Genomic DNA, 137,871 nt, shown 5'->3' on the forward strand with positions numbered 1-137,871 from the left:
TTCTTGACAACCCTTTCAAGGCTGTAGTTATCCCTGTTACTTGTGCACCTTTTTCTACCACACTTTTCCCTTCCAGTCAATTTTCGATTAATATGCTTAGATACCACATTCTGTGAACAGCCAGCTTCTTCAGCAATTACTTTTTGTGGCTTTCCCTCCTTGTGGAGGGTGACAATGACTGTCTTCTGGACAACTGTCTAGTCAGCAGTCTTCTCCATGATTGTGTACTGAACCAGACTGAGGGACCATTTAAAGTCTTCGGAAACCTTGGCAGGTGTTTTGTGCTGATTAGCTGATTAGAGTGCGACACCAGGAGTCTATAAGAACTTTTTCACAATATTTTCTAGAATACTGACTTTTGGGGTTTCATTAACTGTAAGCCAAAATGATCAGCATTAACAGAAATAAAAACACTGGAAATAAATAACACTGTATATAACGAATCTATAGAATATGTGAGGTTCACTTCTTGAATTGAATTACTGAAATAAATGCATTTTTTGATGATATTCTACATTTATTGAGATGCAGTAGTAACCAGAGGAATCTCTTTCAGCCTGTGCTGCAGCTAAGTGGGAAAAAACACATCCATGATGAAATCCATAAGAGGGTCTGTGATTCATCTGACAAGATTTCTGTGAGGAATCCATGTTTGGTCCGTGTGTCTGGTTTTTGCTCTCCGTGTGTCATCCGTGCTCCACTGACACTGCACAGCTGAACATTTTATAGCATCTCCTATTAATGGTCCATGAAACACGGAGGGCATCTGTGTTGGGTCAATGGATTTCACAGACCCATAGACTATATTGGTCGTGATGGATTCGTAAACACGGACAACAACAGGGCATGCGTCGGTGCTAAAAACACGGACCATTCTAAAACACGGATGTGTGAATGCACACATAAAAATGAATAGATACGTGTGCTGTCCATGGAGAACACGGACAGCCCATGACTGTCAATTACTAATGTGTGTATAAGGCCTTAAAGGGGTTTTCTCATCTCAGACAATGGGGGCACATCGCTAGGATATGCCCCCATTGTCTTATAGGTGCGGGTACCACCGCTGGGACCTGCACCTATATCGAGAACGGAGCCCCAAAAGTGAAGGAGAGCGCACTGCGCATGCGCAGCCACTCTCCATTCATTTCTATGGGGCAGCCGAAAATAGCCGAGAGCTGGCTCGGCTATTGCTGTCTGCCCCATAGAAATGAATGGGAGCATGGGCCGCACAATTGGAGCCTGGTCCGGGAAACCTGGGGTCCTCCAGCCACAGCGCTCCCCGCTCTGTTCTCGATATAGGTGCGGGTCTCAGTGGTGGAACCCGCACCTATCAGACAATGGGGCATATCCTAGCAATATGCCCCTATTGTCTAAGATGGGAATACCCCTTTAAAGGGGTTATCCAATCCCCTCACAGGGAATATAGTTATACCCCGCTCCCCGCACCACCGCTACTGCTTCTCACTGTACATGGGTGAAAACATCCGGTGTCAGGGGGAGCAGCCAATGGCAGGCGGAGATGTGGACAAGCCTCCCTAGTGTCACCCGTGATGCTAGGGAGGTTCACCCCCCCCCCCCGCCCGCCATTGGCTGCTCCCCCCCCGACACCGGATGTTTTCATCCGCGCACAGGGAGAAGCAGCAGCGGCGTGTATCCTGCAGCATTTTCTTAAGGGCCGGAGCACGTCACTTCCTGTGCTTTATGGGTTGGTTCATGTGACCTCGCTGACCAATCCTAGCCCTCCTGCACATATATAAGTAGCTCAGCCCCCTTCCCAGATGCCTCCGTGTCAAGGTCCTTTTGTCCTGTTAAGGTTCCTTTCTGCTTGTATTCCCTGCCTGCTTGCCTTGAATCTCCTGTTGCCGATCCGGATTGCCTGACCTGTACCTGTGCCGCCTGCCCTGACCTGTTGCATGTTTGACTTTGCCTTTGTCTCATCCTTTGAGTTAGATTCAGCTGCTCAACACACATCTCCCATGTCAGTTGGATTTATTTCAAGGTATGTACTGGCAGATTCCCTTTAAGAAGATACCTTTTCATGTGCAATTACAGCGGACAACACTTTCCACATTCAGGACATCAAAATGGCTTCTCCCCTTTGTGACTCCTCTGATGTTTAACAAGGTCAGATTTCTGAGAATAACATTTCCAACATTTTGGACATGAAAATGGCTTCTCCCTTGTGTGAGTTTTTAGATGTTTAAAGAGATGCGTTTTATCTGGAAACCGTTTCTCACATTCGGGACAAGAAAATGGCTTCTCCCCTGTGTGAATTTTCTGATGTGTAATAAGAACAGATTTTTTGTTAAAAAATTTCCCACATTCTGGACATGAATATGGCTTCTCCCCTGTGTGAGCTTTTTGATGGATGACAAGATTTGATTTCTGCGTAAAATATTTACCACATTCCGGGCATAAAAATGGCTTCTCGCCTGTGTGAGTCACACGATGCCTAATCAGACCTGTTTTCTGGGTGAAATGTTTCCCACATTCGGAACATGAATATGGCTTCTCCCCTGTGTGTGTTCTCTGATGTACAACAAGAGCTGATTTCTGGTTAAAAGATTTTCCACATTCTAAACAAACTGTTCTCTTCCTGGCACCACTCCTTTGATGTATAACAAGATCTGATTTGTGGCTAAAGCAGTTTCTACATTCTGAACATGACAATGGCGTCTCCCTTGCGTGAGCATTTTGATGTTCAACAAATCCTCGGTAACGTTTATTTTGCTTTACAGTCTGTGATGAACCAGGAGAAACAACCTGTTTAAAAGATTCCGATTTTTTTTTGGTGTGAAGGGCTTCATATGTATCTTCTTTGATGCCACAATCATCAGCTTTAAAATCTGAAGATATCAGATGTTCCTCTGAGCTCCTGGTACAGTCATCTGCCAAGAATACAACTTATTTTATTATATTTGATTACTACAACCATATCATTAGATTGGTATTTTATAACATTTCTATCTAAAAATTTCCAAACACATTACCAGTTATGGAGAATAGTTCAGTTTTCGGCTGACTAAGACAGTGGTGGGAAAATTACAATCTAACAGTAGACCTCAGAGCCTAGTAGAGTCAAGTAGATCATGACATTAGGCCACCAGGCTGTTCTCTTTTATTTTCCACTTTTGTGTAGAAGCCAGTATCTTTATAGCTTCAAGTTTCAATTTGCCTACCACCAATTTTTTTGAAATGCACCATAAAGAGAATGCTGATGGTAAGACACATTGGCCAAGATTTACTAGTCCTAAATATGGCGTAAGCTTAGACCGGCTGTCTAGACCCGCATCAGATTTATCACTGGGCTCAAGCTGGGTGATAAATCTTGTCCAGGCATAGACACTTTTCTTTGACTCTATATTAACTATTGGTTGGCGTACTTTGAGACCTGTTTTGTACGGCATAATTGTGAAGCAAAGTTGGTGAAAAATGCAAGCATTTCATAAAGGGGTATAGAAACCCCAGATTTACCAAATGTTGCCACTAGGCTCCACTTTTTAGGCAGATTTTTGGTATAGACGCATTAGTAAATCTGGGCCACTATGTGCAAAAAAGGTCAGGAAAAACTCTTACAAATTGCCTGTGATTATTCAGGAGTTTTTTGTTTGTTTTTTAGAGCCAAACTTGTGTATGGACCCTAAAAAAGCAATACAAAATGCAGGTTTAAATCTGGCCTAAGAAACTAATTGTGGTTGCCATCAGTAGTATGGAGGCAATGTGGGAATTTGCAGCAGGACATAATTTGGAGCAATGTCCATAGCGAGCCATAGGGTCTGGTCCCTGGTAAATCTTAGATCGTGATATGTATAAGTTATAGTCCATAACAAATAAGTTTGGATATTTTGGTACTAAGATTACTTCTTCATACCTTCCAACTTTCCAAAAAGCGAAAGCGCGCCGCAATTTTTTTTTAATTAGGCCAAGCCCCCTGTACACACCCATTTACCTGCCCACTTACACCAATTCACACCCTGCCTTCCATGGGTTTCTGTTCCCTGCCTCCACACCATATCTCCAAGTGAATGAGTCTGCATCTGTGATATGGTGCACACACGGCAGGTGCCTGTATATTGCAGAACTGCAATTTGTGGTCCACAATACAGGCATGGACGACTTACGATCATGTGAATGGGGCCTTACTGACGGTGTTCGGTGTCATCGCCATTCCCCATCATTGCAGACGGGCGTCTGCTGTTTGATACAGCCAACACCTGCTGTGTATGGGGCAGGCTCGCCGCCACAGTCTGCTCCATCCATTGTCTCAGCATAGTGAGTGGGGCACAACACTGCCTGCATGGCTCGGCTTATCATAATCTGGGCCATGCAGGAAGCCGCCTGGGACAGCGGTGAAAACCCAGTCACAGCTCATATTGATCCCTTCTATATGGGTCCTCTTCTTCTCTCTGTACAGGTACAGTGAACACTGACAAGAGTTGCGGTCCGCATCTTTTGCAGCCCGACTGAAATGAATGGGTCTGCACACATTCCGCAAAATTGCGGAACAGATGCGGACCCAGAATTACGGTCGTGTGACTAGATCCTAAAGGTGGGTCATCAGCGACACTTGGTGGTTACATCAGCGCTGAGTGACAGTAGCTACTGACAACACCTACTAAGGACATGCTGTAGGGATTTAGCATGGACAAGTACTACTAGTCCATGCTAAATCTTACAGCGTGTCCTAGTTCTAAGTAAATAGGACATCATGGGAGTAGAGTGGTGCTGGCTGAGACTCCCTATTTGGCGAATGGAAAAAGCTCAGTCACTGTGACATGGCTGAGCCTGAGGGGGTTAAACTTAAACAACTGGACAGGAAAAAGTAAAAAAAAAAAGGGACCTTACTAGTTTGAATATGGCCGGGCCAGCAGCAAGCAAGTCAGGGACCAACTCTGCAGTGATGGAGGAAGGCAGGAGGATCCACACTCTCCTTTTCTGACTGTGTGGTCACCGTCTAATGATCACAGAAGAACTTGGGAGATGACAGGAGCATGGAGGACTGCAGAAGGAGGCAATGATCCTGTTATTTTCCTGGGACCTGATCCCCTCCTCGCTCTCTCTTCCCTGGCTGTGTGAGGAGACGGGGCCAAGGACGCAGCATCGCGGACTGGCACAGTGAGGGGGAGGCAGGACACTGCCTTCATGGCCAGGCAGCCGCCTGGGACGTCGGGACAGCGGTGAAACACTGGGACTATCCCGCTAGATTCAGGACGGTTGGGACCTATGCTTCTTTTCTCAATAGAACACATAAAATATAACATAAAGCAGCGTTTAACACACGGCGTACAGAAAATATTCAACTGCCCATCGATAAAAACAACTATGTACATACAATAATTCAGTTTGGTCTCACGTCAGTCCAGGACTATGCCCAGTACCTTACTCAGTGAGGTGTCAACAAGTGAACCATTAGAAAAAGCTGCCATGAGATATTTTTGGTCCGGAGCCCCACATGAGCGGTGAGGGATAGTGTTTGAATGCTAGCGGAAGGTAAATAGAATGGCGAGCATGAAGCACGGCAAGCGGTATTCTAGTTATTGCTGATGATTACTTACTTGGGCCAAGATATCAGGATATGTTTATTGATAGGCAAGCAAGAGGAAGATAGCGCTCAATGGTGGGCCTTTTAAAAATTTTATTTTAAGGGGGTTGCATAGCTTTTACTAAGGTTAGGCCATCACTATCTGCTTAGTGGGGGTCCGACACACAGCAACCCCCTGATCAGCTGTCTGGGTGTGGTGCTGGGAGGGAGTTTGTTACTACAGCATGGCTTCCACTACACAGTGAGACACAGAGCTCTATGCTTCTTATGCTGAAACTATTGCCAAACTTGAGAGGGGGGGGGGGGGGTTGGATTCCCACCAACCAACTAGAGATGGCCTATCCTGTGTTTGGTATTGCAGCTCAGGTCCATTCACATGAATAGTGCTGAGCTGCGTCTAGGTCATGTGACCGATGAACATGACGTCACATGGTGTAGGAAGAGGCCAAAGCGTGCTCACAGAGTGCCGCGGCTTCTTCATACAGCTGATCGGTAGGGGTGCCGGGAGTCAGACTCCCACCAATCTGATCTTGATGACCTATCCTAAGGATGCAAATAAAAGCAGGTGTTAAAGGGAAAGAAACATACGTCACAACATAGGGTAAGTACATCCAGATAATTTTCCAATACTAACTCAAAACGACCTGATTAGACGCTCACCTTATTCTGTTTTTGACATGAGGATAAACAGTACAATAGTACAAAGCCTACAAAACGGAACCATTCAATATAATCTACACCTATGAATATAAATGTGTGTGGAGGTTCATAGAGTTCCTGGTCCTGACTGCACAGAGAGGAAAGAATGTTCCCCTTTTTGGTCAGAATGAACACGTTTATTAGCAAAAAGTAGGAATTCTATTTATCAACTCTACATAACCCGAGGTTCAGTACAGCCAGCCTGCCGCCACCTCCTAGCTGTAGTGTACATCACATAGATATGGCTGTATGGAATCTCAGGAAGTCTCTCGTATGATGCACTGGCCAGTTCCTGTTCTCTGCTGATGGGACTGAGATATAAAGGGGAAGTTTGAACCCTGAAACCCTTGTGTACGCCCTGACACAAACATGAAGAAGTAATAGTTTATCCGTTTCCTTATTTTCAGGGTTTGTATCCTGTACAGGGAGCAGGTGGAGAACCGTCCTACCGCCCCCGAAATAAGACTGCTAGGATTCAGACATGCTTTGAAGACACAATGGGGGTCGTTTATCAAAGACTGGCATTTTACACCAGTCATTGATATCCCCTGTGCTGTTAGAGGATTCTCAGGCCTCATAAATTATATGTAAATTAGGAGCATCCTCTGCCAGTTTATACACCTAGACTGAAGTCTACTACAACCCCCTGACTAGAGAAGATACCAATTATCATTTATGCCAGGATACTGGAATTTTCTGGAGATGATGGCCCGGCATCTGCCTCTCCCCCAAAATGCTCCTGCCACTCCCCAGTGTCGAGGGTGGTGAAAAACATCACATGCCCCTAAATTTAGCTACACAACTGGGACGTGCAACTCTTTCACACCAAAAATTGGCGTAAAGGGCCATGATAAATGACTTCTTATTTGGAAGATGATACTAGTTTTTCGAGTGAACTAAAACGATTCAACATAAAATTGAAGAATCCAGTGAAGGAGTAGAATCTGTGAGTCTTCTATGCTTTAGGCCTCATGCACACAAATGTATTTTCTTTCTGTGTCCGATCCATTCATTTCAATGGGTCCGCAAAAAAAAACGGAAGTTACTCTATGTGCATTCTGTTTCCGTATGTCCGTATTTCCGTTCCGCAAAAAAATAGAACATGTCCTATTATTGTCGCATTACCGACAAGATAATTACTGTTCTATTAGGGGCCGACTGTTCCATTCTGCAAAATATGGAATGCACACGGACGTCATCCGTATTTTTTGCGGACCGCAAAATACATACGGTCGTGTGCATGAGGCCTTATTTAGTAGTTACTACTCACCTGGGTGGTTATCTGTAGGAATGTCCTCTATACTCTGCTCATCATCCATCTCATGTGTCTCTGTAACATATATAATGTTCAGATCTTCACCCGAATTCACAAGCTGTGAAAGAAATATTGTAGAAATCATCAGACGGATGGAGAAGTCGTATGGAAGGTTTTATATGAACAGATAAAATCGGTAATTAGAATGATAACCAAAAATGACCGGACAGAAGGAGTTATCTGACCCAAATATTTGCAGGTCTCCTTTATAAATCCAATCTGTTGTTTCGTTATTCCAACCAGAAGTCTCCATAACCAGAAAATAGTGAGAAGATCCAGACAACATGTAATGTCTATTGTCGGCTGTAATCCTGCCATCTCCACTCTTCTCATTATACAAGGATAGAGACGATTACTCTTACCGGTAATTGGATTTTCCAATAGCCTCCACAACGGCACTCCAGGAGGGTGTCCCCGCCTCCCCAGGACAGGAAACAACGTAGAAGCTCAGACTTAAAAGGCCCCCTCCCCTTACCTGCTTCAGTTTATGATATAGGACTCGATTAGTTAGTTCAAGAACTGTATTGATATAATGATAACATAACATCTCCCACAATAATTACACAACTTGGGTAGGGAATCCAGTGCTGTTGTAGAGGCTATTGGAAAATCCAATTACCGGTAAGAGTAATCGTCCCTTTTCCCTCCACAACGGCACTCCAGGAGGATTAATAGAGAAACAAACTCTAGGGTGGGACTACTGCAGATAAGACTTTTCTGACATACAATAAATCATGATTTTGGAGTACATGTAATTTATAATGTTTAAAGAAAGTATTTGGGTTCTTCCACGTAGCTGCTCTGCATATTTGCTCTACTGAGGCAGAGGCATTTTCTGCCCATGAAGCCGACACAGCTCTGGTAGAGTGTGCTTTGATCCCTTTAGGGGGGTCAAGCTTCTCTGCAGGTAACAGAACTCAATGGTGTTTCTGATCCATCTGGATATGGTACTCTTGCTTGCCGCTGATCCCTTATGCTGGCCCTGATACTGAAGGAGGAGATGGTCCGATTTTCTGAATACTCCTGAGACTTCCAGGTAAGTTAGCGACATCTTCTGACATCCAAATTATGGTATTTTCTGTCTAAGTCAGAGGCTGGATTTTCACAAAAGGATGGAAGCGACACGTCCTGTTGGCGATAGAATTTTGAGGCCACCTTGGGTAGGAACATCAGGGTGTGTCTAAGGATAATATGGTCCTCTAACACTGTGAGATAGGGTGCTTTGCAGGAAAAAGCCTGAATCTCGCCTACTCTTCTGGCAGATGTTATTGCCAGTAGAAAGGCGTTTTTTAGGGTCAGGAGCTTAAGTGGGATCTCCTGCAAGGGCTCAAAGGGTGCTTCCTTTAAAACCTCTAATACTAAATTCAGGTCCCAAGGAGGAATGGTAGAATGAATAAATAGGCATTTTCTGAATGCTCATTTTATGAATCGCTTTATTAATGGTAAGTCTGATAGCTTTACTTCAAGAAAGCTACTTAATGCTGAGACTTGCACCTTTATGGCATTAGGTTTGAGACCTTTCTCAAGGCCTGCCTGCAAAAAATCCAGTATGAGTGGAATATTAGCTTCTTGACTGTGGTACAGTCTGTCTGTCTCCTGCAAACTCCAGGAATGTTTTCCATGTTCTTCTGTAGATCCGTGAGGTAGAGTCCTTTTTACTACAAAGTAGAGTGGATATTACAGACTCCGATAGGCCTCTTTGTTGTAAGTGGACCTGTTCACTTTCCACGCTGTTAAATGAAGTCTTGCTACAACTGGATGGAGCACTGGATCCTGGCGTAGTAGTCCCGGATACGATAGTAGAGACCAGAATTGACCTGCCGACAGATTGTAGAGGAGGGGAAACCAGGACTTTTTTGGCCAAAATGGAGCAATCAGTATTAATTGTGCCTCTTCTTCTATTACCTTTACTAACACCTTCGGACTTATACTGTAAGGGGGAAAGGCATACAGGAGGTCTTTTGGCCATGGACAAGACAGAGCGTCCACCATTAGTGGGTGATCCCTGCTGGAGAGGGAACCGAATAACTCGAGTTGTTTGTTCTTTTGATTTGCAAAGAGATCCACTTTTGGTAACCCCCATCTGAGAGATATTTGCCTGAACATGTTGGAATCTAATGACCATTCTCCCACTCTTAGAACCTCTCTGCTGAGATAATCCGCTATTCTGTTTTCCTCGCCTTTCAGATGGACCGCTACCAGGGACTTTATATTCCTCTCTGCCCAACTGAAAATTTTCCATGACAACTGTTGTAATTCTTTGCTTCTTGTACCCCCCTGTCGGTTTAAGTAGGTTACCTGTGGCAGCGTTGTCGGACAGTATCTTTACGTGATGGGATTTTACATACGGAAGAAGAACTTCCAGTACTGCCGACAGCTCCCTTATGTTTGAAGAGGCTGCTGACATCTCTGGGCTCCAGGTGCCCTGAACTACCTGATTTCCTGTATGGCCTCCCCAGCCTTGGCTGCTGGCATCTGTTGTTATGATGATCTGATCCGCCGGTCGCCAGAAAACTCCTCTTTGGAGATTTTTCTTTATCTTCCACCAGATGAGAGACATCTTCACTGTTACTGGAACTTCTATTCTTTTGTTCAAGGAGCTTTGATCTCCGTTTGTAATGTCCTTGTATGATGCTGGGCCCATCGCACTGCGGGGATGGTGGATGTTAGATGTCCTAACAGTCTCATGATGTCCCTTATGGCCACTCTTCTGGCTTCGCAGAATTGGGAGATCTTTTGACTTATGATCATTTGTTTTTCTGGAGGTAAAAAGGACATGAGGTTGTGTGAATCTAGCAAGATTCCTAGAAATTTTTTCTGCTGACTGAGAACCAGGTCGGATTTCTGGGTATTTATTAGCCAGCCTAACTCGGTCAGCTTTTCCTGCACCGTCTGCAGATGCCCCTGGAGGACCTGAAGAGATGAACCTGCTACCAAGAGGTCTTCTAAATATGGGACCACTATTATACCTTAAAGTTGTAGATATCCCGTCACCTCGGCCATAATCTTGGAAAATATTCTTGGGCCTGATGATATCCCGAAGGGAAGTGCCTTAAATTGAAAGTGGTACTCCTGACCTCCTAGGAGTATTGCTATTCTGAGATATCTTTGGTATGCTCTGTGTATGGGAACATGGTAATATGCGTCCGAAAGGTCTATAGTTACCATGTAACAGTTGCGAGATAGGAGATTGACTTTGGATCTGATCGATTCCATTTTGAATCTTTTGTAGGTCATGTATTTGTTTAGCTTTTTTAAATTGATTATTAGTCTGAAGGACTTGTTTGGTTTTTGAATAAGGAATATGGGAGAGTAAAATCCCCGCCTTTCCTGATCTTGCAGAACTGGAACAATTACACCCTTCTTTAGGAGAGATGATATTTCCATATCTAAGGCCTGCTGCCTTTCTGATCTTTTTAACGGCTTGTTGATGGTGTACCCCATGCATATGATGTTTATAACCCAAGGGGCGGAAGAAATCTTTTCCCAGGCCTTGGAGAACATCTTTAACCTGCCACCTACTTGAGGCCTGGCGTCATTGTCCGGGTTTAGCAGTGGATTCGGGGTTGAATAGAAACCCCCTCCCTCTTCCTCTGGAGGATTGTCATCTTCCGGTACTGTCCTTTCTCTTCTGGTCTGGTCTATTTCTCCTTTGATTCCGAAAGGACCGACACTGCTGATAAAACTTTGATTCGGAAGGAAATCCCTTCTTTTTGTCTGATGCTTTTTCTAAAATGTTCTCAAGGACTGACTAGAACAGCTTATCTCCCTCACACGGAATAGAGCATAGCCGACTCTTTGAACTGGCATCACAGGACCAAGATCTAAGCCATATAGCTCTTGTAGAATTGGAGAGGGCTGAGGATCTAGCAGAGAGTTTCACCAGGTCTGCGGATCAGGGAATTACAGGCAGTGTTGGACTGGGGTACCTAGGGACCACCAGTAAAATTTATTTTGGGAGCCCACCGTGCAAATACATTCAAATATAATAAATAATCTAACAAGTTTTTTATATGAACATAAGCTGGTTGAGGTGCTGTACATTGATTATATGTATGTAGTGTACTAAATATAATGTGTTATGTGCCACTTGTGCAGGGGGTGGGAGACTAGGGGCCCACCGGGGGATTCCCCTGTATCCCTGTGGGCCAGTCCGAGCCTGATTACAGGCATGTTTTAAGGTAGGTATTGAGGCCAGAACCTCTTCCCTTGGAGTCCCTGCCGCCAGGTGTTCTTTAAGCTGTGTTAGCCATACTGACAGGGATCTTGACGTGCAGATAGCGGCTATACTGGGCCTAAGCATGGCTGTGTTTGTCTCCCATGCACGTTTTAACAGCCCCTTGCATTTCTTATTAATAGGATCTTTTAAAAGGCCCATGTCTTCAAAGGGAAGATAAGTTTTCTTAGATATCCTGGCGACAGGCGCATCAATCTTAGGCGTCTTGTCCGACAGAACTGAATCCTCATCAGTACATGGATATTTGCTTTTAAAGGAGGCAGGGATTAAATCTCTGGATCTTTCCATTCCTTTTTAATCAACGTTTTAATGTTACTATGAACAGGAAAGACCTTCCTCTTCTTTTCTCCCAGCCCCTGGAACATTCTGTCCTGAGGCTCCTTAGTCTCTTATATTTTCATTGTAGCCCTAACAGCCTTTCTGTATCTTCTGGGCTACAAAGGGGTCTCCCTGATTCCTCATCAGAGGATTCAGTTTCCTCAAGGGATAATACTTCTCCCTCCTCAGAGTCAGGCTCACGGCTGACGGTCCGACAACTGAGATCTTTGAGAGGTAGAGGGCTGAGGAGAACACGGAGGGAGCCTTGTGTCAATTGCTGATTTAACCTCTTTCTTAATCATGTCTCGGATTGATTCAAGGAAAGAGGGCGATTCCTCCGAAACTATTTGGTCCGTACATTTTGGACATAGTGATTTCTTTGATTTAGAGGGCAGGGATTTTCGACATATTGCACATCTTTTCTTGGATAATGACTCCTCATATCTTCTGGTGCTGGTGTCCTTGCCCTGTAAGATAATATTTGAATCTTTTCAGGGCTCTGTAATATGGCTACACTATTAACACCAGCACCACACCAGTGAGGAAAATAGTAATGTGCTTCCCCCCCCCAGCAGGGTCAATATCAGACAAGAAGGAGGCTTACCGGGCTCTGGGCAGCAGGATCCACAGGCTTACGGGACTCGGGAGCTTCCATAGGAGCCGACATGTCACCGGTCAGCCATGCAGGATGCCAAACTCTGCGCTTCCAGCCCTATATCCGCCAGTCCCCTGACGTCACCCGCCACCGGAAGTGACGCCGAGAACTGGCAACTTAACTTCCGGCCTGTGCGCACTCGCACAATCCCTTGTTCCCGCAATGAGCCAGGGAACGGAAGCCCGGGGCTGCCTTCACCGCACGGACTTATGCCGAAGGAACGAGGACAGGGCCTGTCAACTCCTGACCTCTGCACGGCCCTTCCGGATGGGGCAAGTTATCCAGGCCGTGCGTCAATGACATAGCAGGAGCGGCTTCCACGCGATCCTGAGGACAGGAAACAACAAACTGAAGCAGATAAGGGGAGGGGGCCTTTTAAGTCTGAGCTTCTATGTTGTTTCCTGTCCTGGGGAGGCGGGGACACCGTCCTGGAGTGCCGTTGTGGAGGTGCCGGGGAAAAAAACTTATAATACTTGTGGATAAAACAAGATCTTCACAGCCTTCTACAGATCATAGGGGACATTTCATGAGACCTTATCTCAATCTACCTGATCATCCTGTGGGACATTGTGATGTTGTTCTGAACCATCCTGTGGAAGAAGAAGACTGGGACATATCTCCGGTGTTCTTCTCTCTTCCTTAACTGTAGGAAACACATTCAGTGACTGAATTCATTCCTTACGTACAGATAATTAGAGGACTTACGTATTTAGTCATGTCTATTACCTGGTGATGTGAGAGATTGGTGATCCTCCATCATGACTTCCTTGTACAGATCTTTGTGTCCTTCTAAATACTCCCACTCCTCCATGGAGAAATAGATGGTGACATCCTGACACCTTATAGGAACCTGACAACACAATGATACAGTCATCACCCAGATCCTTACATACTGTTCCTGTATAGTGTCCCAGCATTCCCAGCAGTGTCACCTCTCTAGTGAGCAGCTCAATCATCTTGTTGGTGAGTTCTAGGATCTTCTCTCTATTGATTTCCTCATGTATCAGGGGGTGAGGTGGAGGCCTTGTGATTGGGCTCAGGGTTCTTCCCCATCCTTCAGACACAGGGGCCTGACAGCGCTTGCTAGACATCTTCTTCACTACTGTGTAGTCCTGGTTATGGAGAGACACAGTAATAAATATCACTCCAAACATCTCCAGAGTCCCTCACCTCTCCAGTCATGTCCATCTGTTAGTAACATAGAGAAGATGATGTAATGCGACATCATCAGAATCTCTCACCTCTCCAGTAAGCCGGAAGAGGATCTCTAGGGTGAGATTTATTATACTCTCCGCCATCTTGTCCCTGTCCCTATCCATCCTTGATGGGTCAATCAGGAGAAGGATCTTATATAGAAGATATCCACTGAGTGGATCCTATATTGTAGGAACCTGAATGGAGAGAAGATGAGACAATGTAAAATCCTACAAAATCCCATGTAAGATACAATTACTGGAGATAATAAGAGGAGTCATCGGAGGAGATAATGTGTAGATGTTGTGTTCTCTCTCTATGAATTGAGACAGAAGTGAAGGCAGTTCCTCCATGTTTGGGGTTGTTGAAGTTTTAAAGCATGTCACCCCTTCACATGCAAATACAGATCATCTTAGATCTATTCACCAACATTTGGAACTCAAGGAGCAAACATATGAGGCTTTATTTGTAATCCCATTATGAATTTAAAGCAAAAAATTTGAACTTTTTGTACTATTATCACACAAGTGGAAGGGTGAAGGATGACAAAGAATTCATTGTAGAAAAAAATTCATATAGATAATATGAAGATATGTGTGGTGTAACTAGAGTAATCCTTCATATCTCGAAGGGTCAGAAGAGAAGTGTTTCACATGGTGAAACACACCACTCATCCTATATTTTTGAGAATAGAGTAGCTAAATTAACCTTTTCCATGGATTTTTTTCCATCCCTCTTAAAGCAACTGCCTTTCAAGCAAAAATAAGGTTTCCCAAAGTAAAAAACATGAATAATGAGACTGTACAGCTCCATCTGGAGACCCAAAGAACAAGCCTCTGGGGCTTGAGGTATAGAGATCATCAATATATCTGCTAACCCCAACATCAATGTTTCATCAAGAGTGTCCCCAAACTGCCCCCAATACTGTTTCAGCATGATTGGTCACTGTTTCAGTCAGTTCCGTTACCTGTGCAAGCTTCAATTTTTCTTATTTTTTATTTCTAGCTCGTCTAGTTTCTCGATTTCATCCCCCCACCAAACCCATAATTCTTTGCATTGTCTTCTGAGACAGTGCTGTCACCGCTTTCCCACCATAACCTCCTCTCCCGTACTGTACTGCGCACTCCTGTTACTGCCCATCCGCTAAGAAAACACTAAGAATTCTGGACCTATGAACTGTGCCGCCAATGTCGGGGAGTTTAGGATAAAATGTAGCTGTTCACTGGTGAGACTGGATTTTTGCTCTGCAAGTAGATGGACATGATGTCGCCAGAAGCAGGCTGTTTTTTTAGGAGCAGCGCATCACGTGACGCACTGTGAGAACTGCTGATAGATGCCACATCAGTAAGGGTAGTACATTTGAAAGGTATTCAGTGGGCCAACATAAGATACATGAATATAGGTAACTTGGTCGCAGAAAACACCTTTAAAAAGGTAGGTTGGGTGCACTGTTGCTCTATTCATCTCTACAGGAGTTCCAGAGACAGCGGTACAGCTCTCGAATATTTCTCCCATAGAGATGAAGTGCACATCCCTGATCTGCCTGCCCTGAGGGGTACGGGCTCCCTGTTCTTGGGGAATTTCACATTCTCCTTTTATTTTCTAGCGGAAGTTGTGTATATGCACATTTGGCAGCCAACCAATAAGTCTGGAGGGCAGAGATCAAACCTGGTGGGTCCAGGGAGGTATGTGTCCCTATTAAAGGGTATTTTTTTCTTCAGATTTCTAAGAAATTGATTACATCACCGATAACTATATTCAAGGGAAAGAACGCATAAAACAGCGGGAACTTCACAGGGTCCAAGAAACACATAGAAAATCCATATCACATCTGTGCCTGACGGGACTGTGAAAACAGCTCTGCTCATTAGGGTTAAATGCCTGTGGGGAATAATGAGTTAATGACCCCTCTGCCCCAGTAATCCTGACAGACAATGGCGGTGACTTTACACATACCTCCACCTGCACCGCTGGACACTACATGGATGGGGGAGGAGGAGACTAGTGGGCTAAAGGACCTTTCATGATGTCATGACCATGTGACCATGTGTGTGGGAGGAGTCAGGCTCCAGGCTGTGCTGTGGGAGGAGGTAAAGGACCTGTGATGATGTCATTACCATGTGATCATGTGTGGGAGGAGTCCGGCTCAAGGCTGTGTTGCTAAGGCCCATGTGAACCTGACCTGATCCAGTCCTGTTATATACATGTGTGTGTCTGTGACTGTATCACTTTCAATTGTTTTCTTAATGATAAAGGAGAAAGAGATAGAGATTTGCAGAAATCCATTCACATGGTGCAGAAATGACATGTCCTGGAATGTGGCACCTGCGCAGTGAGCCTCTGGAGCCAAAGAAACTGCAGCTAGGCAAACTGTGCAGACTGCCGAGAAGAATCGCACGGGGGGATCGTGTCTCACGTCTGCCGATTTACGGATGTCAATCAACAGTGAAGAGCCTGTCTGGAGGCGTTCCATGAGCTCCGCCACCCTCTTGACTTCAAAGGCACAATTTGCATATGGTGCGGGGGGTATATGAAAATGTTTTTCGACAAAAGGAAAATATGGAGAAATGTACGATTAACATAATTGGAAACTTTATAAAACTGTAAGGTACTTGTGACAGGCTGATATGGTCAAATTCCCTTTAAAGGGAATCTGTCATCAACTTTATGCTGAATTCCCCGAGGGCAGCATACCGTAGTGACAGACATGCTGATTTCGGCGGTGTGTCACTCATGAGCTAAAAGTAAGCGGTTGCCGAGAACCAGCCTCATAATCATTGCAGCTGACGGCTTGAAGAGACCAGTCTACCTGAGAAGAGTCAGTTATTCACGATCTCCTGCTACCGAGCTCACCTGCTGATGATTGACAGTCTTCTCCTCACTTTTCTTCCTAGAAGAGAACTGCCAATCATCAGCAGGTGAGCTGGGGAGCAGGAGATCGTGAATAACTGACTCTTCTCAGGTAGACTGGACTCTTCAAGGCGTCAGCTGCAATGATTATGATGCTGGTTCTCGGCAACCGCTTACTTTTAGCTCATGAGTGACACACCGCTGAAATCAGCGCGTCTGGCACTACTTCATGCTGCCGTTAGGCCTAATGGTCCGTAATTTACGGATCCATTGTTCCGTTCTTTGTTTGTGTATATACTCCGTTTTCATTCTGTTTTTCTGTAAAAACATTTCCGTATTGTTTCCGTATGTCATCCGTTTTTTGCAGATCGTAAATGGAAGCAGGAACTAGTCAGAACTTTGAACTCTTCCCCTTTTTCACACCCCCTATATAAGTTGGTCATGTAATTATCCAGACTCCATTTGATTCAGCTTTTTGCAGCATCGAGAGCTTTGTTAGAAGTCAGTGTTTTGGTGGCATTGGTTTCTGACTTTGGCTATCTGTTGTATCATGGCTGACGACTTTGAGGAAGAGTTCTTCCTGTGCCGGCTGCTTTCTCGGCACGATGTACAGCAGCCAACTATGCTAACCTACGAATGGAGGAGCAGGGGGAAGTGGGTTCACCCAATTGTATCTCAGCGGAGCAGGAAGGGCCACTTCCACACGCTGTACATGGATTTGCGACAGCATCTTAATAAATTTCATGGGTTCTGTCGTATGTCTGTGAGCAGCTTTGATTTTTTATTAGCGAGTCTGCGCCCCGGCCTTACATACCAGGACACAAATATGAGGCGCTGCATTTCTCCAGAGGAACGGCTCATCGTTACGCTGAGGTATGTATATTTATTACAATGGTTCTCTAAATAATGTGTTCATATTATTTTGGATATAAAGTGTGTTAGACTCGCTTTGTTATGTGTAAATATCTGGGGTTATTAATTGAACTGGTGTAAAGTAGAACTGGCTTAGTTGCCCGTAGAAAACATTTATATCAAACGTTTCAGTTTGGACAGCTCCTTTTGAAAAAAAAAAAAGGTGTGATCTGATTCTTTGCTATGTGCCACTAAGCCAGTTCTACCATACACCAGTATGAATAGTCACCCCAGTAGTGTCTGGTTAATACAGTCAGGTCCATAAATATTGGGACATCGACACAATTCTAACATTTTTGGCTCTATACACCACCACAATGGATTTGAAATGAAACAAACAAGATGTGCTTTACCTGCAGACTGTCAGCTTTAATTTGAGGGTATTTACATCCAAATCAGGTGAACGGTGTAGGAATTACAACAGTTTGCATATGTGCCTCCCACTTGTTAAGGGACCAAAAGTAATGGGACAATTGGCTTCTCAGCTGTTCCATGGCCACGTGTGTGTTATCCCCTCCTTATCCCAATTACAATGAGCAGATAAAAGATCTAGAGTTCATTTCAAGTGTGCTATATGCATTTGGAATCTGTTGCTGCCAACTCTCAAGATGAGATCCAAAGAGCTGTCACTATCAGTGAAGCAAGCCATCATTAGGCTGAAAAAAACACAACAAACCCATCAGAGAGATAGCATAAACATTAGGCGTGGCCAAATTGGAGCATTCTTAAAAAGATGGAACGCACCGGTGAGCTCAGCAACACCAAAAGACCCGGAAGACCACGGAAAACAACTGTGGTGTATGACCGAAGAATTCTTTCCCTGGTGAAGAAAACACCCTTCATAACAGTTGGCCAGATCAAGAACACTCTCCAGGAGGTAGGTATGTGTGTGTCAAAGTCATCAAGAGAAGACTTCACCAGAGTGAATACAGAGGGTTCACCACAAGATGTAAACCATTGGTGAGCCTCAAAAACAGGAAGGCCAGATTAGAGTTTGCCAAGCAACATCTAAAAAAGTCCTCACAGTTCTGGAACAACATCCTATGGACAGATGAGACCAAGATCAATTTGTACCAGAGTGATGGGAAGAGAAGAGTATGGAGAAGGAAAGGAACTGCTCATGATCCTAAGCATACCACCTCATCAGAGAAGCATGGTGGTGGTAGTGTCATGGCGTGGGCACGTATGGCTGCCAATGGAACTGGTTGTCTTGTATTTATTGATGATGTGACTGCTAACAATAGCAGCAGGATGAATTTTGAAGTGTTTGGGGCAATATTATCTGCTTATATTCAGCCAAAAGCATACTCCAAAAGCAATCAAAGAGTTTATTAAGGGAAAGAAGTGGAATGTTATGCAATGGCCAAGTCAATCACCTGACCTGAATCCGATTGAGCATGCATTTCACTTGCTGAAGACAAAACTGAAGGGAAAATGCCCCAAGAACAAGCAGGAACTGAAGACAGTTGCAGTAGAGGCCTGGCAGATCATCACCAGGGATGAAACCCAGCGTCTGGTGATGTTTATGCGTTCCAGACTTCAGGCTGTAATTGACTGCAAAGGATTTGCAACCAAGTATTAAAAAGTGAAAGTTTGATTTATGATTTTTATGTTCCATTACTTTTGGTCCCATAACAAGTGGGAGGCCCATATGCAAAACGTTGTAATTCCTACACCGTTCACCTGATTTGGATGTAAATACCCTCAAATTAAAGCTGGCAGTCTGCAGGTAAAGCACATCTTGTTTGTTTCATTTCCAAATCCATTGTGGTGGTGTATAGAGCCAAAAATGTTAGAATTGTGTCGATATCCCAATATTTATGGACCTGACTGTATGTTGAACAAAATTTTAGTTTTGTTTATTTTCCACAGGTTTCGGGCCACTGATAATTAATTTGCATCTCTGCATTTTGAGTTCCTGCTGGGAGTCTCAACTATTTCTCGGATTGTTCATCAAACATGTGAAGTGATTTGGCAGCAACTTCGGGAAGCAGTGATGCCAGAGCCCAAGGCAGAGGATTGGATCAGAATTGCTGATGGCTGTCATCTTGATGCGCAGTTTCCAAACTGCATTGGGGCACTGGATGGCAAACACATTCGTGTTAAGAAGCCGCCTCACTCAGGGCCCTAATACTACAATTATAAGCAATACTTTTCCATTGTGCTGTTGGCTTTAGATCAGTGCTCCCCAACCTTTTTTACACCAAGGACTAGTTTCATGCAAGACAATTTTCCCAGGGACCGGGTGGGGTGGGGGATTCTGGGGCGGGGCTTAGGAGGTGGGCAGGTCTTAGGGGGTGCTGGTTGGCGCTGACTGATTCACGCGCATAACAAAACACAAGGTGCATATAAAAATTTATAACACTATATAACGACTATATAAACTGACTAGGGTCTCTTCTGCACTGTACCATATTTTTCGCCCTATAAGACGCACCTAGGTTTTAGAGGAGAACAATAAGAAAAAAATATTTTCCATTACACCTCAGGTCAGACCAGCAATCAGACCCCAATGTTAATCAGACCTCAGATCAGACCCCTAATGCCTCAGATCAAACCCCCAACCTTTAGCCATCTATCATCCCCCATGTCAGCCAGCCATCATCCCCCATGTCAGCCAGCCATCAGCCCCCCATGTCAGCCAGCAATCAGCCTCCATGTCAGCCATCATCCCCCCTTGTCAGCCAGCATTCAGCCCCCCATGTCAGCCAGCCATCAGACCCCATGTCAGCCAGCTGTCAGCCCCCATGTCTGACAGCCATCAGCGCCAATAAAATAAAAATAAAAACACTTACCTCTCCTGCTTCTGGACGCCACTGCTCCTCACCATTGCGATCCTCCTCATCGAGCTTTCGGCTGTATATCACGGGCGTGGCATACAGTGTGAGGTCACAGAGCTCCCTCACGCTGTGCGCAGCCCTGCACAGCCGATAGCCAAGCCGAGGACCAGGAAGCGGTGAGTACAGATCCTTCACCGCTTCCTGGTTCTCTGGTACTAATGAAGCGCTTCCATAATGGAAGCACTTCATTAGTGCCGTGTTAAAGACAGCCCTGATTGCCACAGTCCGGCAAACAATCTTCCAGGGCCCGATCCTGGGCCGCGGCACGGCGGTTGGGGACCGCTGCTTTAGAGGACACTACACATAAGTTTATAATTGTGGATATCGGGGCCTATGGGAGCACTGCAGATGCACGCATTTTCAGTGCGTACTGTGCACTGGTACCGCAAAACATTTCCTGCTGTCCTTGAATCGGCCAGCACTACCCACGTGAACAGTGCTTGCCAATCCAAGAGCAGGGACCTATACGCAGTATGCATCAGATAGTCGGAGAAGCCGTACAGTCTGGCATTCCCATAGCGGTCAATATAGAAGTGGTCGCACTTGGCTGCCGTGTGGCCATTTGCGGAACTCCTAAAGCAATGAATGGAGAGCTCGCCATGCATTGTCATAAAAAAAATGCAGTGACTACATCCCCATGCTAATTCCCTAAAGAAGCACTCCAAGATTTTTTTCTTTGACTATATAGTGCAAGATAGGCCATTATTAAAGATTAAGACACAGGCTCTTGTGTATGCCTCGTCTATATCTGTTTTGAGGGTAGCCTGCCGTATTTCCCCAGATCCGCATTGCCGGATTCTACAGTTCACCATTAGATCCACATTGACTATATTTGGTTCCAACAGTGATCTAGCTTCTTTCCAGCATAAATGCCAGGTTTTGGACAACATGCGGCATGTGAATATAGCCATATTTGATGTGTAGTTTGTGGGTTGTCAACCATCTAGATTCCATCTTCCCCTCAGATATGGTTTTCCTAATAAATTCTGCATTTCTCCTCATGCCTGGTTTTGCAGACACCGAGGGAGTGGAGTCTCACCACACTTCAGTGCTCTGTGTAATGTTAGCCATGACACATCAAAGAAAGCTACTGTCCCCTCATACCGCAGGGTATCCATGTTTTCATATGTGTTATAACTCTAGCCTGTCTCTCCTGTCATCTCTATCTTCCCTGTCAGCTCATACATGCAGGAGACAAGGAGACCAGTGTGAAGCAACATCCCATAGAACTACACTGGAGAGTTGGCACACACCGATAATACAGGCAGTGTGATTTGACACACACAGATTGTACAGGCAGTACGAGTCCGGGACTTTATATAATCACTGTATACACTCACCTACTATATATCTGCACTCATAGTTCCTTTAGATAGGGAAGACATTACAGGGAGTGCAGAATTATTAGGCAAATGAGTATTTTGACCACATCATCCTCTTTATGCATGTTGTCTTACTCCAAGCTGTATAGGCTCGAAAGCCTACTACCAATTAAGCATATTAGGTGATGTGCATCTCTGTAATGAGAAGGGGTGTGGTCTAATGACATCAACACCCTATATCAGGTGTGCATAATTATTAGGCAACTTCCTTTCCTTTGGCAAAATGGGTCAAAAGAAGGACTTGACAGGCTCAGAAAAGTCAAAAATAGTGAGATATCTTGCAGAGGGAGAAGCGTGTGGAAAAAACCAAGGCGCAAAATAACTGCCCATGAACTTAGAAAAGTCAAGCGTGCAGCTGCCAAGATGCCACTTGCCGCCAGTTTGGCCATATTTCAGAGCTGCAACATCACTGGAGTGCCAAAAAGCACAAGGTGTGCAATACTCAGAGACATAGCCAAGGTAAGAAAGGCTGAAAGACGACCACCACTGAACAAGACACACAAGCTGAAACGTCAAGACTGGGCCAAGAAATATCTCAAGACTGATTTTTCTAAGGTTTTATGGACTGATGAAATGAGAGTGAGTCTTGATGGGCCAGATGGATGGGCCCATGGCTGGATTGGTAAAGGGCAGAGAGCTCCAGTCCGACTCAGACGCCAGCAAGGTGGAGGTGGAGTACTGGTTTGGGCTGGTATCATCAAAGATGAGCTTGTGGGGCCTTTTCGGGTTGAGGATGGAGTCAAGCTCAACTCCCAGTCCTACTGCCAGTTTCTGGAAGACACCTTCTTCAAGCAGTGGTACAGGAAGAAGTCTGCATCCTTCAAGAAAAACATGATTTTCATGCAGGACAATGCTCCATCAAACGCGTCCAAGTACTCCACAGCGTGGCTGGCAAGAAAGGGTATAAAAGAAGAAAATCTAATGACATGGCCTCCTTGTTCACCTGATCTGAACCCCATTGAGAACCTGTGGTCCATCATCAAATGTGAGATTTACAAGGAGGGAAAACAGTACACCTCTCTGAACAGTGTCTGGGAGGCTGTGGTTGCTGCTGCACGCAATGTTGATGGTGAACAGATCAAAACACTGACAGAATCCATGGATGGCAGGCCTTTGAGTGTCCTTGCAAAGAAAGGTGGCTATATTGGTCACTGATTTGTTTTTGAATGTCAGAAATGTATATTTGTGAATGTTGAGATGTTATATTGGTTTCACTGGTAAAAATAAATAATTGAAATGGGTATATATTAGTTATTTGTTAAGTTGCCTAATAATTATGCACAGTAATAGTCACCTGCACACACAGATATCCCCCTAAAATAGCTAAAACTAAAAACTACTTCTAAAAATATTCAGCTTTGATATTAATGAGTTTTTTTGGGTTCATTGAGAACATGGTTGTTGTTCAATAATAAAATTAATCCTCAAAAATACAACTTGCCTAATAATTCTGCACTCCCTGTATATCTTTAACAGATACAGGGATATACAGAGGAACATACAGGGAAGGGCAGGGCCTGAGCACTGCCAGGAGAAATTTGATTGGTGATGATGTCATTCTGTAGTTTACAGTCTGAGGGAAAGCATAACGGTATCCATTTTGTATATGTATTCATTTAATATCTGTGTATAATTTTCTTATCTCAAACTAAACATAGTAACTCAAAGCTTTTCTACACTAGGACACCTTTACTGCCTTTGTCTGTGTATAAATATGTGCACTGCTCATTATAATAAAGAAGGGTATTACGAGGAACACATCTTGTATGTGTCTCTGTGTCATGACCTCGAGCCGGCTCACTCAACTTCAGAACTATTAGGAAACCGCATCACATCAGAAGGTCGGTTTGCGACCACAACAGGCAAGGCTGTCTTTAATATTGATTGGACCCTGGGCAAGAGGGAGAACACAAGTGCCATTGCCGCATTCATGGGTCCATACTTTATTAACTAAGTAGCAGGACATGTAGGGCATACATGGGGGATGTCCCTGCACTTACTATTATTTCTGGGTGCCGCTCCGTTGCGCTGCTGTGGCCCCCGTTACATTCTCCTGCGCTGTATGCTAAGTAACAGCATCGGAACACTAAGCAGGACACATCAGCTTTTCTCCCTGGGCATTCCTTCTCACTGGCTGTAGCGCTGTCCAATCACAGCGCAGAATGTCACAGGGAGAAGGAACGCCCACAGAGAAAAGCTGATGTCCCCTCCCTGGTATTCTGATGCTCTTACTTAGCATACAGCATGGGAGAATGTAACGGGGGCCACAGAAGCGCAATAGAGCGGCACCCAGAAATAATAGTAAGTGCAGGGACATCCCCAGGGCCGGCGCCACCAGTAAGGCGAACTAGACAGTCGCCAAGGGCACCATTTAGCAGGGGGCGCCTGCAGCGGTTTAAAAAACAAACAAAAAAAAAACGTTGGTTATAACTAGTTAACAGTGGCGGCCGGCCATCTCGGAGTTGCCAAGTCGGAGATGAGAGATGAATGATGATGATGCATGTTTTTTGTATTGTCCTGAGCCGCTGCCTCAGTGAAGCCGTGGGGGTGGGGCGGGCGCGCACCGGCGCAGCAGACCAGGGAGACAGTCTGTCACTGACAGTGGCAGTCTGACACCGCTGTCTGTCTCTCTGGTGGTCTGACGTCCTGAGTGACTATTCTAACTGCTAGCTTACGCTTACCTGGCTTCAGGCTGCTGAGGGTGGAGCGGAGGCGGAGCTCTGTCGACTTTGGAGCGAATGATCTTGATTTGAACACCCTGACCCCTCCCACCCTTGAGCACATGACGCAGAAAGAGGGGTGGAGCGAAGGAGGAAGAGAAGGCTGCAAGGCCGCACACTGAGGAGCAGCCAGCCACGGTGGCCACCACCAGCAATTTGCCTCCCCGATCCCCAGTGCGGCAATGCAGTGCCTTCTCCTTCTGGGACAGAACTAGAAGTGGGCTCCTACCTGCCTGGAGTGGAGTTCAGCCTGGCAGCCTGCAGGTGCAGCTGCTTTCTTCTTCCCCAGGACCCCAGGGCGACATTGGTGAATGGTGTACGTACCGTGTTTGTCTCCAGTCCCCAGAGCCAGACTGCAGCCAGAGACCAGCTCATCTTATTGTCCTGGTGGTAAGTAGTCAGTAGACAATGCAATATGTTTATTATTTACTGTATTTTTTGCCTTATAAGATGCACTTTTCCCCCCTTATAAAGCGGATTGCGGATACTTCGCTGGCCGCTATGCTGCACAGCGCGGCCAGCGAAGTATCAGTGTTGAGGGAGGAGGCGGGGACACTCATGGTGGGGCCCGGTGCAGTGACTCTACTCTAATACACCAGGCCCCGCAGCTGTTAAGTACATTCAATCCAAGTGGGTCCGCAATTACTGTACTTTACTTACTGTACTAGTACCTTATGTATAGCATTAAGATGGTGCAGACCGGCAGCTTTCTCCTCATGTGCCGCCTGCCCGTCTGCCTGTTCATTCATAAAGTGAGATAAGCAGGCAGGTGGCGCATGAGGAGGGAGCTGCTGGTCTGCGCCGTCTTAATGCTATACATAAGGTACTACAGTAAGTTAATAGTGGCATTATTGCAACATATAACTCTCTTTTAATTTAAATGCTGAGAAAGGGGTGGAACATACAGTATGTGATGTCATGATATGGGCAGATCATCTGATAAGGAAGGGGGGGGGTGGCAATTTTTATCTTGCCTAGGGCGGCAAAAATCCTTGCACCGGCCCTGGACATCCCCCATGTATGCCCTACATGTCCTGATACTTAGTTAATAAAGTATGGACCCATGAAAGGTCCTCCAGTGACCAGCGGGGCTAAAGAGACAGTTGCCTTGGGCCCCCCAGGAGCAACCGGGCCTGGGGCAGCTGCCGCATTTGCCCCGCAGTAAAGACGGCCCTCACAACAAGTAATCAGCCACAGGGAGAGACAGAGTTCCTGTTTACACATTAGAGCAATCTCTGGGCTGCTGGTGAGAATTGAGGACAGATTCCCGTAATCAAAAGTTTAAAAATGCATGGATACACTTAAGTTCTGGGGTAACAAATTACACTGCTAGAATTCTGGTGCTGAGTTAGCAATATATGTAAAATAAAATAAAAAAATCTGGAATGCTTCTTTAATGTTCAAGGGACTCTGAGATGGAACCTGTACTGCGCAAGCATCTATCCGCCTGGCAAGTTTCAGTACTGTACAGCACGTGTGCCCATCAAACAGGGGCATGGACCGCCATGAGATCATAGGGCCAGGTGTGATTATCTTTACACTGGGCACACACACTAACTGGAGCTCTGAGTGCAACTACGACACCCTCATTGCACCTAGGGGATAATTAGCATAATCACTAATATCTCTGAATTTGAAACATGTGTAAACATGGGACACATTGGGTTAGATTCAGCTGCTCAGCACACATCTCTTGTATCAGTTGGATCCATTTCAAGGTATGTACTGGCAGATTCCCTTTAGAGTCCAGCTCCAGCAATGGGAAAAGTAGCTAACTGGAGGGGGAGGGATGCTTTAGCTGACATTCCAAGCTTTCAAACAATACCAGAATGACAGCAATATGTTTAGTATAGAGGAAGATATCACTGATAGAAATCGGGATGCAGTGAATGCAGCTGAAAGTGAAAGTAAAAGCAGGTTTTACCTGAGATTTCTAACAGTGATTTCTCCTCAGTAGCCAGGGGCGTAACTACCATAGCGGCAGACCAGGCGACTGCTATGGGGTCCAGGGCAAGAGGGGGTCCAGTTGGTATCATCCCCTCTTCTACTGGGGTGAAAACTTGGTCAAGACTTTACCCTCTAAAAGGAACAACTTTTAGCCAATGAAGCAGTGGAAAAAATGGCCCAAGGGTCATTGAAAGGGTTTAGGTGGAAACCCTTCTGTCCTGTGTGGGGGGCCTGATTTGATCCTTGCTATGGGGCCCTTACTTCTCTATGTACGCCACTGTCTGTAGCTTGGAATTTAGCTGTCATTTTGGTCTTGTATGAATGTCAGCTTTCAAACAAGACCATTTGCATGTTTGAAGCTGCTACCATTCAGGAGAAAGCAACATCTAAAGCAGCCCTTACCCTTCCAGTTAGCTACTTTTCCCAAAACAGTTAGGTGGTTAAGATGTTGTTTCATGTGCAATTCCAGCTGACAACACTTTCCGCATTCGATACATCAAAATGGCTTCTCCCCTTCGTGACTCCTCTGATGTTTAACAAGGTCAGATTTCTCAGAAAAACATTTTCCACATTCTGGACACGAAAATGGCTTCTCCCCTGTGTGAATTTTTAAATGTCTAACGAGATGTGATTTATCCGGAAACCGTTTCCCACATTCGGAACAAGAATATGGCTTCTCCCCTGTGTGTAATCTCTGATGTGAAACAAGAACTGATTTCTTGTTAAAATATTTCCCACATTCTGAACATGGATATGGCCTTTCTCCTGTGTGAGTTCTTTGATGGCTGACAAGAGTTGCTTTCTGAGTAAAACGTTTCCCACATTCTGGGCACATAATGTCTATTCAGACCTGTTTTCTGGCTAAAGTATTTCCCACATTCTGAACAAGAATATGGCTTCTCTCCTGTGTGAGTTCTCTGATGTTTAGCCAGATCTGATTTCTGGTTAAAAGATTTTCCACATTGTAAACAAGAAAACAGTCTCTTCCTGGCATGACTTCTCCCGTGTTTTACAAGATCTGATTGCTGGCTAAAACAGTTTCCACATTCTGTACATGAAAATATTTTTTTCCCTGTGTGTGCTCCTGGATTATCAACATATCCTTGGTAACTTTTATTTTGCTTTACAGTCTGTGATGAATCAGGAGACAGAACCTGTTTTAAAAGATCTGATGATAAATTTCTGTTGTGAAGGGCTTTATATGCATCTTGTATGATACCACGATCATCTGCTTTGAAATCTGAAGATATCAGATGTTCCAATGAGCTCCCAGTACAGTCACCTGCAAAGAATACAACACAATTTATTATTTTTATTATATTTAATATAACCTTTTGCAACATTTCTATATAAAAATTTCCAGTGGTGGGAAAACAGATTACAATCTAACAGTAGAGCTCTGAGCAAGGATCAGTAAATCATGATATTAGGTCACCAGACCGTGACTGATCATTCTCTTGTATTTTTCACGTTTCAATGTGCAATCTCACAGAAATCCTTCCTCATATACGTCTGAGATTGCAAGTTTTTTCTTTATCCCTCGGGGCACTTCAGATACAAATGTTATAGCCTTTCATCAATGCAGAGTGATCCTCTAGGTGTCCAATACCTTTTTTCACTTCAGCAAGAGGTCCTATAAAAGGATATACGCATAGTCTTACAAGATTTAAGACTTGCTTCATTCACATAAAATGTCATAAAAACTCATAGCCCTATGACTAATAGGCTATGAGTTTTTATTTTATTTTATGTGAATGAAGCAAGTCTTAAATCTTGTAAGTACAATAAAAACCTGTTTTAATATCATAAACACAATAAGCACTATGCGTATATCCTTTTATAAGACCTCGGCATTGAGGAAAGGCTATAACATTTGGATCAGAAGTACCCGAGGGCTAAAGAAAAACGGCGCAATCTCACAGACGTATATGAGGAAGGATTTCTGTGAGATTGTACATCACATGCAATGACTGACTTACCATAAGTAGAGACTGCGCGGAACTACTAATTTTTTTCTGTGGTTTTACAAGTGGAGTTTTGGGATTACTCTTTATAGTTTCCGCTGCATTTCACATATACTGAATTGGAAATGCGACTTCTTTATTTGTATTCACGTTTCAATGTGCCTAACGCCACTCTTTTTTAGTGAAATGCTCTTTGGAGAATAACAAATGATAAGCACATACCGTTTTCTATTATTTTCTATATTTTACATGTTTTCTATTGAGAACATAGTCCTACCACTTTACAAATCACTAGTCAGACCACACATGGAGTACTGTGTACAGTTCTGGGCTCCAGTGAACAAGGCAGACATAGCAGAGCTGGAGAGGGAACAGAGAAGGGCAACTAAAGTAATAACTGGAATGGATGGACTTTAGTACCCTGAAAGATGATCAAAATTAGGGTTATTCACTTTAGAAAAAAGACGACTGAGAGGAGATCTAATTAATATGTATAAATAAATCAGGGGTCAGTACAGAGATCTATCCCATCATCTATTCATTCCCAGGACGGTGACTGTGACGAGGGGACATCCTCTGCGTCTGGAGGAAAGAAGGTTTGTACACAAACATAGAAGAGGATTCTTTACAGTAAGAGCAGTGAGACTATGGAGCTCTCTGCCTGAGGAGGTGGTGATGGGGAGTACAATAAAGGAATTCAAGAGGGGCCTGGATGTATTTCTGGAGCGTAATAATATTACAGGCTATAGCTACTAGAGAGGGGTCGTTGATCCAGGGAGTTATTCTGATTGCCTGATTGGAGTCGGGAAGGAATTTTTTATTCCCCTAAAGTGAGGAAAATTGGCTTCTACCTCACAGTTTTTTTTTTTGCCTTCCTCTGGATCAATTTGCAGGATGACAGGCCGAACTGGATGGACAAATGTCTTTTTTCGGCCTTATGTACTATGTTACTAAGAGAGAAAGTAATCTTAGAGCCAAAGTGAACTGGCAGAGGATGCTCCTAATTTATGATGAGGCATGCCCCTACATTTAGGAACACAAGCATTAATTTAATAAAAATAAAAAATAAAAATCACACAACAGGGACTTGCAACAGTTTAATGCCAAAACTGGCATAAACGGCCATGATAAGTGACCTTTAATTCAGAAGGTGATACTAGTCTTTCAACAGAACTTAAAGAATTCAACATAAAATTGTATTCAGCGAATGAGTAAAATCTGAGTCTTCTTTGCTTTACTTAGTGGTTACTACTCACCTGGGCGGTTATCTGCAGGAATGTCCTCTATACTCTGCTCATCAACCCTCACATAGGTCTCTGTAACATATATCATGTTCAGATCTTCACCCAAAGTAACAAGCTGTGAAACAAATATTGTAAAAGTCATCAGAAGGTTGGAGAAGTCATGTGGACCAGAAAAGATCAGTAATTAGAATGACAACCAAACCTGACTGGACAGCAGAAGTTATCTTACCCAAATATCTGCAGATCTCTATAATTCCAATCTGTTGGTTCTTTATTCCAACCAGCAGTCTCAATAGCCAGAAAATTGTAAGAAGATCGAGACAACATACAATGTCTATGGTCAGCTGTAATCCTACCATCTCCACCTTTCTCATTATACAAGAATAAAACATATAGTATATTTTTTGCCCCATAAGATGCATTTTTCACCCAAAAGTGGGGGGAAATGCCCCTGCGTCTTATGGGGCGAATACTAATGAGCCGCTTCCATTATGGAAGCGATCATTAGTACCAAAGGACCGGGAAGTGGTGAAGGCTTTGTACTCGCTGCTTCCTGGTCCTCGGCTGTGCAGGGCTGCGCATAGTGTAAGGCGCTCTGTAACGTCACGCTGTGCGCAGCCTTCACAGCACAGCTGACAGCAGGAGGATGCAGATCCCGCTGGAGGAGAGGTAAGTGTTTTTTTTTTTTTTTATATTTATGAGGCTGATGGACACTTCTGGGGGCTGCTATGAGGCTACTGGGGGCTGATGAGAGGCATGGGGCTCTTATCTGAGGTCTGATTGGGGGTCATTCATATTGGGGTCTAAGCTGAGGTCTGAATGGGGTCTTATTAACATTGGGGATCTTATTGGGGCCGTTAGCTGAGGTCTGATTAACATTGGGGGTCCGATTGGTGGTCTGACCTGAGGTATAATTAAAAATATTTTTTTTATTGTCCCCCTCTAAAACCTAGGTGTGTCTTATGGGCCGGTTTGTCTTATAGAGTGAAAAAAACGGAATTATACTTACCGGTAATTCAGTTTCCATGAGATCATCACGACGGCATACAAGGAGATTGACCCCTGACCTCTGTAGGGGCAGGAGCAGAGAAAGGTTAAATACCCCCCTCTCACCACCAATACCAGTGCTTCCAAAATCACACAGAGTAACCCGGTGGTGAAAAAATAAACAATGGAGAAGGTATTACTTCATACCTTCTGAAGACGCTCCAAATGTAAAAAATTTAGAAATATATATATATATGTAGGGAGGGAATAACGTGCTGTTGTGATGTTCTCATGGAAACTGAATTACCGGTAAGTCTAATTCCGTTTTTTCCATAGCATCATCACGACGGCATACAAGGAGATATACAAAATATATCAGTTAAGGGGGGGCTACGGCCTGGAGGACTTTCCGTCCAAAGGACAGATCAGAGGATCTGGAAAGATCCAGGCGGTAATGTTTAATAAATGTATGGTTGCTGGACCAAGAGGCAGCTCGACATATTTCTTCCAGGGAGGCGCCAGCTCGCTCTGCCTGAGAGGAGGACATGGTCCTAGTGGAATGGGCCCTAATGTTGACTGGACATGGAAGATTTTGAATTTGGTAACACAAGTAAATGGTTTCCTTGATCCATCTAGTTATAGAAGACCAGGAGGCCTTCTGGCCCTTGTACTTTCCTCCAAAGAGTACTAGTAAGTTGTCAGATTTTCTGAACTTTCTGGTAGAAGAAATATAGTCTAGAACTGCCCGTCTAACGTCCAGAGAGTGGAAGGAAGATTCCCTGTCATTAGAGGGGTGTTGACAAAAGGAAGGCAGGGTAATTTCCTGGCTCCGATGAAAGCTTGATACAACTTTAGGGAGAACGCCTGGGTCGAGTCGGAGAATGATCCTATCATCCAGGACACGAAGGTAGGGTTCCCTAACGGATAGAGCCTGTAACTCGCTTAATCTGCGGGCCGAGGTTATTGCAATTAGGAAGGCGGTTTTTAGGGACAATAATATTATTGGACAATCTGTAATGGGTTCAAATGGTGGTAGAGTGAGACCCGTAAGGACAATATTTAAATCCCAGGAGGGGACATGGGAGGTGATTGTTGGACGAAGGCTGGTAGCTGCTCTAATGAACCTTTTGACCCAATGATGACTAGCTATATCTTGGTCAAAAAAACAACTTAGGGCTGAAATTTGGACCTTTAGGGTAGAGGGTCTAAGCCCCAGGTCGAGACCCTGTTGCAGGAAATCCAGGATTCTTAAAATGTTGGGTCTATGCAGGTGTGAAGATTTTTCGCCACTCCAGGAGCAGAAGCGCTTCCAGATTTTAAGGTAGATTGTGGATGTTCCTTTCTTCCTGGAGGCTTTCAAGTTAGTTATAACCTTATCTGATAAGCCCTGTCGTTTTAGAGTCTGGGTCTCAGGATCCATGCTGCTAGTTTCAAAAACTGTGGGTTTGGGTGTAGAACCGGACCCTGATGGAGTAGATCCCCCCGTATAGGAAGGGGCCACGGATCCTGGAGGGAGTATCTCTGGAGAGATGCGAACCAGCTCCTCTTCGGCCATAGGGGAGCGATCACGATTACTGTGGCCTTGTCCTGGCAAATTTTCTGGATTACCTTCGGAATTAAAGGAAGCGGAGGGAAGGCATAGCATAGCTTCCAATGCCAACGGATGGCGAAGGCGTCCAAGGCATGAGGTTTGTCCCTGGGGTTTAAGGAACAGAATGTCTCTACCTTTGATTTTACCCTGGTGGCGAATAGATCCACATTGGGCATCCCCCACTTTTCTACCACCAAACTGAATGTCTCTGAGCTTAGGGACCATTCCGTATTATTGATCCTGTGGCGGCTGAGGAAATTTGCTTCCAGATTCAGCGTTTCCTTCAGATGAATTGCAGAGATGGAGGACACTTTCTGCTCTGCCCATGAATCTTTTTTCGTTGTCAGCGTTTGAAGAGTTGCTGACCGCGTTCCCCCTTGATGGGAGAGGTAAGCGATGGCAGTAGTGTTGTTTGATAGCACTCTTATATGGTGAAGACGTAGTATTCCCTCTGCTGCTTTCAATGCCTCCCAAACTGCTCTCAGTTCCCTGAAGTTTGACGACTGGGATTTGATCGATTTTGGCCAGGTGCTCTGAAAAAGATGATCCCCTACCTTTGCGCCCCAGCCGGACAGACTTGCGACCGTTACTACTTGTATTAGGGGAGTTTTCTGCCAGGGAGTCCCCTTGGATAAGTTCTTTTGGTTCTTCCACCAGTTTAGGGACTGAAGTACCCGAATTGGTAGGATTACTCGATGATCCAGGGAGGATTGACGCCTGTTCCAGATGCCCAGGATCCAAGACTGAAGAGGTCTGAAGTGAATCTGGCACCAGGCAACTGCCGGAATACAGGATGTTAACAGACCTAGCAGACTCATTGCTTCTCTGATTGAGCATGACCTTTTCTTCTGAAAGAATTTGATTTTCTGCTGAAGAGTCGAGATCTTGTCTTGAGGTAGGAATACCGCTTGCCTTCGGGAGTCCAGGGTCATGCCTAGAAAATTGACTTTTCTTGAGGGGTTGAGAACAGACTTTTTTTTCGTTTATAATCCACCCAAGGTTGTTTAGGATGGAGAGAAAATATTTCAGATCCGAGTTGATCTGATAGAGACCTTCGCTGATCAGGAGAAAGTCGTCCAAGTAGGGTACCACCATAAGTCCCTTTCTCCTGACGAAGGCAACCATCTCTCCTTGTATGGAGTGGGTGCATTGTACTTCCTCCACACCCATTGTGTATCTGACCGCTCTGAGTAGGTCAGACATATCTTCCATAGAAAAATAGAATCTGCAGCCACTGTCCACAGAGTCCGAATCGGAGACTCTATCCCCCTCTTCCCATGACTTGGCCGAATAGACTCTCTCGTCCACTTTGGCCTCAAAGTCAGAAGAGGAAGGTGACCTAGCATGCTTCCTCTTGGGTTGCGGTAAATCGGAGGGATTAGCGGATAGGTGGGCCAGAGATGATCGAATTTCATCCTGTATCATAGATTTAAGTTCCTCTTTCAGAGAGGGTGCTTCGTCACGTACAGTTTTTGATATACAATTTTTGCAAAGCTTCTTGGGATAATTGTCTGGAAGTTTGCCATTACAGGAGATACATCTGAGGGATCTCTTGACCTTTTTTTGACCTTAAATAGCTGAAAGGAGGAGAAGGTTGCCATAAGAGGACAGTCAGAGAAAAGGGAGAGGGCATGCTCTCAATCAACTTCTGGGCCAATTCCTGACGGATAGCAACCCATTCTTTCATAATCACTTCTTGGAGTTTGTCAGAATTAGTGGGTTTTTGTTTGTCCACCCGCCTCTTGAGGATTGACCACAAGTTCTCAATTGGATTAAGATCTGGGGAGTTTCCAGGCCATGGACCCAAAATGTCAATGTTTTGGTCCCCGAGCCACTTAGTTATCACTTTTGCCTTATGGCACGGTGCTTCATCGTGCTGGAAAATGCATTGTTCTTCACCAAACTGTTGTTGGATTGTTGGAAGAAGTTGCTGTTGGAGGGTGTTTTGGTACCATTCTTTATTCATGGCTGTGTTTTTGGCCAAAATTGTGAGTGAGCCCACTCCCTTGGATGTGAAGCAACCCCACACATGAATGGTCTCAGGATGCTTTACTGTTGGCATGACACAGGACTGATGGTAGCGCTCACCTTTTCTTCTCCGGACAAGCCTTTTCCTGATGCCCCAAACAATCGGAAAGAGGCTTCATCGGAGAATATGACTTTGCCCCAGTCCTCAGCAGTCCATTCACCATATTTTCTGCAGAAGATCAATCTGGCCCTGGTGGTTTTTTAGAGAGAAGTGGCTTCTTTGATGCCCTTCTTGACACCAGGCCATCTTCCAAAAGTCTTCGCCTCACTGTGCGTGCAGATGCGCTCACACCTGCCTGCTGCGATTCCTGAGCAAGCTCTGCACTGGTGGCACTCCGATCCCGCAGCTGAATCCTCTTTAGGAGACGATCCTGGCGCTTGCTGGACTTTCTTGGACGCCCTAAAGCCTTCTTAACAAGAATTGAACCTCTTTCCTTGAAGTTCTTGATGATCCTATAAATTGTTGATTGAGGTGCAATCTTAGTAGCCACAATATCCTTGCAAGTGAAGCCATTTTTATGCAACACAATGATGTCTGCACGCGTTTCTTTGCAGGTCACCATGGTTAACAATGGAAGAACAATGATTTCAAGCATCAGCCTCCTTTTAACAGGTCAAGTCTGCCATTTTAACCCAATCAGCCTGACATAATGATCTCCAGCCTTGTGCTCGTCAACATTCTCACCTGAGTTAACAAGATGATTACTGAAATGTTCTCAGCAGGTTTTTTAATGACAGCAATGAAATGCAGTGGAAAGGTTTTTTTGGGATTAAGTTAATTTTCATGGCAAAGAAGGACTATGCAATTCATCTGATCACTCTTCATAACATTCTGGAGTATATGCAAATTGCTATGATAAAAACTTAAGCAGCAGAGGCCTGAGAAATCCCCCAAATTTAACATCTGCACATAAAGTGGACCTCTCAAGAGATAGAGAGGACCCACAACATTAATGTCAGTCATAAGCAGTTAAAGAATAACAATAAGCCTTACACAGGAGGATCAAATATTCTCTCCTCCCCCCTTTTGCCGCAGGAGAGGGGGACCAGCATACTACCTGACCATGCAAAAACACCCGCTGAGGGGACTCACGGATGGCGGCAGCGGTGGTTCGGTCTCCTTAGGAGAGCATGCATCTGTTCCAGAAATCGCGGCAGGATACTTTCGCCCTCTCAGTTCCCCGATGAGTCAGCAGGAGAGACAGGTGAGGGGCCCCAGACTTCTCAGGCCAGGAGGATCCATTGAATGTCAGGGTCTCGGCTTTGAGCCGGGCCGGACACCGTACGCCGCCTACGTCACTTCCAGAGCGCCGGATGTGACGTCACACATATGCGCCTCAGGCGCCGGGCGCGCAACCCTGCTGAACCCTCGGTAGGTCAGGAGGGAGCCGTCGCCCTGGGAGCAGGCCCCAGATATGACCGGAGCGAGTATTCCCATAACACCCCTGCCCAGCGTTAGTAATGGGACCGTGGGAGGGCAGGGGGATGCCATGCAGGATGCCAGCGATTTTGTCAGGTAAAAAAAAAATCATTGTAGTTCCTAGCTTCATCTCCCTGCATACAGGGAGACCTTTCTCTGCCCTGTCCTCTGTAGGGACAGGAAACACTGGTGTTGGTGGTGGGAGGGCGGTATTTAACCTTTCTCTGTTCCTGCCCCTACAGAGGTCAGGGGTCAATCTTCTTGTATGCCGTTGTGATGATGCTATGGAAAATACAGTAATACTGGTGGATAATACAAGACTGAACACAAGATCTTCACAGCCTTCTACAGATCATAGGAGACATTTCATGAGACCTTATCTGCATCTACCTGATCATCCTGTGGGACATTGTGATGTTCTTCTGAACCCTCCTGTGGAAGAAGAGGACTGGGACATCTCTCTGGTGTTCTTCTCTCTTCCTTAACTGTAGGAAACACATCCGGTGACTGAATTCATTCCTTACATACAGATAATGAGAGGACAGGTGTATTTAGTCATGTCTATTACCTGGTGATGTGAGAGGCCGGTGATCCTCCATCATGATGTCCTTGTACAGATCCTTGTGCCCTTCTAAATACTCCCACTCCTCCATGGAGAAATAGATTGTGACATCCTGACACCTTATAGGAACCTGACAACACAATGATACAGTCATTACCCAGATCCCTTCATAGCATTCCTGTATAATGTCCCAGCAGTGTCACCTCTCCAGTCAGCAGCTCAATCATCTTGTTGGCGAGTTCTAGGATCTTCTCCCTATTGATTTCCTCATGTATCAGGAGGTGAAATGGAGGCCCCATGATTGGGCTCAGGGTTCTTCCCCATCCTTCAGAGACAGGGTCCTGACAGTGCTCACTAGAGTTCTTCTTCACTACTGTGTAGTCCTGGTTATAGATAGACACAGTAATAAATATCACTCCATACATCTCCAGAGTCCCTCACCTCTCCAGTCATGTCCATCTGTTAGGAACATACATAAGATGATTTTATGAACTAGATAAGCACTCACCATCCAGAGTCTCCCAGAAATAGGTGCTTATTTACATATAATATACAATTTGGATTAAGAATGGTTCACAATACTATAAAACAATAAAATAATTAAATATAAACAATTAAAAAACCCACCCTAAAAAAGATTTATACTTATTTTGTTCAACATCCACGGGGTCACGATCTGTATTGATTTCAGAATAATAAGTGAGATTGCAGTATTCACAGAAATGGAACAGTCTAAAGCCTCATGCACACGACCGTTGTGTGTTTTGCGGTCCGCAAATTGCGGATCCGCAAAACACGCATGGCGTCCGTGTGCGTTTTGCAATTTGTGGAACGGCAGGAACAACATGTTACATTTTTTTTGCTTACCACGGAACGGAGCAACGGATGCGGACAGCACATGAGGTCCTAAGGTATAGCATTAACTTCATATATCAAAGAAACCATTCAATTTTAGTCCAAGTTGTGACTGATCCACATTAAGGAAGATTAGTTATCCGTTCATTATAGTCACTTCATTATTTGTGTCCGGTTAAAATATTCCACTTCAAACAAGTAGATATCAGAAGCCTACGACATTCAATCCAGATATGTCCATTAAAAAGTGTATATCCCGTTGCTTTTTATGCATATATTATGCTGCATGTCCACTATATTGCGTATATCCTCTGGAGCACACTGCGCTGACAGAATATTCTTGTTGTTTTTAACTTGTATATGGGATATATTAGTTGGATATCCCCCTACTGTGGTTATAATATCGAATCACAGCTAATCTCACAATTTAATGGATCATTGCGGGGTTCGGGGTTCCTTGTGGGGTCCCACGTGTTATGGTACACGCTGCTTCTCTTACCTCCGCTCGATTTCTACAGTGGTGAGTATCTTAGGAATGCTGCTAATTCCCGATGTATCCACCTCAGTCTCGGCGTTCCACGTGCGTGGTCCCTCCTTTAGGGTTATAGACTGGACAGTAGAAATAGGTCTTTTCCCAATTTCTGCTGGTAAGATGTCAATTTTCAATGGTGCTTCTTGAAACCACAATATACATGGGTACTTGGAAGCTGCGGTTGTTTACCAGAAGCGTTTAGAAGTCTTTTACGACTGATTGAGGGAGAAGTCAGTCGTAAAAGACTCTGGATGGCGAGTGCCTGTCAAGTTCATAAAATAATATTGGTAGAGTGACTAGGAGCATTGTCACGATAAGAGCACCATATCCTTCTCAATAAGGAGGAGAGCCACCTTTTTTCTTTATACCATAGATGAGATGATGTAATGTGACATCATCAGAATCTCTCACCTCTCCAGTAAGACGGAAGAGGATCTCTAGGGTGAGATTTATTATACTCTCCGTCATCTTGTCCCTGTCCGTTCTTGTCGGGTCAATCAGGAGAAGGATCTGATATAGAAGATATCCACTGTGCAGATCCTATATTGTAGGAACCTGAAGGGAAGGAAGATGAGATGGAAAATCCTACAAAATCCCATGTAAAATACAATAACTGGAGATAAGAGGGGATATCAGAGGAGATAATAAAGTGTAGATGTGTTCTCTCTTTCTCTATGAATTGAGACACAGTTCCTCCATGTTTGCGGTTGTTGAAGTTTTAAAACATGTTTCCCCTTCACACGCAAATACAAATCATCTTGGATCTGTTCACCAAAATAGAGAACTCAAGCAAACAAATCAGTCTTTTTTTAATTTGTTATATTGAACTCAAGGCAGGAAAAAGAACTATATTACAAGGGTGAAGGATGACAAAGAATTCACTGTAGGAAAATACCTTCCCCCCTGTTGTTTTGGTTAGACAAACTGAAATGGCATATAACATTTATATATTTCCTACACTTATAAGATATGATATCTCACACGTACCATATAGGGATATCTGTGCCTTTTGTCCTATGGTTTATTCGTCATATTATAAATGTGTTAATAAGGCCCTTGATTTCCTATAACCTGGAAATAAGACGAGTTCAGAAGTTATAAATTTATTTTTATTTAGAATACATATTCCTGAATACTGAGGTCATTAATAAAGACTTACGTCCTTTACTGATTCAGAAATAAAAAAGATACTTAAGTCAAATTGTTATTCGCTCATACTAGTTGAAGGATATGTATATACTATGATATACGTGGTTTATATTGATATGTTCTTAATATTATACTGACCACTGTTTATATACTTTGAAAGTTATGAACGTATTGACATAAGAAATTATTATGCCTAATACAAAAATTTTCAATAAAAAGAAAATGTTACACATACAGACAAGTTGAGAATATTTGTGGTTTAACTAGAGTAATGCTTCATACCTTGGAGGCCCAGATGGGAAAAGTTGCAAACGGTGAAGCAGACCACATACAGTATCTTATATTTTTTTGTCAAGCCACAATTTTTTATACATTATTTCCTCAAATGGAAGAGCTATATTAAAGGGGTTATCCAGTATCTACAACAGCCCCCCCATGTGCCGGACTCCTCCGTGGGAATATACTTACCCCTCTCCCCACTGCGATCCTGGTCCCTGCACCGCTGCTGCTGCTTCTCCCTGTACACGGATGAAAACATCCAGTGTCGGGGACGAGCAGTCAATGGCGGGGGGGGGGGGGGGGGGGCGGGGGAGCCTCCCTAGCATCGCGGGTGATGCTTGGGAGGCTCGTCCCCGTCCATGCCTGCAATTGGCTGCTCCCCCCAACACTGGATGTTTTCCTCCATGTAAAGGGAGAAGCGGCGGTGCAGGGACGAGGAGCGCCGTGGGAAACGGGGTAAGTATATTTCCACGGAGGGGCCCGGCACATGGGGGGGGGGGGGGCTTTTGTAGATACTAGATAACCCCTTTAACTTTTTACATTCATTTACTGCAGGGAACCTATTTTCCATCCATCTTAAAGCAATTGCTTTTCAAGCAAAAATAATGTTTTCTGAAGGAAATGCATTATTGCGCTGTACATCTCCGTCTAGAGACCCAAAGATCAAGCCTCTGGGGTTTGAGGCATAGATGTCGTGAAAATATCTGCTAAAATGATTTTCTAACCCCAACATCAATGTCAGAAAACTAGCTAAATGTTACTGAAGAGTGTCCCCAAACGGTCCCCAATAGCATTTCAGCATGTTTGGTCACTGTTTCTGTCAGTCTCATTACCTGTGCAAGCTCCAGTTTTTTTTTTGTTTTTTTATTTCCAGCTCATCTTGTTTCCCCCACATCATTCTCAGTGTCTTCTCAGGCAGTGGTGTCACCGTCCCCCACCCCCATAACATCCTCTCTCATGTATTGTACTGCCCACTCCCATTATTGCCCATTCACTAAGAAGACACTAAGAATTCCAGACCACACAGCCCTTGTCATGAGATAGGAAACAATGTGGCTGTCCACTACTGAGACTAGATTTTTGCTCTGCCGCTTCTCCCTTTACACGGAGGAAAACATCCAGTGTTGGGGGGAGCAGCCAATTGCAGGCAGGGACGGGGACGAGCCTCCCAAGCATCATCCGCGAGTCCTGGAAGTGATGATATGACCCCCATAGAACCCTGATCTCAACATCATCCAGTCTGTCTGGGATTACATGAAGACGTGAAAGGATCTGAGCAAGCCTACATCCACAGAAGATCTGTAGTTAGAGATGTTTAGAACAACCTCCCTGATAAGTTCCTTCAAAAACTGTGCACGTTTACCTAGACGAACTGATGATGAAGTTGAAGGATGATCACACCAAATATTAAGTAAATTTACATTTTCTCTTTCTTTTGCTTTTTAATTGATAAAAATAAACTATGAACCCTTTTATTTCTGAAAGCATTTTCTTACTATCTTGGGACAGAGTGATCTCAGCATGAGCACTGTATTAAAGCACAGAGTGAGCGCATGAGATATACACCAGAACACGGGACAGCGTGATCTCAGCACAAGCACCGGATTACAGCGCAGAGCAAGAGCATGAGATGTACGCCAGAAGCCAGGACAGCGTGATCTGAGCACAAACACCAGATTACAGCACAGAGTGAGAGCATGAGATGTATGCCAGAATCCGGGACAGCGCGATCTCAGCACAAGCACCGGATTACCGCGCAGAGCAAGAGCATGAGATGTACACCAGAAGCCAGGACAGCGTGAGCTCAGCACAAGCACTGAATTACAGCTCTGAGTGAGAGCATGAGATGTACGCCAAAACCCGGGACATCGTGATCTAAGCAAAAGCCCTGGATTACAGCTCTGAGTGAGAGCATGAGATGTACGCCAGAACGCGGGACAGAGTGATCTCAGCACGAGCACTGGATTACAGTCTAAGTCCCCAAGTATGGTGTCAGAACTGTTTCATAAAGAGAAGTGCGTTGTATTACCTCAGACAACGGTATAGTGTTTGCCTCAGATCAATAGGGAATCCATAGAAGACCACGTAAGGGCCATCAGACATAGTGACAAGTCAGGCCATCAGACAAGTGACAACAGGCAATGAGCGGAGTTTCTCCTCCAGGTGGGAAACTAACGCAGCATAGTGCTTAGGTGGTGTGTGAAAGCTACCAGAGCCATTTTCATCTGTCTAAAGTTAAATAATAATAATAACTATTATTAAAGCGCCATTCCATAGCTCTGTACATATGAGTAGAGGTATACATACATAATATAGACAATTGCACTAAGCATGAACAGGACGAGTTACAAACCGGTACAGAAGGAGAGAGGGCCCTGCCCGTGAGGGCTTGCCATCTACATGGTATAGGAGAAGGACACAGTGGGTTAGGGTGAAGCTGGTCATTGTGGTATAGAGGCAGCAGGGTCACTGGTTGTAGGCTTGCCTAAAGAGATGGGTTTTTAGGTTTCTTTTGAAGGATTCCACTGTAGGTGAGAGTCCGATATGTTGGGGTAGCGAGTTCCAGAGTATGGGGATGCATGGGAGAAATCTTGAAGGCGATTGTGGGAAGAGGTGATAGGAGAGAAGGAGGTCTTGTGAGGATCGGAGATTGCATGTGGAGATGTATCGGGAAAGTAGCTCAGAGATGTAGGGAGGGGACAGGTTGTGGACGGCCTTGTATGTATTTGTTAGTATTTTGAACTGAATTTGCTGTGCAATAGGGAGCCAGTGAAGGGATTGGCAGAGGGTAGAGGCAGAGAGTAACAGGATGAGATGTGGATTAGTCGGGCAGCAGAGTTGAGGATAGATTGGAGCGGTGCGAGAGTGCTAGATGGAAGGCCTCAGAGGAGAATGTTGCAGTAGTCTAGGCGGGAGATGATGAGGGCATGTACAAGCATTTTCACAGACTCAAAGTTGAGGAAAGCGCGGATGCGGGAGGTGTTTTTGATTTGGAGCCGGCAGATGGTGGAAAGGGCTTGGATGTGCGGTCGGAAGGAGAGGGCAGAATCCAAGGTCACTCCAAGGCAGCGGACTTGGTTGACCGGGGAGAGTGTGCAGCCATTGATCGTAATAGATAGGTCTGTTGGGGGGGTTGAGCAAGATGGGGGAAAGATGATGAATTCTGTTTTATCCATGTTAAGTTTTAGAAAGCGAGAGGAGGAGGAGGATATGGAAGATAGGCATTGTGGGATTCTTGATAGTAAGGTAGCGATATCTGGAGTGGACCAGAGAGGTAGATTTGTGTGTCATCAGCATAAAAGTGATACTGAAAGCCATGGGACTCTATGAGCTGTCCCAGGCCGAAACTGTACATAGAGAAGAGCAGGGGTCTGAGACGAGGAGGTGGTGTAAGAGTGGGACACGCTAAATGTCCGCTCTGTGAGGTATGATGTGAACCAGGAGAGGGCCAGGTCAGTGATGCCAAGAGATGAGGGAGTTTGTAACAGAAGGGAGTGGTCAACAGTGTCAAAGGCAGGGGACAAGTCAAGGAGGAGGAGGACAGAGTAATGTTTTTTTGGTTTTGGCTTGGAGCATTGGTGACTTTGGTGAGGGCAGTCTCAGTTGAGTGGTGGGGTGGGAAGCCTGATTGTAACCGGTCAAAGAGGGAGCAGGAGGAGAGATAAGAGGACAGTTCAGAATGGACATGTTGCTCAAGTAGCTTTGGGACATATGAAGACTTTTTGAGGATGGGTGTAATGGTAGCATGTTTAAAACCAGAGGGGAAGACACCAGAGGTTAGAGATAGGTTGAAGAGATGAGTTAGGCTGGGTTCACACCTGAGCGTTTTACAGCGCATTCCTACGCGCTGTAAAACGCTCAACAGGCAAGAACCAATGATTCCCTATGGGAATGGTTCTCACCTGAACGTTTTACAGCGCGTACGATCGCGCTGTAAAACGCCCGACGCCCCAAGAAGTACATGAGCTTGTCACGCGTTCCCATACATAGACTTCAGCTGGAACGCGCGACAATGGGCGTTCGCTTGTCTCTGTATGCACGATTGCAAACGCCCGTACAATCGCTCATACAGAGCGCTCCATCGCGAACGCTCAGGTGTGAACCCAGTGTTAGGGTTGGGATAAACACTGTGGTGAGGTTAGGGATGAGGTGGGATAGGATTGGGTCAAGTGCACAGGTGGTGAGATGTGATCTGGAGAGTAGAGAGTTTTTCTTCTGTAATGATGGAGAAACGGGTTTTGGGAAAAGAGGACTGAGCAGTTGTGTAGAGGGTCTGTGGGGCTATGTACTAAAGCTTTCTCTGATGTTGACTATCTTTTGCTTGAAGTATGTGGCAAAGTCCTCAGCTGAGATGATAGGAGAGGGTGGGGGTGCTGGGGGACAGAGAAGGGAGTTAAAAGTGTTAAAAAGTTGTTTAGGGCTGTGGGCCAGGGAAGATATGAGAGATGAGAAGTCGCCTGTTTTGCATCAGCAATGAGAATTTAGTGAGAATTTAAAAATGAGGAGGTATTGCTTGTATGCGTTGAAGTGATCCTTAGAATGGGATTTCCTCCATCGCCGCTCAGCAGCCCTGGAAGCTTGTCAAAGTTTTTTGATCAGGTTGGTGTGCCAGGGTTGTCTGTTGATTTTTCAGGTTTTGTTGTATGCGACGGGGCAACACTGTCCAGAGCTGTACTTATTGTGGTGTTATAAAGGGTGGTGGCAGTATCTGGGTCCTGGAGCGAACAAATGGTAGAGAGTGGCAGAAGAGAGTCAGAAAGCAAGTGAAAGTTGAGATGTTTAAGGTTCCTGTGGGGGTTTTGGCAATGTGAACATTAAGGTGTACAGTAAAGTCATGGGGAAGCAGGATAAAAGGGGTGTTGTGTGCATCGGGACTGTGTCACCAAGGGGCCCGACCTTGGTGGAGTAAAAGCCATAGTTCAGATGTCCACTAAAGTAGTTGGGGGACACCATATAGATAGTGTAGCTGGTTCAGCTATTTCAGGGCGGGCTTTTACTGGGAACAGGCAATGTGTTGGGTGGGTGCATGTTCCCCATGCTTCAGTCCAGGACTTAGGGCATGCTCATGTCCAGGTATCCCTAATCCCTCTAACTATCTGTATTATATATATATATATATATATATATATATATATATATATATATAAGCTATCTATCTAATGCAGTGTGGAAAGCACAGAGCACAGCAATGGCACTGCTGTCTCTCTCAGAACTTTAAAAAAACTGTAGAAAATGACTGCTGGGGATGTTCTTATATAGTAAGGTGTAGGCAACTTTCCTTTTGGTTGCTAGGGATGTTGCTAAGCTCAGACAAATACATTGCAGCCTTCTCATTGTTCCACAACCAAGAAGCAGGGAGGAATCATGGGTTCAGATGGAAAAAAAAAATCTAGAATATTCTAAAAAAACTAATATATATGACTATATTCTAAATATTCGCGATTAATATTCGCTATTGGAATATTCGCGCCCAACACTAATGGTTATTAGGTTTAAGGGGTTGCAGAAATTTGTAGAAGGAGATTTGTAATAGGAGGTAGAGGTGATAGTAGGGATTTGCTAAGGGGGGCCTGGATTTGGAGAGATATCACCAGCAAAGAAAGTGTTAGTAGGTGAGAGTAAGAGAGGGCAGGAGGCATCTGTGTGCGTTTGGGAAGGAAGTGTTTTATGTTGCCAAACAGGTTTGTGCAAGCGGTCAGATGAGAAGGTAAGATGGAAGGAGAGATGAATAGTTCCTTGCTAGGTGATAGGATGTGGGGGTATTTCAGGAGCTTTTGGAAAAGTGGGAAGAGTAAGATGAAAGATAGAAACATTGTTTGCATTTACTAGTTCTGTAATTACCTTTGGTCCCCTTCTGGTATAATTTGGTATGTGCACTTAGAGAGTTGCACTTGAAACATGTTGCATTGCAAAGACCCAAGGACTTAGATTTATACCACTCAGTGTTCAATCAGGTGTGACCAAGAGGGGAGGGGGCTACATATGGCCTAATCAAGGAGGACCAGATACAGGGGTGAAATAGTCAATGTAAACAAATACTTCATAAATCCAGCAGGGAAAGAGACATTAAGAGTTCAATGTAGACATACCAGGGAATGAGAAGGAGAGATGAGGGGTGTGGACAATATCAGACTCTGGAAAAGTTGGATGCAACAGGTTTAATGCAGACATACCTTGAGAGGAGAGCATTGGGTGATGGTCAGTAGGCAGTGATGACAAAGTGGATCCCATATCCATAATATTACATTCTGGTATAATTGGGTATATGCACTTAAAGAGTTGCACTTGAAATATGTTGCATTGAAAAGACCTTCAGATATCTCACGCGCAGCTCCTAGTTCCCAGTCGTTATTCAAAGTGATATTGTTCAGAGATAAATCCTGAGATCCTGCTATTTTCTTTTTTCCTCTAACCCACGGTCAGAGAAAACACAGGCTAAATGACTAAACACAGTAGAATCAACGGATCCACATGGATGTGTGAACAAGTCCTTAGAGATTAGAACCAGTATTGAGCGAACTTCTGGTTTTAAGTTTGGCGTACAAAGTTCAGGTTATCTGAAAATTCCGTTATGGATTCCGCTACCATGGATAATAAGTTATGGTCCGTGGTAGTGGAATCCATAATTCTTAGATAACGCCAAACATGAAAACAGAAGGATCGCTCAACACTAATTATAATGTAAAACACATTAAAGATTATGTAAAAGAGCTCGTGTTTTATACCATATCCTGGTTCCAAAACATAAACCTCCCTCCCAGGTCTGTGTCCTCATCACTATGACCAATGTATGTTTATTTTAAAACTATTTTGGCGCAAACTAGGAAAATTTTGTTTTCCCCAGAAAGAAAAGAAAGTGATAACATTATCAATAAATATATTCTAGGACTAGCGAGCAGAAATCAGCGCGAACCTTACAGGATCCAGGAAACACACAGAAAGCTCAATCACATCTGGCTGACAGGAGTGTCAACTGCTCCGCTGGTTAGGGGTTAAATACCTGCGGTATTAAGGGGTTAATGACCAATGTGCCCCAGTAATCCTGACAAACAATGGCGGTGACTGGACACATACCTCCATCTGCACCTCTGGACAGTACATGTATGGGGGAGACTAGTGGGCTAAAGGACCTTTCATGATGTCATGACCATGTGACCATGTGTGGGAGGAGTCAGGCTCCAGTCTGTGCTGCTGAAGGTAAAGGATCTGTGATGATGTCATGACCATGTGATCATGTGTGGGAGTAGTCAGGCTCCACCCTGTGCTGCTGAAGGTAAAGGATCTGTGATGATGTGATGACCATGTGATCATGTGTGGGAGGAGTCATACTCCAGGCTGTGCTGCTGAAGGTAAAGGACCTGTGAAGATGTCATGACCATGTGATCATGTGTGGGAGGAGTAAGGTTCCAGGCTGTGCTGCTGAAGGTAAAGGACCTGTGAAGTGTCATGACCATCTGATCATGTGTGGGAGGAGTAAGGTTCCAGGCTGTGCTGCTGATGACCATGTGAATCTGACCAGATCCAGCTCTGCTATATACATGTAGCAGAGCTGTGTGTGTAACTATATCTGTTTCAATACATTTCTTTATAAAAGATCTATTATAAGATAAATACATATACAGTTTTGGGCAGGCATGGAAATTAGACGAAGTTAAAGAGGTTTTCCAAGATTTTTTTTAATCCTCCAGGTCATCAGTATCTGATTGGTGGGGGTCCGACACCTGGGACCTCTGCTGACCAGCTGTTTGAGAAGACACCAGTGCTGGTAGTAACGCCGCAGCCTTCTCCCTGCTCACCAAGCACAGCTCCGGACATTGTATAGCGGTTGTGCTTGGTATCGCACTCAGCTCCACTCACTTCTATGGGGCTGAGCTGCTCCTAGGCCACATGACATGGAGAAGGCTGTGACACTACTGCAAGTGCAGATGCCTCTTAAACAGCTGATCGGTGGTGGTCCCGGGTCCAGAGGACAGGTCATCAGTTAAAAAGTCTTAGAAAATTCCTTTAGTAGTTAGAATTTTGTTAGTTGATAAAAAGAAAGTGAATGAAGAGAAAGAAATGTAAATCACATCAGCTTCCAGTGTGACCGCCCTTTGCGTTCAGCATCAGTTCTTCTATATAAACTTGCACAGGATTTGAAGGAACTTGTCAGGCAAGTCATTCCACACATCTTAGGGAACTAACCACAGATCTTCTGTAGATGTAGGCTTGCTCAAATCCTTCTGTCTCTTCATGTAATCCCAGTCAGACTGGATGGGACCATATCTGCACTCCCAGGACTCCTTGTTTTTTCTTTACACTGAAGATAGTTCTTGGCTGGATATTTGGGGTTGTTCTGCTGTCCTGCTGCAGGATAAATCCTAAAGATGGTGTAGAGTTAGATCAGCGGTCTGGACCTGCACTGGTTTTACCACAGGGGCTCAGGCTGGATGATAGACACTTTTCTCTGACTCTATACAAAGGGGAAGCTTGTGAGCGGACATGAGTGATGCTTGAACTGGCCGGATAAGCCTCATTAAGGGAAAGACGCTGTTGCTAGTTGCTTTTTAATCTTCTGTTCTGGAAGAGAAGAAGATGTGGAGAGATCGGGCAGCAACTGGGACTCGTGGTCTGAATCTCGATGAAAGATGCCTGTTGGAAATCGTCCACAGGAATGTAAAACTCCTGAGACAAATTCTTCTTGGGAAAGTTCTTATGTGTTGATTAGAGACAGAGCAGAAAGGCAGGTAACGGGAAATAGTATAGGAGGCAGAACACGGAGATGGAGTATGATAAAGGTGATGGTAGAGAAGATTAGCATTGAGCGAATCGAAGTTGACAAAGTGGACTTCAATCCGAATTTCAGGAAATTCTGATTTGCTGCAAAGCCGAATTTCTTTGTGCTTTGTGGTAACTAATCAATTTTCCCTGAAATGGTGGTAAAAAAAATCATACTTACATCATCAATTTGATTGCGAAGAGGTGGCCGTGGACATCTTGCTTGAAGATCCCACACAAAATCTCGTGCTGATCCAGCATGAAGATTTTGCGCTGGATCTTCAAGCAGGATGGCTGCGTCTGCCTCTTCACGTTGAAAAGTATGATTTAATTTTTATTTTTTTTGCAAACACTAAAAGGTTTTAATCTGGATCTCATATACCGCGATCAGCGATGAACTCGGGATCTGAGGGGTTCAATGACGGGGCAGCGCGATTGCTGTTCTATGTCATTGCAGCCGCTATTTACAAAGAAATGCGCTTCGTGACCAAGTAATTCATCACAAAGCAAATGTTTGGGTAAAATTTGCCGAAGCAGCCGAATCGAATTTTTAGAGAACTTTGCTCAATTCTAATTTTAACCTTTGATCCATGGTCCTCTGATCTCAATGTCATTAAGTGTTTGTCTCCATAAACTAAAGAAGCTGAAAGAGCATCAAGTATCTAGAAGAACCATAGAATGACATTCATCTGTCACTGAGACTCCATGGCCTCATCACTAGTCCTAATGGGAAAACATATGATAGATACTTTAAGATTTTGGAGAGGTTACATTTGGGCCAAAGAGGTGAATTTGAGTGTTATCCAAGCAAAATTCCTACCGAAAGCCATGGGATTCTCCGAGCCGTCATAGATGGAAGGTTTTGATAGAGAAGAGTAGGGTAGAGCTTTGAAGGACACCAACAAGGTGGTTTGCGAGTTTGGGACATTAAGTGTTCAGTTGGTGAGGCACGAGGAGATCCAGGAGAGAGCCACATCTGTAATGCCAAAGGGATGAAAGACTTGTGGCTGGAGGAAGCGGTGGACTTTGCGCCTGGATGGAGGAGCACAGGATAAAACACATCAAGTATCGTCAACAGTCAAAGATTTCATCTGCAGCATAATTGTTATGGCTTCTAATCAGTCATAAAACAGAAAATTACAGTAAAGGGTTAATGTGAGACTAAATCAGACCCCCAGACATGGCCAACGAGCGGTGGTGATGATACCCTCCTGGTCCCCACTCCTCCAAGTTCTCCAACGAGGGGACATCTGACTGCTGCAGCCAATCAGAGGCCACAGCGGTGACCTGCTCCCCTCCTGTGTGACGTACTTCTCCTCTCGCTCTAATATTGGAATCACTTCCATGTATCATCATTACCTTCACGCAGAGAAAGCTTCCTTCCAACAACTGCTTCTTAGGTCGGTTTTATTTGTCAGTCCGTGTACTTGAGTAACTTGACCTAACGACACCTTCAGCTGATCTGGCTCCAGTCCAAATAGACACCTTTCATCAGGTCCCACACTTGATGCCTATGTCATCGTGAATCACCTGTGTCCCTTAGGACAAAGTATTAGGCTGGATCGGCGTTGGTCACTTACTGTACCCCGGAGCTTCACGTGTTGTGCCGGTGATCAGCGCATGCGTGGATTTGGGAACTCGCTGGAGTTGATGGTCACATCGCCAGAACACAGAGTCTCTCCCAGGATGAAAACAAGTCTACTGAGCATCCGCCGATGTGTAATCCGGGATATAAGCAGGAGGTGGAAGAGGAAAAAACAAAAGGGTCATAAACCCCAGAGTTATGATGTATGATATATCTCCTGGAGAATGAATAGCAGATGAGCACACACAGCTCTGCTACACACACATCCCAGGACTGGATTACATGGCTGTATACACACTGCACACATATAGCCCTGATACAAGAACATTACCGCGTTCTGCTAAATGCACATTAACACCTTCAGGACCTTGGACAAGATAGCTGGTCCTAACTTGCAGGTACTTCAATCTCCCCCTGCAGTAAAACTGTCCCTGTGAGTAAACACACAGTTGATAGGAACTGAGCTACTTGTAATTCTCCTTCTCTAGTGCTGAGGAGCAGTGATGGCCAGTTTCGCAGTGTTCGCCCGCGAACACATGCGATCTGCCATCTTAACTGACAAGTCCGGAAAGGCACAGGTAAGTCCTTACCTGTGCCTGTGCGTGAGCCGGCCCGTTCTCAGAACTGCCTGCTCCCGGAGACCGCATTTCAGACCGGCTCGCGCACAGGTAAGGACTTACCTGTGCCTTTCCGGACTTGTCAGTTAAGATGGCAGATCGCATGTGTTCGCGGGCCATCACTGCTGAGGCGATCAAAGCTGTGGATTAGCCTGCCCTTCCTCCTCAGCTGCAGAGTTAACCCCTTCAGTACTCCTCACACATCCATAGCCCTTCCTTAGTGCTATGTTTGGGGAGCTGTGTGACCAGTGAATGTCATTTACTAAATGATCCAAACAGGAAGTAGACATATGGGAAATGTAAAGTAATAACTATTTTAGGAGGTATAACTATCTGTTTTAAAAGCAGAGAAATAGAAATTTAGAAAATTACAAATTTTTCAAAATTTTTGGTAAATTTGGTATTTATTTTATAAATAAAAATGAAATATTTTGACTCAAATTTACCAGTGTCATGAAGTACAATGTGTGACGAGAACGGCCTGGATAAGTAAAAGCGTTCCCGTTATTACCACATAAAGTGACACTGGTCAGATTAGCAAAAAATGGCCTGGTCCTTAAAGGGAACCGGTCACCGGGATTGTGTGTATAGAGCTGAGGACATGGGTTGCTAGATGACCGCTAGCACATCCGCAATACCCAGTCCCCATAGCTCTGTGTGCTTTTATTATGTAAAAAAAACTATTTAATACATATGGAAATTAACATAAAAGAGTCATTTCTTACTTGTGTGACCAGAGAACAGTCATATTTTCAAGCTCTGACTCATCTCAGGGTAATTTGCATATGTATTAAATTGGTTTTTATACACAATAAAAGCACACAGAGCTATGGGGACTGGGTATTGCGGATGTGCTAGCGGCCATCTAGCAACCCATGTCCTTAGCTCTATACACAAAATCCTGGTGACAGGTTCCCATTAAGGTGAAAAATGGCAGAGTCCTTAAAGGGTTAAAAAAAAACTGCTGTAATACATGTACATCACACACAGCACAACTACATTCACTTCACACAACAGGGACAGCACTGCTACATACACCCTGTTCACTGAGCATATTAAGGCACCACCTGGTCATGTGACCATCTAACTCCTCCCACACGGGATCACATCGTCATGACATCATCACAGGTCCTTTACCTCCCTCAGCAACACAGTTCTCAGCCTGACTCCTCCCACCCAGGATCACATGGTCATGACATCATCACAGGTCTTTAACCTACTTCAGCAACACAGTCTTCAGCCTGACTCCTCCCACACAGGATCACATGGTCATGACATCACCGCAGGTCCTTTAGCCCACTACTCTTTTCCAGCTCTGGTGCAGGTATGTGTACATTTACCTTCCCTGTCTGTCAGGATTAGGCCTCGTTCACACAGTCAGTGTTTGGTTAATGATTTTTATTGGGGTAATGCCTAGAATGTATGGGCTCTCCTGAGGTTCAGTCATGCTCCACCCAGCTTTCCACAAGCCTAATAGTGCAGCTTCTATCTCTTATGGTACAGAACTTTGTATGATCATCAATGCACCCTATTTTCTTTATGTGTGATATCCTCGTGATTAGTCCTAGAGATGCTCCTCCAGGTGACCTGTGATTTATGTCACTGCTGTAATGCTTGTCACCTGTAGTGATTTTATGGCCCATCCAGATCCTTGCTTTGTGTGCTTACCTACATGTAGCATCTCTTCTCATGTGCCTTACCTCAGCGATTAATGAGCTAAATTCCCCCTAGTTCTCTGATCACACTTCCTATCAATATAGACAGTCTTAGGGGAAGCACTCGCAGCGGTCAGCATGAGCCAAAAGTGCCGTCTTTGCCTGAGCGCTTGACAGTTAATCATGGCAGTTGGGCAGGAGACGGAGATGCTGTTTGTACTACTCTAACAAAGTTAAGGTCCATTCACACGTCCGCAAAATGGATCCGCATCCGTTTCGCAATTTTGCGGAACGGGTGCAGACCCATTCATTTTCAATGGGCCCGGAATGTGCTGTCCGCATCCACATTTGCGGATCCGCACTTCCGCACCCGTGCTTCCGTTTCCGCAAAAAAATAGAACATGTCCTATTCTTGTCCGCAATTGCGGACAAGAACAGGCATATTCTATTAGTGCCGGCTATGTGCGGTCCGAAAAATTCTATTAGTGCCGGCAATGTGCGGTCCGAAAAATGCGGAACGCACATTGCCGTTTTGCGGATCCGTGGCTCCGTGTATCCGCAAAACAGGTTGCGGATGTGTGAATAGAGCCTTACACAAAGCACAGGCTACGATATTGTTTCGCTCATGCTCTGGCTGCTCTTCTCATCACTATGGCTGTCTACTTTCACATTCAACCACACCTTCCCCCCTCTGTCCCTTCTCTCCACATGAGTCCCTCCCTCCTTCACTCACCCTTGTTAAGTTCCCATACACTTTAAACCCTCATACATTGCACTGACCCATCTTCCTCCATGGTGCAGCATACAAAGCACCAATATAAATCTCTCAACCACTTGCTGTCTCTTTCTGTTCTCCTGCTACTAGCTGCAGGGGATATCTCACCGAATCCTGGCCCTCCCTCTGTTGCTAACTTCTCCTCTGCCACACACAGAAACCCCAAAAATCTGATTAATGTTCACTGCACATCCTCTCCAGTCTCTTTTAACTGCGCACTCTGGAACGCACGGTCGGTTCGTAAAAAATTACCCACAATCCACGATTTCTTCCTTTCACAGTCTCTGAACTTGCTAGCCCTTACAGAAACCTGGCTTCAACCCTCTGATACTGCTTCCCCTGCGGCCCTATCCTATGGTGGACTTCACTTCTCCCATACCCGCAGACCTGATGACAGGCACGGTGGAGGAGTAGGCATACTACTTTCTCCACAGTACACGTTTCAGGTCATTCCCCCTGTACCCTCTCTCACAATCTCCTCTTTTGAGGTTCACACCATTAGACTCTTCCATCCATTCCCCTTGAGAGTTGCGGTTGTTTATCGTCCCCCAGGCTCCCCCCACCAATTTCTGGATCACTTTGCAGCTTGGCTTCCTCACTTCCTATCTTCTGAATCACCAACTGTGATTTTAATATCCCCATTGATGATCCCATCTCCCCATCAGCTGCTCACTTTCTCTCTTTAACCTCCTCTCTTGGCCTATCACAACCTACTTCCTCTGCCATGCATGAACAGGGCAATATACTTGATCTAGTCTTCTTCCGTCATTGCTCAGTCTCAAACTTTAGTAACTATCCTTCCCACTTTCTGACCACAATCTTCTTTCATTTACCATAAAGACCTCTCACTTTTCTCATGACAATCCTACTTTTCACACTTACAGAAACCTACACACCATTAACTGCCAGCAACGTATTAACACCCTACAACTAGCTCTTACCGCATTCACTTCCCTTCCCTGTCCATACCTGGCTGCCAATCATTCCAACCAGACCCTCAAAACCACCCTAGATGAAGTTGCTCCAATATCAATCCGACCCTCTCGGCACAGAACACGGCAACCCTGGCACACACCTGAAACACGTTTTCTACAGCGCTGCTCCTGATGTGCAGAACGCTTATGGAGAAAATTGCAAATATCAGCAGACTTCCTCCATAATAAATTTATGCTCAAAACATATAATTCGGCTCTCAACATTGCCAAACAAAAGTTCTTCACCTCTTTTATCTCCTCACTCTCAAATAACCCAAAACTACTTTTTGACACTTTTCACTCCCTTCTAAGCACTAAAGTTCCAGAACCTGTCACTGACCTCTGCGCTGCTGGCATGGCCACTTACTTCAGAGACAAGATTGGCAGTATCCGGAAGGAAATAATCTCCCGGTCCCCAAATAATTTCAATCCTTCTCCCTCCAATTCCTCCACATGCTCTCTCTCCTTTTTTGACCCTATAACAGAGGAAGAAGTTTCCAGGCTTCTCTCTTCTTCTCCACCCACGACCTGTAGCAATGATCCTATTCCATCACACCTCCTCCAGTCTCTCTCCCCGGCTTTCATCACTCACCTAACTACAGTTTTTAACCTCTCTCTCTCTCTCGTCTGGTATCTTTCCCTCCTCTTTCAAACACTCTATTATAACCCCACTACTTAAGAAACCATCTCTTGACCCGACCTGTGCTGCTAACTACCGACCTGTTTCTAACCTCCCCTTCATCTCTAAACTCCTTGAATGTCTCGTCTACTCTCGCTTAATAAGTTATCTCTCTGTAAACTCTCTTCTTGACCCCTTACAGTCTGCCTTCCGCCCTCTTCACTCTACAGAAACTGCCCTTACTAAAGTGTCTAACGATCTCCTAACAGCAAAAAGTAATGGTGACTATTCTCTACTGATTCTGCTGGATCTCTCTGCCGCGTTCGATACCGTAGACCATAAACCGCTCCTAACCATGCTCCACTTAATTGGCCTTAAGGACACTGCTCTCTCGGTTCTCTTCCTATCTCTCTGGCCGCTCCTTTAGTGTATCATTCGCTGGCTCTTCTTCTCCTCTTCCTCTTGATGTTGGAGTTCCAAAGGGCTCAGTACTAGGTCCTCTACTCTTCTACCTCTATACAGCCCCCATCAGGGCAGACTATTAGTAGATTTGGCTTTCGATACTATCTCTATGCGGACGACACCCAACTATACACTTCATCCCCTGACATCACCCCTACTTTACTCCAAAACACTAGTAATTGTCTGGCAGCTGTCTCTAACATTATGTCCTCTCTGTATCTAAAACTGAACCTCTCAAAAACTGAACTTCTTGTCTTTCCCCCATCTACTAACTCACCTAATCTTGACATTTCAATTTCGGTCTGCAGCACTATCATAACTCCTGAGCAATATGGCTGCTGTCTTGGGGTCACATTTGACTCCAATCTCTCCTTTGTTCCCCATATTCAATCACTTACACGCTCTTGTCGTCTGCACCTCAAGAATATCGCCAGAATCCGCCCTTTTCTTACGGTGGAAACGGCAAAAACTCTTGTTGTTGCCTTTCCATTCTCTGCAGCAGTGACGTGCTGTATAATCATCTGGAGGTCGTTTTGAATAACCCCCCTGTTCAGGTATGGACCCCTTAATTGTTTTACATTCACCACTGTTTGTGGGACTTTATTTGCACTGGATTTGGTGAAAGAAACTGGAGAGCACACAGGCTTGTTCAGTGATAGAAGTTGGTCAGAAAATAGGCACAGAAGTTTTAAAACTTCTGAATTAATCTTAAAACTCAAAACAGGCAAAATGCTTCCAGAACAGGTGCAAAATCAGTTGGTAAATGAGACTTCTAAAATAAGACAATCGGAAGCAGGCTTTTTACTCATGAAAACAGGCGCAGACACTATAGTAAATGTGCCCCAATGTGGCTCAGGTTGGGTGATAAATCTGGAGAACCCTTTAGACCAGTGTTCCTGAACTCCAGTCCTCAGGACCCACCTGCCGGTCATGTTTTCAGATTTTCCTTAGTATTGAGCAGGTGATATAATTAGTGTCCATGCATCAGGATGTACCACAGGTGTTCATTCTGTGGGATATTCTCAAGTCATGACCGGCAGGTGGGCCCTGAGGACTGGAGGTGAGGAACATTGCTTTACACTGTCTAGTCTAACCTTACACCACCTATTTATTGGCTTACTTTGCAATAGAATTTAATGCCAAAACTATGGGGAAAAACCGTGCCTCTTAAAGGATAACTGTCACATTTAGACTATAATTTCAATTTTCATATATGTAGTTACTAATAACATGATATAACTTACCCCATATTTAAGAAGATTCAGCCCATAGCAACCAGTCTGCATAAAACTGCAATTTCACTATTCAGTTAAGATGGCCGCCACTGCCCTCACCCTGAGGCTATTCCCGCCTGCCCTCACTAGCCAGTAACAATACCCCCCCAAAAATGTCAGTAACCAGAGCCCTCCCTTCCTAAAGGGTTAATCTCCTGCAGCACAAAGGGGTCCTCTTACCACATGTTGCTTTCATTTATACACTGAGCAGACAGCAGATCTCCCTTCCCTGCTCTGCGCTGCTTCAACTCTGCATTCTCCAGCTCTGCTGAGTGAGGGAGCGTCTGCCAAGCACAGGGACAGGGAGAAGGTGCACACAGCCCAGGCACTGTTATGATCTGCTGGGAAGGACCTGGCTCTAATCATTTACACACAGTCCCTGGCTGTCTGCAATGTGACCTTGCACGCAGCGTGCTTCTGCGTCCTTCAACAGATAGACGGACCCTGCCTAGCAACACTATTTTAAGCACAGGTAAAAGCAGGCAGTACAGGGAACAAAAATGTGGAATTAAGGGGTAATTGAATACACAGTGAAAAGTTGTAATAGGGCCACCAAGGAGATATTAATCACCACAATCCAATACTCCCAAAAAAAAATAAAAAATATGACAGTTATACTTTAACCTGCGTGCCCTTTTCTGTGAAGTCATGTCCATTTTCCATCAAAGACAAACCCCCTCAGTGGATTAGTTTTCTGGCTTACATTTTTGCCATAGTTTATGTGATTGGATTTCCCAACATAAAAAAAAATGTCATTCAAGTGTGTGAAATGCCCCGGTCCTTCCATGGATCCCTTCAGTCTTTTCACATCGCTGCAGTGACCCCATTGGTCACAGAACTGATACCAGTATGTATGAACAGGTCAAGAAAGGGGCCATCAGCTCGAGTTATGCCTCATTCACACGTCAGTGTTCAGTCAGTGATTTTGTGCCAAAACCAGGTGCGGCTCTAAACACAGAACAGGTGCAGATCCTTCCCTTATACCTTATGTCTGTGGAGGCTTCAATCCTGATTTTGGCTCACAATCACTGACCAAATCATTGACATGGGAATGAGGCTTTATTGTGGAGTCCTGAGATGTAGACACATTGACCACTACCAGGTTCCGTTGATGCTGATGTTTCCACCTTGAGTTCCTTGTATTACTGAATATCTACAATACTATCTATATTTGCTTTTAACTCGTGTTTCTGCGATCAGCAAACTACGGATCGGCAAAATGCGGATGCAGTCTGTGTGCCATTTTATTGCAGACTCAACTTCAATTAATCTGCACTTTGCAGAAAAGTATAGCACATGCTCTATCTATTGCGTAATGGACATACGGATGCGGAAAGCACATGAAAGCATGTATTCAAAGTACTATCTCCTCTTATTACCTCCAGTAATTGTATTTTACATGGGATTTTGTAGGATTTTTACATCATCTCACAGAATTTTCATTCAGGTTCCTACAATATAGGATCTGCACAGTGGATATCTTCTATATAAGATCCTTCTCCTGATTGATGCATCAATGATGGACAGGGACAGAGACAAGATGGCAGAGAGTATAATAAACCTCACCCTAGAGATCCTCTTCTGGCTTACTGGAGAGGTGAGAGATTCTGATAATGTCACATTACATCATCTTATCAATGTTACTAACAGATGGATATGACTGGAGAGGTGAGGGTCTCTGGAAATGTATGGAGTGATATGTATTACTGTGTCTCTCCATAACCAGGACTACACAGTAGTGAAGAAGACCTCTAGTGGGCGCTGTCAGGCCCCTGTGTCTGAAGGATGGGGAAGAACCCTAAGCCCAATCACGGGGCCTCCACCTCACCCCCTAATACATGAGGAGATTAATAGAGAGAAGATCCTGGAACTCACCAACAAGATGATTGAGCTGCTGACTGGAGAGGTGACACTACTGGAAATGCTGGGAAATTAAACAGTAATGTTATGAAGAGATCTGGGTGATGACTGTATCATTGTGTTGTCAGGTTCCTATAAGGTTTCAGGATTTCACCGTCTATTTCTCTATGGAGGAGTGGGAGTTTTTGGAAGGACACACAGATCTGTACAAGGACGTCATGATGGAGGATCACCAGCTGCTTACATCACCAGGTAATAGACTGTATTACTGTGAATTCTAAGACCTAGGAAAAAGTAGGCTTAACAAGGCTTTTGTGCATAAAATGTTTACTTAACTATGATAAAACATGTATACAAAAGATAACATACAGAGTAAAGTACCTGTCACCAAAGCTGCAGACAAATGACCCAGCTCTCCATCAACCAGATGCCAACATGGCACCATGTCCATACCCATATGATACAAATAAAAGTGCTAGTAGCAAGACACATCTTACCCTGATAATGTCTTTTATGGCTCTAACCTATTTGTTACATGCTAGTATTTTTTATACCTTTCTGGCCTCTCCTAAAGGTCTTCACCACTGAAATACCTTGCTACGTACACAAATACACACAGTATCTCATTATTTGTATGTATAGATTGTCAATACTGAATTTGTATAGAATCTTCAATTAGATATGTACCGTAATAATCTGTTCAGCAGCTATACATTCACCCGTTGAGCCAAAATGCTATTTCATGTGTGGAAATCCTCACATAATAATTGTGGTCGTGGCCACCAGGTACGTACCTGACCCTACCTGGGGAACCTAACCCTAGGCGGTCAGAGTTGTGCCGCAACCGCGTCGTGGAGGGACGCCTGAAAGAGGGCATCCCCTTTGAGAGTAACAGAAAAAAGGGGGTTGGGTGGGAGGGAGAACTTCGTACGTCGTACGCATGTGGGAGGGCGCCGGCCGCTGATGTAGGCAGCCAAGCCCCTCCCACAAATACAGGCCAATGAATCGGCCTTACACTTGTGGTCGTGGCCACCAGGTACGTACCTGACCCTACCTGGGGAACCTAACCCTAGGCGGTCAGAGTTGTGCCGCAACCGCGTCGTGGAGGGACGCCTGAAAGAGGGCAAGAGACATACTGATAGGCAAAGTACTTTATTGCGACGTAATTACAAAGCCAGGTTCTGAAAAGCTGTTGACATTTCAGTATCGGGGTGAGGTATGTAACGGGTGAAACATGCCGAGTGCCAACGCCCTAATTTCTGAATAACGTCTGCTGGTACTTGATTCTTGGATGCTGCAGACGCAGCGCCTATGCGGAACGAATGTCCTGAAATAGTGGAGGGGTCACCACCCAGGCTGGCCACCAGTGACCTGACGTGGGATACGAACTGATGGGTGGTGAGTGGAACCACCCCGAAGGGTAACAGTGGACTGTTAGGCCCAGACCCCGACAAGGCGGACCGTAGCTGACGGAGCACCGTGACGGAGCACCATTGGTGTGACGTGGGATAGAAGGACACCGGGACAGGGGGGCCCACCTGGGAGGTCTTAGACGTCCTGAGCAGTAACGTGAACCCCTCGGTGTTCTGGACCAGCTGGCTGACCGTGAGGAACTTGCTACTGCCGGAAGAACAAGTGAACTCCCCAGGCCTCAGAAAGCCGTAAAAGGCTAAATAGATGGCAGATTTGAGTACCAAGCTGGGCAAAACCCCGAAAGGATTACTGTCCAGGACGTCGGATAGATTGCGAAAAAGGGGCCCGGTGACCGCTTGCCTACGCCCTTGGCCTTGAGGTCCGCATTTGCTTAAGCCCTTGAGTGCTGCTTTAACAGCATGCATGGCGAACACTGATGGTCGTTCGGGATGACTAACGGAGAGGAAATGTTGTACACCCGCTAGGTACGACCTCACCGTACTGTGGGAGAGCTTGTGCACTGAGTGGCAGTAGCCAATGAACGCCAGGATGTGATCTGGAAAACTGGATTCCCCCTGAGGACATTCCCCTTGGAACCTGCAGAACATCTTCCACCCGGTGTGGTATGCTCGGGTCGTGTTGGGCGAGAGAGAATTGCGAATCAGAGCGTGGGCCGTCTCAAGGTGGTCGGTTACGCTAACATTAAGGACTCGTGAGGAGGAACGGTGGCGCCTGTCGCATCTGCCTCTGGCATGATCTGAAAGAAACGGGAAAAGTTAGCCCTGGATAAGGCGTCGGCAGCCAAGTTTCGCTCACCTGGCACGTGCGCGCTATAAACGTGGAAATGGTGGTGTAGGGAGAGCTGTACTAACCGCCTAAGGAAACACATGACGTGGCTTGACTTTGATGACCCACTGTTTATGATGTCTACCACGGCTGCGTTGTCCGTCACAAACAGAACGGACTGGTTCGCCCAAAGACTGCCCCATATGTGAGCAGCTACCACAATGGGGTACAGCTCGAACAGTGCCGAGGTTTGGAGGAACCCTGGGATTAGTACCGCCTCGGCAGGCCATCTGTCTGCAACCCAGTGAGTGCCAAATATAGCGGCAAACCCTGTGCCGGCCGCCGCGTCTGAAAAGACTAAGGGGGACTGGCACGACAGCTCGGGAACGAATAGGGACACCCCGTTCCACTGGTCCAGGAAATGGTCCCACATACGGAGATCCGCTAAGGCCTGACTGTCCAGACGCACTGGGCTGTCCTGTTCTGGGGCGGTGCTTAAGAGCGCCAGCAGGCGGGATATGAACGTTCTGCCCTGCGGAATGATACGCATGGCAAAATTTAACATACCCAGTAGCGACTGAAGATCAGTCTTAGTGACCACCGATGTGACTGAAAACCTGTGGATCACTTCTCTGACTCTCGTTAGCTTGTCCGCAGGTAACCTGGATAACATGCGTTGGGAGTCCAACTCGATGCCCAGAAAGGTGATCACGGTGGACGGGCCCTCTACTTTCTTGGAAGAAACTGGTACCCCCAACTGGGAAAAACACCTTAGCAGCTTCCCCAGCCCCAGAGGAGCAGCCCCTGGCCTCTCAATCAGTAGGAAGTCGTCTAGGTAATGGATGACGAATTCACAGCGAAACTTGTACCAGAACCCAGTGGAGGGCTTGGGCCAGCTGATCGAAGAGCCAGGGGCTGCTCTTGGAACCGAAGGTGAGTTTTGTGGCAAAGTAATACAGGCCTCTCCACCTGATACCGTGCCATTTCCAGAGTGCTGGCATAATGGGGAGCAATTTAAAGGCGTCCGATATATCTGCTTTGGACAATACGGACCCGGGACCTGTCTGCATGATGATGGCGATGGCCTGGTCTATAGAAGAATACCTCATACCAACTTCTTCCGAAGGAATGAGGGAGTTGAGGCTGGGAACCTGGGAGCCATGTGGGGCAGACAAGTCAATGATGAGTCTCTCCTTCTTACTGAACTTGCCTGTGACGACCCCTACGGGACTGACTCTCCACCGTTGAAATGGGGGTACTTCGAAAGGACCAATTAAGAACCCTTTGACTAACTCGGACTCTATGAGTGTGTCTACTGAGCCAGGATTCCTTTCGGCTGACTGAAGGTTCCTACACTCATGTGTGACCTCTGGGGTCGTGATTAACCCCGTGTGGAAACCTTCATGGAACCCTGACACCAGGAACTGCACAAACCCTGGATTGTGATGACCTTGCAACAGTACTTGTAGACGACTAGTATTGACCACGCTCATGTAATTCTTCACCGATTTTAATGAGCAAGCTACTCGGGGGTGGGCCCTGAAGCAGTTGGTACAGATATGCAACAAACGGCATTGCCCGAAATTACAAGACGCGTAATTAAAATTGTTGCATATCTGGGCCCTACCTAACTGGACAATGGGTCGTCCTAGTTTGTCTACCGAATTGGGGGGTCTGAAGATGTCGAGTGGTCCCGCTGAAGAGCCGGAGGGGTATGATGTCGTGCTGACAGCCGACTTATGGCACCACTCTACTGAGTGGAAGATAGACTGACAGGCCGAACAGGAGGGAGCTTTCAGGCCTGCAAAGTGTCTGCAGAACAACTCTGTGTCCAAGACGGACCAGTCTGTGACATGTTGAAACTGGGACAGGGCTGCAGCTGCTTTGGCTGAGAACGAACAGTGGTAATCATAGAACGCGTTCCCACCATACCTATGACCCAACTCTGTGACCCGAAAGAGGTACAGGTCTAGCTCCTCCCTCCTGTCCGGCCTGGCAGTACAGATGACGTCCCTGAAAAGGCTGAAAGCCATGACGAACTCTGGAATGTTCAATTTGCGATTGAGCCGGTGGTCGCGGCTTCTCAGCACCACCGAGACTTCCCCGCAAGCTATGACCTTGTTGTCGGAAAGGTCCCTGGAGGCTATTAGTAGCGAAGCGAGATTGACATCCCTACCCTCTAGGATGTCCTTTCTGATGTTGATGGGGACAAAGTGAGACGGAGTCACGTTGGGGACTGGCTGGGCAGTGCGAATATCTGCTGCAGCAGAGGTGGAGGCGACCGGAGGCTCGGGGGAAGAAACCGACACTGCCGAGTTGTGAGCCTCGACTGACTCGAGTCTAGCCTGTATGGACGTGACGGCCGAAGTCAAATTGTTCAGCATGAGGTGTAATTGGGCCAGCGATGTTTGTATCGTGGCTGCGGGGGGATCACCGCTGCTGGGCACCAGGGAGTCTTTCCATAGCCGGTATAGCTCCGCTTTTCTGGCAGATGCCGGGAAAGGAACGCCCCGCCTCGTCAGCTCCGCCATCAGCTTGGGGATAGTCCAAGCACGCAGGTATAACGTACTGCCCCCTTCGGACGTCCCTGCAGCGTTTTCATCCACTGATGCTTCCATGATATCAGACGCGTGCGACATCACAGCTGTGGAGACAATAATGCAAGGTGACCGGCTACCCTGGGCGACCACCAGTGTCCGTGAAGCTGTTTGACAACGTAGTAGAAAGGTGCACTGTCCCTGTGAAGCACACACACTAACCCCAGACAGCCGTGAAAGAGTGGCCAGGAACCGCCACCCGAAAGTACACGCCAGGACCTGACTTACTTACTAACTGAGGAACTCTGCGTTCTGAACCCCACGGATGTTTTTAAATGGAAAAGGAAACCTGGACGTAAAACAGTGCATGAGACCACTCCCTTGCTAGCGATCAATACCTCCCGTCCACTGATGTGAACCCCCACTACCTTGTTCGTGAGAAACTCGGGTGAAATCCTAGACTGACTTCTCTTGTGTGTATTTTTTATTTTTTTTTCTGACCTGGGAAACAAGCAGCACAAAGAAACCAGTCAATGCACGAGGTACAACTGATGGAGCACGAGCTGTGAGCTGTGGATTTGATCAACGGATGGGGGTGGCATTGATTGATGTTTTCCACCCCCCGACTCTGTCTGTCGTTTGTGGTGAACCCCTACCTACCTAAGCAGCACGGCGGCCCGTGCCAGACTTTAAGTGTGTGCGAGGCGCTGGCCATTGCATCCCCCACCGTGCTCCACTGCGCCGCGTGGGAAGCGCGGAGCTCCCTGACACCGAGGACCAAGCGGGGGGATACTTATGAGCAACGGCTCGCGCCTCACGCAACACGATTTTTGTGCCACGTGGAGAGTTAACGTGTGTCCCTGGCAGGGTGCGCAGTGCGGGGGCCCCCTCCGTTCGAGGGCTGGCCCACCCGCCGGCTGAGCACACCTGCCGCGTGGGGAGCTGCGCAGCCCTCAGGCATGAACCGGCGCAGGGAGGACCCCCGGTGGTGAGGGCCTATCCCTGCCGATGATGGAATGCCGCGTGGGGGGCCTCACCGGTCCCTGGTGGAGTGCCCAGTGCGAGGGTGCCCTCCTGCCGTCTGTGGGCCGACCCTCCGCCGGCTGAGCGCCTCCACTGCGTGGGGAACCGGTGTAGCCCCCTGGCATAATTTGGAACAGGGGGAAGCTTAACATAACACCGTCTTCCCCCCTATTCCAATTAACCTCGTGCCACGTGGGAGGCCCACCGCTCCCTGGTGGAGTGCCCAGTGCGGTGGTGCCCCCCAATTTCGGAGGGGCCGACCCACCGTCGGCTGGGCAAATCCACCGCGTGGGGACACGGTGGTGCCCCCTGGCTTGGACAGAGACGGGGGGGGCGTGTGTGGCCTTGCCCCACCCCGATTGTGACAAGGAGGGTCGCATGGAGCCGCCCCGATCCCCGGCATAGTGCAATGGCAGGGGCGCCTCCCCCTAACTGGGGGGCCAGCCCGCCGCTGAGGGGCACGCCCACCACGTGGGGGAGCGGGGCAGCACCGGCAGACATAGAGCGTGGGAAGCACCTGAAGAGGTGGGCGAGGGGCGGCCTCCTGGCCGTGGGCCCCACCGGTGAGCAACCGCCATGCCCGAGCTGAAACGGCGGAGGAGGGGAGCGCAGTCTCCTGTTTGGCTCCACCACCTCCATCGGACGAACGTGAGCGGGAACGGGGGCATGTGAAGTGGTCCGGAGCGCGGGACCCGCTTACCAACAGGGCCGACCGCACCACCGGACATCGACTTACCTGGCCTGTTCAGCAGGACTGTCAGGTACAACGCACGCTCCGGAACACTGGAACTTCGTACGTCATACGGATGTGGGAGGGCGCCGGCCGCTGATGTAGACAGCCAAGCCCCTCCCACAAATACAGGCCAATGAATCGGCCTTACACTAATCTACAGCATAAACTGACATGAGGTGTGGATATAAAATCTACAACTTGTCAATTTGTGGTCAGTCCACTATGAATTAGATTCTTTATAATGCATTGGGTGAAATCCATGTTCTGTGTGCAGTGGAGAATCTGCAGCGTACCATGTAGAATTTGGTGTGGAAATGTTGAGGATTTACTGTGGATTTCACCCCCAACATTTCAAGGTGAAATCCACAGCAGATATGCTCTACATAATTTGACATTCTGCGGATTTAAAATCTGGATGTCAGGTCAGATTCCATAGCTTTCCACCGAGTGCCTATTTCTTCATCGTCTGTTGTTAGCGAAAGACTTATATAAAGTTCCTGTGTGCTAACAGAATACAGAACGTGGAGACATATACACAAATAAGAGGAGGAGGATGGAAGCTCAGAGCCATGACTGTCCGGATTGGTAGTCACCAGGTTCTAGAAGAAAGAGACCTAGATAATAGATCATCATTAACACATAACAATTTTAACGGCAAGCATCAAAAACACGTTTTCCCCAGAGCCTCCCTAACGGCACTGACAGGAGGGTATCCCTGCCCCCTGGACAGGAAACAACACTGGAGCTACATATTAAAAAGGCCTCCTTTCCTTACCTAAGCCAGTATTATTTCCTGTCCACAGACAGCGCAGATGCTCCTGCCAGTACGGTGAAGATTTCGCATGACCTTGCTGTTTCCCCTGCATGGGAGGGTCGCTGCAGAGATCGGGGGCTCTGGGGATGCGGTGGCTCCCTTCTCCAATCTTAGGCATAAGCACTTCATTGGAAGGCAGCACCAGGCTTCTTACCCATTCTTCAGCGTTTTGGATCCAACGCGACGAGCGTCCATGCAGGCGGGGCCTTCTCCAGGGCAGGAGAAGGTCCGAGAGTAGAGGTGACGTCAGAAAGTAGCAGCGTAGCATGCGTCGTGACCATCGCCGTGTCCAGGGCACTCTGGGGGCCAGAATTTTTAATATTCTAAGCACTACCAGGAGGATAGTGAGTTTTCCTGCTCCAACATGTCTGCTTCTTAAGAGGATGTGGCCCGCAACCCTGTGGATCCTGGTTCGAGCGCCCTCAGCCCGGTAAACCTCCTCTCCTGTATAACTGTGTAGATAACATTTGGGATGTAGGAGCTCTCCTCTCTTTTACAAGTACACTGATGGGCGTCTGGTGGTGGAGGTTACTAGAGATAAAAATTACTAGCCCCTTTTTTTTAAATCAGATATTTTTAGGGCAGATAAACCTCCACTACCAGGAGACAGGATGGGGACTCAGGACGCAAGAAGTGTGCTATATACAGAAAGTCCTTTGTCTCCAAATCAAAAAAATCACTATGTGCAAAATGCACAGAGAAGATGGTATGTGAGTATCTGAAGAATCTCCCTCCTTTCTGAGCTCCATGAGGGATATAATTACAGAGGGACGTAAATGCGGCGGTGGAATCAAGGCTACCTCCCTTATCTCCACAAGCTTCCACTTCTCAGAAATCCCAGAGTTCCACAATCTGGATGTAAGACTGTTGCCTACTATGTTATCTAGAGAGAACAAAGCAGTTCAGACAGTCGGACCACCTCTTTATCCTGTTCCAGGATCCAAATAAGGGTCTAGCATCCAGGAAGCATGCAATCGCTCGGTGGATAAGAGACGCTATATCTCTTTGTTATACCAACAGGAATCTTGTTTCCCCAGCAGAACTCAAGGCCCACGCGACCCAGGCAATGTCAGCCTCCTGGGCAGAAAACGCTGCTATATCAATTGAACAGATCTGCAAAGCGGCTGCCTGGGCTAATCCTATGACCGTTTTTAAGCACTACAGGCGGGATGTGACCCATAATCAGTGTGATGGATTCCACCCCTCGTGCTTACTTGACGTCAACTACGTTGAGCTCACGAGACGCGGTATGGTCCCTGGTTACCAAGACGTGACGTTACGCCCTCCTGCAGGAGCATGCTGAGAGAGCCTTTTCACTGCCACAGTAAAACAGCGCTTTCTCAGCCCGGGTAATCTGCCACCAGCTTCTTGTTTGATATAAGCCCGTCCGCTAACGGGATTATATAGGGTAAGAAACCAACCTACGGTAGCTTTTAACTAGGTCGAAACACGGACGTGGAGATTCGTGATCGAGATACAAGACAGCGCAAGATTAAATTATATATTTAATCGCCTTAAGGGCACACTAGATGACACACTATACACAAAGAATATATACAGTGGTCTGAGGTTACAAATACAGGTAATATGGTACAAACAGGATTACACAGAGTTCAAGTCAGTTACCGGGTAGATGAATGTTCCTTTGGGTTATGGTTAGTCCTTTTGCTGTATTCACATGGAGGGCAGTGATGTCAGCTGGTTGCCGGTCCCTCTAAACACATGGCACGATGTGACCCTTCTTCAGAAAAAAAAAAGAGACGCCCGCTTGCTGGCACAAGCCTTTTAAACTGTAGCCGGCCCCTTCTCTGGGAAGGGTCCACTCCTCCTCTTCTCGACTGGCATTAAATGTCCCACAGAACACTTTAGGGTTCATAGCTTCAGACCAGAACGTCACAGGGGGATGCTTCCAGGACCAACAGATCCGCCTGGGTTTCGGCTACAAGTAGAGTCCAAACATGGTACCGTTATTTGGTTTCTGTGGGGAGATATGTATATCTCCCTTTCCTGGCATCCCACCACCAAACTAAGACCATGGGCATGTTCATCGTGGCCACCGGGACACAAATATGTATCCGGTTTGCGCCTTATAAATCGCCGGTTCCAGGCTGTCTGCTAGGTTTGATTGAACTGGGAAATGGCTTTGACCCCCTGCAGGATCCATGCTGTCTGAATGGGGTTAGAAATTGCAAACAAAGGTAGCCTGCAAGAAGTTCCCTGCCATATGGCTGGGGCTTTGAAGCAGGGCCCTCCTGTGGTGTTCACTACCTCTGCTATCTTTCAGCAAATGGTGGGTGTGGGGACATAAAATAATAATCCATATTACTCACAATTAGGACTTGTCCTTTGGGCATAGAACTCTTTCTGCAGTAGTCCCTCCCTAAAATATGTTCTTCTCTGTTAATCCTCCTTTCAGTGCCATTGGGGAGGCTAATGGAAAATCCAATTACCAATAAGAGTAATTTTTTTTTTAAACATTCTCTTTTTATTGTAATAATCATCAATAAAAGCATAATATCACATATACTTTTTGAGTATTTGGGAAAAAGACATGACCAGTGCAACTGGCCTAAATAGCAGAACATTGCAAGTCACAAGTATAACCTCTATCAAAAGACAACAAGTGGTTTACAAACCTAACTTATCATGCATTGTGATATTGCAAGTTTTATACACCAGATCTCCCCCTTTGTAGCACAAAAAATAAGCCACAGACCAAAAATCGGACAAAAACAGAAAACATAATCTTAGAACAAAACTTAAGAGTCTAGTTGGTTCACTCCCTTACCCTGGTCTGAAATCTGTATACTAAGTAGTGTATGTTTTAAACCTATTTATCTTCCACTTGAATTTGGTAGCTTAATAATGAGACACAAGTTAAGCTAGAGACCTATCCTTGCTCTCTGGCCTGTTCCCTTCAGGGTTGATAGGTACCCCTATTCCTCAATCACCTTTCCAGATGGAGGGATCTCAGGATCTCATGTTCCTGTTGAGTTTCTATGTGCGACAGCCAAGGTTGCCAAATTTCCAGAAAACTTTGTCTGTTATGAGACTCCCAACTTGCTAATTCCTCCATTCTGCAGAGGTGATACATTTTCTCATACCACATGGAAATACTAGGCGGTTCTGTAGTTCTCCACAACGCTGGAACCAGTAACTTGGCAGCCGTTATCATATGTGTCTGAAGATTATTTTTATGAGGAGTAAATTTGCCCTCGGGTTTCCATAACAGTACTAGGGGGGCAGTAAGTGACAAGTTTCCTATACAGATCTTATTCATAATACACTCCACAGAATCCCAGAACTGTCTAATTTTATGACAATGCCACCATATGTGGGAGATGCTACCCACCTCCTCCATACATCTCCACCACTCACTTGAGTTAATTAAGTTGATTTTTTGGAGGGATTCAGGTGTACGATACCATCTGGTTAAGGTTTTGAGTGAATTCTCCTGCACTCTGACACACCTGGAGAACCCATGTGAGTGAGACAAAATAAAGGCTCTACTAGGTTCATCAAGAATTATCTCTAGTTCCCTCTCCCAATCTTTAATGTAAGTGGGCGGGTTATCCCCTCTTTTTTCCAGAATCTGTCTGTATATTAAAGATAAAGTTTTAATTGGCAATTTTGGCAATAAGACCATGTTCTCTAACCAAGATGGATCTACCCTCGAGTGGTGTTTAGATACCTTAAACTTCTTACACGTGACTTCAAAGTCCCATTTTTGTATATCTGAACCTACTCTCGGTGATTCACCTCTGAGAGATTCATAGATATCAGTGGAGAGAGGCAGCTTTAAAAGGTCCCCCACTCTGAGCTCCGATACAGAATCCCATACTGGATTGGTCTCTATAACTCTATCTGAAAGGACATAAGGGAGTATATTAAGGGTGGTAATAGGGAATAGACATCCTTTGCTAAGATTTAATGCTGACGACCTCTGACATTCTTTAATAGTGCTTTTAGTTATAACACTTATAAGTTCCAGAGAGCTTAAAGTTAGAGGTTTGTGCCATAGCAAGTACGAACTTCTTTTACCTAATACTTCTCTTTCAAAGTGTACATGAAGGGGAGTATCTCCAGATCTAGTTAAAGTTAACCATCTCTCTAGATCAGTGGTGAACAACCTGCGGCCCGGGTGCCACATGCGGCCCTTCATACCATTATGTGCGGCCCCCAACCATCTGGTAACAGACATGTATGCCTATGTCTTGTGGCTGCTCACATGTATTTTTCATGTATTTCTCCCATTAGATGGGAGTCCTAGAAGTGTAACTAGACATTAATGGTATATAATGTGTGTTCAATATGCCATAAGTACAATATTTCAGTTGTTAATACACCTTTGAATTGTAATTGCGGCCCTCGTCATTGGTTCAGTCTGGCAATGTGGCCCCCAACCAGGAAACGTTGTGCACCCCTGCTCTAGATGAATAGCCTGGACATAGGCAGAAATATCTGGTAAAAAGATTCCCCCATGTCTCTTCTTCCGTATAAGTAGGGAGTAAGGTAATCTGGCTTTTTTGTTATCCCATAAAAATTTCCCCATAATAGATCTCAATCTATTCAGGAATGATCTGGGTATTGCTATTGGAAGGGAACGAAGCATATATAGTATTTGGGGGAGGATGCATGAGGTTAATACGTTTTCCGCCCTAACCATGAAACCCTCGGTGACAAGGATTTATTCAGGAACGTTTGAACTTTTGTTAATAAATAAAGGAGAGTAGTTGAGCTGGAACAGCTGGGTAGGGTTGGCTGGTATGATAACTCCCAAGTATTTAATTGCTGTGGAGGGCCACTTAAAAGGGGACATACCTCTTATCTTTTTCAATTGGGAAGGGGTTAGAGAAACTCCAATGGCTTCAGACTTTTCCATGTTAATTTTAAAATTGGAAATCTCTCCAAAAGCTTTAAAGGTGTCTAATATTTGCTTCATTGCTTCAATAGGGTTGGTGACCATTAGTAGCAAATCGTCAGCAAATGCTGCCATTTTCTGTGTGTCACCTCTAAGTTTAATTCCTCTAATACTAGGGTCCTGCCTGAACTTTAGCAGAAGCGTTTCTAGGACTAATATAAATAAAGATGGGAAGAGGGGACACCCCTGCCTAGTGCCATTCTTAATAATGAAGGGATCAGACAATGTACCGTTCACTAAAATACGAGCTGTGGGAGCTGAGTACAGGGAGAAGATCGCTCTGACAAATGTATCAGGGAAGCCAAACGCCAATAAAGTACTGCGCATGAAAGGCCAGCTAACCCTATCAAATGCCTTTTTGGCATCTGTCCCTAGTAATATTAAAGGGATGTTTTTCTTCTTAGCGTAGCAAATCGCGTTTACCACTCGACTAACGTTATGCCTGCCTTCTCCGCCGGGCACAAACCCCACTTGCTCCTCCCCCACCAACCCAGGCAGCAGACCTGCTATACGATGACTTAGCAATTTAGCCCACCATTTTAAATCTGTGTTAAGGAGCGAGATTGGGCGATAGCTACCACACGCTTCAGGATCTTTCCCTTCCTTGGGAATGATAGTGATAGTCGCCTCCTGGGCCTGCGGAGGGAGAACCGAGCCACCGAGGAGGGAGTTGCACAGCTTAGTGAAATGTGGAATCTGTATTTCCGCAAATTTCTTATAATACACTATAGGGAAACCGTCTGGCCCTGGGCTTTTCCCAGATGGTATACTATGGAGAACCTTAGCAACTTCCTCCTCAGTGAACGGTTTTAGTAGATCTGTCCTGTCTCCGGCAGACAAGGCAGGCATATCAATAGATTTCAGGAAGTCATCTATGTTGTTTTGCAATGATGTATTATCTCTGATTTCGGGCCCCCCTTCTCCTTCCAGGTTATATAGTGAGGTATAGAACCTACAGAATTCTTTCGCTATAGCTGGGGTAGCAGTTAACCTGTGCCCTTCTTTAGATTTAACTACTTGAATAAAGGACTTATTCCTCTGGGTCCTTAAAAGGTTCGACATCAATTTAGAGCCCTTATCGCCATGCGAATAGTATTTAAAACGCAGAGCTTGAAGTATTTTAGCTGATTTAATGTTCAGCTTGTCCTTTAGCTGAGACCTTAGGGATTTTAGTTGAATTAAAACCTCATCTGTCCGAGACTTTTTATGTAGTTTTTCCAGAGTGAATATTTGCAAGAGCAGGGAATTTATTATCTGTGTTCTTTGTCTTTTAACTTTGGAACCGATGCTAATAAATTCCCCCCTTACCACAGCCTTGTGGGCCTCCCACAGTATTGGGCATGACATCTGAGGGGTTTCATTTAAGCTAAAATAGTCTAACAATACCTTCTTAACCCTATCTTTATGATCATTCTCCTCCATAAGGGTTGAATTGAGCCTCCATGACCAGGACCCTCAGGCATGCCTTTCAACAATAACTTCAAACTCACCGGGGCATGATCTGATATCGTGATCGACCCTATGGAAGCTTCCTTAACCATGGGAATAACATTGTTAGATAAAAATATATAATCTATGCACTGGTAAGAGCCATGAACTTTAGAGAAAAAGGTAAAATCCTTCACCTCAGGGTGAATCAATCTCCACACATCAGATAGACCCATATCTGCCAGAGCTATCTGAAATCTACGCTTCTGTCTACCCGATAACTGTGGCGTGGCAGATGTGGAGTCCATCCCATGATCCAGTGCAAGATTGAAATCCCCTCCTAGTACCAAAATCCCTTCAGTGAATATTTTCAAAGAATCCAAAACCTGTATAAACCATTTAATTTACCCTTGTTTGGGGCGTATATGGCCGCGAAGGTGACCATTGAGTTTAAGACTTTCCCCTTAATAAATAAGAACCTGCCGTTGGGGTCGATTAATTTCGCTGTTAACTGAAATGGGATATTCTTACTAAAACCAATAGAGACACCCCTAGATGCCGAGGAGTGGGTGGCGTGGTGCCAATCTGGGAAATGTTTACTGGACATATTGGGGACATGAGCATGTCTGTAATGTGTTTCTTGTAAAAACACAATATCAGGGTTTTCCTTCCTAAGTGTGTGGTAAACTTGGCTACGTTTCTGTGGAATGTTCATTCCATTCACATTAAGTGAATAAAGTGTAATATGCGTCATATCAAGAAGTACTTAGTATCCAGACCAACCTTCCAATTGATAGCAGTGAATCTAGTGGCTCGACTCAAAAATGTAAAATAATAAGACATTAAAACATATAAAACACATATAAACAGGGTGAGAGGACTTCCTAGTCCTATAGGCGCTGTACAGCGCAAAAGTGTAATTACATTTTGAGAATAAGAGATTGGGGGAGGGGACATAGGTAAAGACTTCTAGAAAAATCTAGATGAACCACTCACCCGACCTCTTATATAATAGCAGTAAAACTGACCGATTAACTTCAGCTTTTTAAGAGTCCAGAACTCGTGCAAAATGTATGGATCAAGAAATTGCTGTCCCACGGCCCAATGCCTATGGTGGTATTAAAATGGCTAAACCTCTCTCTCAGTACCAGGCATATCAAATTGAACATTTGAATAGATTGCTAGTAATAGCTGAACCCGAACAATTCTCAACAGTGACAACTTTAAATATCTATTACTAAAGAGCACCCTCATAGTAAGTAGACAAACAAAGGCTCTCTCTGGGGCAAATGACCGCCATGAGGGAAGCAAAACCTCAACCTCCAACATCAGAAGACAGCAACTCAGTCCCCTGTCCCTCAGCGATTTCTTCTACGGATGCTTGTGCTTAGGCGTATCGCGCCAGGGTAACGGACCAGAAAGCTTAGGCAACTTCCCATATTAGCCGAAGGGAGCCATGAAGGGATATCCAGGGGAGAAATCTCTAGGGCCTCCCATATCTTGGGAAGTTCGTCAGGATGACGTATTACAATTTGTCGGCCGTTAATAGTGGTACTCAAACCAAATGGAAAAAGCACCTCATGGGCAGCTTCCTCTCCCTTAATTCGGCCGTGAGGGGTTTCAGTGCCTTTCTTTTCGCTAGAGTGCTTGCTGCCAGATCCTGAAAGAACAGGATTTTGTTCCCCTCAAAGGCGACCTCTCCACTTTCTCTTGCCGCTTTGAGCACTGCAGCTGTATCTAGGTAGTTCAGGAGGGCACAAATGATATCTCTGGGCGGTTCACTTGCAGCAGGCTGGGGCCTAAGCGCTCTATGCGCCCTTTCGATGATGATGTTTTCAGCCCGCTCTGCTCCCACAAGTATGGCAAATATCTGCTTAACACTGTCCAGTAATGCTTCTGCCGCCACCGATTCAGGGACACCTCTTATCCTCACATTTTTCCTTCTCCCCCTATTCTCTTGATCTTCTAAGTGGAGGTATATACTGTCCACTTGGGAGCCTAGTGATCTCACATGGCTTTGCAAGCCCTTGCTATGTTGTACCACAGCAGCTTGAAATTCCTCCAGTGCTTCCACTCTCTGCCCCACATGAGTTACCTCCGTTCTGATGACCGCCAGCTCCGACAACACTCGAGATAAGGCTTGAGCTAGAGACTGCTGTAGAGAATGCTGCAGAAAGGCTCTGGTGATCGGAGCAGGATCTGGTTCGTCAGGCAGTTCTGAAGGAGCGCAGGAGCTTGCATCATCAGAGTCTATATCCAGGGCTGCAGCGTTGTCCTCAGCCGCCGCCATCTTCCCCCTGACTGCCGGAGACGCCGTCTTCTTGTAACGGTATTTTTCCAGATCTCCGTGTGATTTCTTTGCTTTTGTCACCTGGGAGACCTCTCCACCTCTCTCCTTGTTGAGTTTGCCCATATTTCGATCGGTCAGGGCTGTAAAGAAGCTTTAGATCGGGTGGTATGGTGAGGCGCTCAGAGCTCACACGTCTTCCACAATGCTCAGTTGGCTCCGCCCCCCACCAATAAGAGTAATTAACCCTTTCTCATCCGTTTCATTTTGGGACACAGGCTTGACCTTCGGTACAGCTGTTGCCGCTAGGAGGCTGACACTAAGCACGAATGTGTGAGCTCCTCCGCTTCAGCTATACCCTTTCTACAGGGACTAAGCTAAATCAGTTTTACCTTAGTGTCTGTAGGAGGCGGACCTCCCTGCGTTGCAGATCTGCTGACTTTTTGTTTTCTCTTTTTTTCCTTTTTTTCTAGCGGGAGTTTCAGGTAGTCCTAAAAGCTGCCTGCACTCCCACCCAGGAAAAGGGAGACCAGGCGATCCCCCAAGCCCTCTGCTCCTTCTGATTCTCCAGAAGCAAAGGAGGACCAGAGGTTCCTAAAAGGCACTGTATCCCGCCAGCGTTCAGATCATCACAGTCATACACTGCAAGTCTCCCCTGTTCTGGTGTAGCGTCCCTCCCCAAGGGGCAGCACGCTGAAGGTGGTGATCTGGCTGGAGCCAGGGCGGCAGAAGACGCCGAACAGGTGAGTATAAGAAAAAAAAAAAGATAGAAATTGCCCCCAAGTGCTCGCCTCCTTCAAGCACCCTCACCCATTTCAGGTTACCTGGTCCCCATAAAGCTGGGCCCCTCCAGGAGAGAGACGAGGGGCAGCAGGGCTTGGTGCGCAGTGTTCGTTTTCTTTTATTGGCCGGCGGGACCGGGGCCCCGGCTTCTTTGTGGCCTTCTCCCATTTGGTGACCCCGCATTCTGCGAGCAAGGGGGGCAGATGCGGAGGCTAGTGGGCTGGAGTCTTTTTGGGAGCAGGGCAAGTGTCTTCCCCGCTTTGACGCCAGCAGCTGGTAAGAATCTGATGTTTGTTGCTGTCCCCGCCCACTTCCAGTTTTTAAAGGCACCTGCGGAGGGACGCTGACAGGCTCCTCTGGACATGCTGTGTGGAGGGACCCCTACAGGGTTTTATGGGCAGATAATTTGTGCCAGGGTCTTAAATCGGGAGTTCCTTCTGGGGAACTGGCCGATGTGGCCCTGCAGCGCTCTCATGCCAGTGCGTATATTTGGGAGGCCTCTTTAGACGAGGACAGGCTTGTGGCTCGTTCGTTAGTCCTGTTGGTGGCTATTCGCCTTACCCTATGGCTTTTCTGCTGGGCGGCAGATAATACTTCAAAGCGGACCCTGACGGCCCTCCCCTTTACCAGCAGCAGACTGTTTGGTAAGCACCTGAATGAGATCATTTCGGACGCTACGGGTGGTAAGAGCACTCCTTTACCAGAGAACAGGGTGCGGTTTAATATGTCAAAAAAGCAGAAGCCTTTTTTTCGCCCCTTTCAGAGTTTTTCCAGCCCTAAGAGGTCGGCCGACAAGTCGTTCCCGGATCAGAAGCGCAAGCCTTCCTTCATAGCTTCGCCCTTCCTGGAGTCCACATCAACAGGGCTCAAAGTCCTATAACCCCAAGTCCTCCGCTGTATGACGAACTGCTTCCGGCGCTTTCCGAACGGGTGGCCGGCCGGCTTAATTTATTTTGGCATGTTTTGCTGGCTCACGTCTCGAATGCGTAGGTAGGAGATGTGATTGCAGAGGGCTACAAACTGGCATTCAAGTCTCCCCTCTGTCCCGATTTGTATTTTTTGTTTGTCGCCTCCGACCTCTCACTCAGCCGCAGATTCCTTTTTTCAGGCAATTCGCAGACTCTTGCGGCAGGGAGTGATTGTTCCAGTTCCTGCGCAAGACCGTTTTCGAGGGTTTCACTCTACTCTCTTTGTGATTCCCAAAAAGGAGGGGACAGTCCATCCCGTTCTGGACCTCAACAGCACTCAACTGCTTCCTTCGCATCTGCAGTTTCCTGGATGGCGTCCCTGAGATTGGTCATTGGGTCCATGGAACCGGGGGAGTACCTATCCTCAGTAGACGTCAAGGACGCTTATCTTCGCATGCCCATCTGCGTCAGTCATCAGATTTCTCCGGTTCGCAGTGGGTCCATTTCACTACCAGTTTGTAGCCCTCCCGTTCGGCCCTGGCTACGGGTCCCAGCGCCTTAACGAAGATTCTGGCTTCAGTCATTGCCCTGCTCTATGCCAGGGGGATCGTGGTGATCCCTTACTTAGACGACATCCTGGTAAAGGATCCGTCAATCCGGGTGACAGTGGACAGCCTGCGCATAGTCATGGACACGCTGGAAAACTTTGGATGGATCCTGAACACACAGAAGTCCTGTCATTATCTATCGCAGCGGCTGACTTATCTGGGCATGGTGCTCGACACATTTCAGGCCAAGATATTCTTGCGAGCCATTCTGTCCAGCTAGGACCATTCCCCAGCCTCTCTATATCGGCCCATGCGTCTCTCTGCTCTGATTCACTGGGCCCTCAGATGGAGGCTGGCCTCCGATGTTGACGTCGCACCACTCTTTCCTTCCTCTCCAGTGGGTGATTTGTCTCTCTCTGAGGCATTGGACCGACCATCTCAGGAGACATCCGGTTCCGGATCAGTCCGACAACGCCACGGCGGTGGCGTACCTCAATCACCAGGGCGGCACCCGAAGCCCGGCAGCCATGGGGGAGACGGCTCTGATTCTCAGCCGGGTGGAGAGCCATGTTCCAGCACTGTCAGCAGTTCACATCCCCAATGTCGACAAATGGATCGCCGACTTCCTCAGCCGGGAGCGTCTCGATCCTGGCGAGTGGGTTCTTCACCCGCAGGTCTTTCAAACCATCTGCGAGCAGTGGGGTCGGCCGGACGTGGATCTCGAGGCCCTGGAGTGCAACGCGTTGGTGATTCTGTGGAGTCTGTTCACGTTTCCTTACGTGTTCCCGCCTCTGCCTCTCATTCCGCATCTCCTTCGGAAGATCAGGTCCGAAGGACTGCCCGTCATTCTCGTGGCCCCCAAATGGGCATGCCGATTGTGGCATGCGTCTCTGGTCACCTTTCTTGCCAACGAACCCTGGCGTTTTCCTCTTCGGAAGGGCCTCCTGTCACAGGGGCCGATCTTCCACTCGAATTTAGGGTCGCTACATTTAATGACATGGCTTTTGAAGCCGCCGTACTAAAGGCTCGGGGGGTTCTCGGATGCTGTGGTCCAGACCATGATTCGTGCCAGAAAGCCATTATTTTCCTGAATCTACTACCAGGACCAGGAAGTCCTACTATAGTTGGTGCAAGCGGCATCAGCTGTCTCCCGCTCGGTTCTATTTGGAGCGACTATTGCCTTTCCTGCAGTCGGGCATGGACTTGGGGCTGGCTCTCAGCTCCCTTGAAGGGCAAATGTTGGATCTCTCCATTCTTTTTCAGCGGAATTTAGCTTCGATTTCGGGGGTTCAGACTTTTCTGCAGGGGGTGGTGCATGCTGCCGCCCTCTTTCTGTTCTTGCGGAAGCGTACCACCTTAAGGACCGGGCTCCACCCTTCAGGTGGAGTAAGTGTTTATCACCTCAAAAAGGCAAAATTCACTATTCCAGTTCCATTTTTTGTTTATTAGTAATCATATTCCTGCCATAATTCTGAACACCACTTATCTAGCTTTTAATAGTAGCTAGACAAAAACTATCTCCCTCAGGGCCAGCTCTGGTTTTTGGTGGTATCACTTCCCCCACTACATTAAAGATTAGCTCTATTACCCCCTACACTATATGTAGGGGTGGCATCTCAGGAGAACCCCCCTGAACTGTCTTTGTGGGAGTGGAGTCTCAGGAGCAGCCCACCTTCACTGTCTGTAGGAGTGACAACTCAGGAGCACTTGATAAACCCGGTCTCAAGCAGTGTTGAGCGTGGCCTACCAGGGGAATTGATTCTGAGGGTCTTCCCTCCATCTATACAATATTTGTTAAGGGGGTACTCCAGTTATACAGGATAAAGGATAACTATTAGATCATGGGGGTCCTACTGCTGGGAACTCCACTGATCACGAGAATGGGTATATTACCCCCTCAGAGTCCCCCAAAATGAACAGAGCGGCGGGTCAGGCATGCACATGTACAATACATTCACTGCTAGATGCAAAGTCCTTATAATATAGTAGAGAAATATTGATAACGGTAAAAATAAACAAAACTACCATATCAGACATGTAAACTAGTGCCACTGTATACTGCTCATATAATATTGTGATATTTTCCATCCATGTGCTATCTCAGTTTTTGGTGGATAGCAAATGGATTTATTAATTTCTTTGGGTCTGCAAAAAAAAAAAAGAACATGTCCTATTCTTCTCAGCAAAAACAAAGTAGCCATTTCTATTGATGGAAGTGAAAAAATAGCGAATACACACGGAAGATATCTGTGTGGTTTGTGGACCGAAATACGAATATGATGGGAATTGCATAATCCTTAGACAGTGATCTGATTTGTCTCTATTATCACAATCGTTTAAATATTGGATTTTGCTACATGACATGCAATAAATATGCATTTTATATAGAAATGTTATAAATACTATGCTGTCAATTAATTTTATTCTTTTCAGATGACTGTACCAGAATCTCAGATGGGCATGTGACATCTTCAGATTTTAAAACAGAGGATTATGCTATTAAACAAAATACAAGTGAAGAACATGCCATAATCCCAGGTGTACCCTCAGGTCTTCTCAGCAAAGATTCATCATGTGATTCTTTTAAATATTTCCAATCTTCTGATTTATCACCGATTGCAAAGGAACAGAAAAGCCACAAAATGGGTGTTGAACATCAAGCAGAGGAGAAGCCGTTTTCATGTTTGGAATGTGGAAAATGTTTTAAACATAAATCTGCTGTTCTTATACATCAGAGAATTCACACAGGGGAGAAGCCATATTCATGTCCAGAATGTGGGAAATGCTTTACAGATAAATCACATCTTCTTAGACATGAGAGTAGTCACACAGGGGACAAGCCATATTCATGTTCAGAGTGTGGGAAATATTTTAGCCAGAAATCAGATCTTGTTAGACATCAAATAACACACACAGGTGAGAAGCTGTTTTCATGCCCAGAATGTGAGAAATGCTTTACTCGTAAATCATGTCTTGAAAAGCATTTAAAAATTCACACAGGAGAGAAGCCATATTTATGCTCAGAATGTGGAAAATGTTTTACAGATAAGTCGAATCTTGTTATACATAAAAGAAGTCACACAGGAGAGAAACCGTATTCATGTTCAGAGTGTGGAAAATATTTTATCCAGAAATGTGATCTTGTTAGACATCAAGTAACTCACATGAGGGAGAAGCCTTTTTCGTGTTCAGAATGTGGGAAATGTTTTACTCAGAAGTCAAACCTTGTTTGTCATCGAAGAACTCACAGAGGGGAGAAACCATTTTCATGTTCAGAATGTGAAAAATCTTTTACTTGTAAATCAAATCTTCTTAGTCATCATAAGAATCATACAGGGGAGAAGCCATATTCATGTTCAGAATGTGGGAAATGTTTTACAGCTAAGTCACATCTTCTTAGACATGAGAGGAGTCGCACAGGGGAGAAGCCATATTCATGTTCAGAGTGTGGGAAATATTTTAGCCAGAAATCAGATCTCGTTAGACATCAAATAACACATACAGGGAAAAAGCCATTTTCATGTTCAGAATGTGGAAGATGTTTTACAAAAAAATCTGATCTTATTGCACATGAGAGAATTCACACAGGGGAGAAGCTATTTTCCTGCCAAGAATGTGAGAAATGCTTTACTCATAAATCATATCTTAAAAGGCATTTAAAAATTCACACAGGAGAGAAGCCATATTCATGCTCGGAATGTGGGAAATATTTTACAGATAAGTCGTATCTTGTTATACATAAAAGAAGTCACACAGGAGAGAAACCGTATTCATGTACAGAGTGTGGAAAATATTTTATCCAGAAATCTGATCTTGTTAGACATCAAGTAACTCACACGGGGAAGAAGCCTTTTTCGTGTTCAGAATGTGGGAAATGTTTTACTCAGAAGTCCACCCTTGCTTGTCATCGAAGAACTCACACTAGAGAGAAGAGACTTTCTTGTTCATAATGTGGAAAATGTTTCACAGATAAATCATATCTAGTTATACATCAGAGAATTCACACAGGGGAGAAGCCATTTTCATGCTTGTAATGTGGAAAGTGCTTTACAGATAAATCATATCTTGCTACACATCAGAGAATTCACACAGGGGAGAAGCCATATTTATGCTCAGAATGTGGGAAATGTTTTACTGATAAATCTTTTTAAACATCAGAGGAGTCATAAAGGGCAGAAACCATTTTAAGGTAATGTATGTGGAAAGTGTTTTAACCAAAAGCCAGCTCTTATTGCACATCAAAGATAAAATGTCCAGAAGGAAGAAAATGTTTCAGCGACAAATCACATTTTTAAAACTTAGGAAAGTCATCTTTTTTTTTTAGCTATTTTTATTGGTGAATAGTACACAGAAAAAATATAAACATAAAGTAAAGATAAATGTCATTAAAGACAAAGGGAAGGCAATTAACAGCACTACATGATGATTGAGGCTACGTTGACATCACCGGTAACCTGATCTTTCAGACTGCTGCGGCAGAAACAGAGTTCACCAGATCTGGCATTGGCCGATGCTGTTGTTCACCGCCAGACCCCACAGACTATAATGGCATCTGGTGAGGATCTGCTTTAGCTTTAGCCATGGGTGCCAGGTTTCAGGTGGACAAAAAACATTTCATGCAACATTTTTTGCCGGCTGGATCCCATTATAATCTACTGGGTCTGGAGGTGAGCATCAGTATCTAGAAATGCTGGATCCTGAGAACTTCAGCAAGCTGTTCTCTGCTGGATGAGGTTACTGATGATGTGAACATAGCCGAAGAAATGTCTGCAATTATAACTAAACTTCTGTTATCAATAAAACTAATAGACTCCAGATAATGCAGCTGTAGATCCACCATGTACATAGAATATTTCACATTAAGATCTCAAGACTTGTTACTCGTTAATAAACATTTTACTTTTAAACATATCCTTGTGGTTTCTCTACCCTTTAGATTTGAAGATAATATTATAGAACCTATGGATTTAAGCGAGAGCTGATATAACTTGTGAGAGGAGAATTACACTGTGGATCCTAGACTTTGTGGAATTTTCTAGGACATTTTCTGTTTTAGAAACAGATCCATTAATTTGGGCATATTGATATTAACCTTATTTTGCCGTTGAGTCTCCTGTCCATCTCATTATTAGACTTGTCTTGTCTGACAGTCCTTAACCCAGGATCTCTGCACATGAGCATCCCAATGAAGGGCAGCGACATCGTGGTGATAATAACTGGGTAGAGATTTGGAAGTATTTCCCTCTGTTAAAATTGAATTCTAGTAAGCGCCACCTGAGATCTTGAATCAAGACAGTCCATAAGCTTATCAGAAGGTTATAATGATTGAGGTTTAAAACCTACAGCATGTCCTGATGAAACTCTCTGGTATACACCTTGACCCAAAGGACAGCATCTATAGCTGCAGTTAGAGTTCTTCATAATCTTATGTACAGAAGTGAATAAATATATGGATAGGGGGCACTCGGCTACCTGGAACCAACGGATATTCAATACACTATATGATTATATTATAATGAATTTAATCAATAGTAGATATAATAAAATATAATTCCAACCACATTAAATCACATCAATCACATTAGTATAAAAAGGCGCCATGTAGAATTACATATATCATCTACATAAAATACAACTCTAAATAAAACACTACATAAAACACTAAATAAATATACACAGAAGACCTATGTTTGCAAAATAAAAAATATTGGTCAGCAAACTACTAGTGGGCAAATTAGAGGTCACGATAGCTTGCCTCACACTATAGTTGTACTGGATAGGTGAAATTCAGTCCCCAATAGCACACTTGTATGGGTGATGGTCAATATTAGGGCCATAAGATGAGGGGCAGCAGCACTATGTGGCTGCAAAATATCAATATTCACCCCAATGTATAGCTGTAAACTACTACCCAATGTTCTGGTGTAGCGTTCCGCCAATTATGTCAGGCTCCGTATATTAGAGACAAACCATGTCCGGTTAGGGCATCAACAAGTATGTATGTACAAATGTTCAGTACATTACCCCTCCAGATGACCCACGGTATGATTCAATCCTCCAGTCTCCATGCGGTCAGAACGCCAGAGTGGTATGCAGGACCTTCCTACTGGTTCCCGTGTTCTCCAGTCATGTGATCGGCTTTGTCCACGTGATCTGGTAGGGACGGTGTCGGAGGTTGTATCGAAGGCTGTAGCAGCTTGTAACTCTTGTAATAGTAGTGAGGTGCGCGCCTGCTTAATCGTCACTAGGCTGAAATTGGTTCATTCTTTGAAGTCCTTTTGAGTCCTTTAAAATGCCATACGATGTTTTGGCTCCTTTGGGTCCTGTAGCTGCTAACACCAGACGCGTTTCGGGGTCTGAACTTGCCCCTTCCTCAGTGGTTAAGCAGCATAATGAAAGGGCTAGTCCTTATATAGTGGGTCTTATTTCAATAGAGAGGTGTCTCTATTGTTTGGGCATTCTTGAAAATCCGAACTGGAGACAGTCCATTAAAGGACTCTTCTATAATCCTATATTGGTACACTTCCATACATTGCTATATAGTATATTGGGAACATATATAGACACATATAAACACAGAATAGATGATAATGAAATGATGTGCAAATATCGCATCGATAAAGGTATCACATCCATACAGACTATCCTTACTGCGATACTTTCCGTGTTTTTTCCTCTCGGTTTTTCTCGCGTTCTTTTTTCCAATTTTTAGTGATTTTTTCCAATTTACTAAAAATCTGAGAGACTGTAGTAGCTGTATCACAATTAGTGTTGGGCGCGAATATTCGAATTGCGAACATTAATTGAGAATATCGGCACTTCGAGAATTCGCGAATATTTAGAATATAGTTATATATTCGTAATTTCGAATGTTCCAGATTTTTTTTTTCCATCAGTAACCTCCCTTCTTGCTTGTGGGCCAATAAGAAGGCTTCAATGTCTTTGTCTGAGCTTATCAACATCCCTAGCAACAAATAGAAAAGTTGCCTACCCCTTACTATATAAGAACCTCCCCAGCAGTCATTTTCTACAGTTTTTTAAAGTTCTGAGAGAGACAGCAGTGTCATTGCTCTGCTCTGTGCTTTCCACACTACATTAGATAGTTAGAAAGCTTACATATATATAATACAGATAGTGGGAGATAGTGTAGGTTATATCCTAATATAGTGTAGCTGTTGCAGTGCAGGGTGTTAGGTAGTGTTATAGGTTCTGCTGTCCATACATACATGCTACAGACATAGTGCTGTGATGTCACAACAATACATAGTGCACCAATCAGTAATATGTAGTCAGACTTGCTAAAATGTGAAGTTTCACGTATTGCCCCAAAATATTTGCATCATTAGTGCCTATTAGCGCAATAGTGAATATATTGGGGCACTCTAACTGCATATAAAGCAATTTTTAATGTTCTGCCGTGCCAACCATTTTCTATAGTCATCTAGCAGCTTGGAAAATGTAGCAAAAGTGACCCACGCCTGTATTTCGTGCACATTATGCGAATATTACATTGCCGATTTTTCGCAATCAAGAAATTAATCTCGAATTTGTGAATATATGATGAATATACGCCCAAATATTTGTGAAATATCAGCAAATTCGAATATAGCCCCTGCCGCTCATCACTAATCATAATCTGTAGATGGGATCTCAGAAGATCTTCTGAAGATATGAAGGCACTGCAGGGAATTTCTCAGCACTGGCAAGAATGTGTGGATGTTCTTGACTGTTGAGGACCTACCTGTCTCGAGGAACATGATGAGATTCTAGAGCATAATCTGCTCTTATAATCTGACAAAAAGCCACTTGTCTGAGGTCATATTTAACCAAGAGGGATGGAAATAATCATTTTTTAAGCATTAAAACACATGAAAAAACATGTGAATCAAGGTAACAAGTCAGTTTTACCTCATAGGGAACTATGGCGGAATTGCGTTTTGGTAGAATTTATTTCAGCTTCCTACTACATCGTATGCAATGTTAAATAGTGACATGAGAAAGTGCAATTTGTCCTGCAAAAAAAACAAGCCCTTTTACGTCTATGTGAACAGAAAAATAATAAAGTTATGGCTCCAGGAGTAAAAAACAAATGCAAATTTTTTTATTAATGTTTACATTCCATACATCTGGCAGCGTTAGAGGCTAAGCTTTGTTTTCTTTTTGGAAAGAGAGCTAGTTTCCATATTCTTTTCCCAGAAACCCCGATGAGCATCACCGGGCCAGTAAGACCCCTTATATCTACTAGGCACTCTCCATAAGCAGAAATAGTACCCCCTGATCCTATATTCATTATGGTAATCTTAGAAGAAAACCTTGTCAGTTAATGACAAGCGATGATCACAATTTTGGTCAAGGGCTGCCTTTCCTGGTCATTGACATTGCTCTGCCCTTCAGAAGTGTAAATGAAGCTGGAAGAGGTGAACCTTGAAGTCTGGATGTCTAGTCTGAAACATCTGGTGTATATAAATTAGACATCTACAAAACATAGACCCTTTATTCATTCAGAATTTTTTTTTAGCCGTCTTTGTTTCACACACGGCACAATGTCATCGAGTGGACTGTAGTTGTAGTTTGTACAGGGCAAGCCCCAAAACTTTTATGCTGTGAAATAAAGAAAACTTCTGGGAGTGTCTCAGAAGGCTGACTGCACACATCATGTCTCCTTCATTTGGTTTCCTATGGCTGTCCTTACCCCTAGAGAAAACTTAAGGTCACAGAATGTTGGGAATAAAGCGTTCCTTACCGACGATCTGCTGATCTCTGGTAGAGGAGACAGCTGCATTTACACACAGTGATCTCCTGCAGAGATAGGGAGAGCGATCGCTAATGACATTGCTCTTCCCTATAATGACTAGTTGTTTCCCAGCAGCAGATCATGGTTACAAAGCCCTATCTGCCACTGAAAAACAAGTATTTTTGTGTGCACACAAACGATCCAATTATCCAATTCCAATTATGAGCGAGCGGAATGCTAATTGACTGTACATTTATACCGCTCGATCATCGCTAACAAGCGTTTAATCGATGATCTATGTGAATCTTGGCCTGTGTAAAGGGTTCTTTAGGATTTGAAGCTCAAAGACAATAAGTGAGATGATCCCTTTGTTTAGGGATAATACAGTACCTACTTTCTAGGCTACACACCTAACATGAATGAACATGTATGAATCACCATAAAAAAAAACTAACGAAATGGACTCATTCAATACAAACAGGCTAAAACACTGAGGCCTCAGCCCAATTTTTGCTGCAGTGATCGACATATTGTTCTGCCATCTTTGTCATCAATTGGGCTGTACTGAGTGGTTTAGTATAGCAGAATATATCACTGAAACAACTAAATAACTATTCTTATATTTCCAAAAACACATTTAACATGTGCAGTTAATGTGTAATAAAAGGCATAACCCAGCATCATCGGGGAAATCATTGAATAAAATAAATGATATATTGCCCCAGAGAGCCTGCAGCCATACTGCTCCCAGAGAGCCTGCAGCCATACTGCTCCCAGAGAGCCTTCCCTCAGAGGGTCTGCAGGATCGGGGCTATCCAGTCTGGATGCTCAATCAAGCCACAAAAATAGTTCAACAAAAAGATCTATGGTAATCGCTTCGAAATCTCATTTGGACAGTTTTTCTTCCTCTCTTATTCTCTTTTCAATTAGTTACAGCAGAAAATGTTCTTCCATTTGTAGCCTGAAACACAAATGCTTATTTATTTTTCATCAGGATACTATAGGTCAGTGCACTGTGCTAAAGTTTTGGGCAGGCATGGAAAATAGACCACAAAGTATTAATGCCTTCAAAAACATGTGTTAGAGGTTTTTCAAGATTTATTTTGTCTTCAAGATCATCAGTATCTGATTGGTGGGGGTCCAACACCTGGGACCTCTGCTGACCAGCTGTTTGAGAAGGCACCAGTGGTGGTAGTAACGCCGCAGCCTTCTCCCTGCTCACCAAGCACAGCGCCGGACATTGTATAACGGTTGTGCTTGGTATCGCACTCCGCTCCACTCACTTCTATGGGGCTGAGCTGCTCCTAGGCCACATGACATGGAGAAGGCTGTGACACTACTGCAAGTGCCGGTACCTTCTCAAACAGCTGATCAGCGTTAGTCCCGGGTCCAGTGGACAGGTCATCAGTAGAATTGAGCGGACACCTGGATGTTCGGGTTCGACTGGTTCGGCCGAACTTCAGAAAAAACTTCTAGTTCGGGGCCCGAACATGACCCCGAACCCCATTGAAGTCAATGGGGACCCGAACTTTTGAGCCCTAAAATGGCTGTAAAAATGTCATGGAAAGGGCTAGAGGGCTGCAAATGTCGTCAAAATGTGGTTAAGAGCATGGTAAGTGCTCTGCAAACAAATGTGGATAGGGAAATGACTTAAAATAACATAAAATACGTAAAAATAATAATCTTGATCTAGGAGGACCAGGTCCATATGGAGTAGATTGAGGAGGCGGTGGAAGTGGCTGTGGAGGAGGTAGTCTACATTTCTTTTTGTTTTAAAATGTATTTTTTTTATTTTTTTTTATTAGGGTACACCCCAGAACATTGTGAAATTTAACCCTCCAGTCGTGCTAAACACACGTTCAGACAATACACCGGCTGCAGAACAGGCCAGCACCTCCAAGGCGTAAAGGGCAAGCTCATGCCATGTGCCCAATTTGGAGACCCAGAAGTTGCAGGGGCTGACCCCTGTCAGTTAGTTTGTGTAGGCGTGTGCACACTTACTGCCCCACCCACCATGTTGCACGTCCCCGTGATGTTCACGATCCAATTTCATATCTGCTCTATTAACTTTCGATGTTCTTTTATGCACCTATCATGGTGATTTTGGGTGGCGGGGAATCAGGGTTCCAGGCCGGAGAGGGAGTGTGAGAAAAAGAGACCAAATCTAAGGGAGATAAATTTATAAAAAATATTTGGGAGCGAGAAGAAATGTGGGAAAAGCTATTGAGGCGCAAATCTGGGACAAATTACAGAAGCCCAAATGTGGCCCAAAAGAGTCGAGCGGAATTGTGGGAAAAGCTATTGAGGCGCAAATATTGGCCAAAAGAGTATAGCGGACAAAGTATTGAAGCTTAACTGTAGTACAACTTGTTTAAGTTTAAGCATTGAATCAAAGGAGGTGGTGTGCATCAATTAAAGAAGCAGTTTAGAAATGTTATTCCCTGTCACCGATGCAGAGCAGAGGTTTATTCATGTCTAAAATTGTATAATGTCAACCCAAGAATGTAACAGAAAAATTACAGAAATGAATTAACCTGTCTACTTGGTAGAACAGGGGTCTATGACAGAAATCAATTTTTTATTGTCATCCGAAAATGTAAAATGAAAATTATTGAAATTTATTAAGCTGTCAACTAGGTAGAGGAGGGGTATATTACACCCAAAAATTGGTGAATGTGACCATAAAATGTAACTGACAAATGTTTTTTTTTATTTTTTACCGGTCTACTAGGTATAGCAGTGGTACTTCACAACAAAAAATTGCTGAATTTCACCCAAAAATGTAACTGACAATTTTTTTTGTTTGTTAATCGGCCTACTAGGTATAGCAGTGGTACTATACACCCAAAAATTGGTTAATTTCACCAGAAAATATAACTGACAATTTTTATATATTTTTTAAACGGCTTACTAGGTATAGCTGTGGTACATCACACCCAAAAATTGGTGAATTTCACCATAAGATGTAACAGGCAAATTGTTTTATTGTTTAACCGGCCTACTAGGTATAGCAGTGGTAATTCACACCCAAAAATTGGTGAATTTCACCCGAAAATGTAAATGACAAAGTAGTGAAATGATATAAAATAAAACGTAAAAAAAACGTAGCAGAATAGGTGGAAGCGGTGGTGGAGGAGGACAAGATAGCCAACACAGGTTTTTTGTTTTAATTTAATTTTGTACAATGAAGGTACACTCCAAAAGAGTGTGACATATCTAAAATACAAACATGAGCAATTGCGCTGCAGTATAACAATGGCTGCTTAGTGCCGATATACTATGAAAATTGTAGATTTACACTGAAGGCATCAAAACTATGAATTAACACATGTGGAATTATATACATAACAAAAAAGTGTGAAACAACTGAAAATATGTCATATTCTAGGTTCTTCAAAGTAGCCACCTTTTGCTTTGATTACTGCTTTGCACACTCTTGGCATTCTCTTGATGAGCTTCAAGAGGTAGTCATCTGAAATGGTTTTCACTTCACAGGTGTGCCCTGTCAGGTTTAATTAGTGGGATTTCTTGCCTTATAAATGGGGTTGGGACCATCAGTTGCGTTGTGGAGAAGTCAGGTGGATACACAGCTGATAGTCCTACTGAATAGACTGTTAGAATTTGTATTATGGCAAGAAAAAAGCAGCTAAGTAAAGAAAAACAAGTGGCCATCATTACTTTAAGAAATTAAGGTCAGTCAGTCCGAAAAATTGGGAAAATTTTGAAAGTGTCCCCAAGTGCAGTCACAAAAAACATCAAGCGCTACAAAGAAACTGGCTCACATGCGGACCGCCCCAGGAAAGGAAGACCAAGAGTCACCTCTGCTGCGGAGGATAAATTCATCTGAGTCACAAGCCTTAGAAATCGCAGGTTAACAGCAGCTCAGATTAGAGACCAGGTCAATGCCACACAGAGTTCTAGCAGCAGACACATCTCTAGAACAACTGTTAAGAGGAGACTGTGTGAATCAGGTCTTCATGGTAGAATATCTGTTAGGAAACCACTGCTAAGGACAGGCAACAAGCAGAAGAGACTTGTTTTGGCTAAAGAACACAAGGAATGGACATTAGACCAGTGGAAATCTGTGGTTTGGTCTGATGAGTCCAAATTTAAGATCTTTGGTTCCAACCACCGTGTCTTTGTGCGACGCAGAAAAGGTGAACGGATGGACTCTACATGCCTGGTTCCCACCGTGAAGCATGGAGGAGGAGGTGTGATGGTGTGGGGGTGCTTTGCTGGTGACACTGTTGGGGATTTATTCAAAATTGAAGGCATACTGAACCAGCATGGCTACCACAGCATCTTGCAGCGGCATGCTATTCCATCCGGTTTGCGTTTAGTTGGACCATCATTTATTTTTCAACAGGACAATGACCCCAAACACACCTCCAGGCTGTGTAAGGGCTATTTGACCATGAAGGATAGTGATGAGGTGCTGCGCCAGATGACCTGGCTTCCACAGTCACCGGACCTGAACCCAATCGAGATGGTTTGGGGTGAGCTGGACCGCAGAGTGAAGGCAAAAGGGCCAACAAGTGCTAAGCATCTCTGTTGGAAGACCATTTCAGGTGACTACCTCTTGAAGCTCATCAAGCAAATGCCAAGAGTGTGCCAAGCAGTAATCAAAGCAAAAAGTGGCTACTTTGAAGAACCTAGAATATGACATATTTCAGTTGTTTCACACTTTTTTGTTATGTATATAATTCCACATGTGTTAATTCATAGTTTTGATGCCTTCAGTGCGAATCTACAATTTTCATAGTCATGAAAATAAAGAAAATTCTTTGAATGAGAAGGTGTGTCCAAACTTTTGGTCTGTACTGTATATTCTGCACAAGGTACGGACAAGTCCTGAGGGATCCATGCCTGGTTCATTTTAATGAAATGAGTTTGTCCACATTAGCTGTGGACAGGCAGCTGCGCTTGTCTGTGATGATGCTAAACACACGTTCAGATAATACACTGGCTGCAGGGCAGGACAGCACCTCCAAGGCGTAAAGGGCAAGCTCAGGCCATGTGCCCAATTTGGAGACCCAGAAGTTGAAGGGGCAGACCCGTCATTCAGTATGTGTAGGCCTGTGCACACATACTGCCCCACCATGTTGGTGAAATGCTGCCTCCTGCTAAGACGTTCCATATAAGCTGGTGGTGCTTGTTGTTGTGGCATGCTTACAAAGCTTTCCCAAATTTTGGCCATGCTAACCCTGTCTTCTGAGGTGCTGGCGGTGCCCCAGCTGCGTTGGCGACCTCTTCCTCATCCTTTGCCTTCACCTTGTGCTTCCACTGTGCCCCCGCTGTCAGGTGGGAATGCCACCAGCAGCCTGTCTACCAGTGTGCGCTTGTACTCGCGCATCTTACGATCACGCTCCAGTGACGGAATTAAGGACGGTACGTTGTCCTTGTAACGGGGATCCAGCAGCGTGGCCACCCAGTAATCAGCACAAGTTAGAATGTATGCATTGTGGAGACACTGCAGTATGTAATCGCTCATGTGTGCCAGGCTGCCCAGAGGCAACGACAAGCTGTCCTCTGTGGGAGGTGTATCGCCTGTGTCCTCTGTATCCCCCCATCCACGCACCAGTGATGGCCATGAGCTGGTCTGGGTGCCACCCTGCTGTGAACATGGTTCCTCCTCCTCCTCCATCTCCTCCTAATTCTCCACCTCATCATTCTCCAGAACTGTGGCCTGGCTGGACAATTGTGTACCTTGGGTTTGTGGGTGCAGGAACCCACCTTCGGAGCCACTTGGGAATGACTTGCCGGAAACCCTACGAAATTATCCCTCTTCCTCCTCCTGTGCTACATCCTCTTCCATCATCGCCAGGAGCATTTTTCAAGGAGGCATAGAAGTGGGATAGTAACACTGAGAACAGCGTTATCGGCACTGGCCATGTTGGTAGAGTACTCGAAACAGCGCAACATGGAACACAGGTCTCACATGGAGGCCCAGTCATTGGTGGTGAAGTGGTGCTGTTCTGCCGAGCGACTCACCCGTGCGTGCTGCAGCTAAATCTCCACTATTGCCTGCTGCTGCTCGCACAGTCTGGCCAGCATATGCAAGGTGGAGTTCCACCTTGTGGGCACGTCACATATGAGGCGGTGAGTGGGAATGCCAAAGTTACGCTGCAGCGCTGACAGGCAAGCAGCAGCAGGGTGAGAACGCCGAAAGCGCTCACAGATGGCCCGCACTTTATGCAGCAGCTCTGACATATCGGGGTAATGTTTAAGGAATCTCTGCACCACCAAATTCAGCACATGCGCCAGTCAAGGGAAGTGCGTCAAATCGGCTAGTCCCAGAGCTGCTACGAGATTTCACCCATTATCGCACACCCCCAGGCCGGGCTTGAGGCTGACTGGCACAAACCACTCATCGGTCTGTTGTTCAAAGCCCGTCCACAGCTCCTGCGCGGGGTGGTGTTTGTCCCCCAAACAGATGTTTTAAAACTGCCTGCTGTCGCTTACCCCTGGCTGTGCTGAAGTTGGTGGTGAAGGTGTTACGCTGACCGGATGAGGAGCTGGTAGAGGATGAGGAAGCAGAGTAGGAGGAGGAAGCAACAGGAAGCAAACTGAAGCGCCCTGCAATCCTCGGTGGTGAAAGGACATGCGCCAAACTGCTATCCGCCTCAGGCCCAGGCGCCACTGCATTTACCCAGTGTGCTGTTATGGAGATATAACGGCCCTGACCGTGCTTACTGGTCCACATATCCGTAGTCAGGTGCACATTGCCACAGATGGCGTTGCGCAGTGCACACCTGATTTTGTCCCCTACTTGGTTGTGAAGGAAAGGGATGGCTCGCCTTGAAAAGTAGTGGCGGCTGGGCACGACGTACCATGGGGCAGCCACCGCCATAAGGCCTTTAAAACTATCCATCTCCACCAGACGGAATGACAGCATTTCAAAGGCCAGTAATTTAGAAATGCTGGCATTCAGGGCTAGGGATCGCGGGTGGGTAGGGGGTACTTCCTCTTCCTCTCCAGCTTTTGGGATATGGAGAGCTGAACGCTTCCATGGCACATTGTGGAGATGCTTGATGACCCAGGTGTTGGTGTTGCTGGCAGATCCTCTGTTTGCGGGGTGGCAGGTGGCACTATCACTCCAGAGGTGGATGAAGAGGCCGCGACTGCAGCAGAAGAGGAAGCAGAAGGAGCCAGATACCTTTCTTGGTTTTTGAGGTGTCTACTCCACTACAGCTCATGCTTTGCACTTAAATGCCTGGTCATGCAGATTGTGCTCAGGTTGAGAATGTTTATGCTTCGCTTCAGGCTCTGATTGCACAGCGTGCAAACCACTCGTGTCTTGTCGTCAGCACATTGTCTGAAGAACTGCCACGCCAGGGAACTCCTTGGAGCTGCCTTTGGTGTGCTCGGTCCCTTGCTGCGGTGGGCAGTACTGTCTAGAGGACGGCCGCTCCGCTTTTGCACCCTGCTCCCACTTCTGGTGGCTCTGTGCGACCACCGCCTCTTCATCCGAACTACATAGGCCACTCGCATGACCTTGATTCCATGTGGGGTCGAGGACCTCATAGTCCTCCACACAGGGCCGGATTAAGAGCATCATGGGCCTGGTGCTGAGGATTTTGCTGGGCCTTTTTATGGAACTGCACTCAGTGTCTTAATTACATATATATTTTATCGATACCATTAAAGTATTTTGTTCCTGCAACTACCCCTTCATTTGGCGTCTATCTTAGCAACATGGAAGGGGACCACGGGAGGGGGATCCTGAGGGTGGGGGCACCCTCAGGGCACTATAGTGTCAGGAAAACCGCTTTGTTTTCCTGACACTATAGTGATCATTTAACATGACTATGAAGATTACTGTTTTCTAGCTGCTGTGGACTGTGGACTGTGGACAACAGCAGCTAGAAACAGTAATTTTCATAGAGCTGTGTTATGATTTATGGACGCAGCACTCAGCATGCTTAGCCAGTCAGATAGAAGGCTGAGAGCTGTGTCCATAAATCATAACACATTAAAGGGATTCTGTCACCAGGTTTCACCCCTGTCAGTTAAAAATATGCTGATGTTCAGGGCATCTTCACGATTCCTAATGTGGGCTTATAAATGTCATCTGTGGGCTTATTTAGCTAAAAAACTGCTTTTACTAACCTGTCAGTCAAACAAATAAGGTGCCCAAGGGGATGTTAATGGATGCAAGGTGCCGTCTGCACCCGCCGCCGTTCGTGCCCAGCGCCGCCTTTCCAGACTTCTGCGCCGCCTCCTAATCCTCTGTGCCGCCTCTCGCCCTCCCTCTCTCCCCCCTCCTCCTGCTGTAAGATCTCGCGCATACAGGGGTTGAGCGAAGTGCCGGCGCATGAGCACTTCACTGTAAGAAGCCAAATGGAGAAGTCCGCACGGCGCATCAGGCAGAGCCCTGTGCGCAAAATCTTACAGCAGAAGGAGGGGGGAGGGAGGGAGGGCGAGAGGAGGCACAGAGGATTAGGAGGCGGCGCAGAAGTCCGGAAAGGCGGCGCTGGGCACGAACGGCGGCGGGTGCAGACGGCACCTTGCATCCATTAACATCCACTTGGGCACCTTATTTGTTTGACTGACAGGTTAGTAAAAGCAGTTTTTTTTAGCTAAATAAGCCCACAGATTACATTTATAAGCCCACATTAGGAATCGTGAAGACGCCCTGAACATCAGCATATTTTTAGCTGAGGGGTGAAACCTGGTGACAGAATCCCTTTAAAGAAATTACTGTTTCTAGCTGCTGTGGACTAGCAGCTAGAAACAGTAATTTCTTTATGTGTTATGTTATTTAGACTGAGCTCTCAGCATGCTTAGCCAGTCAGTAACTTTCATAGTGCTGTTATGATTTATGGACACAGCTCTCAGCATGCTTAGCCAGCCTTCTATCTGGCTGTGCTTCTTGAGAGTCACAGTCCACAGGCTCAAAAACAGCCTGTGGACTGTGACTCTCAAGATGCAAAGCCAGATAGAAGGCTGGCTAAGCATGCTGAGAGCTGTGTCCATAAATCATAACAGCACTATGATTGCCCTCCCTTCCAACTAGATGAGTTTGTCTGATACCTGCAGCCTCCAGAAGCTCCTGCTGCTGCCGCCTGTCTCCGTGTGGCCGTCCGCTGTGGGCCGTCACCGTCCGTGTGCTGGCCTGGTCGAAACATCTGTGGTGCAGGAGGGATAACCGCGGGCGCACTATCAGTTCATATCTGGCGGGCCGGCATTACAGGAACCGCACAAGCTGCTCTGACGTCCTGCCGCCGGATATCCTGTGACGTATATCCGGCGGCAGGACGTCAGAGCAGCTGGTGCTGTTCCTGTAATGCCGCGGCCCGCCGGATATGAACTCAGTGCGCCCGCGGTTATCCCTCCTGCACGCTGCGCTGTGTACAAACTAGCAGAGGACTTTTAGCGCCAGCCGCTCCCGACGGCCTTTTGGCTGGCGGATGGGCCTATTTTATGATAGGGGCCTGGAGCTGCAGCTCCATCAGCCCCTACGTTAATCCGGCCCTGCCCAAAGTGCATATCTGGAAACCATGTGTTATAGCAAATTGATTATCAATGAGATTGACAGCTGCTCCACTATCTACAAAAATCTCACAAACAATATTCTTGCTCTCTAGCGCCACCCTGGCAGGTAGGACAAAACGGGAACTACATGCAAACGGAAAACCTTCAATTTCCGCATCAACTTTGCCAATAGTAACAGATGGAACATTTTTAGAGGACTTTTTTCTTTTTGTTTCTATATTACCCTCAAAAAACTCCCTGAATCTCCTAGAGGGACAAACATTTGCCAAATGATTTATACATCCACAACAAAAACAAACCCTCCTCTGAGAGCTGAATCCTCTGTTGTCAGAGGCAAGCAAACACAGCTGCATGGGCTCCTGCTCAGAGGGGATTGTGAGAGACTGAGACTCCTGCGCACTGAATGAGACCACCCCACTGTCCTTGGACTGAGTATGACAGGAAGGAGTGATCTCTCCTCTCTCTCTAAGACGCCTGTCAATACGAACAGCCCGAGACATGGCAGACTCCAAGGAGGTAGGTCTCTCATGAAAGGAAAATGCATCTTTCAATCCCTCTGAAAGACCATGGCAAAATTAACTTCGGAGTGCAGCATCATTCCAACCGGTATCAGCTGCCCATCTCTGAAATTCTGAACAGTATATCTCTGCGGACTGTTTACCCTGGCATAACAGACGTAGTCTAGACTCAGCCAGAGCAATACGATCCGGATCATCATATATCTGACCAAGGGCTAAAAAAAATTCATCCACTGAACGGAGCGGCCGTGCCCCCACCGGCAGCGAAAAGGCCCAGGACTGAGCGTTATCCCTGAGCAGCGAGATGATGATCCCCACCCTCCGCTCCTCATCACCAGAGGAATGGGGAAGTAGGCGAAAATGGAGTTTGCAAGCCTCTTTAAAACTAACAAAATTTTCACTACCCCCGGAGAACGTATCTGGAAGCGAGATTTTAGGCTCAGAACAAATTCCATGAACGCAAGCATAAATGGTCACCTCAAACTGAGAGACAGTTTTCCGGAGATCTCCCCCTCTAATAGTGAGGGGACACGACCACCGGCTCCCTGCACTAAATACGGAGGGAGTCAGGGTCACCTAGAATCAAGCCAACAGGAAAACACAAATAAAGGGATAAACTTATCTAAGAAACCAGTAGTAGCAAACTTCTAGCAATGAGCACATTCCAGGAAGTAGTATAAACCGCAAAGTGAGGCAGTATGGGAGGGGATATAAAGGGAGGCAATCACTGCTAATAGATGACAGCTGGAAGAAGAGATGTCAAAGCGAAACCAAAACAAAAGAACATAATGCAGGAGGTACTTAAAAACGTCTGTCAGAACTTCTCAGAGATCTGGCGGTGACAACACATTGCACACATACAGCCCTGATGCAAGAACATTACCGTGTTCTGCTAAATGCACACTAAAAGACGCAGCTGTATTACATGTACATCACACACACTACCTGGTCATGTGACCCTCTAACTCCTCCCACCCAGGATCACATGGTCATGACTTCATCACAGGTCTTTTACCTCCCTCAGCAACACAGTCTTCAGCCTGACTCCTCCCACACAGGATCACATGGTCATGACATCACCGCAGGTCCTTTAGCCCACTACACTTTTCTATCTCTGGTGCAGGTATGTGTAGATTTACCTTCCCTGTCCTGTCAGACACAGATGTGATAGATAGAGCTTTCTATGTGTTTCCTGGATCCTGTGAGTTTCACACAGGTGTTTGTGTTCCTGGTGAGGAGGAGGCCGCCCCGGGAGGGAGGGTTATGTTCCTGGTGAGGAGGAGGCCGCCCCGGGAGGGAGGGTTATGTTCCTGGTGAGGAGGAGGCCGCCCCGGGATAGAGGGTTATGTTCCTGGTGAGGAGGAGGCCGCCCCGGGAGGGAGGGTTATGTTCCTGGCGAGGAGGAGGCTGCCCCGGGAGGGAGGGTTATGTTCCTATAGATGAATATGGTACAGAACATGAGCACTGTGTATTATACTGTGTGCAGCTGATGTCACAGATGTATTATTTACTGTAAATCCTCATTGAAGAGGTTGTCCAAGATATTTAAAAGGTGTTTTCTGGGAGTAAATTCTTCAGGATAAGTCACCAGTATCAGATCAGAGGGGCCCGACTCAGGGCAACTGTTTGAAGAGTATGCAGTCCTCCAGTGAGTGGTGCACCCTCCTCACAACGCCGTCCATTGTATGGTGGCTGTGCTTGGTATTGCAGCTCAGGCCTATTCACTTAAATAGGCCTGAGCTGCACCTAGGCCGTGATCATAGTGCCATGAGCTCTTCAAACAACTGATCGGTGAAGGTTGCGGAAGTAAAACCCCCACCGATCAGATATTGGTGACCTATCCTGAGGACAGGTTATCAACATTCTACTCCTGGAAAAAAATAAACTTTAAGAATCCCAGACAGGCCTCCCGCCTCCCCCTTAATTGGCTCAAATAAAAGATGTCACTTCTTTCTCCAGTGCCTTTCCATTCCGTGCGGCAGTGACGTGCTGTATAATCATCTGGAGGTCGTTTTGAATAACCCCCCTGTTCAGTATGGACCCCTTAATTGTTTTACATTTACCACTGTTTGTGGGACTTTGTTTGTACTGGATTTGGAGAAAGAAACTGGAGAGCACACAGGCTTGTTCAGTTATAGAATTGGTCAGAAAATAGGCACAGAAGTTTTAAAACTCCTGAATTAATCTTAAAACAGGCACAAATGCCTCCAGAACAGGTGCAAAATCTGTTGGTAAATAAGACAATCGGAAGCAGGCTTTTTACTCATGAAAACTGGCGCAGACACTATAGTAAATGTGCCCCAATGTGGCTCAGGCTGGGTGATAAATCTGGAGAACCCTTTAGACCAGTGTTCCTGAACTCCAGTCCTCAGGGTCCACCTACCGGTCATGTTTTCAGATTTTCCTTAGTATTGAGCAGGTGATATAATTAGTGTCCATGCATCAGGTATTCATTCTGTGGGATATTCTCAAGTCATGACCGGCAGGTGGGCCCTGGAGGACTGGAGGTGAGGAACATTGCTTTACACTGTCTAGTCTAACCTTACACCACCTATTTATTGGCTTACTATGCAATAGAATTTAATGCCGAAACTATGGTGCAAAACCGTGCCTCTTAACCTGTGTGCCCTTTCCTATGAAGTCACGTCCATTTTCCACAAAGACAAACCCCCTCAGTGGATTAGTTTTCTGGCTCACATTTTTGCCATAGTTTATGTGATTGGATTTCCCAGCATTAAAAAAAAATGTCATTCAAGTCTGTGAAATGCCCCGGTCCTTCCATGGATCCCTTTTAGTCTTTTCAAATCGCTGCAGTGACCCCATTGGTCACAGAACTGATACCAGTATGTATGAACAGGTCAAGAAAGGGGCCATCAGCTCGAGTTATGCCTCATTCACACATTGTTTTGGTCAGTGATTTCCATCAGTGATTTTGTGCCAAAACCAGGCACGGCTCTAAACACAGAACAGGGGCAGATCCTTCCCTTATACCTTATGTCTGTGGAGGCTTCAATCCTGGTTTTGGCTCACAATCACTGACCAAATCATTGACGTGTGAATGAGGCTTTATTGTGGAGTCCTGAGATGTAGACATATTGACCACTACCAGGTTCCATTGATGCTGATGTTTCCACCTTAAGTTCCTTGTATTACTGAATATCTACCATACTTTCTATATTTGCTTTTAACGCCTGTTTTTGCGATCTGCAAACTACGGATCTGCAAAATGCGGATGCAGTCTGTGTGCCATTTTATTGCAGACTCAACTTCAATACGTCCGCACTTTGCAGAAAAGTATAGGACATGCTACGTATGTCCATTACGCAATAGATAGAGCATGTGCTATACTTTTCTGCAAAGTGCGGACGTATTGAAGTTGAGTCTGCAATAAAATGGCACACAGACTGCATCCGCATTTTGCAGATCCGTGGTTTGCAGATCGCAAAAACAGGCGTTAAAAGCAAATATAGAAAGTATGGTAGATATTCAGTAATACAAGGTACTCAAGGTGGAAACATCAGCAATCAACGGAACCTGGTAGTGGTCAATATGTCTACATCTCAGGACTCCACAATAAAGCCTCATTCACATGTCAATGATTTGGTCAGTGATTGTGAGCCAAAACCAGGATTGAAGCCTCCCCAGACATAAGGTATAAGGGAAGGATTTGCACCTGTTCTGTGTTTAGAGCTGCACCTGGTTTTGGCTCAAAATCACTGATGGAAATCACTGACTGAACACTGACGTGTGAATGAGGCATAACTCGAGCTGATGGCCCCTTTCTTGACTTGTTCATACATACTGGTATCAGTTCTGTGACCAATGGTGTCACTGCAGCGATGTGAAAAGACTGAAGGGATCCATGGAAGGATCGGGGCATTTCACACACTTGAATGACATTTTTTTTTAATGCTGGGAAATCCAATCACATAAACTATGGCAAAAATGTGAGCCAGAAAACTAATCCACTGAGGGGGTTTGTCTTTGTGGAAAATGGATGTGACTTCATAGGAGAGGGCACACGGGTTAAGAGGCACGGTTTTGCACCATAGTTTTGGCATTAAATTCTATTGCAAAGAGAGCCAATAAATAGGTGGTGTGAGGCTCAATACTAAAGAAAACATGAAAACATGACCGGCAGGGGGGCCCTGAGGACTGGAGTTCAGGAAACACTGGTCTAAAGGGTTCTCCAGATTTATCACCCAGCCTGAGCCACATTGGGGCACATTTACGTGTCTGCGCCTGTTTTCATGAGTAAAAAGCCTGCTTCTGACTCTCTTGTTTTTTCAGTCTCATTTACCAACTGATTTTGCACCTGTTCGGGAGGCATTTGTGCCTGTTTTATTCACTGTTTGTCTGTTTTAACATGAAATGGAGAGAAATTAACTGAATTTCTCCTCCATTTCATGCATCATGCCCACCTGGCCTGCTGAAATCCTTCCCATGCAGATGCACCAGAATACTGGGAGGAAGTGGCTTTAACTTCCTCCCAGTGCTAGGCAACCGCATGGGACTTGAAACACCACCGCACAGCCCCCAAGCTGACCGTCTGGGAGCAGCGCCGCTGCCGCCCGGAAGAGAAGATTGGACACGCCGCCACCCGGAAGAGAAGATGGGACATGCAGCCGCCGCCCCCGCTGATCTGAGACACGGGGCCCACTGCACCGCCATGAGGTATCAGCAACATTTGCACGAGTACAAGTACTCGTGCAAATGTACGGTATCGGCCTTGATAACGGTACTGTTATCTGGACATCCCTAACTATCTTCTCTGATATCTCCTCTTATTACCTCCAGTAATTGTATTTTACATGGGATTTTGTAGGATATTTACATCATCTCACAGAATTTTCATTCAGGTTCCTACAATAAAGGATCTGCACAGTGGATATCTTCTATATAAGATCCTTCTCCTGATTGACGCATCAAGGATGGATAGGGACAGGGACAAGATGGCGAGAGTGTATAATAAATCTCACCCTAGAGATCCTCTTCCGGCTTACTGGAGAGGTGAGAGATTCTGATGATGTCACAATACCTCATCTTATCTATGTTACTAACAGATGGACATGACTGGAGAGGTGAGGGACTCTGGAGATGTGTGGAGTAATATTTATTACTGTGTCTCTCCATAACCAGGACTACGCAGTAGTGAAGACCTCTAGTGGGCGCTGTCAGGCCCCTGTGTCTGAAGGATGGGGAAGAACCCTGAGCCCAATCATGGGGCCTCCACCTCACCCCCTGATACATGAGGAAATCAATAGAGAGAAGATCCTGGAACTCACCAACAAGATGATTGAGCTGCTGACTGGAGAGGTGACACTGCTGGGAATGCTGGGACATTATACAGGAACGCTATGAAGAGATCTGGGTGAAGACTGTATCATTGTGTTGTCAGGTTCCTATAAGGTGTGAGGATGTCACCATCTATTTCTCCATGGAGGAGTGGGAGTATTTAGAAGGGCACAAAGATCTGTACAAGGACGTCATGATGGAGGATCACCAGCTGCTTACATCACCAGGTAATAGACTGTATTACTGTGAATTCTAAGACCTAGGGATAAATAGGCTTAACAAGGCTTTTTTGCATAAAATGTTTACTAAACTATGATAAAACATGTATACAAAAGATAACATACAGAGTAAAGTACCTGTCACCAAAGCTGCGGACAAATGACCCAGCTCTCCATCAACCAGATTCCAACATGGCACCACATCCATACCCATATGATACAAAGTGAAGTGGTAGTAGCAAGACACATCTTACCCTGATGATGTCTTTAATGGATCTAACCTATTTGTTACATGTTAGATTTTTTTTATACCTTCCCGGCCTCTCCTAAAGGTCTTCAGTGTGCAGTACACATGTACAGCTACATCACACCTCAGGAAGCGGGCAGATACCTGGCACCACTTACCAGCTCTATTACAAGAAATTAAAGGGGAAAGAACCACTGAAATACCTTGCTACGTACACAAATACACACAGCATCTCATTATTTGTATGTATAGATTGTCAATACTAAATTTGTATAGAATCTTCAATTAGATATGTAATATAATCTGTTCAGCAGCTATACATTCACCCGTTGAGCCAAAATGCTATTTCATGTGTGGAAATTCTCACATAATAATAATCTACAGCATAAACTGACATGAGGTGTGGATATAAAATCTACAACTTGTCAATTTATGGTCAGTCCACGATGAATTAGATTCTTTATAATGCATTGGGTCAAATCCATGTTCTGTGTGCAGTGGAGAATCTGCAGCGTACCATGTAGAATTTGGTGTGGAAATGTTGAGGATTTACTGTGGATTTCACCCCCTACATTTCAAGGTGAAATCCACAGCAGATTTCCTCTACATAATTTGACATTCTGCGGATTTAAAATCTCGATGTCAGGTCATATTCCAGAGCTTTCCACCGAGTGCCTATTTCTTCATCGTCTGTTGTTAGCGAAAGTATACGAGCAGTTTTGAGACTGAAGAACCAGCGGCTCTTAGACTGATATCAAGTTCCTGTGTGCTAACAGAATACAGAACGTCGAGACATATACACCAATAAGAGGAGGAGGATGGAAGGTCAGAGCTATGAGTGTCAGGATTGGTAGCCACCAGGTTCTAGAAGAAAGAAACCTAGATAATAGATCATCATTAACACATAACAATCTTAACGGCAAGCATCAAAAACACGTTTTCCCCGGAGCCTCCCCAATGGCACTGACAGGAGGGTTTACCTGCCCCCAGGACAGGAAACAACACTGGAGCTACATATTAAAAAGGCCTCCTTTTTTTTTTTACTTAAGCCAGTGTTATTTCCTGTCCACGGACAGCGCGAATGCGCCTGCCAGTATGGTGAAGATTTCACATGACCTTGCTGTTTCCCCTGCATGGGAAGGTTGCTGCAGAGACCGGGGGCTCCAGGGGTGTGGTGGCTCCCTTCTCCGATCTTAGGCATAAACCCTTCATTGGAAGGCAGCACCGGGCTTCTTTTCCATTCTCCCGGGTTTTCGATCTAACGCGACGAGCGTCCATGCAGGCGGGGCCTTCTCCAGGGCAGGAGGAGGTCCGAGAGTAGAGTTAACATCAGGGAGTAGAGGCGTAGCATGCGTCGTGACGTCACATGAGCTCGTGGCCGTCGCCGTGTCCAGGGCACGCTGGGGGCTCGAATTTTAAATATTCGAAGTACTATCAGGAGGATAGTGTGTTTCCCTGCTCCAGCATGTCAGCTTCTCAAGAGGATGCGGCCCGCAAGCCTGTGGATCCTGGTTCCAGCGCCCTCAGCCCGGTAAACCTCCTCTCCTGTATACCTGCATAGACAAAATTTGGGATGTGGAGCTCTCCTCTCTTTTACAAGTACACTGATGGGTGTCTGGTGGTGGAGTTTAATAGAGATATAAATTACTAGCCCCTTTTTTAAAAACCTCCACTACCAGGACACAGGGCGGGGACTCAGGATGCAAGAAGTGTGCTATATGTAGGAAGTCCTTTGTCTCAAAATCCCAAAAAATCACTATGTGCAAAATGCACAGAGAAGATAGTATGAGTATCTGAAGAATCTCCCTTCTTTCTGAGCTCCATGAGGGATATAATTAGAGAGGAAGTAAATGTGGCGGTGAAATCAAGGCTACCTCCCTTATCTCCACAAGCTTCCACTTCTCAGAGATCCCAGAGTTCCACAATCTGGATGTAAGACGACGCCTACTATGTTATCTAGAGATAACAAAGCAGTTCAGACAGTTGGACCACCTCTTTATCCAGTTCCAGGGTCCGAATAAGGGTTTAGCGTTCAGGAAGCCTACAATCGCTCAGTGGATAAGAGACGCTATATCTCTTTGTTTTACCAACAGGAATCTTGTTTCCCCAGCAGGACTCCAGGCCCACTCGACTCGGGAAATGTCTGCCTCTTGGGCAGAAAACGCAGCTATATCAATTAAATTATATGGTCCCTGGTTACCAAGATGTGAGGTTACGCCCTCCTGCAGGAGCATGTAAGGTCAGCTTGGTACAGTTTACACAGACACCTCCTAAGAGGCAACAAGCTGAGAGAGCCTTTTCACTGCCACAGTGAAACAGCGCTTTCTCAGCCCGGGTAATCTGCCACCAGCTTCTCGTTTGATATAAGCCCGGTACGCTAACAGTATTATATAGGGTGAAAAACCAACCCACTGTAGCTTATACCTAGGCCAAAACACGGACGTGGGGATTCGTGATCGAGATACAGGACAAGATTAAATTATATATTTAATCGCCTTAAGGGCACACTAGATAACACACTATACACAAAGAATATATACAGTGGTCTGAGGTTACCAATACAGGTAATATGGTACAAAAAGGATTATACAGAGTTCAAGTCAGTTACCGGCTAGATGAATGTTCCTTTGGGTTATAGTTAGTCATTTGCTGTATTCACATGGAGGGCAGTGATGTCAGCTGGTTGCAGGTCCCTCTAAACACATGGCATGATGTGACCCTACTTCAGAGAAAAGACATGCCCGCTTGCTGGCACAAACCTTTTAAACTGTAGCCGGCCCCTCCTCTGGGAAGGGTTCACTGCCCCTCTTCTGGGTTGGCATTAAATGACCCACATAACCTTTTAGCTTTCATAGTCCGAGGGAGGCTGTGCCGCTTGCTCCTTGAGAGTGTTCAGGCTGGCATCAGTCACTACCGCCACCTGAAACCCCTGGCCAGAATAGACGAGACTGCCACGTACTCTGTCAGGTCCCCAGGACCTGTCTCCTGGCCTCCATCTGACTCGGCAGCCACTTGGTCAGAAAGGGGAAAGTCATCAGACCCCTGAGGGGCCCCTAGAGCCCCAATACTCCCACTGCGCGTGACAGCAGCTATGGCCGCTGCCACCGCTGGTAGTGCCTTCTTCCCCTTGGCTTCCGACCAAGTTGCCAGTCCAGACGGACTAACCTGGCCCTCTGACATCCCAGTTGTGGAGGAATCCTGCACTGAGGCTTTACCTGGGAGCCCTACTTCTCCTTGTACAACCTCATTTGCACCCTCCTCCCCCGCAGCTGTCTGCCCCCTGCTTGTCCCCTCAGTAGCCACATCTGAGGACAACAGGTCCCAGCATGCTTGCTGGCCACACCCCTGGGGCTTTAGCACAGATGGCGTGAATGAACCCCGCACCAGTCCAAATAGACCTTAGCAAGGGGCAGCGCCGGTTCTACTTCTCCGATCCCGGAGACAGTAAGGGATCTCCTGGGCAGTAAATCATGGGGTGCCAACAGTTCAGGCCGTACCAGAGTCATCTCAGCGCCAGTGTCCTTAAGTCCCATGGCCACGGCCTGGCCCACGGTGACCGGTTGAAAATTGTCAAGGAACCTTCCCCCACCCACACACAACCCAGTGGACGGTTTCCGGGTTGATGACTGGGTCGGGTCCCTCGGGCACTGGGGACACATGGCTTTGAAGTGTCCTGGCTGCTTACACAGGTGGCAAAGTCGGGCTTCCCCCACTGACATGGAAAGTGTAGCAGGGGCCAGTGCCCACCTGGTGCAGCATGCGTCTTACCCCCTCTCCAGCCGACAAGTTTCCATGCCTCTGAAGGCCTGTTGTTGGTGTGTTCATCGGCCAGGGCTGCTGTTGCGGCGGCCCCCTTTGGCTTCCGGTCGCAGAGGTACTGCTGTAGGTTCCTCCGGGCAATTCCACAAGAACTGCTCTGTGTCGATGAGATCCTTCAGCTGCTGGATGGTGGTGAGCTCCAATCTTGTGGTCCAGTGGTCGACCGCTCTCAGCAAGGCCCAAATATGGAGCTGGAGCACTTGTAGCTGATGCTCATGCTCGGCCTGCTTGCGTTGTTCTGCAGCTTGCTCACGATGCTCTGCAGCTGCCAAAAGGATCTTGTAGGAAGCCTGGTCTGGCAGCCGAGCCTGCCTGGCTGGGGGGATGGGCAGGTGGAGTGAGGCGGACCTTACCTCCGGCAACTGGCTCCTTGAGGAGCTTTGGCTGTGCTCCTCCTCGGCTTGAATAAAGTCGCCTTCCACCTCCTTTTGGTCCCCTATCTGGACTGCGTCCTCCCTGCCACCGCTGATAGCCTCGGCCATCTCTTTAGCCTTACTTCTTGTGTAACTGGCCATCATTGCCACGAATGGTCACTGACACAGAATGCAACCTGTTGCGCACACATACACCTTATTGTATTTGCCCTCAGACTGTCTAGTGTTGAGCTGATCTTAAGACTCCAGCCGCAAAAGCTACTGCTGGTAGTCTTTAGTGTCTGGGAGTATGGGTCTCACACTCACACACATTAGTATCTCGATCCCACTTTGCTGCCACCAATATGTGATGGATACCACCCCTCGTGCCCACTTGACGTCAACTACGTCGAGCTCACAAGACGCCGTATGGTCCCTGGTTACCAAGACGTGACGTTATGCCCTCCTGGAGGAGCATGTAAGGTCAGCTTGGTACAGTTTACACATACATCTCCTGTCCACGCGGGCACAGAGAGGCAACAAGCTGAGAGAGCCTTTTCACTGCCACAGTGAAACAGCGCTTTCTCAGCCTGGGTAATCTGCCACCAGCTTCTTGTTTGATATAAGCCCGGTCCGCTAACGGGATTATATAGAGTGAGAAACCAACCCGCGGTAGCTTATAACTAGGCCGAAACACGGACGTGGGGATTCGTGATTGAGATACAAGACAGCACAAGATTAAATTTTATATATTTAATTGCCTTAAGGGTACACTAGATAACACACTATACACAAAGAATAAATACAGTGGTCTGAGATTACAAATACAGGTAATATGGTACAAACAGGATTACACAGAGTTCAAGTCAGTTACCGGGTAGATAAATGTTCCTTTGGGTTATGGTTAGTCCTTTACTTTATTCACATGGAGGGCAGTGATATAAGCTGGTTGCAGGTCCCTCTAAACACATGGCACAATGTGACCCTCCTTCAGCAGAAGCACAAGCCTTTTAAACTGTAGCCGGCCCCTCCTCTGGGAAGGGTCCACTCCTCCTCTTCTGGACTGGCATTAAATGACCGACAGAACCCTTTAGGGTTCATAGCTTTAGACCAGAACTTCACAGGGGGATGGTTCTGGGACCAACAGATCCGCCTGGGTTCCGGCTACAAGTACAAACATGGTACCGTTATTTGGTTTCTGTGGGGAGATATGCAAATCTCCCTTTCCTGGCATCCCACCACCAAACTAAGACCATGAGCATGTTCATCATGGCCACCGGGACACAAATATGTATCCGGTTTGCGCCTGTGATGTCCGGGAGATTCATAATTCCTTATAAATTGCCGGTTCCAGGATGTCTGCTAGATTTAATTTAACTGGGGAATGGCTTAGACCCTCTGCGGGGACGCTTTCCTGCAGGATCTATGCTGTCTGAATAGGGGGTGAATTTGTAAACAAGGGTGGCCTGCAAAAAGTTCCCTGCCATATGGCTGGGGCTTTGAAGCAGGGCCCTCCTGTGGAGTTCACTACCTCTGCTATCTTTCAGCAAATGGTTGGTGTGGGGACATGGCTGACATGAAATAATAATCCATATTCCTCACAATCAGGACTTGTCCTTTGGGCGTAGAACTCTTTCTGCAGTAGCCCCTCCCTAAAATATGTTCTTCTCTGTTAATCCTCCTGTCAGTGCCGTTGGGGAGGCTAATATAAAATCCAATTACCGGTAAGAGTAATTAACCCTTTCTCATCCGTATCATTTTGGGACACAGGCTTGAACTTGGGTATAGCTGTTGCTGCTAGGAGGCGGACACTAAGAACAAATGTGTGAGCTCCTCCCCTTCAGCTATACCCTTTCTAAAGGGACTAAGCTAAATCAGTTTTACCTTAGTGTCTGTAGGAGGCAGACCTCCATGCGTTGCAGGTCTGCAGATTTTTTTTGTTTTCTCTTTTCTTCCTTTTTTTCTAGCAGAAGTTTCAGGCAGTCCTAAAAGCTGCCTGCACTCCCACCCAGGAGACAGGAGACCAGGGGGTCCCCCAAGCCCGCTGCTCCTTCTCCAGAAGCAGAGGAGGACCAGAGGTTGCTAAAAGACACTATCTCGCCAGTGTTCGGATCATCACGGTCGTACACTGCAAGTCTCCTCTGTTCCGGTTTAGCGTCCCTCCCCAAGGGGCCGCACGCCGAAGGTGGTGATCTGGCTGGAGCCAGGGGGGCAGAAAAAAGATAGAAATTGGCCCCAAGTGCTCTCCTCCTTCAAGCACCCTCACCCTTCTCAGGTTACCTGGTCCCCATAAAGAGAGAGGGGTGCAGCAGGGTTTGGTACGGGACGTCCGTTTTCCTTCATTGTTCGGCGGGTCCGGGGCGCCGACGGAGCCGCTGCTAATTGACGCCCCGGCTTCTTTGCGGCCTTCTCCCATTTGGTCACCCCGCATTTTCCTATTCCCTGGCTGGCGTCTCGGTGCAGCCAGGGCTGCAGGTGGGCGGATGCGGGGGCTAGTGGGCCAGAGTCTTTTTGGGGGCAGGGCAGAATTAATGTTTACAAGAGATGTCCCGAACTATTCGCCGGCAAACAGTTCCCGGCGAACATTGCTTGTTCGCGTTCGCCGCGGTGGGCGAACATATGCAATGTTCGGTCCGCCCCCTATTTGTCATGACTGAGCAAACTTTGACCCTTTACATCACAGGCAGCAGACATATTCCAGCCAATCAGCAGCAAACCCTCTCTCCCAGACCCTCCCACCTCCTGGACAGCATCCATTTTAGATTCATTCGGAAGCTGCAGTCTTAGTGAGAAGAGGGACAGTGTAGCTGCTGCTGATTTAATACGGAAATCGATAGCTAGGCCAGTGTATTCAGTGTCCACTCCAGTCCTGAAAGACTCATCTGATCTCTGCTGTAAGGACAGCATCCTGACAGCACCCCAAAAAGCCCTTTTTAGGGCTAGTACATCAGTCTGCTTTAAAAAAATAAAAATTATCCTCTGTAATCTAATTGCAGTTGCCTGCCAGCGTGTGTGTCAGGCTCACAGCGTATACTGTGCCCACTTTCCCAGTGCCACCACTCATATCTGGTGTCACACACAGTAGCTTGCATTTAAAAAACAAAACAATTTTGACTGTAATATAATAGCAGTTACTTTTCTGCAAGCGTGTGTGTTAGGCCTACACTGTCTGCTCTGCCAACTTCTGCCAGTGCCACTAATATCTGGTGTCACACACAGTAGCTTGCATAAATAAAAACAATTTTGACTGTAATATAATAGCAGTTACTTCCCCAAATGCTCTCCTAACACATGAGTACAAGCAGCACACAAACTCAAAGCCACTATCCTCCTCCTGGTCCAGCATCTTCAGCCACATCAACCACTGCTGTCTTCATTGCCCCCTCTCAACCACCCGCCACTCTGCCTCTCGCCTTGAGCAGTTCCTGCTCATCTGCCCACAGTCAGGTGTCTGTCAAGGACATGTTTGAGCGTAAGAAGCCAATGTCACAGAGTCACCCCCTTGCCCGGCGTCTGACAGCTGGCTTGTCGGAACTCTTAGCCCGCCAGCTTTTACCATACAAGCTGGTGGAGTCTGAGGCCTTCCAAAAATGTGTAGCTATTGGGACACCGCAGTGGAAGGTACCCGGCCGAAATTTCTTTTCACAAAAGGCAATCCCCAACCTGTACTCTATTGTGCAAAAGGAAGTCATGGCATGTCTGGCACACAGTGTTGGGGCAAGGGTCCATCTGAAAACTGATACCTGGTCTGCAAAGCACGATCAGGGCAGGTATATTGCCTACACTGCGCATTGGGTAAACCTGCTGACGGCTGCCAAGCATGGAATGCGTGGCTCTGCAGAGGAGTTGGTGACACCGCCACGACTTTCAGGCAGGCCTGCTGCAACCTCCTCTACTCCTCCTACTCCATCCTCTTCGCTAACCTCCTGGGCTGAGTCCTCTTCTGCTGCTGCGTCTTGCTCCACATCAACTGCACACCCCCAGCTCCCCAGGGGCTATTCCACATCCCGGATACAACAGTGTCACGCAGTCTTGAGGTTGACTTGCCTGAAAGCAGAGTCACACCGGACCAGCACTCCTGTCCGCCCTGAACGCACAGGTGGATCAGTGGCTGACTCCGCACCAACTGGAGATCGGCAAAGTGGTGTGTGACAACGGAAGCAATTTGTTGGCGGCATTGAATTTGGGCAAGTTGACACATGTGCTGTGCATGGCACATGTGTGTAATCTGATCGTACAACGCTTTGTGCATAAGTACCCAGGCTTACAGGACGTCCTCAAGCAGGCCAGGAAGGTGTGTGGCCATTTCAGGCGTTCCTACACGGCCATTGCGCGCTTTTCAGATATTCAGCGGCGAAACAACATGCCAGTGAGGCGCTTGATTTGAGACAGCCCGACACGTTGGAATTCAACACTCCTAATGTTCGACCGCCTGCTCCAACAAGAAAAAGCCGTCAACGAGTATTTGTATGACCGGGGTGCTAGGACAGCCTCTGCGGAGCTGGGAATTTGTTTGCCAAGTTACTTTGCGCTAATGCGGAATGCCTGTAGGCTCATGCGTCCTTTTGAGGAGGTGACAAACCTAGTGAGTCTCACCGAAGGCACCATCAGCGACATCATCCCATTTGTTTTCTTTCTGGATCGTGCCCTGAGAAGAGTGCTGGATCAGGCCTTAAATGAGCATGAAGAGGAAGAGTTGTGGTCACCATCACCACCAGAAACAGCCTTATCAGCATTGCTTGCTGGACCTGCGGCAACGCTGGAAGAGAAATCTGAGGACGAAGAGTCAGAGGAGGAATGTGGCTTTGAGGAGGAGGAAGACCAACCACAACAGGCATCCCAGGGTGCTCGTTGTCACCTATCTGGTACCCGTGGTGTTGTACGTGGCTGGGGGGAAGAACAGACCTTCAGTGAGATCAGTGAGGACGAGGAACGGAACATGAGTAGCTCGGCATCCAACCTTGTGCAAATGGGGTCTTTTATGCTGTTGTGCCTGTTGAGGGATCCTCGTATAAAAAGGCTGAAGGAGAACGACCTGTACTGGGTGGCCACGCTACTAGACCCCCGGTATAAGCAGAAAGTGCCTGAAATGTTACCGAATTTCTGGAAGTCGGAAAGGATACAGCAGTTCCAAAATAAATTAAAAAGTATACTTTAGACAGCATATAAGGGTGATGCCACAGCAAAATGCGAATCTAACAGGGGAAGAGGTGAAAGTAATCCTCCTCCTACCACAATCACGCCGGCAAGGACAGGACGCTTTACAGGCGTATTGTTAAAGGAGGACATGCAGAGCTTTTTAAGTCCTACGCATCGCCACAGCCCTTCGGGTCCACCCTCAGAGAACGACTCGCCCGACAGGTAGCAGACTACCTCGCCTTAACTGCAGATATCGACACTCTGAGGAGCGATAAACCCCTTCACTACTGGGTGTGCAGGCTTGACCTGTGGCCTGAGCTATCCCAATTTGCGATAGAACTTCTGGCCTGCCCCGCTTCAAGTGTCCTGTGAAAGGACCTTCAGTGCAGCAGGAGGTATTGTCACTGAGAAGAGAAGTCGCCTAGGTCAAAAAAGTCTAGATTACCTCACCTTTTATTAAGATGAATGAGGCATGGATCCCGAATGGACTGACAGTGGGTGATACATTCGACTACCTGATCGATACAACATCATACCTGATGTTTTAAAGCACGTTATTCCAAACAATTTAGGAATGTTAGGTGATTTATGCCCTTTATGGATTAAAACCCGACTCTGCGTCAACTATGTAATTTTCCATGGGAGTTTTGCCATGGATCCCCCTCCAGCATGCCACAGTCCAGGTGTTAGTCCCCTTGAAACAACTTTTCCATCACTATTGTGGCCAGAAAGAGTCCCTGTGGGTTTTAAAATTCGCCTGCCTCATGAAGTCAATGGCGGTTCACCCGGTTTGCCCATTCGCGAACATTTGCAAAAATTTGCGTTCGCCGTTCGTGAGCGGAAAATTATATGTTCGCAACATCACTAGCTGGCAGCTGGGAGGAATCTGACATTTGTTGCCGTCCCCGCCCACTTTCAGTTTTTAAAGGCACCTGCAGTAGGACGCTGACATGCTCCTCTGGACATGCTGCGTGGAGGGACACAGGCTGGGTAAGCGCTGTTTTTACCTTCCTACAGGGTTTAACTTACCCCCTTCATCCTCCCTTCTGTCACGGCAGGATTGTCATGTCCGAGCCCAGACCCCAGGCCCCGAAACAGGCGGTCACTACTGTGCGCCATTATGCTTGTGCGTCGTTTAGCGCAAAATTTCCATCCACTTAGTCAGATCCCCTCTGCTCTGCATGTGCGGCTCTGCCGTCCAGTGGCTCGGCCCCAGACCCAATTGCTCCTACTGCCCAGCCTGTGGTAGAACCGGAATGGGCACGTTCCCTGTCAAGGATGGTACAGGATGTCTCCAGTACCAACAAATCTATTGTGGAAATATTAGAGCCTTTGTCGGTAAGGCAGTCCTCTGATCGGTCCGATTCTGGGGATCAAGGGGTTCATGCCCGTCACGGCCGTCCCTCCAAACGGGCCAGAACATCCTCCCCCAAAATGGTGTCTGTGTATCCCGTTTCCTCGGCCTCTCCTCCTCCTACTGGGGAGTCTTAGGCCTCGTTCACACTTCAGTGTTTAGTCGGTGATTTCCATCAGTGATTTGTGAGCCAAAACCAGGTGAAACTCTAAACACAGAACAGGAGCAGATCTTTCCCTTCTACCTCATGTCTGTGGAGGCTCCACTTCTGGTTTTGGCTCACAAATCACTGATGGAAATCACTGACCAAACACTGAAGTGTGAACGAGGCCTTACTCCAACGTGTCCTCCATGGAAGAGGCATGTTCTGAGGAGAGGGAATCAGATGAGGATGTTGTCTCTCCTAAGGGTCAGTCGTCCAAACTATCCTCTATGGTGGACAATCTTATTACAGCGGTCATTGAGACGTTGCAGGTTGAGGACCCTGCACCTTCTTCGGCTAGCTCGGATTTTTTTCTTTAGAAGGTCCTGTCGCTCGCACAAGTGTTTCCCCAACCACCAGGATTTTGATTCCTCACTTTCCAAGGAATGGAATTTTCCTGATAGACGTTTTGCTTTGCCAAAATGCTTGAAAGTTTTTTATCCATTTCTGGAGGATTTGACTAAGAAATGGTCATCCTCACCTATTGTGGACATGGCTGTTTCCCGCTTGGCTAAGCATACTACCTTGCCAATAGCGGATAGGGCTTCTTTTTCTGATATCAGGGATAAGAAACTGGAAGCTTTGCAAAGTCTTCCTTTGAAGCAGTGGGCACAGCACTGCAGTCGGTGTTTGCCTCTACTTGGGTGAGCCAGGCTATGGGAGAATGGGCAGATAATTTGCGTCAGGGTCTTTCCTCGGGAGTTCCATTTGGGGAACTGGCCGATGTGGCCCTGCAGCTCTCTCATGCCAGTGCTTATATTTGTGAGGCCTCTGTGGATGCAGACAGGCTTATGGCTCGTTCGTCAGCCCTGTGGGTGGCTATTCGCCGTACACAATGGCTTTCCTGCTGGGCAGCAGATAATACTTCAAAGTGGACCCTGATGACCCTCCCCTTTACCGGCAGCAGACTGTTTGGCAAGCACCTGGATGAGATCATTTTGGACGCTATGGGTGGTAAGAACACTCATTTACCAGAGAACAGGGGGCGGTTTAATATGTCAAAAAGCGGAAGCCCTTTTTTGCCCCTTTCGCAACTTTTCCAGTCCTAAGAGGTCGGCCGACCGACTGCTTCCAGCGCCTTCCGATCGGGTGGGCGGCCGGCCGGCTTCATTTATCTCTGCATGTTTGACTGGCTCACATCTCGAATGCGTGCATGAGAAAGGTGATTGCAAAGGGCTACAAACTGGAATTCAAGTCTCCCCTCCGTCCCGATTTTTTTTCGGTCGTCGCCTCCGGCTTCTCCCTCAGCCGCAGATTTTTTCAGGCGATTCGCACACTTTTGCAGCAGTGAGTGATTGATCCAGTTCCTGCGCAAGACGTTTTCGGGGGTTTTACTCCAATCTCTTTGTGATTCCCAAAAAAGAGGGGACAGTCCATCCCGTTCTGGACCTCAATGCACTCAACTGCTTCCTTCGCATCCACAGTTTCTGGATGGAGTCCCTGAGATTTGTCATTGCGTTGTGGGGGATTAGCTCTTTTCCAGGGGTTGCAAACACACACTTCTTCACAGACGCCAGGATTTAGGGGCCAAACTGTGCTTTATTGTGGCACATGGCATAAAGCAAAAACACACAAAGCCAAAATAAAATACCTTGCTCGTCAGGGCCCTAGCTAAACACATAGGTTTCCCTGACTCACCTAAATCGTAACACAGTTCACACCCGTGATGAGATGCTTTCCCAGCCCAACCTCCAGCAGCCTCCAGGCTGCTCCCACACCAGGGTCTTATGTGGGATAGTGGTCTCTCAGCCCTCCCGGCTCAGGCCACACAGAGCCACTCTAGCCTTCTGTGTGCAAGTCCCCACCCCCTCTCACTCTTAGGATTCCTTTATCCCCAGGTGATTACTGCACCTGGTCTTTCTTCAGACCTGGTGATTCTGGGGAAGACACAGCAAATCCTGACATATATCTCCCCTAACAACCCTGAGGCCTGTCACTGCCTCACAGCGTCAATGGAACCAAGGGAGTACCTATCCTTGGTAGACATCAAGGACGCTTATCTTCACATGCCCATCTGCGTCAGTCATCAGAGCTATTCGCTCTCCATCTTCAGTTTCTCGCCTTGTTGTAGCCATGTCCTATTCCCATTTGTCACTGCATGCGGGCTCTGGGCCACATGGTCTTTGGCTTTGAAGCAGTTCCCTATGCTCTGTTCCATACAAAAACTCTTCAGCGAGCCATTTTGTCCAGCTGGGACCGTTCCCCAGCCTCTCTCTTTATCGGCTCATGCGTCTCTCTGCTCCGATCCGCTGGGCCCTCAGTTGGTGGCTGGCCTCTACGATGTTGACGTCGGGCTGCTCTTTCCTTCCTCTCCAGTGGACGGTGTTAACAACGGACACAAGCCTCAGGGGTTGTGGGGGAGTATTGTAAAATCTCTCTATTCAAGGAGTATGGTCACGAGAGGAACGCTCCCTTCCAATTAACGTCCTGCAGTTGAGGTCGATTTGTGTCTCTCTGCGGCATTGGACCGACCATCTCAGGGGACATCCGGTTCAGTCCAACAACTCCACGGCGGTGGCGTACCTCAATTACCAGGGCAGCACCCGAAGCCCGGAAGCCATGGGGGAGACGGCTCTGATTCTCAGCTGGGCGGAGAGCCATGTTCCGGCGCTGTCAGCAGTTCACATCCCCGACGTAAACAATTGGATCGCTGGCTTCCTCACCCGGGAGCGTCTCGATCCTGGCGAGGTGGGCTTTTCACCCGAATGTCTTTTAAGCCATCTGCGAGCGGTGGGGTCGGCCATGGAGTGCAACATGCTGGTGATTCCGTGTAGTCGATTCACATTTCCTTTCGTGTTTCCCGCCTCTGCCTCTTATTCCGCAAATCCTCAGGAAGATCAGGTCCGAAGGACTGCCTGTCACTCTCGTGGCCCCCGATTGGCCACGCCGAGTGTGGCATGCATCTCTGGTCACCCTTTTCATCGTCAAACCCTGCCGTCTACCTCTTCGTGAGAAGAGTTGAGTAATAGAATGAAGAACCGCACTCCATTCAGATGTCTCTGGTGCCAATCAAGGGCTGAGAACAGTCAGTATATACAGGGAGTGCAGAATTATTAGGCAAATTAGTATTTTGACCACATCATCCTCTTTATGCATGTTGTCTTACTCCAAGCTGTATAGGCTCGAAAGCCTACTACCAATTAAGCATATTAGGTGATGTGCATCTCTGTAATGAGAAGGGGTGTGGTCTAATTACATCAACACCCTATATCAGGTGTGCATAATTATTAGGCAACTTCCTTTCCTTTGGCAAAATGGGTCAAAAGAAGGACTTGACAGGCTCAGAAAAGTCAAAAATAGTGAGATATCTTGCAGAGGGATGCAGCACTCTTAAAATTGCAAAGCTTCTGAAGCGTGATCATCGAACAATCAAGCGTTTCATTCAAAATAGTCAACAGGGTCGCAAGAAGCGTGTGGAAAAACCAAGGCGCAAAATAACTGCCCATGAACTGAGAAAAGTCAAGCGTGCAGCTGCCAAGATGCTACTTGCCACCTGTTTGGCCATATTTCAGAGCTGCAACATCACTGGAGTGCCCAAAAGCACAAGGTGTGCAATACTCAGAGACATGGCCAAGGTAAGAAAGGCTGAAAGACGACCACCACTGAACAAGACACACAAGCTGAAACGTCAAGACTGGGCCAAGAAATATCTCAAGACTGATTTTTCTAAGGTTTTATGGACTGATGAAATGAGAGTGAGTCTTGATGGGCCAGATGGATGGGCCCGTGGCTGGATTGGTAAAGGGCAGAGAGCTCCAGTCCGACTAAGACGCCAGCAAGGTGGAGGTGGAGTACTGGTTTGGGCTGGTATCATCAAAGATGAGCTTGTGGGGCCTTTTCGGGTTGAGGATGGAGTCAAGCTCAACTCCCAGTCCTACTGCCAGTTTCTGGAAGACACCTTCTTCAAGCAGTGGTACAGGAAGAAGTCTGCATCCTTCAAGAAAAACATGATTTTCATGCAGGACAATGCTCCATCACACGCGTCCAAGTACTCCACAGCGTGGCTGGCAAGAAAGGGTATAAAAGAAGAAAATCTAATGACCTCCTTGTTCACCTGATCTGAACCCCATTGAGAACCTGTGGTCCATCATCAAATGTGAGAGTTACAAGGAGGGAAAACAGTACACCTCTCTGAACAGTGTCTGGGAGGCTGTGGTTGCTGCTGCACGCAATGTTGATGGTGAACAGATCAAAACACTGACAGAATCCATGGATGGCAGGCTTTTGAGTGTCCTTGCAAAGAAAGGTGGCTATATTGGTCACTGATTTGTTTTTGTTTTGTTTTTGAATGTCAGAAATGTATATTTGTGAATGTTGAGATGTTATATTGGTTTCACTGGTAAAAATAAATAATTGAAATGGGTATATATTTGTTTTTTGTTAAGTTGCCTAATAATTATGCACAGTAATAGTCACCTGCACACACAGATATCCCCCTAAAATAGCTAAAGCTAAAAACAAACTAAAAACTACTTCCAAAAATATTCAGCTTTGATATTAATGAGTTTTTTGGGTTCATTGAGAACATGGTTGTTGTTCAATAATAAAATTAATCCTCAAAAATACAACTTGCCTGATAATTCTGCACTCCCTGTATATAACGAAAATTGAGGCACTCAGATTTAGGTTATTGCAATCAAACTTTTTTTATTTTTCAAGTTTTTTGCAGTAGTTTCATCCAAAAAGCCCAATTAGATCCTTTGTACAAACAGTATATTAAGACCAGACGTTTCGGTCATTTCAGACCTTCATCAGTGGTCACATTTTTTATCTGAAACAATATATAGTACAAAACATGAGTTGGTATGAAAACAACTGAAAATTCTTTTTTTTTGTATAAAAAAGGCAATTTTTTTCTTATGTACATGTATATAATAATCCAATTTGTTGCTGGGTACATAGCTGAATTGACACATAATGGAACATTCCACAGACATCTTAGGATGGAGAAAAATTAGATCATGCAGGATATATGGTGAGGGAAAAAGATACACTGAGATATTACTGCACAGGGTATGGTCAGATAGACGCTGTCAAGGAGACCCGTATAGAATAACGTAGTACCTCTTGCTGTGCACCTCCTGTCGCAGGGGCCGATCTTCCACCTGAATTTAGGGTCGCTACATTTAATGGCATGGCTGTTGAAGCCGCCGTACTAAAGGCTCGGGGGTTCTCGGATGCCTTGGTCCAGACCATGATTCGTGCCAGAAAGTCGTCATTTTCCCGAATCTACCACCGGTAGTTGGTGTGAGCGGCATCAGCTGTCTCCTGCTCGGTTCTCTTTGCTGCGACTCTTGCCTTTCCTGCAGTCGGGCATGGACTTGAGGCTGGCTCTCAGCTCCCTCAAAGGGCAAGTGTCGGCTCTCTCCATTCTTTTTTAGTGTAATTTAGCTTCGCTTTCGGCGGTTGGGACTTTTTTGCAGGGGGTGGCTCATGCTGTGCCCCCTTTCCGTCCTCCGTTGGATCCTTGGGATCTTAATCTAGTGCTCAACGCTCTCCATTCTTTATCGTTTGAGCCTCTGCAGTAGGTGTCTCTTTGCTTCCTGTCTTACAAGGTGCCATTTTTGGTGGCAATTACTTCTATCCGTAGGGTTTCGGAACTCGCGTCTCTGTCATGTCGGTTGGCTTTCCTGATCCTCCATCAGGATAAGGTAGTCCTTTGTCCTGTTCAGTCCTTCTTTCCGAAGGTGGTGTCGACATTCCATTTAAATGAGGAGATTATTCTCCCTTAATTTTGTCCAGACCCGTCTCATCTCCGGGAGCACTCTGGATTTGGTTCGGCCCGTACGATATCCAATCTGTCCCAGACTGCATCTTCCGGGGGCGGATTCCCCGTTTGTCATTCCAGAAGGGCCGAGACGAGGGCTGGCAGCGTCGAAGACTTCCATAGATTCATTTGGCCATTGTGGAAGCGTACCGCCTTAACTCCTTAAGGACACAGCCTTATTTCACCTTAAAGGGGGTTATCCCACTTCGCCTTTTCATACTTACCTGCTGCCAGCGCACCGTTCACTTCCTGGATTCTGGCTGGGGGCGGGCTTCATCTTTATTGAGGTCTTCTCCCGGCCGGGCCGCGCGCTGTGATTTCGTAGTAAAGAGATCAGAGAGGCACGGAGCATTATCAATCATGTTAATGCTCTGTGCTTCTGCAGTCTGCATCGGGTCTTGGCTGTCATTCACGGAGCGGATGTCACACACGGCATCCGCTCGTGTGAAACAGCCCTAAGTGGTGATAACTTTAAAACGCTTTGACTTATCCAGGCCATTCTGCGATTGTTTTTTTCGTCACATATTGTACTTCATGATACTGGTAAAATGAAGTAAAAAAAAAAACAATTTTTAGTTATAAAGAAATACCAAATTTATCAAAAATTTCAAAAATTTTCTCTACTTCTATAATTCATAGTAATACCTCCCAAAAAAGTTATAACTTTACATTCCCCATATGTACTTCATGTTTGGATCATTTTGGGAATGATATATTATATTTTTGGGATGTTACAAGGCTTAGAAGTTTAGAAGCAAATCTTGAATTTTTTCAGAAATTTTCAAAAACCCAATTTTTAGTGACCAGTTCAGGTCTGAAGTCACTTTGTGAGGCTTACATAATAGAAACCACCCAAAAATGACCCCATTCGAGAAACTACACCACACAAGGTATTCTAAACTGATTTTTACAAACGTAGTTAACCCTTTAGGTATTGCACAAGAGTTATTGGCAAATGGAGATGAAATTTGCGAATTTCTATTTTTGGGCAAATTTTCCATTTTAAGAATTTTTTTCCAGTAACAAATCAAGGGTCAACAGCCAAACAAAATGCTATATTTACTGCCCCGATTCTGTAGTTTGCAGAAACACCCCATATGTTACCGTAAACTACTATACGGGCACACAGTAGGGCGTAGAGGGAAAGGTGCGCCGTATGTTTTTTGGAAGGCCGATTTTGCTGGACTGGTTTATTTACACCATGTCCCATTTGAAGCCCCCCTGATGCACCCCTAGAGTAGAAACTCCATAAAAATGACCCCATTTTGGAAACTACTGGATAAGGTGGCAGTTTTGTTGGTACTATTTTTAGGGTACATATGATTTTTGGTTTATCTATATTACATGTTTGTGAGGCAAGGTTACCAGAAATAGAAATTCTGAAATTTCATCTCCATTTGCCAAAAACTCTTGTGGAACACCTAAAGGGTTAACAACGTTTGTAAAATCAGTTTTGGATACCTTGAGGGTGTAGTTTCTTAGATGGGGTCGCTTTTATTAAGTTTTTACTCTAGGGGTGCATCGGGGGGCTTCAAATGGGACATGGTGCCAAACAAAAAAGGCCATCAAAATCTGCCTTCCAGAAACCATACAGCGTTCCTTTCCTTCTGCGCCCTGCCGTTTGGTCATACAGCAGTTTACGACCACATATGGGGTGTTTCTGTAAACTGCAGTATGAGGGTAATAAATATTAAGTTTTGTTTGGTTGTTAACCATTGCTTTGTTAGTGGAAATAAACGGATTAACATGGAAAATTTGCCAAAAAATTGCTTTTCTGGCACCTTTTTTTTATTTTTTACCGTGTTCATCTGAGGGGTTGGGGGGGGGGGTATTTTTATTGAGCAGATTCTTTCGGATGCGGCGAAACCTAATGCGTCTACTTTTTATTTATTTATGTTTTACACTATATTATCTTTTTATAAAGAAAAAATAATACATTTTAGTATCTCCATAGTCTATGAGTAATTTATTTTGTTTGTTTTTAGCCGATTAGCTTATGTAGGGGCTCATTTTTTGCAGGATGAGAGGGCGGTTTTATTGGCACTATTTTGGGGGGCATATGACTTTTTGATCGCTGGCTATTACAATTTTTGTGATGTAAGGTGACAAAAAAAACTTTTTTTTGCACCGTTTTTTATTTTATTTTTATTTTTTACCGTGTTCATCTGAGGGGTTAGGGGGGGTATTTTTATAGAGCAGATTATTACAGACACGGCGATACCTAATAAGTCTACTTTTTTGTATTTATTTTAGTTTTACTAAATAATATTTTTTATTTTTCGTTTTAGTGTCTCAAGTCTGAGAACCAGTTTTTTTATCTCAATAGTCAGTGGCTAAATTGGGATATAAATTTAGTACTCCCTGAAGCAACCGTCAATGCAGAGGCCCGGATGATCGGGGCACGTTTCGCACAGAGTATGCGGTGTCCTTCCGTATCCCCCTCCTGCGACACACTTTGCTATTTTTTTTGGGTCTGTCCCTTCTTTCCAGTATGGGGGACCACACCTGGAAAGTGTTGGCCAGGGACGATGCGGGCGCCTTCAGTTCCCGAGGTACTCCGGCCTGCTTTTTCCCGGTCCGAAAAGATCAAGGCCTTGAGGACTGCCTCATAGAACTGAAGGAATGTCCCTGTGTCCCTATTGTCCTTATATCTGACCAGAAACAGGTTTTCACTGGTAAGGGCACGGGTCTCACTCCTGGGGATAGGTACCTGGAGGGGGTGGGCAGGGAGGCCGCGTTGATTTTTCCGCACGGTCCCACAAGCGGACGTGGATCTAGCGGCGAGGGACTGGAACAAGGGGATACTAGTATAAAAGTTATCCACGTACAGGTGATAACCTTTATCTAGCAGTGGGTGCATAAGGTCCCACACAAGTTTCCCGCTAACACCCAGAGTGGGGGGACATTCTGGGGGTTGAATACGGGAATCTCGCCCCTCGTACACACGAAACCCTGAGGTACTCTCACAAAGTTTGTACAGCTTCACGCCATACCTCGCTCGCTTTGAGGGAACATACTGGCGGAAAATGAGTCTCCCCTTGAACGCAATGAGAGACTCATCAACTGCGACCTCCCTTCCAGGTACATAGGCCTGTACAAATTTGGCCCCAAAGTGATCGATGACCGGCCTGATTTTTGAACGTCCCACCGCCCGCCCACCTACCAATCAGAGGCGATCCTGAGAGGTGATGTCACCATCACCTCTCAAGATTGCAGGATGGTGATTGGTGGTGTATTATCACACCACCGATCACCATCCTGTTCCGGGTTATTTGGGTCTCTGAGGATTGACCTGCTGTTTGCTGCGATCGCCTGCACGGGGTCACAGGACCCCCCCGGCGCATTGGCCCCAGGTGCCTGCTCAATGATGTGAGCAGACCCCGGGTTCCGATCACCGCCCACCGCGCGGCGGTTATCGGAAATACACAGGGCATACAGGTACGCCCTGTGTCCTTAAGTACCAGGACAACAGGGGGTACCTGTACGCCCTATGTCCTAAATAGGTTAAGGACCGGGCTCCAACTTTCCAGGTGACTGCTCATTGTGCTTGGGCAGTGATGGCCTCGGGGGCGGTGCATCACGGTGCTTCAGCCCTTCAGGTCTTTGCACACCTTTTCTAGGTTTTATAGGGTGCACAACTTTGCGTCTGCTGACGTGGCTCTGGGGCGTAGAGTTTTGCAAACGGCGGTTCTCTGATTGGCAGGAGGGTTTCTGGTTAGGCCCACCCCTGGGACTGCTCTGTAACACCCCAAGGTCAAGCCTGTGTCCCCCAATGAATGGAAGATAAACAAATTTTACGGTAAGTACAAAAATCTAGTTATCATCTTCCAAATAAGAGATCATTGGGGAAGATTTATCAAGGGCGTCTAAAAGAAAAACTGTCGTTCTTCATGAGCAGAATAGGAAATGAAATCTGCGTTGTAATTCATTGCCATGGGTAACAAAAATAGTTTTTGTGTTAGACAGTTTCTTCGGTCAATGTGACCCAAAGGTGGATATTTAAGACTGTGTGAGCTGTGTGGGTCTTGATCCTCTGCACAATTTGGATTAAAGTTGAACTGTCCAGTTTGCTCACCTATCTTTTATTTGGGGCTCTAGGGTAACCTTTTATCCAGAATTTTTATAACTATAACGTGTTTATCACCTCAAAAAGGCTAAATACACTATTCCAGTCCGATTTTTTTGTTTATTAGTATTCATATTCCTGCCATAATTCTGAACACCACTTATCTAGCTTTTAAAAGTAGCTAGACAAAAATTATCTCCATCAGGGCCAGCTCTGATTTTTAGTGGTATCACTTCCCCCACTACATTAGAGATTAGTGCCACTATATACTGCAGTGCTCATATAATATTGTGATATTTTCCATCCATGTGCTATCCCAGTATTAATTTCTTTGGGTCTGCAAAAAAAATAAAGACATCCGTGTACTCTCTGTATCCGTATGTCCGTTCTGCTAACTATAGAACATGTCCTATTCTTCTCAGCAAAAACAATTGATGGAAGAGAGAAAATTGCGGAATAAACACAGAAGATATCTGTGTGGTTTGTGGACCAAAATACCGATATGATGGAATGCATAATCTTTAGACAGTGATCTGATTTGTCTCCATTGTCACAATCAGTTGAATATTGGATTTTGCTACATGCCACGTAATAAATATGCATTTTATATAGAAAAGTTATAAATACTATGTTGTCAAATTAATTTTATTCTTTTCAGATGACTGTACCAGAATCTCAGATGGGCATGTGACATCTTCAGATTTTAAAACAGAGGATTATGCTATTACACAAAATACAAGTGAAGAACATGCCAAAATACCAAATGTACCCTCAGGTCTTCTCAGCAAAGATTCATCATGTGATTCTTTTAAATATGTCCAATCTTTTGATTTATCACAGAATGCAAAGGAACAGAAAAGCCACAAAATGTGTGTTGAACATCAAACAGAGCAGAAACCGTTTTCATGTATGAAATGTGGAAAATGTTTTAAACATAAATCTGCTGTTCTTATACATCAGAGAATTCACACAGGGAAGAAGCCATATTCATGTCCAGAATGTGGGAAATGTTTTACAGATAAATCGCATCTTCTTAGACATGAGAGTAGTCACACAGGGGAGAAGCCATATTCATGTTCAGAGTGTGGGAAATATTTTAGCCAGAAATCAGATCTTGTTAGACATCAAATAACACACACAGGGAAAAAGCCATTTTCATGTTCAGAATGTGGAAAATGCTTTACAGAAAAATCTAATCTTATTGTACATCAGAGAATTCACACAGGGGAGAAGCTATTTTCCTGCCCAGAATGTGAGAAATGCTTTACTCGTAAATCATGTCTTGAAAAGCATTTAAAAATTCACACAGGAGAGAAGCCATATTCATGCTCAGAATGTGGAAAATGTTTTACAAAAAAATCAAATCTTAATATACATCAGAGAATTCACACAGGGGAGAATCTATTTTCCTGCTCAGAATGTGAGAAATGCTTTACTCATAAATCATATCTTAAAAGGCATTTAAAAATTCACACAGGAGAGAAGCCATATTTATGTTCGGAATGTGGGAAATATTTTAGAGATAAGTCGTATCTTGTTATACATAAAAGAAGTCACACAGGAGAGAAACCGTATTCATGTACAGAGTGTGGAAAATATTTTATCCAGAAATCTGATCTTGTTAGACATCAAGTAACTCACACGGGAGAGAAGCCTTTTTTGTGTTCAGAATGTGGGAAATGTTTTACTCAGAAGTCAACTCTTGTTTGTCATCGAAGAACTCATACTAGAGAGAAGAGACTTTCTTGTTCATAATGTGGAAAATGTTTCACAGATAAATCATATCTTGTTATACATCAGAGAATTCACAAAGGGGAGAAGCCATTTTCTTGTCCAGAATATGGAAAGTGTTTTACAGCTAAATCAAATCTTGTTGCACATCAGAGAATTCACACAGGGAAGAAGCCAGATTCATGCTTGGAATGTGGGAAATGTTTTACTGATAAATCAAATCTTGTTAAACATCAGAGGAGTCATAAAGGGAAGAAACCTTTTTGAGATAATGTATGTGGAAAGTGCTTTGACCAAAAGCCAGCTCTTATTGCACATCAAAGATAAAAAGTCCAGAAGGAAGGAAATGTTTCAGCGACAAATCACATTTTTAAAACTCAGGAAAGTCATAATTTTTTTTTTAGCTTTTTCTATTGATGAATAGTACACAAAAAAAAAATGAAACCTAAAGTAAAGGTAAATGTCATTTAAAACAAAGGGAAGGCAATTTACAGCACTACATGATGATTAAGGCTACGTTGACATCACCGGTAACCTGATCTGTCAGACTGCTGCGGCAGAAACAGAGTTCACCAGATCTGGCATTGCCCGATGCTGTTGTTCACCGCCAGACCCCACAGACTATAATGGCATCTGGTGAGGATCTGCTTTAGCTTTAGCCATGAGTGCCAGGTTTCAGGTGGACAAAAACCATTTCATGCAACATTTTTTGCTGGCTGGATCCCATTATAATCTACTGGGTCTGGAGGTGAGCATCAGTATCTAGAAATGCCGGGTCCTGAGAACTTCAGCAAGCTGTTCTCTGCTGGATGAGGTTACTGATGATGTTAACAATGTCTGCAATTATAACTAAACCTCTGTTATCAATAAAACTAATAGACTCCAGATAATGCAGCTGTAGATCCACCATGTACATAGAATGTTTCACATTAAGATCTCAAGACTTGTTACTCGTTAATAAACATTTTACTTTTAAACATATCCTTGTGGTTTCTCTACCCTTTAGATTTGAACTTAATATTATAGAACCAATGGATTTAAGTGAGAGCTGATAGAACTTGACTGAGGAGAATTACACTGTGGATCCTAGACTTTGTGGAATTTTACTAGGACATTTTCTGTTATAGAAACAGATGCATTCATTTGGGCATATTAATATTAACCATATTATGCCATTGAGTCTCCTGTCCATCTCATCATTAGACTTGTCTTGTCTGACAGTCCCGAACCCAGGATCTCTGCACATGAGCATCCCAATCAAGGGCAGAGATATCAGTGGTGGTGGTGATAACTGGGTAGAGATTTGGAAGTATTTCCCTCTGGTAAGCTTGAATTCTAGTAAGCACCACCTGAGATCTTGAATCAAGACCGTCCATAAGCTTATCAGAGGGCGAAGGTTATAATGATTGAGGTGTAAAACCCACAGCATGTCCTGATGAAACTCTCTGGTATACACCTTGACCCAAAGGACAGCATCTATAGCTGCCATTAGAGGTCTTCATAATCTTGTGTACAGAAGTGATGGGATAGACTATCTGTTGGTGGACTTTGTTTTTGACAGAGAAGATATCTCATGAGGTATTAATAAAGTCATGGAAACTGTGTCGATTATGAACCCTAGAAAGAGCTTGTTTATAGTTGGATACATTTTTTCCAATTTACTACAAATCTGAGAGACTGTAGTAGCTGTATCACAATTAGTGTTGGGGCACGAATATTAATTGCCAATATCAGCACTTTGAGAATTCAGCACTATTTAGACTATAGTGATATATATTCGTAATTTCAAATGTTTTATATTTGCTTGTGGGCCAAAGAAAAGGCTTCAATGTCTTTGTCTGAGCTTAGCAACATCCCTAGCAACCAATAGAAAAGTTGCCTACCCCCTTACTATATAAGAACATCCCCAGCAGTCATTTTCTACAGTTTTTTTTAAAGTTCTGAGAGAGACAGCACTGCCATTGCTGTGCTCTGTGCTTTCCACACTACATTAGATACATAGTTAGATAGCTTATATACAAACCGGATTCCAAAAAAGTTGGGACACTAAACAAATTGTCAAAAAAAACTGTGCGTAAGGGTCAAGGCCGTAAAACCATACTGGATGCCCGTGATCTCCGGGCCCTTAAACGACACTGCACCACAAACAGGAATGCTACTGTAAAGAAAATCACAGAATGGGCTCAGGAATACTTCCAGAAACCATTGTCAATGAACACAATCCACCGTGCCATCCGCCGTTGCCAGCTGAAACTCTACAGTGCAAAGAAGAAGCCATTTCTAAGCCAGATCCACAAGCTCAGGCGTTTTCACTGGGCCAGGGATCATTTAAAATGGAGTGTGGCAAAATGGAAGACTGTTCTGTGGTCAGACGAGTCACGATTCAAAGTTATTTTTGGAAATCTGGGACGCCATGTCATCCGGACCAAAGAGGACAAGGACAACCCAAGTTGTTATCAACGCTCAGTTCAGAAGCCTACATCTCTGATGGTATGGGGTTGCATGAGTGCGTGCAGGGGCGGACTAAGAACCCTCAGGGCCCCCGGGCAAAATAAATCAAGGGCTCCCTTACAGGCCCCACCCATGTTCTGCTACAAGCCCCACCATTGTCCCGCCTACATGCCCCGCCTCCAGCCACACCCTACACAATCTTTAATAAGATTTCAAAGTTAAAGTGTCACAAAAGGCACCCAGACCTCTTCAGCTCATTGAAGTGGTCTAGGTACAGTGTCCCTTTTGCAAATCGAGCTGCAATGTTATAGAAAAACTGCATTGTTTACGTTCCAGCAATAAGTCAGCCTCTAGTGGCTGGCAGCCACCTGAGGGCTTCCTGGAGTAAAACAGACCTTTGGTCTGGTATCTGACGCTGGACATCCTCACACCCTGCATGATGACCTACAGGGTCAAATTTTTCCCCATAGGAAAGCATTGATTCAATGCTCTCTTATGGGGTGATCTAATCTCAGCGTCCATTAGTAAGCCTCTGTTAGATGCAGTGTGGGCATAACTACTGTGAAGGGGGCACATATCTGGGCATAACTACTGTGAAGGGGGCACATATCTGGGCATAACTACTGTGAAAGGGGGGGAGGCCCTTCACAGTAGTTATTAATCCCTTTCAGCAGTCCCCCCTTCAGTGAATGGGGGACTGCTAAAAAAGGGGTTAATAACTACTGTGAAGGGCCTAGCCGTCTGGGCAACCCCACAGATCATCCCCCACCCACCTTGTTCCACTAATCCGCTACTTGCGGGTTACATTGGGCATGAGTTCAGTCACTTCGGTGCGCAATCCCATCCTTTGGTGCGTGGTCCCGTGAGACCCGTGACCTACAGCGGCGGGTCTTGCAGGATCACGTGCTGCAGGACGGGATTGCCCACCGAAGTGACTGAACTCATTCCCGCGCAGCCCACAAGTAGCGGAACAATTACAAGAGGGGTGGGGAATAGCCAAATTAAAAAATATTTTGAACCAAAAGGTATTATGGGGGCTCTGTGGATGACACACTGTTATGGGGGCTCTGTGGATGACACTGTTGTGGGGGGGGATCTGTGGATGGCACTGTTGTGGGGGGGATCTGTGGATGGCACTGTTATGGGGGGGTATCTGTGGATGGCACTGTTATGGGGGGGATCTGTGGATGGCACTGTTATGGGGGGGGATCTGTGGATGGCACTGTTATGGGGGGATCTGTGGGTGGCACTGTTATGGGGGGATCTGTGGGTGGCACTGTTATGGGGGGATCTGTGGATGGCACTGTTATGGGGGGATCTGTGGATGGCACTGTTATGGGGGGATCTGTGGATGGCACTGTTATGGGGGGATCTGTGGATGGCACTGTTATGGGGGGATCTGTGGATGGCACTGTTATGGGGGGATCTGTGGATGGCACTGTTATGGGGGGATCTGTGGATGGCACTGTTATGGGGGGATCTGTGGATGGCACTGTTATGGGGGGGATCTGTGGATGGCACTGTTATGGGGGGGATCTGTGGATGGCACTGTTATGGGGGATCTGTGGATGGCACTGTTATGGGGGCTCTGTGGATGGCACTGTTATGGGGATCTGTGGATGACACTTATATAGCACCTTATGCTATATATGTGTCATCCACAGATCCCCCCATAACAGTGTCCCTGTGAGTGAATGATCCCCAATACAGGGACTGGGGGCCGGCATCTGTGGTTGTAATGGCAGCGGGGCCCGGTGCAGTCACTGTATTCTATTACACCGGGCCCGCTCACTGTAATACTAATATTCATATGTGAACAACTTGAAATCCTCTCCCTCTGAGCTCTCTGTATTCACAAACTCAGTAGCAGGCCGGGCGGCAGCGCAACTCACTGACGTCACGCGCCTGCTCCTCCCACTTTATGAATAAAGTAGGAGGAGCAGGCGCGTGACGTCAGTGAGTTGCGCTGCCGCCCGGCCTGCTACTGAGTTTGTGAGTACAGAGAGCTCAGAGGGCAGGTGGCGTAACTAGAAGTGACTGGGCCCCACAGCAAATATTTGTAAGGGCCCCCCAGCGCGCTTCGCACCTCCCTTCTTCTGTGTAAACCCCACTCCTTTGGCACAGTGTAGAGGTATACTGTATACTGTGGGGCACAGTGTAGAGGTATACTGTATATTGTCGGGCACAGTGTAGAGGTATACTGTATATTGTGTGGCACAGTGTAGAGGTATACTGTATATTGTGTGGCACAGTGTAGAGGTATACTGTATATTGTGTGGCACGGTGTAGAGGTATACTGTATATTGTCGGGCACAGTGTAGAGGTATACTGTATATTGTGTGGCACAGTGTAGAGGTATACTGTATATTGTGTGGCACGGTGTAGAGGTATACTGTATATTGTGGGGCACAGTGTAGAGGTATACTGTATATTGTGGGGCACAGTGTAGAGATATACTGTATATTGTGGGGCACAGTGTAGAGGTATACTGTATATTGTGGGGCACAGTGTAGAGGTATACTGTATATTGTGGGGCACAGTGTAGCGGTATACAGTATATTGTGGGGCACAGTGTAGCGGTATACAGTATATTGTGAGGCACAGTGTAGAGGTATACTGTATATTGTGGGGCACAGTGTAGAGGTAAACTGTATATTGTGGGGCACAGTGTAGAGGTAAACTGTATATTGTAGGGCACATTGTAGCGGTATACTGCATATTGTGTGGCACAATGTAGGCTATATGTGTATAACATAAACATATTTCATATGAAAACTTACAGTTACTTGGCCCTTGGGGATCTCGGACGCCACTTCCACACTTTGGGCGGGGGCTCGGCGGAGCTGATGTTGTGTTTTATCCTAATGAGAAAGATTTCATAATAAGGATTTGGAGAAGGGGCAGAGGGATAGCAGAGCAGGGAGAGGTTGGTGCTGCTACTAGGGGGTCATACCATGGGGGTGTAATAAAGCCCACCATAATGCCCCCCCAGTAGTAATAATTCTCCTTATAATGTGACAGTGCAAAAATACCCCCTTGTAATGCCCCCAGTTGAGCTAATGTCCCCATAGTGCCCCCATAATGTGCCAGTATAAAATACCCCTATATAGTGCCCCCAGTAAATTCCCCCATAGTGCTCCTCTCCCCCCTTCTGCTAGTGCCCCCCATAATGTACCAGTATAAAATGCCCCATATATAGTGCCCCAGTAGATGCCGGCCTAGTGTCCCCCATAATGCTCCCCAATAATGTGCCAGTAAGTGTCCCCATAGATGCCCCCCCATCATGTGCCAGTATCAAGTGCCTCTCTCCCCCCCCACATGTCCCAGTATCATAATGCCATCTCCCCCCCATGTGCCAGTATCAAGTGCCTCTCTCCTTCCCACCCCCATGTCCCAGTATCATAGTGCCATCTCCCCCCCCCCCAAAAAAAAGTGGCAGTATCAAGTGCCTCTCCCCCCTATGTGCCAGTATCATAGTGCTAAACCCACCTATGTGCCAGTATCATAGTGCCAAACCCACCCATGTGCCAGTATCAAATGCCAACCCCCCCCCCCCACATGCCAGTATCAAGTGCCTCTCTCTTCCCCTCCATGTCCCAGTATCATAGTGCCATCTCCCCCTAAAAAAGTGCCAGTATCAAGTGCCTCCCCCCCCATGTGCCAGTATCATAGTGCCAAACCCACCCATGTGCCAGTATCAAGTGCCAACCCCCCCACATGCCAGTATCAAGTGCCTCTCCCCCCCCCATGTCCCAGTATCATAGTGCCATCTCCCCCCCCCCACAAAAAAAGTGCCAGTATCAAGTGCCTCTCTCCCTCCCCCCTCCCCATGTGCCAGTATCAGGTGCCAACCCCTCTCCCCCCCATGTGCCAGTATCAGGTGCCAACCACCCCCTCCCCCCCAGGTGCCTCTCTCCCCCCCATGTGCCAGTATCAGGTGCCAACCCCCTTCCCCCCCCCCAGGTGCCAGTATCAAGTGCCTCTCTCCTCCCCCCATGTCCCAGTATCATAGTGCCACCCCCCCCACAAAAAAAAGTGCCAGTATCAGGTGCCAACCCCTCTCCCCCCATGTGCCAGTATCAAGTGCCTCTCTCCCTCCCCCCTCCCCATGTGCCAGTATCAGGTGCCAACCCCTCTCCCCCCATGTGCCAGTATCAGGTGCCAACCACCCCCTCCCCCCAGGTGCCAGTATCAGGTGCCTCTCTCCCCCCCATGTGCCAGTATCATAGTGCCATCTCCCCCCCACAAAAAAAGTGCCAGTATCAAGTGCCTCCCGCTCCCCCCCCCCCCCCAGGTGCCAGTATCAGGTGCCTCCTGCTCCCCCCATGGCAGTAACAGTCGGGTATTGAAAAAATAATAAACACTTCTACTTACCTCCATGTCAGCGATGCGATGCAGCCTCTTCCTGTGTCCCGCCCTGTATGTCCATATATGGAGTCAGTGCTTGTATTTCAGAAAAGTTTCTGCTGGGATTTGAACCCACGACCTTCTGTATCAAAGGCAAAGCACCTAACCACCAGCACCTAACAGTATGAGACTTCTACTGTTATAGCTGGCTAAGTGTACATCTATACACATGACAGCTGCTCATATATAGAAATATAGCAGAGCTGAGTGTGCTGGGACAGATGTCATATAGAGATATAGCAGTGCTGGGTGTGTTGGGGCAGCTGTCATGTGTATAGATGTACATTTAGCCAGCTATAACAGTAGAAGTCTCATACATGATACATTGTAGGTTGTGGGTTCGAATCCCAGACACACCAGGAGACTTTAGGAGACAGTAATATTAGATCACATGTGAAGGGGTCTGGTCAGTCGCCGCTGCTGCTGTGAAGGGGCCCTGAACACGATATTTAAGTAACTTGAAAATAAACTGTCACACACGCTGCCGGGGCGCCGGGCCCCAAAGCAGCAGCTTCCCCAGTCAGAGGGAGAGGATCGCAGAGGATTTCAAGTTGTTCACATATGAATATTAGTATTACAGTGAGTGGGGCCCGATGTTATGTTATTCTGCGGCGGGCCCCCATCCCGGCCGGGCCCTCGGACCATGTCCGAAGTGCCCGACCGGTCAGTCCGCCCCTGAGTGCGTGTGGCATGGGCAGCTTGCATGTCTGGAAAGGTACCATCAATGCAGAAAAACTGCATATAAAGCCATTTTTAATGTTCTGCTATGGCAACCATTTTCTCCAGTCTCAGGAAACTTCTAGCAGCTTGGAAAATGTAGCAAAAGTGACCCACGCCCGTATTTTGCGTGCTGTAAAACAAAACATGCAATGCAACAGCTCTCTGCAAACCAAATAAAGTACAAAAATGCATAATAATTGCTAGTGCTATACTTATAAATTAGAGATGCTTGGCAAATCACTTTGTACAAAATTATTTGAGCCAGTCTGCCGCACGTCAAGGCGATCTCTGTAAGACGGGTTCTAACACTAAATTCTACCTGTTATGTGCCATGACGGCTACCATAAAATTCAGGGACTGTAGGTTCCACATGCATGCTGGGCCTGCTTTAATTTCTATCATCTTTGGGGCCAAAATGGCCTCCATTATATCCAAGGAATGCAGGTACCAACATGCACGCCGGGGCCCACCAAAGAATGCAATGAGAGTCCACAACTGTATCTCTCCTGGTGCCATTTGGCTTCCAGTGAATGAGGGAGAGCAGGCCAAGCTATATACTCACACTAATAAAAAAAATCAGCCTATAGGGCAGACCAGGAGTGCACGACTGAAGTGTCAGCCACACTTCCAGTACAAACTGCAAAGAAAGGGGGGTCAGTCAGCACATCCCAATGCGCAGGGGCACGTTCCTATGGCTGAGAACAACACTGTAAAACAAAACATGCAATACAACAGCTCACTGCAAACCAAATAAAGTACAAAAATGCGTAGTAATTGCTAGTGCTATACTCTATAAATTAGAGATGCTTGGCAAATCATTTTGTACAAAATTACGCGAATATTACATTGCCGATTTCTCACAATTAAATAATCTCAAATTCGCGAATATATGATAAATATTCACCCAAATATTCGTAAAATATTGCGAATTTGAATATATCTCTGCCTCTCATCACTAATCACAATCTGTAGATGGGACCTCAGAAGATCTTCTGAAGATATGAAGGCACTGCAGGGAACTTCTCTGCACTGGCAAGAAATGTGTGGCTGATCTTGACTGTTGAGGATCAACCTGTCTCGAGGAACGTGATGAGATTCTAGAGTATAACCTTCTCTAATAATCTGACAAAATCCAAGAGGAATGGAAATAATAATTTTTTTAAGCATTAAAACACATGAAAAACAAACATGTGAATCAAGGTAACAAGTCAGTTTGCCTCATAGGGAACACCATAAAAAATGAAACCCATTAAGGCTCCTTTCACACTAGCGTTCGCTGGTCCGCTCGTGAGCTCCGTTTGAAGGAGCTCACGAGCGGACCCGAACGCCTCCGTCCAGCCCTAATGCAGTCTGAATGGAGCGGATCCGCTCAGACTGCATCAGTCTGGCGGCGTTCAGCCTCCGCTCCGCTCGCCTCCGCACGGACAGGTGAACGCTGCTTGCAGCGTTCGGGTGTCCGCCTGGCCGTGCGGAGGCGAGCGGATCCGTTCAGACTTACAATGTAAGTCAATGGGAACGGATCTGCTTGAAGATGTCACCCTGTGGCTCAATCTTCAAGCGGATCCGTCCCCCATTGACTTTACATTGAAAGTCTGAACGGATCCGCTCAGGCTGCTTTCACACTTAGATTTTTTTCTAAGTTATTAATGCAGACGGATCCGTACTGAACGGAGCCTCCGTCTGCATTAATATGATCGGATCCGTTCAGAACGGATCCGATCAAACGCTAGTGTGAAAGTAGCCTAAACTATGGCGGAATTGCGTTTTGGTAGAATTTTTTTCAGCTTTCTTCTACATCGTATGCAATGTTAAATAGTGCTTTGAGAAAGTACAATTTGTCCTGCAAAAAAACAAGCCTTTTTATGTCTATGTGAACAGAAAAATAATAAAAGTTATGGCTCCAGGATAAAAGACTGAAATGCAAGAACGGAAAATTCTATTAATGTTTACATTCCATACATCTGGCAGCGTTAGAGCTAAGCTTTGTTTTCTTTTTGGAAAGAGAGCTAGTTTCCATATTATTTTCCCAAAAACCCAGAGGTCACAGAATGTTGGGAATAAAGCGTTCCTTACCGACGATCTGCTGATTTCTGGTAGAGGAGACCGCTGCATTTATACACAGTGATCTCCTCCAGAGATGGGGAGTAGCGATCGCTAATGACATTGTTCTTCCCCATAGCGACTCGTTGTTTCCCAGCAGCAGATCATGGTTACAAAGCCCTATCTGCCACTGAAAAACAAGGATTTTTGTGTTCGCACAAACGATCCAATTACCCAATAAACGAGCGAAACGCTAATTGGCGGTACATTTACACCGCCCGATCATCGCTAACGAGCTTGATGATCTATGCGAATCTCGGCCTGTGTAAAGGGTCCTTTAGGATTTGAAGCTCAAAGACAATAAGTGAGATGATCCCTTTGTTTAGGGATAATACAGTACCTAATTTCTAGGCTACACACCTAACATGAGGTACGGTAGGTATACTACAATAATGTATGAATAGCCATGGCTAAAAGATGTGTAGGATTCACCAATTTTTGCTGCAGTGATCGACATTGGTCTGCCATCGTTGTTATCAATTGGGCTGGACTGGGTGGTTTACTATAGCGGACTATATCACTGAAACAACTAAATAACTATTCTTATATTTCCAAAAACACATTTAACACGTGCAGTTAATGTGTAATAAAAGGCATAACCCAGCATCATGGGGAAATCATTAAATAAATAAATTATATATTGCTCCCAGAGAGCCTGTTGCATTTTTCACTCAGAGGGCCTGCAGCCATACTGCTCTTAGAGAGCCTGCAGCCATATTGCCCCCAGAGAGCCTGCAGCCATACTGCTCCCAGAGAGCCTGCCCTCAGAGGGCCTGCAGGATCGGGGCTATCCAGTCTGGATGCTCAGTCAAGCCACAAAAATAGTTCAACAAAAAGATCTATGGTAATCTCTTCTAAATCTCATTTACTCCGTTTTTCTTCCTCTTATTGTTTTTTCAACTAGTTACAGCAGAGAATGTTCTTCCATTTGTAGCCTAATACACAAATGCCTTCCCATTCTTCATCAGGATACTATAGGCCAGTGTACTGTGCAAAAGTTCTGGGCAGCCACGGAGAATAGACTGCAAAGTAAGAATGCCTTCAAAAACACGTGTTAAAGAGGTTTTAACAAAACAATAACAAATACATCGCCCATACGTCTCAGGTAGGAGAGCGTTAGGTCTCGGGCTACTTGAGAAACCTTGACGTGGTGCCCGGGCTTAGACATGTTCTACACCGTAGGACATGTTGACTAATCTCTCAATTTTAAAATCAGTTTGAGGGTTTAGTGAGACTGCAGAGTGCACCTGTATTTGTTATTGTTTTGTTATATTGATTATGACATACGCACTTGTTACCTTGTGTGTGATGTCTATTGTGGTACTTGTGGTTCACCGCGGGCATCCTCCACCGTATGCATTTTTGCTGGGGATCGCCATTAGCAACGGGCCACAAGTGCAGGATTTGCTCCCCTGTATATATGCACAACTGCATGTGGGTTTGAGCACCTCCTGCTAATGCCACCCTGTCTTTTTGTTTGTATAGTTAAAGAGGTTTTCCAAGATTTTTTTTTTATCCTCCAGGTCATCAGTATCTAAATGGTGGGGGTCCGACACCTGGGACCGCTGCTGATCAGCTGTTTGAGAATAGTAGAACTACAGGTAACAGCACACTGCTAGTCAATTGCACAAATATATACGTAAATATTGAATAAAAATAGCGGCTTGGTGGCCATCCTTACTGCAAAAGCAGCTAGAAGCTCTTTGCGCATATAATTGATCAAAAATATGTTGAGCCCATCTACTAGACGACAAGGTGGCTTCTAATCAGATGGGGCCTACTCTAACATGCCTCTGCTGGGCTTACAGCCTACAATCTGGGCAAAGTAGCACCCAGCTATATCCTACACATGCCTCTCCCAGGCTGTCAGCCTGCAATATGGGCAAGGTAGGATACAGCTGACCAATCTATCTAATTAAAAGCACATGGTAAATGGGCAGGAGATGCACGGTTCAAACTCACCACCAGGGGGCGCCACCCCCCCCCCAATGGCAGTGACAATAGGGAAGAAAAACAGGAGAGGCATGTTAGAGTAGGCACCCTCTGATTAGAAGCTACCTTGTTGTCTGGTAGATGGGCTCGACATTTTTTTGATCAATTATATGCGCAAAGAGCTTCTAGCTGCTTTTGCAGTAAGTATGGCGACAAAGCGGCTATTTTTATTCAATATTTATGTATATCTTTGTGCAATTGACTAGCGGTGTGCTGTTACCTGTAGTTCTACTAATCCTATTGTTTCAGCCACGGTAGCGTGCACCTGCATTCTCAAATGTACTTATTATGGAGGTGCTGGTTCGTTTGTTTTTCTTCCCAGCTGTTTGAGAAGACACCAGTGGTGGTAGTAACGCCGCAGCCTTCTCCCTGCTCACCAAGCACAGCTACGGACATTGTATAGCGGCTGTGCTTGGTATCGCACTCCGCTCCACTCACTTCTATGGGGCTGAGCTGCTCCTAGGCCACATGACATGGAGAAGGCTGTGACACTACTGCAAGTGCAGATGCCTTCTCAAACAGCTGATCGTGGTGGTCCCGGGTCTAGAGGACAGGTCATCATTTAAAACGTCTTAGAAAATTCCTTTAATTATTTGCATTTTGTTAAAGGGGTTCTGCACTTTCAATTAACTGATGATCTATCCTCTGGATAGATCATCAGCTTCTGATCGGCGGGGGTCCGACACCCGGGACCCCCGCCGATCAGCTGTTTGAGAAGGCAGCGGCGCTCCAGCAGCGCCGCGGCCTTCTCACTGTTTACCGCCGGGCCGCCCGCCCACTGACGTCACAACTTGTATCAACTAGAGTGGGCGCGGCTAAGCTCTGTTCACTTGAATGGAGCTTAGCAGCGCCCACTCTAATTGATACAAGTCGTGACGTCAGTGGGCGGGCGGCCCGGCGGTAAACAGTGAGAAGGCAGCGGCGCTGCTGGAGCGCCGCTGCCTTCTCAAACAGCTGATCGGCGGGGATCCCGGGTGTCGGACCCCCGCCGATCAGAAGCTGATGATCTATCCAGAGGATAGATCATCAGTTAATTGAAAGTGCAGAACCCCTTTAATTGATAAAAATAAAGTGAATGAAGAGAAGAGAAATGTAAATCACATCAGCTTCCAGTGTGATCGCCCTTTGCTGTCAGCATCAGTTCTTCTATATAAACTTGGACAGGATTTGAAGGAACTCATCAGGCAAGTCATTCCACACATCTTGAAAGACTAACCACAGATCTTCTGTGGATGTAGGCCTGCTCAAATCCTTCTGTCTCTTCATGTAATCCCAGTCAGACTGGATGGGACCATATCTGCACTCCCAGGACTCCTTGTCTTTTCTTTACACTGAAGATAGTTCTTGGCTGGATATTTGGGGTTGTCCTGCTGTCCTGCTGCAGGATAAATCCTAAAGATGGTGTAAAATTAGATCAGCGGTCTGGACCTGCACTGGTTTTACCACAGGGGCTCAGGCTGGATGATAGACACTTTTCTCTGACTCTATACAGAGGGGAGAGCTTGTGAGCGGACGTGAGTGATGCTTGAACTGGCCGGATAAGCCTCGTTAAGGGAAAGACGCTGTTGCTAGTTGCTTTTTAATCTTCTGTTCTGGAAGAGAAGAAGATGTGGAGAGATCGGGCAGCAACTGGGACTCGTGTTCTGAATCTTGATTAAAGATGCCTGTTGGAAATCGTCCACAGGAATGTGAAACTCCTGAGACAAATTCTTCTTGGGAAAGTTCTTATGTGTTGAATAGAGACAGAGCAGCAAGGCAGGTAACGGGAAATAATATAGGAGGCAGAACACGGAGGTGGAGTATGGTAAAGCTGATGGTAGAGAAGATTAGCGTTGAGCGAATCGAAGTTGACAAAGTGGACTTCGATCCGAATTTCAGGAAAAAATGAATTTACTGCGAAGCCGAATTTCTTTGTGCTTTGTGGTAACCAATCAATTTTCCCTGAAATGGTGGTAAAAAAATAAAATCATACTTGATCATCAATTTGATTGCAAAGAGTTGGCCGTGGACATCTTGCTTGAAGATCCCGCGCAAAATCTCGTGCTGATCCAGAGTGAAGATTTTGCACTGGATCTTCAAGCAGGATGGCTGCGTCTGCCTCTTCACGTTGAAATGGATGAGGCAAGTATGATTTAATATTTTTTATTTTTTTTTGCAAACACTAAAATGCTTTAATTTGGATCTCATATACTGATGAACTCGGCATCTGAGGGGTTCAATGACGGGGCAGCGCGATTGCTGTTCTATGTCATTGCAGCCGCTATTTACAAAGAAATGCGCTTCGTGACCAAGTAATTCATCACAAAGCAAATTTTATTGCAAAATTCGCTGAAGCAGCCGAATTGAATTTTAGAGAACTTTGCTCAATTCCAATCTTAACCTTTGATCCATGGTCCTCTGATCTCAATGTCTCCATAAACCAAAGAAGCTGAAAGAGCATCAAGTGTCTAGAACAGGGATGCTCAACTTGCGGTCCTCCAGCTGTTGTAAAACTACAACTCCCACCATGCACTGCTGTAGGCTGATAGCTGTAGGCTGCCCAGGCATGATGGGAGTTGTAGTTTTACAACAGCTGGAGGGCTGCAGGTTGAGCATCCCTGTTCTAGAAGAACCATAGAATGCAATTCATCTGTCACTGAGACTCCATGGCCTCATCACTAGTCCTAATGGTAAAACATTTGATAGATACTTTGAGATTTTGGAGAGGTTACATTTGGGCCAAAGAGGTAAATTTGAGTGTTATCCGAGCAAAATTCCTACCGAAAGCCATGGGATTCTCCGAGCTGTCCTAGATGGAAGGTTTCGATGGAGAAGAGTTGGGAGGGTTGAGCCTTAAAGGACTCCAACAAGGTGGTTTGCGAGTTGGGGACATTAAGTGTTCAGTTGGTGAGGCATGAGGAGATCCAGGAGAGAGCCACATCTGTAATGCCAAAGGGATGAAAGACTGGTGGCTGGAGGGAGCGGTGGACTTTGCGCCTGGATGGAGGAGCACAGAATAAAACACATCAAGTATCGTCAGCAAAGATTTCATCTGCAGCATAATTGTTATGGCTTCTAATCAGTCATAAAACTGAATATTACAGTAAAGGGTTAATGTGAGACTAAATCAGACCCCCAGACATGGCCAACGAGCGGTGGTGATGATACCCTCCTGGTCCCCACTCCTCCAACGAGGGGACATCTGACTGCTGCAGCCAATCAGAGGCCACAGCGGTGACCTGCTCCCCTCCTGTGTGACGTACTTCTCCTCTCGCTCTAATATTGGAATCACTTCCATGT

General features: G+C 45.8%; 3 protein-coding genes and 1 pseudogene across 3 annotated transcripts; 2 read left to right on the forward strand and 2 right to left on the reverse strand.

The window, feature by feature from the left end:
• Positions 1-1,812: 1,812 nt before the first annotated feature.
• LOC122941681 (zinc finger protein OZF-like) lies at positions 1,813-13,552 on the reverse strand. The gene is made up of 4 exons (XM_044299103.1): positions 13,496-13,552; positions 13,318-13,412; positions 7,515-7,617; positions 1,813-2,891 (listed from the first exon to the last, which is right to left on the reverse strand). Exons 1-4 carry the CDS (start codon positions 13,527-13,529, stop codon positions 2,083-2,085), a joined length of 1,041 nt encoding a protein of 346 aa, XP_044155038.1. The 5' UTR covers positions 13,530-13,552; the 3' UTR covers positions 1,813-2,082.
• Positions 13,553-27,102: 13,550 nt separating this feature from the next.
• On the reverse strand, positions 27,103-36,294 carry LOC122941694 (annotated as a pseudogene).
• A 15,168-nt stretch (positions 36,295-51,462) lies between these two features.
• LOC122941661 (gastrula zinc finger protein XlCGF57.1-like) lies at positions 51,463-80,891 on the forward strand. Its single transcript, XM_044299069.1, has 5 exons — positions 51,463-51,508; positions 57,357-57,540; positions 57,670-57,849; positions 57,932-58,055; positions 78,418-80,891. Exons 2-5 carry the CDS (start codon positions 57,460-57,462, stop codon positions 79,932-79,934), a joined length of 1,902 nt encoding a protein of 633 aa, XP_044155004.1. The 5' UTR covers positions 51,463-51,508; positions 57,357-57,459; the 3' UTR covers positions 79,935-80,891.
• Positions 80,892-100,197: 19,306 nt separating this feature from the next.
• On the forward strand, positions 100,198-124,679 carry LOC122941679 (gastrula zinc finger protein XlCGF8.2DB-like). The gene is made up of 2 exons (XM_044299101.1): positions 100,198-100,253; positions 121,850-124,679. Exons 1-2 carry the CDS (start codon positions 100,220-100,222, stop codon positions 122,944-122,946), a joined length of 1,131 nt encoding a protein of 376 aa, XP_044155036.1. The 5' UTR covers positions 100,198-100,219; the 3' UTR covers positions 122,947-124,679.
• The last annotated feature ends 13,192 nt before the right edge of the window (positions 124,680-137,871 follow it).

Source organism: Bufo gargarizans, chromosome 6, assembly GCF_014858855.1.
Source record: "Bufo gargarizans isolate SCDJY-AF-19 chromosome 6, ASM1485885v1, whole genome shotgun sequence".
In the NCBI taxonomy this organism is placed as follows: domain Eukaryota; kingdom Metazoa; phylum Chordata; class Amphibia; order Anura; family Bufonidae; genus Bufo; species Bufo gargarizans.

What these genes read in the sequence shown, in the direction of transcription:
- LOC122941661 (XM_044299069.1), top strand. Translation starts at nt 57,460, where the DNA reads ATGATGGACAGGGACAGAGACAAGATGGCAGAGAGTATAATAAACCTC. An exon ending in TTGAGCTGCTGACTGGAGAG is followed by an intron (nt 57,850 to 57,931) that starts GTGACACTACTG and finishes TTGTGTTGTCAG; the next exon opens with GTTCCTATAAGGTTTCAGGA. An exon ending in CCAGCTGCTTACATCACCAG is followed by an intron (nt 58,056 to 78,417) that starts GTAATAGACTGT and finishes TATTCTTTTCAG; the next exon opens with ATGACTGTACCAGAATCTCA.
- LOC122941681 (XM_044299103.1), bottom strand. Translation starts at nt 13,529, where the DNA reads ATGATGGAGGATCACCAATCTCTCACATCACCAG. An exon ending in ATGTCCCACAGGATGATCAG is followed by an intron (nt 7,618 to 13,317) that starts GTAGATTGAGAT and finishes TTTCTTTCACAG; the next exon opens with CTTGTGAATTCGGGTGAAGA. An exon ending in TCCTACAGATAACCACCCAG is followed by an intron (nt 2,892 to 7,514) that starts GTGAGTAGTAAC and finishes TATTCTTGGCAG; the next exon opens with ATGACTGTACCAGGAGCTCA.
- LOC122941679 (XM_044299101.1), top strand. Translation starts at nt 100,220, where the DNA reads ATGATGGAGGATCACCAGCTGCTTACATCACCAG. An exon ending in CCAGCTGCTTACATCACCAG is followed by an intron (nt 100,254 to 121,849) that starts GTAATAGACTGT and finishes TATTCTTTTCAG; the next exon opens with ATGACTGTACCAGAATCTCA.